This window comes from Ranitomeya variabilis, chromosome 2 (genome assembly GCF_051348905.1).
Source record: "Ranitomeya variabilis isolate aRanVar5 chromosome 2, aRanVar5.hap1, whole genome shotgun sequence".
NCBI lineage: Eukaryota > Metazoa > Chordata > Amphibia > Anura > Dendrobatidae > Ranitomeya > Ranitomeya variabilis.
In genome coordinates, this window is record NC_135233.1 from 673,774,750 (window position 1) to 673,918,928 (window position 144,179).

Here is a 144,179-nt window from a genome sequence, read left to right on the forward strand (position 1 = left end):
TATTTTGTTGCACCACCTTTTGCAGCGCTTACAGTGGCAAGTCGCTTGGCGTATGTCTCTATCAGTTTTGTACATCGAGGGACTGAAATTCTTGCCCATTCTTCTTTGGCAAACAGCTCGAGCTCAGTGAGGTTTGATGGAGATCGTTTGTGAACTGCAGTTTTCAGCTCTTTCCACAGATTCTCGATTGGATTGAGGTCTGGATTTTGACTTGACCATTCTAACACCTGAATATGTTTATTTATGAACCATTCCATTGAAGATTTTGCTTTATGTTTGGGATCATTTTCTTGTTGGAAGACAAATATCCATCCCAGTCTCAGGTCTTTTGCAGACTCCAACAGGTTTTCTTCAAGTATGGTCCTGTATTTGGCTCCATCTGTCTTCCCATCAATTTTAACCATCTTCTCTGTCCTTGCTGAAGAAAATCAGACCCAAACCATGATGCTGTCACCACGTTTGATAGTGGGGATGGTGTGTTCAGGGTGATGAGCTGTGTTGCCTTTACACCAAACATATCGTTTGGCATTGTTGCCAAAAAGTTCGATTTTGGTTTCATCTGACCAGAGCACCTTCTTCCACATGGTTGTTGTGTCTCCCCGGTGGCTTGTTGCAAACTTTAAATGACACTTTTTACGAATATCTTTGAGAAATGGCTTTCTTCTTGCCACTCTTCTATAAAGGCCATATTTGTGCAGTGTATGACTGATTGTTGTCCTACGGACAGACTGTCCCACCTGAGCTGTAGATCTCTGGAGTTCATCCAGAGTGATCATGGGCCTCTTGGCTGCTTCTCTGATGATCAGTCTTCTCCTTGTTTGAGATGAAAGTTTAGAGGGATGGCCGGGTCTTGGTAGATTTGCAGTGGTATGATACTCCTTCCATGTAGGAAGTGCTCCTTGGGATGTTTAAAGTTTTGGAAATCATTTTGTATCCAAATCTGGCTTTAAGCTTCTCCACAACAGTATCACGGACCTGCCTGTTGTGTTCCTTGGTCTTCATGATGCTCTCTGTGCTTCAAACAGAACCCTGAGACTATCACAGAGCAGGTGACTTGATTACACACAGGTGGATTATATTTATCATCATTAGGCATTTAGAACATCATTGGATCATTCAGAGATCCATAATGAACTTCTGGAGTGAGTTTGCTGCACTGAAAGTAAAGGGGAATAAAAATATTGCACGTCCCACTTTCCAGTTTTTGAGTTTCCATAAAAATATAACCAATAAATTTCATTCAACTTTACAATTGTGTTCCACTTGTTGTTGATTCTTCACCAAAAGTTTACATACATTTGGTATCTTTATGTTTAAAGCATGATATGTGGGAAAAGGTTAAAAAGTTCCAGGGGGCTGAATACTTTTGCAAGGCACTGTACATACAGCACCCCAGGTAGCCGGTTGCTGCAGTGATGTTGCCTTCCCTTCGGGGAGGGTGATGTCATGCTTGGAGGCAAGTGGGATTCTTTCTATCAGGTAAGGAATTTACATTCAACACATCTGAATCTAGGACAGGAGGGGGAGCTCTGAAACCGGATTCAGGGGAGCTTCCTTGGACTTTATGTTTACTGGTCTGGAGGAGGAGTCAGCCAGTTGTAGAGGAGTGAGGAGAGGAGGACATCTGGAGCAGATGTAGAGGCCCAGCAGCCACGAGGGAGCTGCAGCCTCTGGAAAGAGAGATAACGAGAGAAGTTGAATTGTGAAGGAGCTTAGACGGAAGAAGCACAGTGGAGGAAAGGGCTCAGGAGGGGAACAGCGTGAGGACACCGTCAGAGCCCGAGCGCAGAAGCCGGGTACCGGGAGCCCGAGGTCGTGTTGTTCTCCAGGACGCGTGACAGAACCGGAGAGCATAGTCTTATATGTCAATTGCTTGTAACAAGTCTGAGGTGAAGCAGTGACCTTAAGAGCTGGGTCATCTAAGAGATCCTATAAACAGGCTCAAACTTCCTATCGTACAGACATCTGTCTTAGGACAGGAGAGAGGGAACCCTGTCAGCAAGCTTTAAGCCGCAGGGACCTCACCATCAGGTGCAAGTTGGAAAGGCTTTCGGACCTCACCTGAAGTGGGATCCCTTATTGCCTTCAAGCCGGCCAGACTACAGCTACCCTACACCTGGTACCTTGAACTGAGGATAGCTACTATCAGTAAACCAGGTAAAAGACTGCAAACTCTGTGTCCTCCACTTATTCGTCGGCATACACCATCTTTGCCACACACCTTGGGAGCCCTGGGGACCCCGCTTCACCTGTGGGAAGCGTTACCATCTTGCTGCAACAACATCACCCCAGAGGACCCCTTTAAGCAGCATCGGTCCCTACTGACCAAATACCACAGGCGGCATCATGAACAATAGGCATTAAAAATCCTTTTAAAGACCTTTCCCTTTAATTGGGTGCCCAGGGCCATGGACCGAGTCTCAGCCACCGTGACATCCCCTTTAAGACTGGACCCTGTACCGAGTACCCCGCTGCCCTGGTGGGGCGTTCCATACACTTGTGTCCTCATCCTCTGAGCTGTTGCATCCGTTTAACTGTTTACATGTGAATGAAAACCACTGTTATCCACCCTACTCCATTGTCTAGTGCTCCTGTACCCAAGTGTCCTGAAGCCATAACTACTAGATGTTACCTTATGTTTTGGTTTCTTGAGATTGCTGATAAATCCTGATATTTTTGGTTTACAATGAATGACCAAATATGCTACATTTCTCACTGCTAAATGACTAAAGTCATAGAGTTTAAAAAAATGTGCGATTTTCTATTCCTTAGAAACATAATCAGTTGTGTTTCCTCTCAAACGTAACAACTGTAGAGGTATCCAATTTCACAATTCTTGCTCCTCCTCTAAATATACTTCCTTGAACTAACTTCATGCAAACTTCAGGTGTAACCAGGTTACATTATGTGAAGAGGAAGAATGACTGTTGGGTGAGGCATACCAGACATGACAGGAAACCTTTAACACTTCATCTTCACAGATGTAGATGAAATAAAGAAGAAAAGTGGACAAAAAGGACGTTCGTGGGAATACACGTGCTCTACAGACAAGTAGCTTTCCTGTCCGAGTCTGGTTCCTGGGACAAGCTACCAAACATGGGGCAGACTGAAGCTACTCTCACCTGCCTGAATGTCACCGGAATTCTACACAAGAGCTATGTGTAAGACATAAGGCTAGCCTCAGTGACAATGCTGATACCTCTTCTGCTCCTTTTACTACTACCTCTGACGATTGATTCAGGTAAGCACCTAGATTAGGTGTAAACTATAATAATTCTATGATTGATGGCTACATGGTAGAAATTTTGTAGATTACTGGCAAGACATTCTTTATTGAATGCTGGATATACTTTAATATTAAAATAAACAATCCACAATACACTCTGGAATACTCTTTATACACTTTCTTCACAACATGAAAACTTTGAACTTGAGACTTAATCTGACCTCGGTGACAAGCAAAACAGCATGTCTGTAGAAACTTTCTGAAGCAGCACATTTAGTAGCAAAAAGAACCTATTTATAAAACGACTATGATGGAAATTATTTAAAAAAATTATAGTGATTGATTTGATGTCTAAGTTGCATTCACGCATTCCATTTTTAATGATTGGTGGTTTAGGAAATCTCTACAAGTTTTAGACAAATGTTGGCATCACTACGATTTTTCAACATATGCCATGGCAATTCAGTTTATATACTATATTGTAGCAAATTTTGCGCTATCAAACAATCTATTTTGTCTTATTTATTTCTTATAAGCATTTAGGATTTCATGTTTTTCTTTAGCCATGAAATTTATTCCCAGTGGTCATTTTGTTTGGCAACATGCCATTAGTGTCAAGCCACAAAAAAAAGATACATGGCCATTAAAGGAGCTTATCATTTTAAGATTTTTTATTTTTGCGTAAAGGCTTGGTCTTTCTATAAATAACAAAATCAGCATCACTGAATCCCTACGACTTCATCGTTACCTCTCCATTAGTGCTCCAGTTTTTGTTGACCGGGCTGCAACTGTGACGCCATGACTACAGACTCTGCAGCCAATCACTGGATGTCTTGTTTGATTACATTGACATGTCTGATGGGCCCTGTGATTGACTACAGTGGTAACTTGCAGTAATCGTGATGTCACCAATGCAACCTTAAAAACAAAGTCTGGGGCAGTGGTGGAGAAACAGCACTTGAGTAGTTGAATAGTGGGGGTAAGTAATGCTGATTTTTTTCTATACATAGTTTTTGGAATTACAGTTAATTTTATATTGACCTTGTAGCTCTTCTATATCATTATCCACTGTGAACCTCAAAATTGCATCCAATATTCAAGATAATTAATAGATTGATAATATTTTATTTTAGTCCAAGGTTTTTGTCTCTGTTATGCACTTTAAAACTATATTTGCTTTTGCAACTATTGCCTGACTTTTAGCACTGTTCTTTAGTTTACTGGTAACCATAGCACCCAAGCTCTTTCTACCTGCTCTGCTTTCGTTTTGACAGTCATTCCTTAGTATGATTTATTCCTGACTATTAGACAATCTAATGGACTGGCAATCAACCATTAAAATATTAAAAATTATAATATGCTCATTCTACTGGTGCGTTGAATTTATAAGCATGCATAAAAATCATTGTTATCAGCAACAGACTTCCCCGTGTAAACAGGTCATGTGCTGCCTATGAAATAAATGATATTCTGTGCTCACAGGACAATTGTGTTAGTGATTGTTCTGTGTGCATATAATGGTCTGCAGTCCGTCTAATGACATAAGGAAACGACTTCAGATTGGCTTGTATGTAGTCGATCAGTGGTCATTTGATGGCAAAGATCGGCCTTTTTAAAGAGGGCATTAGTTTATTCCAATGTATGTTTACTCAGCAAAACTATTATCACTACCTAGGTTAATTTCTTTGTATTTACTTGTCCAAGCTAGTAATATTTCACACTTAAAGGGAATCTGTCAGTAGGATCAACCCTCTTAAGCCATCTATATGAGCATGTACGTCATAGGAAATGGACAAAATGATATCTTGATATCTGTTATCCTATGTTTTATCCCTGTGAAATCCACATTTTTCTTACACGTAAATGAGCGGTTAAGATTGGGCCAGACACTGATCTCCATGAGAATCTGCCTACAGGGCATATTTTAAATGGCATTGAGTGTTACCAGTGTGAGACATGTAGATTGTCAGTTATTACTTGGTCCACACTGGTAACACCCCCTTTGATTAAAAATAAACTCTCGGGGCAGATCCTTATGCAGATCAGTGTCCGGCCCACGGATCTTAACAGCCAATTTACATATAAGAAAAACATGGATTTCTCTGAAATAAGACATCGAATCACAGATATCAAGGTATCATTTTATTCAACCTCCTTTAACCTGCATGTGCATATGGACAGCTTAGGAGGGTTGATCTGACTTGTAGGTGTCCTTTGAGCTTTGCATGTATCTCTAAAAGGCTAGGGGCTTTAGCATTATTTCAGTAAAGTTGTTGTCCACTACTTGGGCAACTCCTTATCATAACCCATGTGTGGCCTCGATAAAATAAAAAAGCTTATGCTCACCTCCCCTGCTGGCGCCTTTCCTGCAGTGTTGGCACCCGTTCTCCTGGGGCTTCCTTTCAGTTGTTGTGACACATGACCCTGGTGCCCAATTAGCTCTGGAGTCACTGTTCCCACCTTTGGACAAATTGAACATGAAGAGGAAGTCAGAGATCAGCTGCAGCCCGGACTTCCTCTTTGTCACATGTCCCAACTACCACAGGAGAGCCCAAGGAAGCAAAAAGCCTCCTCCTGTGTTACCACAGTGATATTTAAAGATAATTTGTCAGCTTTGTTATGTGGTTCAAACCATGGACAGCATGAATCAGAGTTTGGTTACACAATACGCCAGGTATATTTTTTCTCCAGCATTAGAAAATGTAATTTGAAATGTCGTTTATCCAGCGTTGTTCCAGGTGATTGACAAGTCTCTTACATTTTACACTCATGGGAGACCTGTCAATTATTTGGAGCAATGCGGGATGTGTCAGACTAGTCTTGCTTTGGCTTTTCAAACTACATTTTTTCAAAAATGCCAGAGCATTTAAGAGAAAAATATGCCAGGCTGCAATTGTATAGCCGAGCTCTGATTTGTGCTGCCATGATATTAGCAGCATGAATAAGCTGACGGGCTCCGTTTAATGGACATCTCTGTACAATCCAGGTCCATGTTGTCATGTTGACTGCCGCTTGTGCTGTTTATTTCCAGTGAAAACAAAAAATCATGTTGAACTCCATTCCTTACACCATGGTGCTCGCTTGCCCCTTTTTCTATATTCATATTTTATAGTATATATATATATGCTACAAACTGTGCTATGCTCATTTCTCACAAATAATAATGTTTTAACCATTATTTGCATTGTGAAGACTTTTTATATGTCTAATCTGAAGTATTGAAGTAAGTGTTAGGGCTGACGGAACGCACTGAGTAATTATTGAGAAAATATATGTGCATTCGCAGCCCGGGGTCCACCGTGCAGGAGTGGAACCTGCTGCTAGTAAATGGCAGCACTATATGGCAGTACAATGCCTGAATAGACACAGGTTCCATCGCCCGGTCTGTATAGGAGCGAACTCTGTTGCTTCACAGAGTCGCCAGGATTAGCATAATGCTGTGCCCTGTTAACTTCACAGAGGATCACAGCTCACTAACAGAGCAGATTGCATACAGTGGTCAGTCAGCTTCAGCACACAAACAACTCTTCTCCGGAGGTGCCAGAATTCTAGTGGCTATACGCCAGTCCTAAATTCACACACACGAACACTTCTCCGCAGGTGCTGGAATTCTAGTGGCTATACAGCTGACCCTGAGCACATACAGACACAGACCACTAGGTAGCTAAGCTCATAAACATAGGTTGATACTAGCGCATGGCCGTGCGGCCATGCAAATCTTTTATAGTGAAAGCTCTCCAGGATCTTCCTACTGGTCCAATAGGAACTGCTTCAGGACCTGAGCATGTGACCCCCAACCTCCAATGAGAGGTCGTCCCTTGGGCATGCTCAGTAGCGGAAAAGCAGGACTTAGTCCCAGGAGCATCTGCTTGCTGCAGAACAGTGCTGGTTACAATGGCTGAGCCTGGAAGATCAGCAGTAACCAAGAGCACAGTATCTGCCTGAGCCAGACGCTGGGACCGACGTCTCCGCTGAGCAGGCTCCAATGCGGCTGAAGAATGGGAGACCGCAGCGCAGGTGGTTCGAGATTCCCCCTGTGCAGCAGCGGGAACTCGACACCTAAGAGTAAGATTAGCTACTTACTTAAGGCCCCGTCTCACTAAGCGATTTACCAACGATCACGAGCAGCGATACGACCTGGCCGTGATCGTTGGTAAGTCGTTGTGTGGTCGCTGGGGAGCTGTCACACAGACAGCTCTCTCCAGCGACCAACGATCAGGGGAACGACTTCGGCATCGTTGAAACTGTCTTCAACGATGCCGAAGTCCCCCTGCAGCACCCGGGTAACCAGGGTAAACATCGGGTTACTAAGCGCAGGGCCGCGCTTAGTAACCCGATGTTTACCCTGGTTACCAAAAAAAACAAACACTACATACTCGCCTTTCGGTGTCCAGGTCCCTTGCCGTCTGCTTCCTGCTCTGACTGAGATCCGGCCGTACAGTGAGAGCAGAGCGCAGCGGTGACGTCACTGCTGTGCTCTCACTTCTCACTTTCCGGCCGGCAGTCAGTGAGAGCAGGAAGCAGACGGCAAGGGACCTGACGGACATCAGAAGGCGAGTATGTATTGTTTTTTTTTTTTTTACATCTACGCTGGTAACCAGGGTTAACATCGGGTTACTAAGCGCGGCCCTGCGCTTAGTAACCCGATGTTTACCCTGGTTACCAGTGAAGACATCGCTGGATCGGTGTCACACACACCGATTCAGCGATGTCAGCGGGGCCTCAACGACCAAAAAAAGGTCCAGGCCATTCCGACACGACCAGCGATCTCGCAGCAGGGGCCTGATCGCTGGTACGTGTCACACATAGCGAGATCGCTATGGAGGTCGCTGTTGCGTCACAAAACTAGTGACTCAGCAGCGATCTCGCTAGCGATCTCGCTATGTGAGACGGGGCCTTTAGTAATGAACTGTATGTAGCTGTGCACCCTTAAGTCAGTCTCACATATGATCACGTTTATTTCACGATTCTGTGAAGTCCTAAACTCTCAACATGATGTAGTATCACCCCAACTCCCTTGCAGTTTTGGAGATCATTATCACCCCTTACTACATAGTGACTTCTCTTGTTATGTACAGCATCATACCTTACAATTTGGATTTTCTTGTTATTTTTGTCATTTATAGCACCTTGTCCCCTTCCTAGGGTTATTGTGCCAAGTTCTGACCCCTTCCTGGTGTTCATATACTCTATCCTGGGCCCCATCATAATATAATTTTGCCTGTTCCCCACTATATTAAAAAAAACAACACACGATTCTATTCACCTTCCTCCACTTCCATGCCGTACACAGTCCTCTTCTGCAAGATACGACAGCCGACTTTGGCATCCCCGCCATGGCGCATGACGTCATGAGGTCGTGGGCACACCAACATCAGTTGCCAGCCACTGGCCGGCAGCTTGTATTGCAGCACAGGGAGATGCACATCCAGCTGAAAGTCACAATGTTGGAGTCTCCCCATCTACCTCCAGGCCCCGATGCAGTTGAACTGGCTGCACCGACGATATGTCCGCTCCTGGTCTTTATCTTTGTTTCAGACATCTTATCACAGGTGGTCTAAGGGCAAGTGAGCTAGCACAATGTTTCACCACAAGTCACTTTTGGGCAGCGTTGGACTGAAGCACCTTGGGACAACCAGAGAACATCATTCTTGGGGCCCACTATGTAGTATACATAGAAGCAAATAGAAGACCATCAATTGTGCGGTAAAAAGCCCTAATATCAGGGTATAATAAAAGGTAGTACATGTCTTAATTATGTAGCAGGGTTGGGGTAGCCCTCCTCATAGAATATAATGTAGCCCCCTCATAGAACATAATATACCCCCCTCATAGAATATAAAGTAGCCCCCTCATATAGTATAATGCAGCCCCCCTCATAGAATATAATGAAGCCTCCCTCATAGAATATAATGCAGTCCCCCATAGAATATAATGTAGCCTCCCTCATAGGGTATAATGCAGCCAGCCTCATAGAATATAATGAAGCCTCCCTCATAGAATATAATGCAGTCCCCCATAGAATATAATGTAGCCTCCCTCATAGGGTATAATGCAGCCTCCCATAGAATATAAGGTAGCCTCCCTCATAGGGTATAATGCAGCCAGCCTCATAGAGTATAATGCAGCCCGGAGAATCTTCCGGTTCTCCAGTGGACCATTCCGACCGTGCTTTAGGGCATTTCTCACAGTACTTACTCGGTCAATAATCTAAAGAGTAGCCATCGATTTATTTCTTTTTCATGAATCAACTGTACACATAAAAATAAGTAATTTAGTAAAATATCTTATCAGAGAAATTTGCTTCTTTCTCCTCTGGAACATCTGATCATTCATTCTCAAAATTCTCAGTTCATAGATTGAGAATAGGATAAGGAGATGACAGTTGGTGCTCACCAACTGCTATGGAGAATTGTAACGGTCAATTCAGGAAAACTTGCAACAGAATGTCTGTGTAGGTCTATTGCTCCTCTTCCTCCATAGAATCTTAAAGCAGCATCTGCCATCTCCTATCTGAGCAATGGTAAAATCTGTCTTCACTGACTACAGATTTAACCCATGAATTGAGAATGAAGGACAAATCCAGGAGGAAAAATAAGCAAATGTCTCTACTAAGATATATAGTATTACAGAGTTGCTCATTTTTAAGCGTACTATTAATTTTTTTAATAAAAATTCAACCTACAGTTACTCTTTCATGACCCCATACACATTAGATAACTGCCAGTGTAACTATTGTTCGCCCAACAATAATCTCTCCTGACACCTCTATACTTAGGAATGCTTGGTTTGACATAATCTGTCAGGTAAGAGTCAAGAGGTCCCTATACTCAAAAGGCTGTTGGCTGATTTCACCAATATTCATGTGTTCAGACGACTTTAGTCCAATGTGTATAGGGCTTTAAATCAGGGAATTCCTTCACTTCTGATGTTGCCAACGGGTTGTCATTAGGGTGTGGATGAGAACCACCCCACTCACTATTTCGAAAGCCTCTTCATGCTGACCATATCATTTTCTCAATGGATTCTGTTTTATTAGCAATTTCAAGCTTCAATACAACATATAGTGTAAATTTTTATAACATAACATACATTGGCCAGTTACTTCACTGGTCCAACACACCAATAGAGTGCAAGGATATAGAGTGCCTTGAAAAAGTATCTATGTCCAGTGAACTTTTCCACATTTTTTAACGTAACACCCACAAGCTTAAATGGGCTTTATTGGGATATTATGTGATATATCCACAAAAGTAGCGAGTATTTATGCAGTGTAAAGGAAATGATTAATGGTTGTATAATTAATTTAAAAATATAAATGTGAAAATTGTGATGTGTATTTGTATTCAGCCCATTTGAGTCAATACTTTGTAAGATCACTTTTCTCAGCAAATACTGCTGCAAGTCTTTTGGGGTATCTATATACAAGCTTTGCACATCTAGAGGCTGAAATTTTTGCCCATAGTTCTTTGCAAACTAGCTCTAGCTCAGTGAGATTGAATGGAGAGTGTCTTGAACAGCAATTTTGAAGTCTCAATGGGATTTAGGTCGGGTCTTTGGGCCACTCAAAAACAAGAATCTGCTTTGATGTAGACCATTTTATGTAGCTCTGGTAGTATGTTTAAGGTCATTGTCCTGCTGGAAGGTGAACCTATGACTCAGTCTCAAGTCTTTTACACCCCTCAACAGGTTTTCTTCCTGGACTTCCCTGTATTTAGAGGGAACCTGTCACCCCCCCCCCCCCCAGTCGTTTCAAACTAAAAGAGCCATCTTGTGCAGCAGTAATGCTGCATTCTGACAAGGTGGCTCTTTTAGGTCTGGGTGCTGTAACTTGAGAAATAATCAGTTTTATAATTTGTCTGAAATACCTGCTCCTCAGTCAAGGAGGCAGGCGTTTCCCCCCTGCTTCAGACAGCACACAGCTGTCACTCACATCTTCTTGGCGCCGGGCGCCGCCTCCTCCTCACCGCTGTTTTCAAAAGTAGCCGGTGCCTGCGCTCTTATCCCCTGCCTGGTGCAGGTGCAGTGAACGCTGCCCGTCTTTCCTCATATGCAGTCCAGCTGACTGCGCCTGCGCGGCCGCCCTGCTTGTGAATTTCAGCCCTGCAGTGACTTATGATTTATTCACATTGCGGGGCTGGGATTCACAGGCAGGGCGGCCGCGCAGGCGCAGTCAGCTGGACTGCATATGAGGAAAGACGGGCAGCGCTCACTGCGCCTGCACCAGGCAGGGGATAAGAGCGCAGGCAGCGGCTACTTTTGAATACAGCGGTGAGGAGGAGGTGGCGCCCGGCGCCAAGAAGATGTGAGTGACAGCTGTGTGCTGTCTGAAGCAGGGGGGAAACGCCGGCCCACTTGACTGAGGACCAGGTATTTCAGACAAATTATAAAACTGATTATTTCTCAAGTTACAGCACCCAGACCTAAAAGAGCCACCTTGTCAGAATGCAGCATTACTGCTGCACAAGGTGGCTCTTTTGGTTTGAAACGACTGGGGGGGGGGTGACAGGTTCCCTTTAGGTCCCTCCATCTCTCCATCAACTCTGACCAGCTTCCCTATCCCTTCTGAAGAAAAGCATCCCCACAGCATGGTGCTGCCACTACCATGTTTGACTGTGTGGATGCTGTTTTCAGGGTGATATGCAGTGTTTGTTTTCCACCACACATAACATTTTGCATTTAGCCCAAAATGTTTTACTTCGGTCTCATCTGACCAATGCACCTTCTTCCATATGTTAGCTGTGTCCCCTATATGACTTTTTGCAAACTGCAAATGGAACTTCTTATGTCTTGCTTTTAAAAATAAATTTCTTGAAGTCATTCCTCCATAAACCAGATTTGTTGACTAAGGGCTCATTCTCACATGCGAGAAACTCGGATGAGTCTCGCACATCAATACCCGGCACTCGCACCCGCCACTCGGATCGGAGCATGCGGCCACATAGCAATACATGCAGCCGCACGCTCCGCTCCTGAGTGCTGGTTGCAGTGCCGGGTATTGACATGTGATACTCATCCGAGTTTCTTGCATGTGAGTATGAGCCCTAATAGAAGCCCTTCCAGCGTGAACATGGGCTTCTTGGCTGCTTTTCAAATTAGTACTCTCCTTGTTTAAGATTTCAGCTTAGGTAGACAGCCATGTCTTGGTAGTTTTGCAGTTGTGCCATACTCCTTCCATTTTTGGATGATATATTAAACAGTGCTCTGTGAGATGTTCAGAGCTTGGTCTGTTTTTTATAACCTAACTCTTTATTACTCTTCTCCACCCTCCCACACAACTTTATCCCTGACATGTCTGGTGTGGTGTTCCTTGGTTTTCTTGATGTTGTTTGATCCTTAGGCCATGTGCACACTGTCAGTATTTAGTCAGTATTTTACCTCAGTATTTGTAAGCCAAAACCAGGAGTGGGTGAGAAATACAGAAACGGTGACATGTTTCTTTTATACTTTTCCCCTGATTGTTCCTCACTTGGTTTTGGCTTACAAATAATGATGTAAAATATTGAGCAAATACTGATAGTGTGACCGTAGCCTTAGGCCAGTCTCACATGTCCAGATAATTCCGGTACTGGAGAAATTGGTACCGGAGTTATCCATGTCCGTGTGTCCGTGTGCTCACGTGGCACATCAGTGTGGCAGCCGTGTGCCGCCCGTGTGCCGACTGAGGACCACACGGACCATGCAGGAGACAGCTAGTCCTGTGTGAGCGGTCACGTGGTACCGCTCATTACAGTGATGAATATGCCGCATATTCATCACTGTAATGAGCGGTACCACGTGACCGCTCACACAGGACAGGCTGCCGGCGCTGAGAGGAGGCATCGCGGGAGCTGGGTGAGTATTTCTCTGCAAGCGGGCGGGCGCACGGGGGGTGAGAGGCGGGAGGTGACCCCAAACTATTTCTAACAAAAAAATTTAAAAAACCTTGATTTTTCATTCCTTCTCTCCAGCGAACGCTGCTGGGTAGAAGGAATGAATGCCGGCTTCAGCACCAAAAGCAGGGGACAACACTTAACTGTAGCGCTGTTTCTCCTGCGGCGGTACGTGCACATGGAGGAGAGTGCACACTGTTCTCCGTGTGCACATGTGCGGGACGCTTTGTGGACTGTGCTGCCAGAGAAAAGCAGACATGTCTCCGTGTTTTGCACACAGACACACGGTCCGTGAAAACACGCTGACATGTGCAGAGACACATTTATTTTAATGTGCCTACGTGAGTCAGTGTCTCCGGTACGTGAGGAAACTGTCACCACACGTACCGGAGCCACTGACGTGTGAAACCGGCCTTAGGCTAAGTGCACACGTTGCGGAATTTCCGCAGAAATTTCCGCAGCAATTCCGCAACTCCTGCCGTGGGTATATCGCATGCGGATTTGGCATGCATATTCCCGCTAAACACTAGCGTTTTGCAAGCGTAATTAGCTGGCAGAATGCTAGCATTTTCCAAGCGATCTGTAGCATCGCTTGGAAAACTGATTGACAGGTTGGTCACGCTTGTCAAAGATAGTGTTTGACAAGTGTGACCAACTTTTTACTATTGATGCTTCTATGGAGCATCAATAGTAAAAAGATCTAATGTTAAAAATAATAAAAAAAATAAAATAGTTATTCTCACCTTTCAACGTCACCCGATCTCTTCAGCGGTGCACGCGGCGGCTGGGATGCTATGTGCAAAGGACCTGGGTTGACGTCACGGTCACATGACCGCGACGTCATCACAGGTCCTTCGCACACAGCATCCCAGCCACCGCGTGCACCGCTGAGAGGCGGGAGGACTCCAGGGGCCATCGGAAGGTGAGTATATCACAATTTTTTATTTTAATTCTTTTTTTTTTAACAATTATATGGTGCCCAGTCTGTGGAGGAAAGTCTCCTCTCCTCCACCCCGGGTACCATCTGCACATGATCCGCTTACTTCCCACATGGTGGGCATAGCCCCATGCGGGAAGTAAGCGGATCAATGCATACCTATGCGTGCGGAATCCCCGTGATTCCGCAAATTAATGAACTTGCTGCGTTTTTTTCCGGAATGCGTTTCCGCTCAGGAAAAAAATGCAGCATGTGCATACAAAATGCGGATTGCATTCTTTTAATAGGATGCTTAATGTGAGTGTTTTTTTCGTGGTTTTATCGCGTTTTTATAGCGAAGAGAACGCGAAATATCCAGAACGTGTGCACACAGCCTTAATGTTTTCCAACAAACCTCTGAGGACCTCGAACAAACCTCCCAGAACAAACAGTACAGAAATTTCACACATGTGGATTCAATTTAGTAATTATGTGACCTCTGGTAGCAAATGTTTACTCAGGATTTAATTTAGGGTTACAAGATTACAGCGCTGAATACAAATGCATGTCACTATTTTTCAAATATTTTGAAATTTGTGTATCATTTTGTTTATGCAGCGCCCCAGAGTCCTGGTCGTTGCAGTACTGTGGCTCCGCCACTATGGGGAGCTACGGTGCGTCCGATGGCACTGAAGGAGTTCATCTGATCAGGTATCACAGACACCAATACATTTCACAGCTGGGCCTCCGGGGGGAGCTAAGGGTTCTATTCATTAGGCCACTCCCCACCATAGTGGGTAAACTGGGGGTCAGGCAGGAAGTTAGATGAGAAAGCTGACTGGATTGGACGAAGCAACACCTGGTGGCAGAGGGTGTTGTGGAGGAAGAGACAGTAGGGTCTCTGTCAGGGGTGGGATCCTGACAGAGGCTTGGCAACTTGAAAGAACGTAACGGGTCCGCGCCAGCTCCGGGAAGCGGCGGGGCCCAAGAAAGGACTAGAAGCGAGATAGATTGTGCTGAGTGAGAAACGAGATCAAGCAATAGGAGAATACCAGTAGGGGTCATGCTGTAAGACCGGAGCAACACCCTACTGAGGCGCAATACCGGTGGCCGGAACGCCGAGGGAGTATTATAACAATCAGCTTCAAGCAATACTCTAAACAGCGGCAGGACAGTCAGTTTAAGGCGGGCTGTCTAACACATATCACCTATGAAGTCTTGGGGGGCAACCTGTGGAGAGGGGCGACTCTAGGGTCCCGGAAGAGCTCCGAGCCTACCCGTCAAACGGGTGCCGTTCCAACCAGAATATCAGGGAGGGACGGAGGATTAGAAGAACATCATTTAATCGAGTTGTGAGGGAACTTAAGAAACAGACACGACGGTTGTGGGGACTTTCCGTAAGCACAGCAGGGGAGGACCGCAACACATAGCGCTAGAAGGAAGGCACCGATTTCCACCTGAGAGGAGAACTCTGGAGGTGCCATTGGACCGGCCGGACTTGCGCAGCCTGGTGAACCGTATTCTGGACTGAGGACCCAGAGATCTTCAGTAAAGAGGTAAAGAGACTGCAACCTGGTGTCCTCGTTATTTACTGCACCGCACCACCACAGCCTCACTACTACAACATCACGACTACTACAGTGTCGCCCCCCCCCACTACCGTTATCCACATCTACCATTCACTGAGCACCCCACGGCAGGGTCACGGACCGGGGCCTAGCCGCCGTGACAACCCCAGAGCAGAGACTCAGAGGCCCGGTACCGGGTACCCCTCGGCCCTGCGGCTGTGGGGGCGCTACATTTACACTTCTCAAATGTTTGCAACTTCGTGTTGATATATATCACATAACATCCCAATAAAATGCATTTAAGTTTGTGTGCGCAATGTGATAATATGTGGAATATTTGACAGGGTGTAAGTAGTTTTTCAAGGCACTGTATCTTCTACAAGAGTTTGGGGCAATATTTCTCTATTCAACCTTCTTACACCCTGGCTGCCCGTCTCTGCCCTGTTATTTCCTGGCAGCAGATAATACTTTGTCTAGTGAAAAACAGGATACCAGAGAATTCTCTCAGAACCAGATCTCTGTTGCATGTGAAGGCAGTGCATAGCACTTTCCTATACAATGTAACTGAGGTGCATGCAGACAGCTGTACGTTTTCTTTCTATATCTCCCATTCATCCTTATCCTCTTAGGCCGGCGTCACACTGGCGTTTTAAATGGCCGAGTGCAATGCGATAAAAAATCGCATTGCACTCGGACCAATGTTAACATATGGGGCAGCTCCCAGCAGCCGACTTTTTGTCGGCCGTTTTCTTCGGTCCGAGACAATCGCAGCATGATGCGATTGTCTCGGACCGAGGAATACTCTGGGCTCACTCGCACCCATATAAGCCTATGGGTGCGAGTGAGACAGCGCACATCCCTCAGATATCATCCGAGTGATGTGCGTTATAAGCAGACCCCAGCAATGGAGGAGATGGAGAAATTCATTTCTCCGCCTCCTACGCAGCTGTGCTCCGATCCTCCCTGCGCGAGAGAATCGGAGCACAGACGCATGACACTCGGCTCCTGCTCTGCTGCGAGCAGGAGCCGAGTGTCATTAGCATATCGCATCCGATGATTTTGCATCGGATGCAATACGCTAGTGTGACGCCGGCCTTACTTTTTCCTCCCCCACCTTCTGTCCTCTCTCTTCTCCATTTCTCCCCCTTCTCTTTGCCTTTTCTGCTTATTTTGCCAACATTTCCCTCCCTTTCCAGTCCTCCCCCTCTTTCCTCTGCTCTCTTGCATTCTTCCTCTGCTCTCCTGCATTCTCCTTACTTTTCTCCTTATCTTTATAACCAATCATACTATACTTTGGTTTTCAGACATTATCTATATTTGACCTTCCACAATAATTTTTCTCTCCCATTTTTCTTTACTACTTGACATTCATGCAGCCCTATTCTGGTCAGGGACAGACTGGGACTGAAATTCTGCCCTGGCATCTGAGATCACACAGGCCCATGCTACAGCCAGTCCAATTTTTGGCAAGGGTGTCTATGATGTCCATAGTATATTTTTAAAAAAATGTTCCCCCCATTGGGAAATGTTTTTCAGCCCATGCACTTAGTGTATGGGCATTACAAGTCTAGGAGACCCACTCCTTAACATTGGGCCTAGTTTTTAATAATGCCTTCCTCCACATATCATCATTCTCCACCACTAGAACACCATGGTGAACATGTTCTGTGCTGCTACAGCCATTCAATTTTTCGACAAGGGTGTCTATGATCCCCATAAATATTTTTTTTATAATGTACCCCCCATGGGGAAATGTTTGTCAGCCCATGCACTTAGTGTATGGGCATTATGAGTCTAGGAGACCCGCTCCTTTGTAATGGGAATTTTTTTTATGAGGCCCTCCTCCACGATTCTTCCAAGTGGGGTTTGTGCTGTGTGCAAATTTGGGTCAAGGCGGCCCTTGCATTCAATGCATAAGGAAACAGCATGGCAGGACCAGCTGAAGAATGTGAAGTGGGTTTTCCTGTGGCCATCTAGTACCTGGGTTCAAAGGCTTATTCGGGTGTATATGACTTGATAGCAGGGCAGGCCTTGCATTCAATGCAACTTTTTTCAGGAAGCTCTCCTGTACCTCTCGTGAAAGGGGTATTGGGGTGCGTCGTAATTCTTGGCAGCCCAGCTCACTGCATAGGCAATAACGGCATAGGAGACCCAATGTTTAATAATGGCCCTTTAGGAATATTAATACCGCCTGATGCCCCTCAAAAAATAGGCTTTGTGACTTTATCAGTCCTTCATTCAGAAATGAAACAAGATATGTCTCCTTATGTGTCACACACCACATGGCCAGCTAGGGTTGTTAAATGTTACAATGACATTTCCCAGTGAATGCATTTGTACTGGTTGAAAGCAATGTTAAAGTCGAAAAACGCATCAAAAACGCTGCGTGTGAACATAGCGAAAGTGGTGGAGGAACATTTCGGTCTGGGGTTAATTATTTTGCCTCATATACAAGTCATTACCCTGGAAAGGATGTACCTTAACATATTTCCCAGCTAAATCCATTTTGGTTTTGTTTTTGTGTGTTTTTTGGTGCATCTGTAAAAATGGCGTGAAACTCTGACAACATTGCTTACAGCTGTGACCTAGGAGTCAGAAATGCTTATAATAATGACCCTCAGTGCCTCTGTATTGTAATAATGCTCCTGAGGTGGGGCATACATAGAAATAACAGATCTCATAGGACTTTTTCTATGATGTCACAGTCAAAGAAAAGCATATCTCAACTATTTAACAAATGTAGAAGGAAATGTATTGCAGCACTTAGACAGTTATTTTGCTCCTACTGATGTCCCCAAGTGTCTCACTCACTTTGATACACCTTTCTTGACCCTTGTAATGTATTATGCCTCCACAAAATATGATGACCCCACACAATATGATTTCCCCACAAACCTTACACAAAGTATGATGCAGCACCCCACACAGTAAGATTGTCACCACAGCCTCCCATATAGTATGGTATCTATCACAGCCCCCAATATACAGTATGAGACGCACCACAGACACCCACACAGTATGATGTCCACCAAAGCCCCCCATACATTATGATGTCTTCCATAACCATCCCATACACTATGATGGTCACAAGAGCCCCCCAGCATTTTATAATGTACCCCATAAAAATCCATACAGTATAATGTCCTCCGCAGCCACCCCACACAGTATGATGTCCACCACAACCACTCTACACAGTAAGATGGTCCCCACAGCCACCACACATAGTATGATAAATCCGCTATACATTATGAAGATCCCTCATAGCCAAAACACTGTATGACGGCCCCCAACAGCCCCCTATGTAGTATGCTAGTGAGTCACCCGCCAGGGCCTGGAGATACTCGGTACTGGGTCCAGTACTTAAGTGGGATGTCACGGTGGCGGCGACCCGGTCTGTGGCCCTGGACACCAAAGTAAAAGGGATAGGCTTTAAAGGGAGTTGTAAAGCAATAAAAGTTTGTGATGCCACCTGTGGTACTCGGTCAGGGGTGACCGACACTGTTTAAAGGGGTCCTCTGGGGGTGATGGTAAGGCAGCAAGATGGTGACCTTCCCACAGGTGAAGCGGGGTCCCCAGGGCTGTAAGTGATGTGGGTGGCAATGTTGCTAGGGACAGGTAGAGGTGCAGAGTAGGTGATGCTGGAAAGAAATGGAAGGACACAGCAGGTTGCAGTTTTCTCAGCTTTAGTTACAGTTCGGGCCCCCAGCCAGGGTGATGTGTTCTCCAGGTAAGAAGTCCAGAAAACTCTCCGGCAAGTCGGGCACCTGTCCAGAACTCCACTTATATGTATGCCTCTCCTGGCCGTCTTTCTGCACTGGCCATAGCCTCTCCTGCCTCGGTGCTTGACACCAAGTGTCCCAAGCCAGTGAGCGCGGGTCTGACATAATCTCACATGCCTTTTGATTCTAGGGCCATTCATGTCACACCACCTTTGCTATTTACCCGTAACAATGTAATAACTGACAGACTCGACTATTGGATAGGTTCCATACCCTATTTACCTCCTTTTTTACCTACCTTTTGATATGACGTATTTTTGATTTAATGTATCTTTATAATTTTTGAGATTTTGATAATTATTACCAGCAATCCACTAATTTATATACTTGTATGCTTTCTTATTTTTTCACAGTCTGGTGAAGAGTACTTAGCTGAAATGTTATTTTTTTTGCTATACTGATGGAGGTGTAATCTCGGGAAACAGCATATTCTTAATAAATCCTAATCCACGCGCCTTTTGGTGTGCAATTCCTTTCTCCCATTCACTGTGGATTTAGGCTATGTGCACACATTGGGGATTTTACTGCAGATCCACAGCAGATCTGCAGCTGCGGGTCCGTAGCAGCTTTCCATGCGTTTACAGTACAATGTAAACCTATGGAAAACGCAATCCGCAGTGCCCATGCTGCGGAAAAAAAGGCGCGGAAACGCTGCGGGTTACATTCCGCAGCATGTCAATTCTTTGTGCGGATTCCACAGCGGTTTACACCTGCTCCATAATAGGAATCCGCAGGTGTAAAACCGCAGGTGGAATCCGCACAAAATCCGCGGTAAATCTGCAGGTAAAACGCAGTGTCTTTTACCTGCAGATTTATGAAATCCGCTGCAGAAAAATCCGCAGCCCTCAAAAATACATGCGCACATACCCTTAAAGGAGCTCAGTAGTTGGCTCCAAAGGAATTTGCACCCTATACAAATTCATACCGCCTATTAAGGGTGTGCCACCTACCCTGTGGATTATTAAAAAGTGAAATAATGGAAACTATGTTTTTTATATAGTGCTCAAAGCACTGGCAGCATCAAAACAAATATGCACGACAAAGCTGGACAAGAAGTCAAAATTACTTCTGATCTCTTCTGGGGAGCATCATAAATATGCTCCTATCTTTTTATTAATTTGGAAAGCCTTGTCTGTGAAAAGGCCATATAAAATGAATATGCTAAAACAGCTACAACACATATTGCACTGTCTCTAGACGTCATCAGATATAAAAACTTCTCCACCTGCTTTGGTCGCACCTTTTATACACAATGTAAACTTTGCACTTGGTTCCACATAACCTCAGCTTGAACTGTTTAGTAATGAAGTCAGAAAGCAAGGAACTTTAGAAGCAGAATTTCCAAGAAATGATTATCCAGGTGTTTACTATAGCACCTCGCTGTGTATCCTTATCTAGCAAATGCCCCAACAAGTAATAGAACTAGGCAGTTTTCCCACAAGATCAGAGGCTAAACAAGTCACATACGAAAAACTTGCTATGACTAGGCAATCACATGGCACATCAAATTAACATTTCTCATAAATTATGCAGCTAGCCAGTCCTAAGCATTAGATTTTTTTTTGCAATAATATTAATTTTTTTTTCACAAGATCACATAATCAGGAACTTGGAAAGGCTTTTGCTGTTGAGCTGCTTATATTGAATGACTTTGTTCTGGTCAAATATATATTGGCATCTTTTTAATCACATATTTTTCTGGAAGCTAGGAATCCTTATTTCAGAAATAGTGAATTATTCATAAATTATTTAATTAATTACATATAGATCTAATGTGCACATTGACTATTTATTGTTATTTTTATCTACAGGATTTTCCAAACATTAAAAAATTGTGATATACATGCAGTTCAGTTAGTCACATGCTAATAACCTGCCTGGAGTGGTTCATCCATGAGTCAGTCTCGCATGTTGTTGCATGACATTTTCCTAATGTTTATCTCCTGCTTATGTGACGTCCTTTACTCCCAACATGTAGTATCTCCCATCGCTCCCTACCTGTAATATGGAAAATCCCATATCACACACCTTACAGTATGTCCAATTAGTGAGGTAATTTGAAGCTTGTGTGCCTCAATGCAAAATCTCCAACATGGCCCCAAACTAGCACAGATGTTGGTCTTCTCATGTGGGCCAAAGGGAACGTTTGGACACCCTTAGGCTCTACGACTTTGGTGCAAGTGAAACTCCTGCAACTCTTATAGTTATTGCTCTCTCGTTAGTGGGAGAGAACGTTTATATGACTATTTGACCTGGAAAATGGCTACCTGTTTAAGGGTGTCACAGTGACAGACACAGATATGACAGGGTTAACTCGAAACAGGTTCCCCAAGTAGGAGTGTCAAATAAAGCAGTTTCAATGTGGGTACAAGCATAAGTCACACTTAAGACTTTCGATATTGATGATCGTTCCTTCATATAGATCATCAATATCACATCAGTGGCTGTCAAACACCTGGAACACCCTGCTTCATTGGCACCCATATCTAAATTGTTGTACACAGCCAAACAGAAAAGCTCCAATCACTGAGCAGTGACTTTTCCTGTGTGCGGTCACTCCATGCCTATTGAAATGAGTGTGAGCTAACCTATACGATGTGAGCTGTGCTGTTTGCTTCTGTGTGGTGCTTACCTCCGGTGGCTACCAGAGCTTAAAACAATCGGTGATGGTTCTGGGTGTTGGAACAACACCAATCTGATAATAATGACCTATGATAAGGATAGGTTATCAATATGAGAAGTCTAGAAAACCCCTTTAATGATTATACAACAGCACTGGTAGTTAGAGTTGAGCGACTTTTACTTTTTTAGGATCGAGTCGGGTTTTGCGAAACCCGACTTTTGAGAAAGTCGGGTCGGGTGAAATCGGCTGATTATTGCGAATAGTCGGGGATCCGACTGAAACACAAAACCCAATGCAAGTCAATAGGGAAGCAAAGTCGGCAGTGAGTGGAGGACAGGAAAACACTTACAGTGCCCATTTTAATGCCAAAAACATCCATTCTTGTTACTTAATCTTGTCAATCTTAATTTACCTTATAATAATAGTTAGGCATTGAAAATTGGGGGTCATTTGGCTAAAGTTGTGGGGGGGTAGGGCTGGTTCAAGTTTTTCGTGGGCCCAGGAAACGCGGACTACGTCACGGTGGTGGACCAGGGAGAGGTAAGTATTTCAACTTTGCAAGTGCTGTGATCCTGAGCAAGCGGGGGGGGCCCACTCGTTCGCATTGGCACTGGCACAGGGCCCCTCAGGGTGCGGCGGTGTGTTTGATGGCGGGGGCGCCTCCCGCCGGCGGAGACACTTTGGCGTGCTGTGAGGGGCCCTGTGCCAGTGACGTTGCCAATGAGTATGCCCCCCCCCACCTGATGAAGGAACCTGCACTTTCATCTGCACCATCCTCTTTGTCCCCGTGTAAGGTAGTATAGTATGCAGGAAGGGGTGGTGGTCTGGGTCAAAGTACCAGCAGACTTATCTAGCACTGGCTGGGCAATGGGCAGGATGAGGAGGAAACACAGTTATAGGCCCAAAGAATAAAGTAGGCTACATGCAGTTCAAAATTGGTAACAGGACTAAACAGGCGGCATTGCTTTGTTCAGTGGAGGAAAACTGTAATGAGTGGCAGACAGAGCTAGTAGGCCCAAGTAATAAAGTGGGCCAAATGCAGTTCAAAATTGGTAACAGGAGTAAACAGGCGGCACTGCTTTGTTCAGTGGAGTAGAACATCAAGGAGCGGCAGACACCCTTAGTAGGCCCAACCAAACAAGTAGGCCAAATGCATTTTCATATTTTACGTAGGGCGAAAGCCTGAAAATTGAAGCTCAGCTTTGTTCTGTGGAGGAGAAAAGCAAGGAGCGGCAGACACCGTTAGTAGGGCCCAACCAAACAAGTAGGTCAAATGCAGTTTCATATTTTCTGCAGGCCAAAAGCCTGAAAATTGAAGCTCAGCTTTGTTCAGTGGAGGAGAAAAGCAAGGAGTGGCAGACACCGTTAGTAGGGCCCAACCAAACAAGTAGGCCAAATGCAGTTTCATATTTTACGTAGGGCGAAAGCCTGAAAATTGAAGCTCAGCTTTGTTCAGTGGAGGAGAACACCAAGGAGTGGCAGACACCGTTAATAGGCCCAACCAAACAAGTAGGCCAAATGCATTTTCATATTTTACATAGGGCGAAAGCCTGGAAATTGAAGCTCAGCTTTGTTCAGTGGAGGAGAAAAGCAAGGAGCGGCAGACATTGTTAGTAGGGCCCAACCAAACAAGTAGGCCAAATGCAGTTTCATATTTTCTGCAGGCCGAAAGCCTGAAAATTGAAGCTCAGCTTTGTTCAGTGGAGGAGAAAAGCAAGGAGCAGCAGACACCGTTAGTAGGGCCCAAACAACCAAGTAGGCCAAATGCAGTTTCATATTTTACGTAGGGCGAAAGTCTGAAAATTGAAGCTCAGCATTGTTCAGTGGAGGAGATCACCAAGGAGCGGCAGACACCATTAGTAGGCCCAACCAAACAAGTAGGCCAAATGCATTTTCATATTTTACGTAGGGCGAAAGCCTGAAAATTGAAGCTCATCTTTGTTCAGTGAAGGAGAAAAGCAAGGAGCGGCAGACACCATTAGTAGGGCCCAACCAAACAAGTAGGCCAAATGCAGTTTCATATTTTCTGCAGGCCGAAAGCCTGAAAATTGAAGCTCAGCTTTGTTCAGTGGAAGACAGCTGTATTGAGTGGCGCAGACAGACACAGGTAGTAGGCCTAAAATAAAAAGTAGGCTCAATGCAGTTTAAATTTGGTTACAGGGGTACACAGGCAGCATTGGTTTGTTCAGCGGAGGACGATTGTAAGGAGTGGCGCAGACAGACTTAGTAGGCCTAAAATAAAAAAGTAGGCTCAATGCAGTTTAAATTTGGTTACAGGGGTACACAGGCAGCATTGGTTTGTTCAGCGGAAGACAATTGTGAGGAGTGGCGCAGACAGACTTAGAAGGCCTAAAATAAAAAAGTAGGCTCCATGCAGTTCAAAACTGGTAACAGGAGTAAACTGGCGGCATAGGTTTGTTCAGTGGAGGACAACTGTAAGGAGTGGATGACACAGTTAGTAGGCCAAAACAATAAAGTGAGGTAAATGTCTGCCAAACAAATTGTCATAAATAAACAGGTGGCATAGCGACGTACAGGGGTGGGCTCCTCTGCTGAGTAGCAGACAGCGGTAGTTGGCGCAAAGTATTAACTGGTCTAAATGGAGGCCAGGGCCCCTGTATATTTTTACTATCATCTATCATTTCAACACATTTTTATTGGCAGTGCCATTGAAGGATTTAACAGCACAGACTACACAGTGGTGGAGCCGGGAGAGGTAAGTTTTGCAAGTGGTAGAGCGCTGTTCGAGCTGGGGGGGGACACTCTCTCGTGGGTGGCGGTACTGGCCCAGGGCCCCTCATATTACAACGGTGTGTCTGACGTTGGTTGTGCATCACCACCATCAGAGACACTTCATTGTACTATGAGGGACCCTCTGCCAGTGTCGTCGCCCAAGAGTGGGCACACCCACCTGTCCAGGCAAACGGCACTCGCACGAGTGCTTGCGCTAGGTGGTGACCACGGCCCTGTGGGGGGAGTCAGCCCATTTATGGAGGTAAAAAAAATGGCCTATGGTGGACATTCAGCAGCTGCAAAAGGAGGAATTGGAGCAGTCAGTAAGAGGAGTCCAAAAGCAAGACATTTTTGAGGCAAACTACGTGTCAGCAGGGGAAGGTGGGGCAAAATAATTAGAAATTCATGATTGGTTCATTTTAATGAAGGTTAGATCATCAACATTTTAGGTAGCCAGACGAGTCCTTTTTTCGGTCAGTATTGAACCAGCAGCACTGAAGACTGTTTCTGATAACACACTAGCAGCTGGGCAAGCGAGCTCCTGTAATGCATATTCTGCCTATTCAGGCCAGGTGTCTATTTTAGATGCCCAGTAATCAAAGGGGAATGACCTGTGAGGGAGAACATCGATAAGGGAGGAAAAATAGTTCGTGACCATACTGGACAAATGTTGTCTCCTGTCACTTTAAATTGATGTAGCAGTACCTGTCGTGTCTGCGGTCATTGTGAAATCACTCCACAACCTGGTCATAAAACCCCTCTGTCCAACGCCACTTCTGATTTGTGCACCTCTAACACCTCTGCCATGTTGCCCCCTGCAGCTCGTGTGAGAACCATCACCGCCGCTGTGTGCTGGGAATGCCTGAACCAAACGGTCTACAAGAGTTGCTTGTTTGGTAGCCAATATTTGCTCAAGGTTCTCATGTGGCATGATATTTTGTAATTTCCCTTTGTAGCGTGGATCCAGGAGGCAGGCCAACCAGTAATCATCATCGGTCATCATTTTGATAATGCGGGGGTCCCTTTTTAGGATACGCAAGGCATAATAAGCCATGTGGGCCAATGTCCCAGGTGTCAATTCACTGCTTGTGCTGGGTTGAGGAGCACTTTCTGGCAAATCAACACCACTTGTCTCCTGCAAAAACCCTGTACCTGACCTTGCAACGCCACCAGTTTCTATTGCCCCCTGAGAAGCTTCCTCCTCCCATAAATATTCATCCCCATCATACTCCTCCTCTTCGTCCACCACCTCGTCCAGTAGAGTTCCCTGAGCAGACAATGGCTGACTGTCATCAAGGCTTCCCTCCTCCTCGGCTGCAGACGCCTGCTCCTTAATGTGCATCAAACTTTGCATCAGCAGACGCATTATTGGGATGCTCATGCTTATGATGGCGTCGTCTGCACTTACCAGCAGTGTGCATTCCTCAAAACACAGAAGGACTTGACAGAGGTCTTGTAGCTTCGACCACTGCATACCTGACAACTCCATGTCTGCCATCCAACTGCCTGCCCGTGTATGTGTATCCTCCCACAAATACATTACAGCATGCCTCTGTTCACACAGCCTCTGAAGCATGTGCAGTGTGGAGTTCCACCTTGTTGCAACGTCGATTATTAGTTGGTGCTGGGGAAGCTTCAGCGATCGCTGATGGTTCTGCATACGACTGGAGTGTACGGGCGACCGGCGGATGTGCAAGCAAAGTCTTCGCACCTTCAGGAGCAGGGCTGGTAACCCCGGATAACTTTTCATGAAGCACTGCACCACCATGTTCAAGGTGTGAGCCAGGCAAGGTATGTGTTTCAGTTCTGAAAGGGCTATGGCAGCCATAAAATTCCTTTCGTTATCACTGACTACTTTTCCTGCCTCAAGATGTACACTGCCCAGCCAGGACTGAGTTTCTTGCTGCAAGAACTCGGCCAGAACTTCCGCGGTGTGTCTGTTGTCGCCCAAACACTTCATTTCCAACACAGCCTGCTGACGCTTACCACTAGCTGTTCCATAATGGGACACCTCGTGTGCAACACTGGCAGCTGCAGATGGAGTGGTCGTGCGACTGCACTCTGTGGTCGAGCTTTCGCTTCTGCTGGAGGAGGAGGAGGGGTGGCGAACGCCTACAGCCAACTGTTTCCTAGACCGTGGGCTAGGCAGAACTGTCCCATTATGGCTGTCCCCTGTGGACCCTGCATCCACCACATTAACCCAGTGTACCATAATGGACATGTAACGTCCCTGGCCATGCCTACTGGTCCATGCATCTGTTGTGAGGTGCACCTTTCTACTGACTGATTGCCTGAGTGAATGCGGTCTTTGACATGCTGGTGGAGGGCTGGGATGGCTTTTCTCACAAAGAAGTGTCGACTGGGTAGATCATAGCGTGGTACTGCATAGGCCATCAGGGCTTTGAAAGCTTCGTTTTCAACCAACCGGTAGGGCATCATGTCTAACGAGATTAGTCTAGCAATGTGGGCGTTCAAACCCTGTGTACGTGGATGAGAGGATGAGTACTTCCCTTTCCTAACGAGAGTCTCTTGTATGGTGAGCTGAACTGGAGAGCTGCATATGGTGGAACTAGCAGGGGTGGTGGTGGACATGGCAGATTGAGAGAAGGTTGTTGATGGTATTCTTGATGTTGGAGTACATACAGTGTTTCCTACCAAGAACCTGGTGATTCCCTGACTGCTTTGGCCTTGCGACGATACTTCCGCATTTGCTGCAGGTGGTGTCCTAAACGGTGGGCTTACAGTGAGGGACGCAATGTAGCGTTGCTGACTACCTTCATTCTGAGCAGGTGCACCAACGGTACAGGACGTTTGGTAGTTAGTCCAGGCTTGCAAGTGCATGCTGGTTAAATGTCTACGCATGCACTTTGTATTTAAATTTTGGGCTTTCTGCCCTCTGCTAAAGGTCTTTGCGCGTTTCTTACAGATAACTTTGCACTGATCATTCGGCTCTGGGTTAAAAAATTGCCACACTCTGATGCAAAAATCAGGCCCACTGTATTACACTACACAGTGTACATGGCAGAAAGGGGCTGGCAGATATACGACAAACAGAACTGACGCAGATGCACTTAGCGGCAATTTAAATCTCCCTTTTTATGTGTGGGAGACTACTGCAAAAATCAGGCCCACTGTATTACACTACACAGTGTATGTGGCAGAAAGGGGCTGGCAGATATACGACAAACAGAACTGACGCAGATGCACTTAGCGGCAATTTAAATCTTTTTTTGTGTGGGAGACTACTGCAAAAATCAGGCCCACTGTATTACACTACACAGTGCACGTGGCAGAAGTATGGCAGCCAGCAATAAAAAGGACTGCTGCACACAAAAGTGTGGACAAATAAACAATAAAACTGTGCAGAAAGGAGCAACAGGACTTTTGCTTTTAAAAAAGCAGTTGGTTTGCACAGCGGCGTACAAACAGTAATGCAGCTATCAGTGAGCCTTATAAGCTACAGAGCTGTTGCACACAAATATAGCCTCCACTGTCCCTGCAAAGAAAAGGTGGTGTTGGACAGTGGAAATCGCTACAGCACAAGCCGTTTGGGGGTTAATCTTTCCTCCCTAACAATATCCCTGCTTCTGACGAAGCTGCAGCAACCTCTCCCTATGCTCAGATCGGCAGAAGTAGGATGGCGGTCGGCGTGCATGCCCCTTTATACCCCCTGTGACGCCCCAGAAAGCAAGCCAATCACTGTCCTGCCCTTCTCTAAGATGGTGGGGACCGAGACCTATGTCATCACGCTGCCCACACTCTGCATTCTCCTTCATTGGCTGAGAAATGGCGCTGAAAGCGTCATACTAAACGCGACTTTGGCGCGAAGATTGCCGACAGCATGGCCGATCCCACGCTGGGATCGGGTCGGGTTTCAAGAAACCTGACTTTGCCGAAAGTCGGCGATTTTTGAAATTGACCGATCCGTTTTGCTCAACCCTACTGGTAGTGGTTATCATACAATACTGTGTAATTTCAATTTCTGTTCAGGATAATGTTTACTTTTGTTGTTCAACTTTCCCATTCAGTTGAAGATAAAATCTGCATGAATGCAATTTTTTGAGTATTTTGCTGATGAATACTCACAGGTTGGCAGAAACCAGGGGTGCAGGTATGGGTACTTCGAATCAACCTATTTTGTGTATGAGGGTGGCAAGTGTAGCACCCCAGGTTCCTGGTTGTTACAGTGGCATTGCTTTCCTTACTGGGAGAGCGATGTCACATTTGGAAGCAAGGAAGGATCCTTTTATCAGGTATTCAGCACATACAACACTGTTCTGACTCCAGGCCAGAAGGGGGATCTCCGAACCCAGTTTCAGGGGAGCTTCCCTAGATATTGATTTATATGCTGGTCTGGAGGAGGAGTTAGGCAGTTGGTCCAGGGAGACCAGAGCATACAGACTGTGAGAGGAGAGTGAGGAGTGAGGAAGGAGACTGTGGCCATGCAGCCACAAGAGGTGCTGCAGCTCCTGGGAAGAGCTAAGAAGAGAGCAGAACAGTCTATAAAGAGACTGAGAGGGGAAGTGGAGCGAAGGAGAGTGAATAGCTGGAGAGAAGCTTCCTCCACGCTAAGCGCAGATACTGGTAGCCGGAAGACCGTGGTTGTGAAGTACTCTACGTCTCAAAGCAGAAACCGGCGGGACAGCTGGATTGCAAGTCACCTGTCCACCATTGACACCTGAGGACACAGTAGCAGAATAGAGCCTGGGTCGTGATAGAGATCCTGTAAAAGGGCTCCAGCTACCTTTCTTACGGGTAGTGCCCTACCAAAAGGGGGACAGAGAGAATGTGAGGACCTTGTGTGAGGCCTAAGGCAGCAAGGGACTACACCACAGCGCTAGTAGGAAGGCTTCCAACCCCACCTGGTAAAGGGGATCCCAGAATTGCTTCCAAGCCGGCCGGACCATACCTGCACCTGTGATCTGGTACCCTGGACTGTGGCTGCCTGAATCCATCAGTACAAAGGTAAAGAGACTGCAACCCTGTTTCCCTTGTTTCTTTCTACACCACCTACCACCTGTCCCTACTACACTGGGAGCCCTGGGGACCCAGCTTCACCTGTGGGAAGCCATACCATCCATGCTGCCACAACATCACCCCAGAAGACCCCTTTAAGCAGCATCGGTCATCCCTGACCGAGTACCACATGTGGCCTCATGAGCAAACTTTATTCAAACCCCTTTAAAGACCGTCCCTTTTACTTGGGCGCCCAGGGCCATGCCGCAAACTGTGACACATCCCCTTTACGTATCGGACCCGGTACCGAGTACCCCATGGCCCTGGCAGGTGTTCCACAAGTAGTTCATGTGCAGGTGCGGGGGTGTTGGGTGAAGGGGTATAAGTTCAGGTGCTGATGTGTCAGATAAAGATAAGGAGAGGAAATGCCCAGATTAGACGATTTGGCAAAGGGAGAAGTAAAAGATATGGGGTTCAGATCAGTCAGGACATTAGGCAGCCATGCAAAAAGTTTTGTGTTTTTTGTTCAGTGTAGGGGGATGTTAATTTGGCACAAAATATAAGTCCAAGTATGAGTGCTCCAGTTGGGGCGTATTGCATGGAGCAGAGGTTGTAATCTAAAAATTAGGTAAAGTGGTGACTTTGGGGTGGATGCCTGGGCCTTTTCTAGAGCCTTCTTTGAGTAATCTGAGAGTTTCCCCTTTTGGGGTTGTTACAAAAAAGGAGCCAAATGAGTTTCGGTTAATCCATTATTTGTCATTTCTGAAAGGGGTGACGGTATTGATCCTGACCTGTGTTAAGAGGTTTATACTGTACCTCGTTTGAGACAACCATCCATTGGATTTGTTTGTCTGGTAGGGGGCGCTGTGGACAAAAATGGATATGGAAGCGGCGTTTTGGTTGTTACCGTTTCTTCCTGACAGCATGTATCGGTTGTTTTTGGGAGGGAAAATATTTTGTCTTCTGATGGGTTGCTAGCTGACTTGTGCATACTTTGAATTGTTCAGCCCGTTTTAGAATGGGTAGTTAGAGACGTATCTGGGGTTAATTAGTTCATACATTACTTGGATGATTTTCTATGCATTGGGCCAGCGGCTCAGGGAAATGTTCACTTCTGTTGCATACCATGAAAAGTATGGTGTGTAAGTTTGGAGTCCGCTAGTGGGAGAAGAAACGGTCGGTCCAGTCACAGATCTCCGTTTTCTGGGCATTATTAAAGATTCCGTAGCATTGGAATGAAAATTGAGGGAGCTGAAGGCGGAGGTTGAGAAAGCTAAAAAGGTTCACAAGATAACTCTGAGGGAATTGCAGTCCCTGCTTGACAAATTAAACTTTGCATGCCGAATTATGCAGATGGGCAGAGTGTTTTGTCGTTGGTTGGCAATGGCAACCTCGGGTGTGAGGGCACCCCATCATTTTGTCAGATGGAACAGAGAATTGCGGGATGAGCTGGGAGTCTGGTCAGAATTGTTTCAGACTTATTATGGAAGATCTCTATGGATAGAGCTTCTGATTAGTTCAGGACTGTTGAAAATATTCATGGATTCCACAGGTAGTGTTGGTTTTGGAGCTAGCTGTCAGGGCAGCTGGTGTTATGGGAACTGGCCTGTAAATAGGTAAAATTTGGCTTTTACCAGTAACCCCATTTTGCTTCAATTGTTTTCCATAGTGGTATCTTTACCCTTTTGGGGTGACAGGTTCAGAAACAAAAAAGTAAATTTTTTCTGTGACAACATGGGTGTGGTCGTTGCAATTAATTCAATGTTGGGTTCATCGCCCCACGTGGTAAAGACCTTGCAACAGCTAGTGCTATAAAGTTTATCACTGAATGCGTGGGTGGTAGCTGAACATTTACAAGGTGTGGATAATCAATTTTCTGACACCATCTCACATTCACAGTGAAAGCATTTTCGGGAGCTTGCGGCATTGGTGGAGGAATCAGGTCTGGAATGTTTGACCGCATTATGGGACTTGCCATTCGAGCGGCAAGGGGTTTCTTTGGTGTATCTTTAAAAACAGGAACACTTACGATAGGACCTGGACTATGTGGGAGGATTGCAAGGCTTCCTTAGACAGTTGCATAGAGGAGGAGGGCTTGTTGTTATTAATAGTAGGAAATTGCAAGGATGAAGGCTAGTCGATTTCGAAGATCAATAAGCTTATGTTAGTAAATCATTTCTGGTGGTAAAGGCTTTAAAAGGTTGGTGCAGGGGTCAGTTAGGGTTAGGGTCATCCAGTTTCATTTGGGTTGCTACGACTTTTAGGGAAGGAGACGGAATTGGTTTGTGTTACGAAACTACAGCACAGAACTAGGAGAGATGGGGGAAAGCTGACCCTGAAGACTGAAACCCTACGATGGAGTGGGCGACCCATTCCTTGCAAATAGACCCACCGACGATCCTAGTCTAAACTCAGCGAAGACCTATAGATAAGGGGAAGGAAGTCCCTAAAAGATCTAAGGACTGGGTACAAAAAACAGGTCACCACCTAATAGGAAACACAGAGAAGGCTGCAGAAACAAACTGAAAACAGAAACAAAAGATAGCAGAACCAGAGATCCCAGAACTGCAAAATATCAAACACAGAAAGCTGTCTAAGCACCTAGCCAAAACTCTAGCGGATTAACACTGTTGTCCAGCAAGGAATGGGAGGCAAGTGCTTGGGTAATAAAGGGTGATACAATCACCTGACCAAGGCAACCCAGCACCAGGGGAAAAACACCAGCAGCCAGAAAACCACAACAAGATGGCGGATGGTCAAAACAAAACAGATTCTAACAGTTTGTACATCAGATTGGGTTAAACTGTTTAAATTGGCTTTTTTCCTTAGCAGTGTTTGGGCTTTCAGATTGGGGGAGTTGATTAGCGCTTCAAAAAGAAGTAGAGGAGGGTTGTCAAAGGTTGAGATTTTCATTCCCAGATCCAAAACGGACCAAGAAGGTAAAGGGTTCAGACTAGTCATTTTTTAGGTCCCAGGGTCCACTTGTGGTTAACACATTGATTAACCGCTTCCCGACCACCCACGATAGATAAACGTCGGTTCTTGATGGGCTCTGTGTAGCGCCGACGTTTATAAGTGGTTGGTGGTCTTGCAGTGCTCAGGACCCCCAGGGTCCTGAAAGTGCTGCAATTCCTGTAAAGAGCAGTAGCTCTGACAGGTGACATCACCGGGGCCTGATTAGATCAGGTCCCAATGATGTTAACCCTTTGCTATCTTCTAGATGCCGCGATCGTGACATTTAGAAGATAGCAGAGGGAGACCACTGCTGTACTCACCTCTCCGATGCCCCCCATGATGAGATATGATCACATCACGGGGGATCCCGCATTGTCCCAGCAGCCGGAGGTCACGTGAGGACTTCCGCCTCTGCCTGCTCCAGTGGCTTGTTGGACTCACCCAGTAGATGAGCCTAACAAGCGATCTGCCTGTGTAACACTGACAGGTCTCATACAATGCAATACATGTGTATTGCATTGTATGACACCAGTAATCAGACAAATAAAAATTGAAGTCCCATACAGGTACTAAGTAAAAAACATAAATAAAAAAGTAAAAAAAAATTGAAAACTATAAAAAAAATCACAAAATAAATAAAAAAAGAAGAAATATTATGAGTATTATTTATTTATATAGCACCATTAATTCCATGGTGCTGTACATGTTAAAGGGGTTACATACAGAGTTATAGATATCATTTACAGTAAATGAATTTACAATGACAGACTGGTACGGAGGGGAGAGGACCCTGTCCTTGCGGACTTACATTCTACGGGATAATGGAGAAGAGACAGAAGGTTGGGGGTGCAGCAGCTCTTGTGGTGGTGAGGCGGCAGCTAGGCTGGTAGTGAGGTGGCAGAATGGTTATTGCAGGCTGTAGGTTTTCCTGAAGAGATGGGTTTTCAGGTTCTGTCTGAAGGATCCATGGGTGGTGGATAATCGGACGTGTTGAGACATAGTTACATAGTTACATAGTTATTAAGGTTGAAGGAAGACTGTAAGTCCATCTAGTTCAACCCATAGCCTAACCTAACATGCCCTAACATGTTGATCCAGGGGAAGGCAAAAAAAACCAAAGAGTAACTCCACCATGGGGAAAAAAATTCCTTCCCGACTCCACATACGGCAATCAGACTAGTTCCCTGGATCAACGCCTTATCAAGGAATCTAGTATATATACCCTGTAACATTATACTTTTCCAGAAAGGTATCCAGTCCCCTCTTAAATTTAATTAATGAATCACTCATTACAACATCATACGGCAGAGAGTTCCATAGTCTCACTGCTCTTACAGTAAAGAATCCGCGTCTGTTATTATGCTTAAACCTTCTTTCCTCCAGACGTAGAGGATGCCCCCTTGTCCCTGTCTCAGGTCTATGATTAAAAAGATCATCAGAAAGGTCTTTGTACTGTCCCCTCATATATTTATACATTAAAATAAGATCACCCCTTAGTCTTCGTTTTTCCAAACTAAATAGCCCCAAGTGTAATAACCTATCTTGGTATTGCAGACCACCCAGTCCTCTAATAACATTGGTCGCTCTTCTCTGCACCCGCTCCAGTTCAGCTATGTCTTTCTTATACACCGGAGACCAGAACTGTGCACAGTATTCTAAGTGTGGTCGAACTAGTGACTTGTATAGAGGTAAAATTATGTTCTCCTCATGAGCATCTATGCCTCTTTTAATACATCCCATTATTTTATTTGCCTTTGTAGCAGCTGCCTGACACTGGCCACTGAATATGAGTTTGTCATCCACCCATACACCCAGGTCTTTTTCATTGACGGTTTTGCCCAGAGTTTTAGAATTAAGCACATAGTTATACATCTTATTACTTCTACCCAAGTGCATGACCTTACATTTATCCCCATTAAAGCTCATTTGCCATTTATCAACCCAAGCTTCTAGTTTACATAAATCATCCTGTAATATAAAATTGTCCTCCCCTGTATTGATTACCCTGCAGAGTTTAGTGTCATCTGCAAATATTGAAATTCTACTCTGAATGCCCCCTACAAGGTCATTAATAAATATGTTAAAAAGAAGAGGGCCCAATACTGACCCCTGTGGTACCCCACTGCTAACCGTGACCCAGTCCGAGTGTGCTCCGTTAATAACTACCCTTTGTTTCCTATCCCTGAGCCAGCTCTCAACCCACTTACACATATTTTCCCCTATCCCCATTACTCTCATTTTATGTAACAACCTTTTGTGTGGCACCGTATCAAAAGCTTTGGAAAAGTCCATATATACTACGTCCACTGGGTTCCCTTGGTCCAGTCCGGAACTTACCTCTTCATAGAAGCTGATCAAATTAGTCTGACATGAACGGTCCCTAGTAAACCCGTGCTGATACTGGGTCATGAGGTTATTCCTCTTCAGATACTCCAGCATAGCATCCTTTAGAATGCCCTCCAGGATTTTACCCACAGTAGAGGTTAAGCTTACTGGCCTATAATTACCGAGTTCAGTTTTTGCCCCTTTTTTGAATATTGGCACCACATTTGCTATACGCCAGTCCTGTGGTACAGACCCTGTTATTATGGAGTCTTTAAAGATTAAAAATAATGGTCTATCAATGACTGTACTTAGTTCCTGCAGTACTCGGGGGTGTATCCCATCCGGGCCCGGAGATTTGTCAATTTTAGTTACTTTTAGACGCCGCTGTACTTCCTGCTGGGTTAAGCAGGTGACATTTAATGGGGAATTTTTATCACTAGTCATTTTGTCTGCCATGGGATTTTCTTTTGTAAATACTGATGAAAAAAAGTCATTTAGCATATTGGCTTTTTCCTCATCCTCATCCACCATTTCACCCAGACTATTTTTAAGGGGGCCAACACTGTCATTTTTTAGTTTCTTACTATTTATATAGTTAAAGAATATTTTGGGGTTATTTTTGCTCTCTCTAGCAATGAGTCTCTCTGTCTCAATCTTTGCTGCCTTGATTTGCTTTTTACAGAATTTATTTAATTTTCTGTATTTATTTAATGCCTCCTCACTACCTACTTCCTTTAGTTCTCTAAATGCTTTCTTTTTGTCCCTTATTGCACCCCTTACAGCTGTATTTAGCCATATTGGTTTCCTCCTATTTCTAGTATGTTTATTCCCATACGGTATATACTGTGCACAGGTCCTATCCAGGATGCTAATAAATGTCTCCCATTTTCTTTGTGTATTTTTGTGTCTCAGGATATCGTCCCAGTTAATTGCACCAAGATCCTCTCTCATCCGTTGGAAATTTGCCCTCCTGAAGTTTAGTGTCCTTGTCACCCCCCTACTACCCATCTTATTAAAGGTTACATGAAAACTTATTATTTTGTGATCACTATTCCCCAAGTGACCCCCAACCCTTATATTTGATATGCGGTCTGGCCTGTTGGAATACCAGAGGATGGGGGAAATCTTGGAGGTGGTTATGTGAGGAACAAATAAGTGTGGTGGAGAGTAGGAAGTCTTGGGAAGATCGTAGATTGTGTGAGGGAAGATATTGGGAGATTAGTTTAGAGATATAGGGAGGTGACAGGTTGTGGATGGCTTTGTAGATCAGTGTCAGTAGTTTGAACTGGATTTGTTGGGCAATTAGGAGCCAGTGGAGGGATTTGCAGAGAAGAGAAGCAGGGAAGTAGTGAGAAGAGAGGTGGATTAGGTGGGCAGCAGAGTTGAGGACAGACTGGAGTGATGGAAGACAGTTAGCGGAGAGGCCACAGAGGAGGGTGTTGCAGTAGTTGAGGCGGGAGATGATGAGGGCATGCACAAGAGTTTTAGTAAATTGAGGGCTGAGGAAGGGATGGATTCTGGCAATATTTTTGAGATGGAGGCGACAGGAGGTGGCAGGAGTTTGGACATGCGGTTTGAAGGACAGGGCACAGTCAAAAGTTACTCCGAAGCAGCGGACTACAGGTGCAGGAGAGAGCGTGATGCCGTTTACGATAATATAATAATAGATCAGGTAATGGAGATACATGAGATGAAGGAAATATGATGAGTTCGGTTTTGTCTATATTGAGTTTTAGGAAGCGAGAGGTGAAGAAGGAGGATATGGCTGATAGTCACTCCGGGATTCTGGACAGCAGGGAGGTGACATCTGGGCCAGAGAGGTAGATCTGAGTGTCATCCGCATACAGGTGGTACTGTAAGCCATAGGACTTTATGGGTTGTCTTAGGCCAAGGGTATAGAGGAAAAAAGTAGGGGCCCCAGGACAGAGCCTTGAAGGACACCAAGGGAGAGAGGGCAGGGTGAGGAGGTAGTGTGGGAGTGGGAAACGCTAAATGTGCGATTGGAAAGATATGAGGCAGTCCAGGACAGGTAAAGGTCTTAGATGCCAAGGGAAGCCAAGGGAAGAAAGAATCTGTAGCAGTAGGCAGTGGTCGGCTGTGTTAAAGGCAGAGAACAAGTCGAGAAGGAGGAGGATGGAGAACTTTCTGTTGGCTTTGGCTGTGAGTAAGTCATTAGTAATTTTGGTCAGGGCAGTTTCGGTGGAGTGGTGGGGGCGGAAACCAGATTGGAGGTTGTCAAGGAGAGAGTTAGATGAGAGGTGGGAAAAAAGTTGAGCATGGACATGCTGCTCAAGGAGTTTTGAAGCTAACGGGATCAGTGATATGAGGCGATAGCTGGGCATAGCAGTTGGGTCAAGGCTTGTTTTTTTGAGGATGGGTGTGATGATGGCATGTTTGAAGGCAGAGATGAAGATACCAAAAGATAGCAATAGGTTAAAGAGATGGGTTATGGCTGGAATGAGCGCGTTAGTAAGGTTGGGGAGCAGGTGGGAAGGGATGGGGTCAAGTGCACAGGTGGAGATTTGTGATTTTTATGAAGGAGGTGAGTAAGCTCTCCTTCAGTGATGTTGAGAGGGAGGTCTGGTATATGGAGTGGTTGGGGTGGTGGAACAGTAAAGGTTTGCCTTGTTTGGTCGATCTTATTTTTGAAGTAGGTGTCAAAGTCCTCGGAAGAGATGAGGGGAGTTGGTGGTGGCAGTGGTGGGCAGAGGAGAGAGTTGAATGTGCTGAACAGTTGTTTTGGGTTGTAGGATAATGAAGATACAAGGTTTGTGAAATAGGTCTGTTTAGCAGAGGTGGGGGCTAATTTGAAGGCAAGGGTAGCTTGTTTGAAAGCAGTGAAGTCGTCTGGCAGGCGTGTTTTCTTCCAACACCGCTCCGTGACCCTGGATGCTTGGAGATTGGTGAGATTGTCGTGTCAGGGTTGCCTATTGATTCGGCACACTTTGCCATGCATGAGAGGGGTGACTGAGTCTTTGGCTGATGTGAGGGTGGCATTATAGAAAGCGGTGGCGCTGTCCATGTCGTGGAGTGAAGATATGCAGGACAGAGGTAGAAGAGAGTCAGAGAGTCTGTGAATCTCTAGGTGTGCGAGGTTTCTACGAGGATGTGCTAGTGCCTGGACATGGGGGGCCGGTGAGGAGGACAAGGATGAGAAGGTGAGTAGATGGTGGTCAGATAGGGGGAAGAGAAAGGTTGTGAGATTAGATAAGGAACAGAGGCGGGTGAAGATGAGGTCTAGTGTAGGTCTGTCTGTGTGGGTGGCTGTGGAGAACCACTGAGTAAGTCCAAAGGATGAAGTAAGGGACAGGAGTTTGGAGGCTGCTGGCTGGCTGGTGTCAGTAAGGATTTTAAAGTCACCCATGATGATGGTGGGGACGTCAGCAGAGAGAAAGTGAAGAAGCCAGGTGGAGAATTGGTCAATGAAGGCAGTGGCTGAGCCCCGTGGTCGGTATATGACAGCCATTTGGAGATTAGAGGGAGAGTCGATACAGACAGAGTGAACCTCGAAAGAAGGGAGGATAAGGGAGGGTGGGGGTTGGATAGGTTTGAAGGAGCAGTTTTTAGAAAGAAGGAAACCCACTCCTCCACCATGTCTGTTGCCAGAGCGAGGAGTGTGGGTAAATTGGAGACCACCATAACTCAGTGCACCAAGGGAGGCCATGTCATCGGGCATCAGCCAGGTCTCAGTGAGGGCCAGGAAGGAAAGGTTGCGGGAAGTAAAGAGATTTATTAAACCAATAAATACATATATTTGTGTAAAAATAAAAAAGTACACATATTCATTATGACTGAGTCCGGAACGAGCTGACCTATAAAATTGTCACACTTGTTAACTCCTTCAGTGCACACAGTAAAAAAAACAAAATAATGGAGCAAAAATCTTTGCTTTTTCATCATGCCGCCAAACAAAAAGCAGAATAAAATGCGATCAAAAAGTCAAATCAAAATAAAAGTGGTAGCGATGAAAATGTCATCTTCTCCCACAAAAAAACAAGCTGCCATACAGCTCCAACAGCGCAAAAATAAAAAAAGTTATAGCTCTCAGAATAAAGCGATGGAGATGCAAAAACAATTATTTTTTCTACAAAATAGTTTTTATTGTGAAAAATCGGAAAAACATAAAAAAAAAGATAAAAATGTGGTATCAATGCAGTCATACTGACCCGAAGAATAAAGCTGCCTTATTAATTTTACTACTGCATGTAGAAAAGCCGCGGAGACACCATCACGTGTTTCTCAATGCAAGCAATGAATAGCCAGGTCTTTCACCGGGAAGGAACAACCACGGGAAGGGCAGCATCCAATAAAGGAAAACCACCTATGCCAAAACATGGTATCCATCCACAGACAGCTGTTTCGGGGTATTTGCCCCTCATCAGTGTGGAGTAGGAAACTGGCTATTAGGAGCAGTGCCTAGTGAAAAGGCTATAAACATAAGAATGAATGACCTCCGGGAGATCAAAACATCCAACACCGCGGAGACACCATCACATGTTTCTCAACGCAGTGATCCAGAACACTGACCCCATCCCTTATGGGAAATATGCAAATGTGTTGTGGATTCTGTTTGTGGGCTCCCTCTGGTGGTTACGGCTGGTACTGGGTGACTTTGGTGGGTTGCGGCCTCTGGTTTCCACCTGTCCATCAGAGGCTGGGTGTTTCCTATTTAGCCTGGCCTTTCTGTCATTCCCTTGCCGGCTATCAATGTATTCAGATGTGCTCTGTTTGGTTCCTGACTACCTGCTCCCAGATCTTTCAGGATAAGCTAAGTGCTGATTTTCAGTTGTTTGGTTTTTTTTGTCCAGCTTGCTAATTATGTCTCTATGCTAGCTGGTAGCTCTAGTGGACTGAGGTTCTCCCCATGTGCCATGAGTTGGCACATGGGTTCTTGTAATCTCAGGATGGTTTTTTTGATTAGGGTTTTTTGCTGACTGCTCAGACCCCTTTTGTATCGTTCTGCTTTCTAAGTACAGCGGGCCTCTATTTGCTAAACCTATATATATCATCTCTATGTGTGTGCCTTCCTCTCATTTCACCGTCAATACATGTGGGGGGCAACTATACCTTTTGGGGTTCATTCCTCTGGAGGCAAGTGAGGTCTTTATTTTCTCTGCAGTGCTAGTTAGCTCTTAGGCTGGTGCGTGGCGTCTAGAACCAACGTAGGCACGCTCCCTGGCTATCTCTAGTTGCGTTTGTCAGGCGTAGGGCAGCGGTCAGCCCAGGTTCCATCACCCTAGAGCTCGTCCGTTTTTTATTTGTACTTTGCTTGTCCAGTGCTATCCCTTGCCATTGGGATTCATGACAGTATAGCCGGCCCACAAAGTGTTAATTATTTGGGCTGAAGCAGGAGAAAAAGAAGTGTTTTGGGGAAATTTTTTTTTTTTTTCCCTTAAGAGGTTTTGCTGCCTAGCCCTTAATTGCTGTCTAGCTGCTTCTTACCTCCTCTTAACCCTTGAATGGCTCTGACCTTAGCTGTTTAATATGGATGTCCAGAGTTTGGCTTCCAGCCTGAGTAATCTCGCGGCAAAGGTTCAAAACATACAGGATTTCGTTGTTCACACTCCCATGTCTGAACCTAGAATTCCTATTCCAGAGTTCTTCTCTGGAGATAGATCTACCTTCCTGAATTTCAGGAACAATTGTAAATTGTTTCTTTCTTTAAAATCTCGCTCCTCTGGAGACCCTGCTCAACAGGTCAGGATTGTTATATCTTTCCTGCGGGGAGACCCTCAGAATTGGGCATTTGCATTGGCACCAGGGGATCCTGCATTGCTCAGTGTGGATGCATTTTTTCTGGCACTGGGATTGCTGTATGAGGAACCTAACCTGGAGATTCAGGCTGAAAAGGCTTTATTAGCCCTCTCTCAGGGGCATGATGAAGCAGAAATATATTGTCAAAAATTTCGGAAATGGTCAGTGCTTACTCAGTGGAATGAGTGCGCCCTGGCTGCTAACTTCAGAAATGGTCTTTCCGAGGCCATTAAGGATATTATGGTGGGGTTCCCTGCGCCTACAGGTCTGAATGAGTCTATGGCTATGGCCATTCAGATTGATCGGCGTTTACGGGAGCGCAAACCTGTGCACCAGTTGGCGGTGTCTTCTGAACAGGCACTTGAGACTATGCAATGTGATAGAATTCAGTCCAGAAGTGAACGGCAAAATTATAGGCGGAAAAATGGATTGTGTTTTTATTGTGGCGATTCAGCTCATGTTATATCAGCATGCTCTAAACGCACAAAAAAGGTTGATAAATCTTTTGCCATTGGTACTCTGCAGCCTAAGTTCATTTTGTCTGTGACTCTGATTTGTTCACTATCTTCCATTTCCGTCGATGCCTATGTGGATTCGGGCGCTGCCCTGAGTCTGATGGATTGGTCATTTGCCAAACGCTGCGGTTTTAGTCTGGAGCCTCTGGAAGTTCCTATTCCTTTGAAGGGAATTGACTCTACACCATTGGCTATGAATAAACCGCAGTACTGGACACAAGTGACCATGCGCATGACTCCCGTTCATCAGGAGGTGATTCGCTTCCTTGTACTGTATAATTTACATGATGTACTAGTGCTTGGTCTGCCATGGTTACAAACTCATAATCCTGTCCTGGATTGGAAAACAATGTCTGTGTTAAGCTGGGGATGTCAGGGGGTTCATGATAATGCACCTCTGATTTCAATCGCTTCATCTACTCCTTCTGAGATCCCTGCATTTTTGTCGGACTATCGGGATGTTTTTGAGGAGCCTAAGCTCAATTCGCTCCCTCCTCATAGGGATTGTGACTGTGCTAGAGAGTTGATTCCTGGCAGTAAGTTCCCTAAGGGTCGATTATTTAATCTGTCAGTGCCAGAGCATACTGCTATGCGGAATTATATTAAGGAGTCCTTGGAAAAGGGACATATTCGTCCATCTTCGTCCCCTCTGGGAGCAGGTTTTTTTTTCGTGGCAAAAAAAGATGGTTCCCTGAGGCCTTGTATAGATTATCGTCTTCTGAATAAGATTACAATCAAATATCAGTATCCTTTGCCATTATTGACTGATTTGTTTGCTCGCATTAAGGGGGCTAGGTGGTTCACTAAGATAGATCTTCGCGGTGCGTATAATCTTGTGCGGATAAAACAGGGTGATGAGTGGAAAACCGCATTTAATACGCCTGAGGGCCATTTTGAGTATTTGGTAATGCCTTTTGGACTCTCCAATGCTCCGTCAGTCTTTCAGTCCTTTATGCACAATATTTTCCGTGAATATCTGGATAAATTTATGATTGTGTATTTGGATGATATTTTGGTGTTTTCTGATGACTGGGAGTCTCATGTTCTACAGGTCAGGAAGGTGTTTCAGGTTCTGCGGGCCAATTCTCTGTTTGTGAAGGGCTCAAAGTGTCTCTTTGGAGTCCAGAGGATTTCTTTTTTGGGGTACATTTTTTCTCCTTCTACTATTGAGATGGATCCCGTCAAGGTTCAGGCGATTTGTGACTGGACACAACCTACATCTGTTAAGAGTCTTCAGAAGTTCTTGGGGTTTGCTAATTTTTATCGTCGGTTCATTGCTAATTTTTCCAGTATTGTTAAACCTTTGACTGATTTGACTAAAAAGGGTGCTGATGTTGCGAATTGGTCTCCTGCGGCTGTGGAGGCCTTTCAGGAACTTAAGCGCCGGTTTTCTTCTGCTCCTGTGTTGTGTCAACCAGATGTTTCACTTCCTTTTCAGGTTGAGGTTGATGCTTCCGAGATTGGAGCGGGGGCGGTTTTGTCACAGAGAAGTTCCAATGGCTCGGTGATGAAGCCATGTGCATTCTTCTCTAGAAAATTCTCGCCCGCCGAGCGCAATTATGATGTGGGTAATCGGGAGCTTTTGGCCATGAAGTGGGCATTTGAGGAGTGGCGTCATTGGCTTGAGGGTGCTAGACATCGTGTGGTGGTCTTGACTGATCACAAGAATCTCATTTACCTTGAGTCTGCCAGGCGTCTGAATCCTAGACAGGCTCGTTGGTCGTTGTTTTTTTCTCGTTTCAATTTTGTGGTTTCATACCTGCCAGGTTCAAAGAATGTGAAGGCAGATGCTCTTTCCAGGAGTTTTGTGCCTGACTCTCCTGGAGACTCTGGGCCTACTGGTATCCTTAGGGATGGGGTAATATTGTCCGCCGTATCCCCAGACTTGCGACGTGCATTGCAGGAGTTTCAGGCGGATAAACCTGATTGTTGTCCACCAGAAAGACTGTTTGTTCCGGATGATTGGACCAGTAGAGTCATCTCCAAGGTCCATTCTTCTGTGTTGGCTGGTCATCCTGGAATATTTGGTACTAGAGACTTGGTGGCCAGGTCTTTTTGGTGGCCTTCCTTGTCAAGGGATGTGCGCACCTTTGTGCAGTCTTGTGAAGTGTGTGCTCGGGCTAAGCCTTGCTGTTCTCGAGCCAGTGGGTTGTTGTTATCCTTGCCCATCCCGAAGAGGCCTTGGACGCACATTTCCATGGATTTTATTTCTGATCTCCCTGTTTCACAGAAAATGTCCGTTATCTGGGTTGTGTGTGACCGCTTTTCTAAGATGGTTCATTTGGTGCCCTTGCCTAAGTTGCCTTCTTCCTCTGAGTTGGTCCCTTTATTTTTTCAGAACGTGGTTCGTTTGCATGGGATTCCGGAGAATATCGTTTCTGACAGGGGATCCCAGTTTGTGTCTAGATTTTGGCGGACGTTTTGTGCTAGGATGGGCATTGATTTGTCTTTCTCGTCTGCATTCCATCCTCAGACGAATGGCCAGATGGAGCGAACTAATCAGACCTTGGAAACTTATTTGAGGTGTTTTGTTTCTGCTGATCAAGATGACTGGGTTGCCTTTTTGCCACTGGCCGAATTTGCCCTGAATAATTGGGCTAGTTCTGCTACTTTAGTCTCTCCTTTTTTTTGTAATTCGGGGTTTCATCCTCGTTTTTCTTCTGGTCAGGTGGAATCTTTGGATTGTCCTGGAGTGGACGTGGTGGTGGACAGGCTACATCACATTTGGAATCAGGTGGTGGACAATTTGAAGTTATCTCAGGAGAAGACTCAGCAGTTTGCTAATCGCCGTCGCCGCGCGGGTCCCCGACTTCTTGTTGGGGACTTGGTGTGGTTGTCTTCTCGTTTTGTCCCAATGAAGGTTTCTTCTCCTAAGTTCAAGCCTCGGTTCATCGGTCCTTATAGGATCTCGGAGATTCTTAACCCTGTATCTTTTCGTTTGGATCTCCCAGCATCGTTTGCTATTCATAATGTGTTCCATCGGTCGTTATTGCGGAGGTATGAGGTGCCCGTTGTTCCTTCGGTTGAGCCTCCTGCTCCGGTGCTGGTGGAGGGAGAATTGGAGTATGTTGTCGAGAAGATCTTGGATTCTCGTTTTTCCAGACGTAAACTCCAGTATTTGGTTAAGTGGAAGGGTTATGGTCAGGAGGATAATTCCTGGGTGGTCGCCTCCGATGTTCATGCGACTGATTTGGTCCACGCCTTCCATAGAGCTCATCCTGATCGCCCTGGGGGTTCTCGTGAGGGTTCGGTGACCCCTCCTCAGGGGGGGGTACTGTTGTGGATTCTGTTTGTGGGCTCCCTCTGGTGGTTACGGCTGGTACTGGGTGACTTTGGTGGGTTGCGGCCTCTGGTTTCCACCTGTCCATCAGAGGCTGGGTGTTTCCTATTTAGCCTGGCCTTTCTGTCATTCCCTTGCCGGCTATCAATGTATTCAGATGTGCTCTGTTTGGTTCCTGACTACCTGCTCCCAGATCTTTCAGGATAAGCTAAGTGCTGATTTTCAATTGTTTGGTTTTTTGTCCAGCTTGCTAATTATGTCTCTATGCTAGCTGGTAGCTCTAGTGGACTGAGGTTCTCCCCATGTGCCATGAGTTGGCACATGGGTTCTTGTAATCTCAGGATGGTTTTTTTGATTAGGGTTTTTTGCTGACCGCTCAGACCCCTTTTGTATCGTTCTGCTTTCTAAGTACAGCGGGCCTCTATTTGCTAAACCTATATATATCATCTCTATGTGTGTGCCTTCCTCTCATTTCACCGTCAATACATGTGGGGGGCAACTATACCTTTTGGGGTTCATTCCTCTGGAGGCAAGTGAGGTCTTTATTTTCTCTGCAGTGCTAGTTAGCTCTTAGGCTGGTGCGTGGCGTCTAGAACCAACGTAGGCACGCTCCCTGGCTATCTCTAGTTGCGTTTGTCAGGCGTAGGGCAGCGGTCAGCCCAGGTTCCATCACCCTAGAGCTCGTCCGTTTTTATTTGTACTTTGCTTGTCCAGTGCTATCCCTTGCCATTGGGATTCATGACAGTATAGCCGGCCCACAAAGTGTTAATTATTTGGGCTGAAGCAGGAGAAAAAGAAGTGTTTTGGGGAAATTTTTTTTTTTTTTCCCTTAAGAGGTTTTGCTGCCTAGCCCTTAATTGCTGTCTAGCTGCTTCTTACCTCCTCTTAACCCTTGAATGGCTCTGACCTTAGCTGTTTAATATGGATGTCCAGAGTTTGTCTTCCAGCCTGAGTAATCTCGCGGCAAAGGTTCAAAACATACAGGATTTCGTTGTTCACACTCCCATGTCTGAACCTAGAATTCCTATTCCAGAGTTCTTCTCTGGAGATAGATCTACCTTCCTGAATTTCAGGAACAATTGTAAATTGTTTCTTTCTTTAAAATCTCGCTCCTCTGGAGACCCTGCTCAACAGGTCAGGATTGTTATATCTTTCCTGCGGGGAGACCCTCAGAATTGGGCATTTGCATTAGCACCAGGGGATCCTGCATTGCTCAGTGTGGATGCGTTTTTTCTGGCACTGGGATTGCTGTATGAGGAACCTAACCTGGAGATTCAGGCTGAAAAGGCTTTATTAGCCCTCTCTCAGGGGCATGATGAAGCAGAAATATATTGTCAAAAATTTCGGAAATGGTCAGTGCTTACTCAGTGGAATGAGTGCGCCCTGGCTGCTAACTTCAGAAATGGTCTTTCCGAGGCCATTAAGGATATTATGGTGGGGTTCCCTGCGCCTACAGGTCTGAATGAGTCTATGGCTATGGCCATTCAGATTGATCGGCGTTTACGGGAGCGCAAACCTGTGCACCAGTTGGCGGTGTCTTCTGAACAGGCACTTGAGACTATGCAATGTGATAGAATTCAGTCCAGAAGTGAACGGCAAAATTATAGGCGGAAAAATGGATTGTGTTTTTATTGTGGCGATTCAGCTCATGTTATATCAGCATGCTCTAAACGCACAAAAAAGGTTGATAAATCTTTTGCCATTGGTACTCTGCAGCCTAAGTTCATTTTGTCTGTGACTCTGATTTGTTCACTATCTTCCATTTCCGTCGATGCCTATGTGGATTCGGGCGCTGCCCTGAGTCTGATGGATTGGTCATTTGCCAAACGCTGCGGTTTTAGTCTGGAGCCTCTGGAAGTTCCTATTCCTTTGAAGGGAATTGACTCTACACCATTGGCTATGAATAAACCGCAGTACTGGACACAAGTGACCATGCGCATGACTCCCGTTCATCAGGAGGTGATTCGCTTCCTTGTACTGTATAATTTACATGATGTACTAGTGCTTGGTCTGCCATGGTTACAAACTCATAATCCTGTCCTGGATTGGAAAACAATGTCTGTGTTAAGCTGGGGATGTCAGGGGGTTCATGATAATGCACCTCTGATTTCAATCGCTTCATCTACTCCTTCTGAGATCCCTGCGTTTTTGTCGGACTATCGGGATGTTTTTGAGGAGCCTAAGCTCAATTCGCTCCCTCCTCATAGGGATTGTGACTGTGCTATAGAGTTGATTCCTGGCAGTAAGTTCCCTAAGGGTCGATTATTTAATCTGTCAGTGCCAGAGCATACTGCTATGCGGAATTATATTAAGGAGTCCTTGGAAAAGGGACATATTCGTCCATCTTCGTCCCCTCTGGGAGCAGGTTTTTTTTTCGTGGCAAAAAAAGATGGTTCCCTGAGGCCTTGTATAGATTATCGTCTTCTGAATAAGATTACAATCAAATATCAGTATCCTTTGCCATTATTGACTGATTTGTTTGCTCGCATTAAGGGGGCTAGGTGGTTCACTAAGATAGATCTTCGCGGTGCGTATAATCTTGTGCGGATAAAACAGGGTGATGAGTGGAAAACCGCATTTAATACGCCTGAGGGCCATTTTGAGTATTTGGTAATGCCTTTTGGACTCTCCAATGCTCCGTCAGTCTTTCAGTCCTTTATGCACAATATTTTCCGTGAATATCTGGATAAATTTATGATTGTGTATTTGGATGATATTTTGGTGTTTTCTGATGACTGGGAGTCTCATGTTCTACAGGTCAGGAAGGTGTTTCAGGTTCTGCGGGCCAATTCTCTGTTTGTGAAGGGCTCAAAGTGTCTCTTTGGAGTCCAGAGGATTTCTTTTTTGGGGTACATTTTTTCTCCTTCTACTATTGAGATGGATCCCGTCAAGGTTCAGGCGATTTGTGACTGGACACAACCTACATCTGTTAACAGTCTTCAGAAGTTCTTGGGGTTTGCTAATTTTTATCGTCGGTTCATTGCTAATTTTTCCAGTATTGTTAAACCTTTGACTGATTTGACTAAAAAGGGTGCTGATGTTGCGAATTGGTCTCCTGCGGCTGTGGAGGCCTTTCAGGAACTTAACCGCCGGTTTTCTTCTGCTCCTGTGTTGTGTCAACCAGATGTTTCACTTCCTTTTCAGGTTGAGGTTGATGCTTCCGAGATTGGAGCGGGGGCGGTTTTGTCACAGAGAAGTTCCAATGGCTCGGTGATGAAGCCATGTGCATTCTTCTCTAGAAAATTCTCGCCCGCCGAGCGCAATTATGATGTGGGTAATCGGGAGCTTTTGGCCATGAAGTGGGCATTTGAGGAGTGGCGTCATTGGCTTGAGGGTGCTAGACATCGTGTGGTGGTCTTGACTGATCACAAGAATCTCATTTACCTTGAGTCTGCCAGGCGTCTGAATCCTAGACAGGCTCGTTGGTCGTTGTTTTTTTCTCGTTTCAATTTTGTGGTTTCATACCTGCCAGGTTCAAAGAATGTGAAGGCAGATGCTCTTTCCAGGAGTTTTGTGCCTGACTCTCCTGGAGACTCTGGGCCTACTGGTATCCTTAGGGATGGGGTAATATTGTCCGCCGTATCCCCAGACTTGCGACGTGCATTGCAGGAGTTTCAGGCGGATAAACCTGATTGTTGTCCACCAGAAAGACTGTTTGTTCCGGATGATTGGACCAGTAGAGTCATCTCCAAGGTCCATTCTTCTGTGTTGGCTGGTCATCCTGGAATATTTGGTACTAGAGACTTGGTGGCCAGGTCTTTTTGGTGGCCTTCCTTGTCAAGGGATGTGCGCACCTTTGTGCAGTCTTGTGAAGTGTGTGCTCGGGCTAAGCCTTGCTGTTCTCGAGCCAGTGGGTTGTTGTTATCCTTGCCCATCCCGAAGAGGCCTTGGACGCACATTTCCATGGATTTTATTTCTGATCTCCCTGTTTCACAGAAAATGTCCGTTATCTGGGTTGTGTGTGACCGCTTTTCTAAGATGGTTCATTTGGTGCCCTTGCCTAAGTTGCCTTCTTCCTCTGAGTTGGTCCCTTTATTTTTTCAGAACGTGGTTCGTTTGCATGGGATTCCGGAGAATATCGTTTCTGACAGGGGATCCCAGTTTGTGTCTAGATTTTGGCGGACGTTTTGTGCTAGGATGGGCATTGATTTGTCTTTCTCGTCTGCATTCCATCCTCAGACGAATGGCCAGATGGAGCGAACTAATCAGACCTTGGAAACTTATTTGAGGTGTTTTGTTTCTGCTGATCAAGATGACTGGGTTGCCTTTTTGCCACTGGCCGAATTTGCCCTGAATAATCGGGCTAGTTCTGCTACTTTAGTCTCTCCTTTTTTTTGTAATTCGGGGTTTCATCCTCGTTTTTCTTCTGGTCAGGTGGAATCTTTGGATTGTCCTGGAGTGGACGTGGTGGTGGACAGGCTACATCACATTTGGAATCAGGTGGTGGACAATTTGAAGTTATCTCAGGAGAAGACTCAGCAGTTTGCTAATCGCCGTCGCCGCGCGGGTCCCCGACTTCTTGTTGGGGACTTGGTGTGGTTGTCTTCTCGTTTTGTCCCAATGAAGGTTTCTTCTCCTAAGTTCAAGCCTCGGTTCATCGGTCCTTATAGGATCTCGGAGATTCTTAACCCTGTATCTTTTCGTTTGGATCTCCCAGCATCGTTTGCTATTCATAATGTGTTCCATCGGTCGTTATTGCGGAGGTATGAGGTGCCCGTTGTTCCTTCGGTTGAGCCTCCTGCTCCGGTGCTGGTGGAGGGAGAATTGGAGTATGTTGTCGAGAAGATCTTGGATTCTCGTTTTTCCAGACGTAAACTCCAGTATTTGGTTAAGTGGAAGGGTTATGGTCAGGAGGATAATTCCTGGGTGGTCGCCTCCGATGTTCATGCGACTGATTTGGTCCACGCCTTCCATAGAGCTCATCCTGATCGCCCTGGGGGTTCTCGTGAGGGTTCGGTGACCCCTCCTCAGGGGGGGGTACTGTTGTGGATTCTGTTTGTGGGCTCCCTCTGGTGGTTACGGCTGGTACTGGGTGACTTTGGTGGGTTGCGGCCTCTGGTTTCCACCTGTCCATCAGAGGCTGGGTGTTTCCTATTTAGCCTGGCCTTTCTGTCATTCCCTTGCCGGCTATCAATGTATTCAGATGTGCTCTGTTTGGTTCCTGACTACCTGCTCCCAGATCTTTCAGGATAAGCTAAGTGCTGATTTTCAATTGTTTGGTTTTTTGTCCAGCTTGCTAATTATGTCTCTATGCTAGCTGGTAGCTCTAGTGGACTGAGGTTCTCCCCATGTGCCATGAGTTGGCACATGGGTTCTTGTAATCTCAGGATGGTTTTTTTGATTAGGGTTTTTTGCTGACCGCTCAGACCCCTTTTGTATCGTTCTGCTTTCTAAGTACAGCGGGCCTCTATTTGCTAAACCTATATATATCATCTCTATGTGTGTGCCTTCCTCTCATTTCACCGTCAATACATGTGGGGGGCAACTATACCTTTTGGGGTTCATTCCTCTGGAGGCAAGTGAGGTCTTTATTTTCTCTGCAGTGCTAGTTAGCTCTTAGGCTGGTGCGTGGCGTCTAGAACCAATGTAGGCACGCTCCCTGGCTATCTCTAGTTGCGTTTGTCAGGCGTAGGGCAGCGGTCAGCCCAGGTTCCATCACCCTAGAGCTCGTCCGTTTTTTATTTGTACTTTGCTTGTCCAGTGCTATCCCTTGCCATTGGGATTCATGACACAAATGCATGTAGAAAAGTCGCGGAGACACCATCACGTGTTTCTCAACGCAAGCAATGAATAGCCAGGTCTTTCACCAGGAAGGAACAACCACGGGAAGGGCAGCATCCAATAAAGGAAAAGCACCTATGCCAAAACATGGTATCCATCCACAGACAGCTGTTTCGGGGTATTTGCCCCTCATCAGTGTGGAGTAGGAAACTGGCTATTAGGAGTAGTGCCTAGTGAAAAGGCTATAAACATAAGGATGAATGACCTCGGGGAGATCAAAACATCCAACACCGCGGAGACACCATCACGTGTTTCTCAACGCAGTGATCCAGAACACTGCCCCCATCCCTTATGGGAAATATGCAAATGCATGTAGAAAAGCTGCGGAGACACCATTACGTGTTTCTCAACGCAAGCAATGAATAGCCAGGTCTTTCACCGGGAAGGAACAACCACGGGAAGGGCAGCATCCAATAAAGGAAAACCACCTATGCCAAAACATGGTATCCATCCACAGACAGCTGTTTCGGGGTATTTGCCTCTCATCAGTGTGGAGTAGGAAACTGGCTATTAGGAGCAGTGCCTAGTGAAAAGGCTATAAACATAAGCATGAATGACCTCGGGGAGATCAAAACATCCAACACCGCGGAGACACCATCACGTGTTTCTCAACGCAGTGATCCAGAACACTGCCCCCATCCCTTATGGGAAATATGCAAATGCATGTAGAAAAGCCGCGGAGACACCATTACATGTTTCTCAACGCAAGCAATGAAAAGCCAGGTCTTTCACCGGGAAGGAACAACCACCGTAAGGGCAGCATCCAATAAAGGAAAACCACCTATGCCAAAACTTGGTATCCATCCACAGACAGCTATTTCGAGGTGTTTGCCCCTCATCAGTGGGAGTAGGAAACTGGCTATTAGGAGCAGTGCCTAGTGAAAAGGCTATAAACATAAGGATGAATGACCTCGGAGAGATCAAAACATCCAACACCGCGGAGACACCATCACGTGTTTCTTAACGCAGTGATCCAGAACACTGCCCTCATCCCTTATGGGAAATATGCAAATGCATGTAGAAAAGTCGCGGAGACACCATCACATGTTTCTCAATGCAAGCAATGAATAGCCAGGTCTTTCACCGGGAAGGAACAACCACGGGAAGGGCAGCATCCAATAAAGGAAAACCACCTATGCCAAAACATGGTATCCATCCACAGACAGCTGTTTCGGGTATTTGCCCCTCATCAGTGTGGAGTAGGAAACTGGCTATTAGGAGCAGTGCCTAGTGAAAAGGCTATAAACATAAGGATGAAAGACCTCGGGGAGATCAAAATATCCAACACCGCGGAGACACCATCACGTGTTTCTCAACGCAGTGATCCAGAACACTGCCCCCATCCCTTATGGGAAATATGCAAATGCATGTAGAAAAGCCGCGGAGACACCATTACGTGTTTCTCAACGCAAGCAATGAATAGCCAGGTCTTTCACCGGGAAGGAACAACCACGGGAAGGGCAGCATCCAATAAAGGAAAACCACCTATGCCAAAACATGGTATCCGTCCACAGACAGCTATTTCGAGGTGTTTGCCCCTCATCAGTGTGGAGTAGGAAACTGGCTATTAGGAGCAGTGCCTAGTGAAAAGGCTATAAACATAAGGATGAAAGACCTCGGGGAGATCAAAATATCCAACACCGCGGAGACACCATCACGTGTTTCTCAACGCTGTGATCCAGAACACTGCCCCCATCCCTTATGGGAAATATGCAAATGCATGTAGAAAAGCCGCGGAGACACCATTACGTGTTTCTCAACGCAAGCAATGAATAGCCAGGTCTTTCACCGGGAAGGAACAACCACGGGAAGGGCAGCATCCAATAAAGGAAAACCACCTATGCCAAAACATGGTATCCGTCCACAGACAGCTATTTCGAGGTGTTTGCCCCTCATCAGTGTGGAGTAGGAAACTGGCTATTAGGAGCAGTGCCTAGTGAAAAGGCTATAAACATAAGGATGAATGACCTCGGAGAGATCAAAACATCCAACACCGCGGAGACACCATCACGTGTTTCTTAACGCAGTGATCCAGAACACTGCCCTCATCCCTTATGGGAAATATGCAAATGCATGTAGAAAAGTCGCGGAGACACCATCACATGTTTCTCAATGCAAGCAATGAATAGCCAGGTCTTTCACCGGGAAGGAACAACCACGGGAAGGGCAGCATCCAATAAAGGAAAACCACCTATGCCAAAACATGGTATCCATCCACAGACAGCTGTTTCGGGGTATTTGCCCCTCATCAGTGTGGAGTAGGAAACTGGCTATTAGGAGCAGTGCCTAGTGAAAAGGCTATAAACATAAGGATGAAAGACCTCGGGGAGATCAAAACATCCAACACCGCGGAGACACCATCACGTGTTTCTCAACGCAGTGATCCAAAACACTGCCCCCATCCCTTATGGGAAATATGCAAATGCATGTAGAAAAGCCACGGAGACACCATCACGTGTTTCTCAATGCAAGCAATGAATAGCCAGGTCTTTCACCGGGAAGGAACAACCACGGGAAGGGCAGCATCCAATAAAGGAAAACCACCTATGCCAAAACATGGTATCCATCCACAGACAGCTGTTTCGGGGTATTTGCCCCTCATCAGTGTGGAGTAGGAAACTGGCTATTAGGAGCAGTGCCTAGTGAAAAGGCTATAAACATAAGGACGAATGACCTCGGGGAGATCAAAACATCCAACACTGCGGAGACACCATCACGTGTTTCTCAACGCAGTGATCCAGAACACTGCCCCCATCCCTTATGGGAAATATGCAAATGCATGTAGAAAAGCCGCGGAGACACCATCACCTGTTTCTCAACGTAAGCAATGAATAGCCAGGTCTTTCACCGGGAAGGAACAACCACACGCGGAACGGTAACGAAAAAAAAAGCCTTAAAACAATTATTGAATTTCTGGTGTTTGATCATTCGGTCTCCCAAAATCAGAATAGAAAGCGATCAAAAAATGTCATGAAAATAGTACCAAAAAAAGTCAGCTTGACCTGCAAACAAGCCCTCATGTGACATGACTGTCGGATGAAATTTGGAAAAATTTTAGCTTTCAAAGTATGGTGATGCAAACACTTGTTTTTTCTAATAAAAACGCCTTTTAGTGTGTGACAGCAGCCAAATATTAAATCCCGATATAAATGAAAATGAGATATCGTACTGACCTGAAAAATAAAACTGCCTTATTAATTTTACCACACTCGGAATGGCCTAAACCCCCCTCCCCCAAAAGAAATTCCTGAATTGCTGTTTTTTTTTCATTCTGCCTCACAATAAATGGAATAGAAAGCTATCAAAAAATGTCACGTGCCTGGAAATGGTACTAATAAGAATGCCAACTTGTTCTGCAAAAAACAAGCCCTCACAAGACTCTGTGGGCCAAAATATGAAAAAAATATTAGTTCTCAAAATGTGGTGATGCAAAAACTCTTTTTTGCAATTAAAAGCATCTTTAAGTGTGTGACAGCAGCCAAACATAAAAACACGATATAAATCTGCTATCGCTGTAATCGCACTGACTCGAAGAATAATGTCACCTAATCACTTATATCGCACGAGGAACAGCGTAAAAATAAATAAAATCAATTCTTCACCTGTTGTTGATTTTTTTTTCTGCCTCCCAAAGATCGCAGTAAGATTTAGCGAACATTTATCCTGCGCTCTGCGCTGAGTGCTTACACCGGGGTTTCCATGTAAATCTCTGAAATACATGATTCATATGGAACCTCTGGCAAAAGATTCCCTATAATGAGGGAGATGGAGGCACTGTGGACGCCATGGGACCTGTGATCCGGCGGTGTTCGTCTTTTTAGTCATACATAAAAGCGCAGTCTGCAAGTTTGAACCGAACCGAGGCCAGACGGAGTCCAGCTTAACTCTGTTGCCTCATTGCTGTGAATGGATCCCTTGGGGGTTTCATCTGAATCACATCACTCAGAGATTTAGATGGAAACCCCAAAGCAATTTCTCAGCATAGAGAGTCGGATAAATGTGATCCCTGACGTTATGTCAAATGTTCCCAATAAAAGCTTCAACTCAATCCACAAAAAAGCAAATCCTCACTAAGGCTACGTTCACATTTGCGTTTTGCGCCGCTGCGTCGGCGACGCAACGCACAACGCAAACAAAAATGCAACAAAACGCACGCTAAAACGCTGCGTTTTGCGACGCATGCGTCCTTTTTCGCCGAAAGTTGGACGCAAAAAAAATGCAACTTGCTGCGTTCTCTGCGCCCAACGCTTGCGGCCAAAAAAACGCATGCGTCGCAAAACGCAGCACAACGCATGTCCATGCGCCCCCATGTTAAATATAGGGGCGCATGACGCATGCGGCGACGCTGCGGCGCCCGATGCTGCGGCGCCGAACGCTTATGTGAACGTAGACTTAGGTCCATCATCTGTAAACAGAAATATACGGGGCTTGCACTTTACTGCTAGTAAAAAAGCTCTGGAAAAGGGTTATGGCTCCTCACGCCCCTAAAAGAAATTCTGTGCTCCCAAATCCAAATGCCCCCCTCCATTCTGAGGCCCAGTGTGCCCTAACCACATATAGCATCCACATGTTTGACATTTCTGTAGTGATGAGAGCCCGCCTAATTTACAGTTGCATGTCTCCAGAAGCACGGGTTGGGCATAACGTACTCATGACTGCAATGTACTGGTCACTACAGCGTACTGGTCACTACAATGGCAGTTTACAATTTTCACTCACCACTGCTGCTTGTTTCTGAAAAACACTTATGGAGTCAAAATCATTACTACACATGTAGATAAATTCCTAAAGGAATATCATTTCTGAACTGGAGTCACTTGAGGGAGATTCTGCTATTCTGGTATTTAGGGGCTCTTTATATGGAGTCCAGAAACTATTCTATAATGATTTGTTCTTCAAGAGTCAAATAGCGCGCCGTCCCTCCCGAGTCCCGCTGTGTGGCTAAGCAGTACTGTGCAGCCACATATGGGGTATTGCCAAGTTCAGCAGAAATTGTGTGGCACATTTTGGTCCATTGCTACCCTTTTCCCAGTGTGAAAATGTGAAATCTGGGGCTAAAATAATTTTAATGTGGTAAAAATGTAATTATTTTTTCTTCACTGCCCAATGGTATAAAATTCTGTGACCCACTTGTGATGTCTATATGATCACTGCACCCCTAGACGAACTCACTAAGATGTGTAGTTTGTAAAATAGGGTCACTTCCAGGGGTTTCTGCTGTTCTGACACCTCAGGGGCTCTGCCAATGTGACATGGCCCTTTTAAACAAGTGCAGCAAAATTCTCACTGTGATATGGCGCTCCTTCTCTTTTGAGCTTTGCACTGTGCCTCAAAAGTAGTTTTTGACCACTTATGGGATATTGATGTACTCAGGAGAAATTGCATAACAAATTGTACTGTTCGTTTTCTCCTATTACCCCTTTTGAACATTGCGAACTTTTAGTCAAAGCTACATTTTAGTGGAAAAAATAGTAATATTTTATTTACTCATCCAAATTTTATACAAGTTTGTGAATTGCCTGAGTGTTAAATATACTCACTACTCCCCTAGATGAATTCCTTAAGAGGTGTAGTTTACAAAATTTGATCACCTGTGGGTGTTTCTGCTGTTTTGGCATGTCAGGGGCTTTTCAAATGTGACATGGTATCTTCAACCTATTGCAGCCAAAATAGCACTCATTCTCTTTACAGCCCAAGCAGTCATTTCTCAACAAATATGAGGTACCGGCCTACTTTGGAAAAATTGCACAACAAATTTTGGCATCCCTTTTCTCCTGTTGTCATTGTGAAAATTTTAAAAAAATTGCGTTGAAACAACATTTTTGCTGGACATCTAGTTAAAGTCCTTGAGGTGTCTAGCTTCCAAAACGGAGGTCATTTGTGGGGAGTTTCTACTGTTTAGGCACCTTAGGGGCTCTCCAAATGCAGCATGACATTGACTATTGATTCAAGCCAATTTTGTATTCCAAAAGTCAAATGGCGCTCCTTCCCTTCCAAACAGGCTCTGACTGGCCCTCGGGAGAACAGGAGAATCCTCCGGTGGGCCCCTGTGCAAGAGTTGTTCACCACCCTCTTATATGAGCAGTATTTGGCACGTTATACATGAATCAATATGTACAGACGAAGGCGGCATCTTATTCATTTAACAATCTACCCAGTTCATTGTTATATAAATTTGTTATTGAGGATAATGTCACATTTGCATTTAGCTGAAATATGGGGCCCTGGAGTTGGATACTGGTGGGCCCTAAGCACCCCAGTCTGACACTGCTTCCAAACCCTGCTGTGCGCCCAAACAATAGTTTTCCTCCACATTTGTAGTATCAGCGTACTCAGGAGAAATCGCACAACAAATTGTGTGGTGCATTTTCTTCTGTTACCCTTGTGAAAATGGAAAATATGACGCTAAAGCAACATTTTTGTGGGAAAAGTTAAATGTTCATTTTTTCCTTCCACAATCCATTAATTCTTGTGAAGCACCTGAAGGGTTAATTATTAGTGATGAGCGAATATACGCGTTACTCGAGATTTCTCAAGCACGCTCGGGTGTCCTCCGAGTATTTTTTAGTGCTCGGAGATTTAGTTTTTCTTGCCGCAGCTGAATGATTTACATCTGTTAGCCAGCATAAGGACATGTGGGGATTCTCTAGCAACAAGGCAACCCCCACATGTGCGTATGCTGGCTAACAGTTGTAAATCATTCAGCTGCAGCAAGAAAAACTAAATCTCCGAGCACTAAAAAATACTCGGAGGACCCCCGAGCATGCTTGAGAAATCTCGAGTAACGAGTATATTCGCTCATCACTATTAATTATCTTCTTGAATGTGGTTTTGAGCACCTTGAGGGGTGCAGTTTTTAGAATGGTGTCACTTTTGGGTATTTTCTGTCATATCAGTGGGATCCATTGAAGCATTGCAAAGTTATAACTTCATAAAGTGACAGTGGTCAGAAATGTAAAAATTGGCCCGGTCACGAAGGCAATTTTTGGAAGTCCTCAAGAGATATTTAGTGTCTTGTGGACTGAGTTCATCTCTTTATTGTGGTAATTCATTCAGTATAGGGGCTGTGACAGAGATTGCCAGAAGTGGTTTAAGTGATGAGGTTATTAAATGCTTGGGGAGATGGGAAGTTGCGAGGTTTCGGTCCAATGTTCAGCCTGCATGGCTATGAGATATGGTCCCGGGCCCAAGTTTTTGAGGTTATGCAAGGGGAAGAATGTTAAATGTTTTTTGGCACAGTGTTTCAGTTATTGCTCTTATCAGCAATAACTTTTATTTTCACAGGTGAAAACTAGTGTTGAGCGATACCGTCCGATACTTGAAAGTATCGGTATCGGAAAGTATCGGCCGATACCGGCAAAGTATCGGATCTCGCCGATACCGATACCCGATACCAATACAAATCAATGGGACTCAAGTATTGGAAGGTATCCCTGATGGTTCCCAGGGTCTGAAGTAGAGGAAACTCTCCTTCAGGCCCTGGGATCCATATGAATGTGTAAAATAAAGAATTAAAATAAAAAATATTGATATACTCACCTCTCCGACGCAGCCTGGACCTTACCGCTGTGAACCGGCAGCCTTCTTTGCTTAAAATGAGCGCGTTCAGTACCTTCCATGACGTCACGGCTTCTGATTGGTCGCGTGCCGCTCATGTGACCGCCACGCGACCAATCAGAAGCCGTGACGTCATCCCTCAGGTCCTAAATTCCTAGAAGGGAATTTAGGACCTGAGGGATGACGTCGCGGCTTGTGATTGGTCGCGTGGCGGTCACATGAGCGGCACGCGACCAATCAGAAGCCGTGACGTCATGGAAGGTGCTGAACGCGCTCATTTTAAGCAAAGCAGGCTGCCGGTTACTACCAGGGCGCGTCAGAGGGTGAGTATATCCCTATTTTTTATTTTAATTCTTTATTTTTTACATGGATATGGATCCCAGGGCCTGAAGGAGAGTTTCCTCTCCTTCAGACCCTGGGAACCATACACTGGGAACTTCCGATTCCGATTCCCGATACCACAAAAGTATCGGATCTCGGTATCGGAATTCCGATACCGCAAGTATGGGCCGATACCCGATACTTGCGGTATCGGAATGCTCAACACTAGTGAAAACCCTCTTTTGATGTGGTTCATGGGTCAGTCGTTCATTTCTAGGCAGCTCTTTGGCAGTCTGTGCATCATGCCAGGCATCAACTGGGGTTTGCAAGAGAGGAAGCACTGCTGCAGTGGATGGGAACCCATAGTATGGTGTGGGATCAAACACTTCTGGAGTGCCATCATTTCACCAGGTTGAATCGGGCTCCTGATGTTTTAGTGCTTCATGTGGGGTGGTAAGTGCAGCGCCCCAGAGTCCTGGCCGTTGCAGTACTGATGCTCCGCCACTAAGGGGAGTGATGGTACGTCTGATGGCACTAAAGGAGTTCACCTGACCAGGTATCACAGTCACACATTACACTTCACACTCTGGCCTCCAGGGGGAGCAAAGGGTTCTATGTATTAGGCCACTCCTCACAATCTGGTAAAACTGGGGGTTGGATAGGAAGTTAGAGAGAAGCTGACTGGGTTTGATCCAGGCAACATCCTGTGGCAGAGGGTGTTGCGGGGAAGATTCAGGGGGGTCTCTGTCAGGGGTGGGATCCTGACAGCGGCCTAGCGAAAAGGACAGAACGTTACGGAGCCACGCCTGCACCCGTTGTGGTGGCATCCTAAGAAAGGACACGAAGCAAGGTTTATTGTGGAGAAGTGAGAAACGAGATCACAGCACAAAGGGGATTAGAACCAGTAGGAGTCATGCCTTAAGATCATGGCAACATCCTACTGAGGCGCGTAGCCAGTGGCCGGAACGCCGAGGAAGTAATGGGCTCCAAGCATTACTTCAAACAGCGGCAGGACAGTTAATTATAGGTTGGCTGTCTCACCTAAATCACCTAAGCAGACATAGGAGGCAATTGTGGGAGAGGGGCGTCTCTAGGGTCCCAGAATAACTCCAGGCCTACCCGTCAAAGGGGTGCATCCTAGCCAAATCATCTGGGGGACGGAGAAGAACATCAGAACAGATACGAGAGTTGTGAGAAAGAACATCAGAAACAGACACAACAGTTGTGAGGAATATCCCGTGGTGCTCAGCAGGGAGGTTGTTATGGTTCTCAATGGCAAGAGAACATAGCCCAGCAAACATGAGTACTAGCTCTTGGAAGGATGGAAACTAAACTGACCATGAACTAAACCTGCCGCACAACTAACAGTAGCCGGGTAGCGTTGCCTACGTTTTTATCCCTAGACGCCCAGCGCCGGCCGGAGGACTAACTAATCCTGGCAGAGGAAAATATAGTCCTGGCTCACCTCTAGAGAAATTTCCCCGATAGGCAGACAGAGGCCCCCACATATATTGGCGGTGATTTTAGATGAAATGACAAACGTAGTATGAAAATAGGTTTAGCAAAATTGAGGTCCGCTTACTAGATAGCAGGAAGACAGAAAGGGCACTTTCATGGTCAGCTGAAAACCCTATCAAAATACCATCCTGAAATTACTTTAAGACTCTAGTATTAACTCATAACATCAGAGTGGCAATTTCAGATCACAAGAGCTTTCCAGACACAGAAACGAAACTACAGCTGTGAACTGGAACAAAATGCAAAAACAAACGAGGACTAAAGTCCAACTTAGCTGGGAGTTGTCTAGTAGCAGGAACATGCACAGAAAGGCTTCTGATTACAATGTTGACCGGCATGGAAGTGACAGAGGAGCAAGGTTAAATAGCGACTCCCACATCCTGATGGAAACAGGTGAACAGAGGGGATGATGCACACCAGTTCAATTCCACCAGTGGCCACCGGGGGAGCCCAAAATCCAATTTCACAACAGTACCCCCCCCTCAAGGAGGGGGCACCGAACCCTCACCAGAACCACCAGGGCGATCAGGATGAGCCCTATGAAAGGCACGGACCAGATCGGAGGCATGAACATCAGAGGCAGTCACCCAAGAATTATCCTCCTGACCGTATCCCTTCCATTTGACCAGATACTGGAGTTTCCGTCTGGAAACACGGGAGTCCAAGATTTTTTCCACAACGTACTCCAACTCGCCCTCAACCAACACCGGAGCAGGAGGCTCAACGGAAGGCACAACCGGTACCTCATACCTGCGCAACAATGACCGATGAAAAACATTATGAATAGAAAAAGATGCAGGGAGGTCCAAACGGAAGGACACAGGGTTAAGAATCTCCAATATCTTGTACGGGCCGATGAACCGAGGCTTAAACTTAGGAGAAGAAACCCTCATAGGGACAAAACGAGAAGACAACCACACCAAGTCCCCAACACAAAGCCGAGGACCAACCCGACGCCGGCGGTTGGCAAAAAGCTGAGTCTTCTCCTGGGACAACTTCAAATTGTCCACTACCTGCCCCCAAATCTGATGCAACCTCTCCACCACAGCATCCACTCCAGGACAATCCAAAGATTCCACCTGACCAGAAGAAAATCGAGGATGAAACCCCGAATTACAGAAAAAAGGAGACACCAAGGTGGCAGAGCTGGCCCGATTATTGAGGGCAAACTCCGCTAAAGGCAAAAAAGCAACCCAATCATCCTGATCTGCAGACACAAAACACCTCAAATATGTCTCCAAGGTCTGATTCGTCCGCTCGGTCTGGCCATTTGTCTGAGGATGGAAAGCAGACGAGAAAGACAAATCTATGCCCATCCTAGCACAGAATGCTCGCCAAAATCTAGACACGAATTGGGTTCCTCTGTCAGAAACGATATTCTCCGGAATACCATGAAAACGGACCACATTTTGAAAAAACAGAGGAACCAACTCGGAAGAAGAAGGCAACTTAGGCAGGGGAACCAAATGGACCATCTTAGAGAAACGGTCACACACCACCCAGATGACAGACATCTTCTGAGAAACAGGAAGATCCGAAATAAAATCCATCGAGATGTGCGTCCAGGGCCTCTTCGGGATAGGCAAGGGCAACAACAATCCACTAGCCCGAGAACAACAAGGCTTGGCCCGAGCACAAACGTCACAAGACTGCACAAAGCCTCGCACATCTCGAGACAGGGAAGGCCACCAGAAGGACCTTGCCACCAAATCCCTGGTACCAAAGATTCCAGGATGACCTGTCAACGCAGAAGAATGAACCTCAGAAATGACTTTACTGGTCCAATCATCAGGAACAAACAGTCTACCAGGTGGGCAACGATCAGGTCTATCCGCCTGAAACTCCTGCAAGGCCCGCCGCAGGTCTGGAGAAACGGCAGACAATATCACTCCATCCTTAAGGATACCTGTAGGTTCAGAGTTACCAGGGGAGTCAGGCTCAAAACTCCTAGAAAGGGCATCCGCCTTAACATTCTTAGAACCCGGCAGGTAGGACACCACAAAATTAAACCGAGAGAAAAACAACGACCAGCGCGCCTGTCTAGGATTCAGGCGTCTGGCGGACTCAAGATAAATTAGATTTTTGTGGTCAGTCAATACCACCACCTGATGTCTAGCCCCCTCAAGCCAATGACGCCACTCCTCAAAAGCCCACTTCATGGCCAAAAGCTCCCGATTCCCAACATCATAATTCCGCTCGGCGGGCGAAAATTTACGCGAGAAAAAGGCACAAGGTCTCATCACGGAACAATCGGAACTTCTCTGCGACAAAACTGCCCCAGCTCCGATTTCAGAAGCGTCGACCTCAACCTGAAAAGGAAGAGCAACATCAGGCTGACGCAACACAGGGGCGGAAGAAAAGCGGCGCTTAAGCTCCCGAAAGGCCTCCACAGCAGCAGGGGACCAATCAGCAACATCAGCACCCTTCTTAGTCAAATCAGTCAATGGTTTAACAACATCAGAAAAACCAGCAATAAATCGACGATAAAAGTTAGCAAAGCCCAAAAATTTCTGAAGACTCTTAAGAGAAGAGGGTTGCGTCCAATCACAAATAGCCTGAACCTTGACAGGATCCATCTCGATGGAAGAGGGGGAAAAAATATATCCCAAAAAGGAAATTTTTTTGAACCCCAAAAACGCACTTAGAACCCTTCACACACAAGGAATTAGACCGCAAAAAATGAAAAACCCTCCTGACCTGCTGGACATGAGAGTCCCAGTCATCCGAAAAAATCAAAATATCATCCAGATACACAATCATAAATTTATCCAAATAATCACGGAAAATGTCATGCATTAAGGACTGAAAGACTGAAGGGGCATTTGAAAGACCAAAAGGCATCACCAAATACTCAAAGTGGCCCTCGGGCGTATTAAATGCGGTCTTCCACTCATCCCCCTGCTTAATTCGCACCAAATTATACGCCCCACGGAGATCTATCTTAGAGAACCACTTGGCCCCCTTTATGCGAGCAAACAAATCAGTCAGCAGTGGCAACGGATATTGATATTTAACCGTGATTTTATTCAAAAGCCGATAATCAATACACGGTCTCAAAGAGCCATCTTTCTTAGCCACAAAGAAAAAACCGGCTCCTAAGGGAGATGACGAAGGACGAATATGTCCCTTTTCCAGGGACTCCTTTATATATTCTCGCATAGCAGCATGTTCAGGCACAGACAGATTAAATAAACGACCCTTAGGGTATTTACTACCCGGAATCAAATCTATGGCACAATCGCACTCCCGGTGCGGAGGTAATGAACCAAGCTTAGGTTCTTCAAAAACGTCACGATATTCAGTCAAGAATTCAGGAATCTCAGAGGGAATAGATGATGAAATGGAAACCACAGGTACGTCCCCATGCGTCCCCTTACATCCCCAGCTTAACACAGACATAGCTTTCCAGTCAAGGACTGGGTTATGAGATTGCAGCCATGGCAATCCAAGCACCAACACATCATGTAGGTTATACAGCACAAGAAAGCGAATAATCTCCTGATGATCCGGATTAATCCGCATAGTTACTTGTGTCCAGTATTGTGGTTTATTACTAGCCAATGGGGTGGAGTCAATCCCCTTCAGGGGTATAGGAGTTTCAAGAGGCTCCAAATCATACCCACAGCGTTTGGCAAAGAACCAATCCATAAGACTCAAAGCGGCGCCAGAGTCGACATAGGCATCCGCGGTAATAGATGATAAAGAACAAATCAGGGTCACAGATAGAATAAACTTAGACTGTAAAGTGCCAATTGAAACAGACTTATCAAGCTTCTTAGTACGCTTAGAGCATGCTGATATAACATGAGTTGAATCACCGCAATAGAAGCACAACCCATTTTTTCGTCTTAAATTCTGCCGTTCACTTCTGGACAGAATTCTATCACATTGCATATTCTCTGGCGTCTTCTCAGTAGACACCGCCAAATGGTGCACAGGTTTGCGCTCCCGCAGACGCCTATCGATCTGGATAGCCATTGTCATGGACTCATTCAGACCCGCAGGCACAGGGAACCCCACCATAACATCCTTAATGGCATCAGAGAGACCCTCTCTGAAATTCGCCGCCAGGGCGCACTCATTCCACTGAGTAAGCACAGCCCATTTACGGAATTTCTGGCAGTATATTTCAGCTTCGTCTTGCCCCTGAGATAGGGACATCAAGGCCTTTTCCGCCTGAAGCTCTAACTGAGGTTCCTCATAAAGCAACCCCAAGGCCAGAAAAAACGCATCCACATTGAGCAACGCAGGATCCCCTGGAGCCAATGCAAAAGCCCAATCCTGAGGGTCGCCCCGGCGCAAGGAAATCACAATCCTGACCTGCTGAGCAGGATCTCCAGCAGAGCGAGATTTCAGGGACAAAAACAACTTGCAATTATTTTTGAAATTTTGAAAGCAAGATCTATTCCCCGAGAAAAATTCAGGCAAAGGAATTCTAGGTTCAGATATAACATGAACAACAAAATCTTGTAAATTTTGAACTTTCGTGGTGAGATTATTCAAACCTGCAGCTAAACTCTGAATATCCATTTTAAACAGGTGAACACAGAGCCATTCCAGGATTAGAAGGAGAGAGAGAGAGAGAAAGGCTGCAATATAGGCAGACTAGCAAGAGATTCAATTACAAGCACACTCAGAACTGAAGGGAAGGGAAAAAAAAAAAAATCTTCAGCAGACTTCTCTTTTCTCTCCTTTCTCTGTCAATTAATTTAACCCTTTGCAGGCCGGTCAAACTGTTATGGTTCTCAATGGCAAGAGAACATAGCCCAGCAAACATGAGTACTAGCTCTTGGAAGGATGGAAACTAAACTGACCATGAACTAAACCTGCCGCACAACTAACAGTAGCCAGGTAGCGTTGCCTACGTTTTTATCCCTAGACGCCCAGCGCCGGCCGGAGGACTAACTAATCCTGGCAGAGGAAAATATAGTCCTGGCTCACCTCTAGAGAAATTTCCCCGATAGGCAGACAGAGGCCCCCACATATATTGGCGGTGATTTTAGATGAAATGACAAACGTAGTATGAAAATAGGTTTAGCAAAATTGAGGTCCGCTTACTAGATAGCAGGAAGACAGAAAGGGCACTTTCATGGTCAGCTGAAAACCCTATCAAAATACCATCCTGAAATTACTTTAAGACTCTAGTATTAACTCATAACATCAGAGTGGCAATTTCAGATCACAAGAGCTTTCCAGACACAGAAACGAAACTACAGCTGTGAACTGGAACAAAATGCAAAAACAAACGAGGACTAAAGTCCAACTTAGCTGGGAGTTGTCTAGTAGCAGGAACATGCACAGAAAGGCTTCTGATTACAATGTTGACCGGCATGGAAGTGACAGAGGAGCAAGGTTAAATAGCGACTCCCACATCCTGATGGAAACAGGTGAACAGAGGGGATGATGCACACCAGTTCAATTCCACCAGTGGCCACCGGGGGAGCCCAAAATCCAATTTCACAACAGGAGGTACTACAACACACAGGCGCTAGAAGGTAGGCACTGATTTCCACCTGCAAAGGAAACTCTGGATGTGCCTTCGGACCGGCCGGTCTCAGCCAGCCCTGTTAGCAGTGCTCTGGATTGCGGATCCTGAAGCCTTCAGTAAAGAGGTAAAGAGACTGCAACCCTGTGTCCTCGTTATTCATCGCGACTTGCACCACGCACCATCATCACATCTTTCATTGGACGCCCCTTAGCAGGGTCACGGACCGGGTCTAGCCACCGTGACAACCCCAGGACCGAGACAGAGAGGCCCAGTACCGAGTACCCCGCGGCCCTGCGTCTGGGGGCGCTTCAACTTGGCGTCACGAACAGGATCTACTTAAGCCTGAAGAATCAGGTCATGTGTGCCTTGGAACTGTGATTGAATTGTGCTTGAATCATGATTTATTGCAAAGACTGTGTATTGTTATTGCCGCCAAACATTCCCACCAAAACCACCGCCATTGCAGCGCCACGAGGAGCGCAGAGGAAGAAGAAGGGCATGCCATGGGAGGAGACTATCAAAGCGGTGCCAAAAGTGGCGACCGCCCCCTCCGACTACTGCTGCAAGATGATGACCTTCCCCGAGGCAGAAGAGAACCGCCCCCCGGATTGCAACGGCGGGAACCAAGACAAGAAGGAGCCCCACCTCGGAGAAATGACAGAGCCAGGTGCATGTGCAGCTACCAACCTCGAGACCGTGAAGGTGACCAGCAGGTACCTGAACGACGACGGAGTGATCCCAGATTTTCTCCACCGGCTAGAAGCGGTCAGAACTCACCACAGCTGAAGGACCTGAACTTCTCGGAGCCGCAGGAGGGGGAGCTGAGTCAACCTATCCCGGACATGGAGCCAGTCGATGCGAAGCAATGGAAGTCGGAGTTGTTCCAGGAGGATGCCTTGGAAGAGCTGCGGTCCGAACTGCAGCCGACTCCAGTGTCCTCATCAGTGGAACAGATCGGCATCGGTGGAACCACATCAGACGCAGGTATGGAAAGCGCCCCTACTCTCCCGACCGATCCTGCTCCCATGACTGCTCCCCGTCCCGACAATGACCGATTCTTCTCCCCTGAGCTGGTAGTGATAACCCCCGACACTATGGAAAAGCTGGTGCCTCCGTTACCAACAACTATAGGAGAACCACTAGATGTGAGCTCGGAGGGGGTGATCTTCTATGTTAGAAAAGACCTAACTAATCATTATGAATAATTTGAATACGGTAATTTCTTATTCTGTATAATTTGTTTTCACTGGGTACGTTTGGGTAGAGCTGTGATTGATCTCAACCCACCATGTGTTAGTCACAGGGCATGAAAAAACACGCCGTCTGTTCACTTTTTATCATATAATGATTGAGGACAAGATTCGCTCTTGCTCTATATTTAAAAACTTTATATGTGGTGGTAGTTGCATTTTCATTTTCCAAGAGGTTTCTCTGAGTTTTCATCTGTATTTCTATGAGTGCAGTCTTGCTCCCCAATATTTATATTTGTGGCTAGTAGATGTTTTTTAAGCCAACAAAATATACTCAATTTTATCCATATTTTGAATACATCATAATTTGAAGCAACCGTCACCAATACCATCAATGGCGGTACCTAATACTGGCAATATAGCAGATAACGAAGATTATACATTCAAACAGAATAAAGCTGCTTTAATTTTTTTCTATGTTCAAACCAGTGAACTTGATAACCACATGAGAACTCTTGAAAGTATATTAATTAAACAGTTAAAATATGGTGGGATAGTACCACATTAAGCTCATTTTTGGAAAAACAAATCATTCCAAGAGGTCTACACATCAAAGAAATGCTACTACCATTTTTTTGAGGAATTCAGTAAAGAATGGAACATTATTTTGGATAACTGTTCCTTCAAATTGATGAAGCTTATCTTTAAATATGAGGAAAAATCTTTAGAATTTACCAAAGCTGACATTCTCACCCTGAAGTCATCTCTTCAGGCTTATATGTCCTCAAATCAATATGAAGATTGGAACACTGTCATTAAAAATTAAACTTCCAAAATGGAGGTACAGATTATGGCAACCAAGAAAGTTAAGTATGAGTGAGATCATACGGACTATATCCAAAATGAGGTCTACACTTGGAAAAGAAATCATATAAAATCGAACACTGCTTCCAAATCTATCCTTAAACAGGGGGTAAAAGATGCATTCATTTCGACACCTTTAAGAGTCAGTTTTAGTGATACTGATATTTAATTTGATAATGCACAATGTTTCTGATAATGTCTCTGATTCATCTTTGGATAACCTTCAATGGAATACAAATTGTAAAAACACCTCTCAAAATATGAGATATTTTAAATCCAACGAAAATGATATGACCCAATCATCCTCAAAAAACAACAGAAGAGAAGGAGGTGGGGTGGGAGGAAACACAAAAAGATATCCCCAATGAAAAAGGAAGCTTTGAAGAATACAGTAATCAATATATCTACCATAATTATTCATGAACAGAAGCACAAATTACTGTCCAAAGGTTTAACCTTTTCTCCGACGAACAAATTTAACATTTATAGAACTTTATCAGATGTCAATAAATTTGTAAGAAAATTGATCTTGCATTGCCATTTCATGGGTAATGAACAGAATAAGAATCTAGAGACCCCTTTATAGAAATCTTTTCTTGAGAACGACATCAACAGAATCGGAACCTATGAGGAACAATATTCACTTCTTGAACTGAAAACATTTAGTAAGTGATTCAATTCAACAGATAATTTAACCATTTGTTTAAAAAAAACAGTTAATTCTCACCCATTCTGGACATTTTTCAGGAAACTATTGAGGAAAAATTACTTACGCTAAATCTGAATATAACAAATCATGGATATAAATTTCATAATTTAACTATACCGGTACAACAAGCCCTGAGAGAATTCTGACCTCCTCATAAGAAAAGCAGATAAAGGCAGATCTTTTGTAATATTGAATGCTGGACTATATGAGAAATTGAATATGTTAATATCAAATGACTCCAATGTATATCAGAAATTGAATCACAATCCAACAGTGACTTTCCAAGAAAAATTGTCACGATTGCCATCAAGGATTAGCTATGGGTGCTCTAGGTAAAAAATTATCGGAGGATCTTTTTGTTGAATTTCCCAGCATCCCCATTTTCCATTCTTCCCCCAAGACTCACAATAATTTATTTTCTCCTCCTTTAAGACCTAATGTTGCAGGGATAGGGAGTCTTGGAGAATTTTTTTGTCTGTGGATGAACTTATATCTACAACCATTGGCAGCTAATCTCCCTGGATACATTAGGGATACAAAACACGTCATCTCCTCTTTGGATAAAACTCAGTGGTCCAGCACTTGTATTTCGGTATCGCATGAAGTCTTAGCCCTTTATCTATCTATCCCTCATGATCTAGCTATACAAGCCTAATCTAACCATCTATGAAAATAGTGCATATGTGGTAGGAATACAAAACTTTATGTTGATGGCAACAGAATTTTTGTTGAAACAATTATTTTTCTTTAATGGCGATTTTTTTTCTGCAACAGCAAGGTGCATCCATGAGAGCAGGTTTGTCTCCATCTATTGAGAGTATTTTTGTGTCTAGACTTCCCCTAGACATTAAGATTAGACAAAACCTAATTAAATATTATGAATAGTTTGGGAATTTATTCTTATTCTGTATAATTAGTATTCACTGGGCAGATTCAGGTAGAGCTGTGATTGGTCTGAACCCACGATGTGTTAGTAACAGGATATGACAAAACACGCCATCTGTTCATTTTTTATTGTGCATTGATTAAGGACATGCATCCGAAACTCGTCTGACTAGTATTTTAACATTTTTTATGTGGTGATGGTTGCATTTTCTTTTTCCTTTTGGAATATTTTTGTCATAATAACATTTTGGATTTCTATGGAAGACCCTGATGCTGGAATTTACCTCTTTTTTGAGCAAATAAAGAGTTCTAAAGAAGTGCAGCAACAACGTCAGCATGCTAGAAGAAAAAAAAAGAGGGAAAAAGATTTAAGAAATCGAAATAGAGTAAGAGTGCAACAATGTCCAGAAAGCATTCAAATAAATTGAAATCAATAGTACAAAAAGTAGTTTTTTGTTCAAACACTGGTGGCCCAAATATCTTACATACAGATCCATTAGGCTTCCCTATTAATCAATTTTCATTTAGAATCACTGCTACAGATTGGTGGATTCATACATTTAAACCCATGGCCCTTCTATATATGGCAAGTGCCAAACAATCCTTATGGGTGTGTGCTATGGGTTTTCAACTTGCCAGTCGTACATTCTACATACTGCATATTGCATTCCACACATGTATTAGATAAACCACAAGTGTGGTATTACAATTAATATACTGTTTATGATAACAGACTTTTGGGATATACAGTAGATGTGAAACTGTGAAATTAATATACATTTGCAACAAAGCCACTGGGTCGAGCTGGGGTCAGAGGTGCCCAATTCATTAGGAGCCACACGCCTGTCATAGAATGAGGCACTTCTTAAGAGTGGCATGTATCACAAATCATCACCAAAACTTGCTAAACATCAAAAGTTGCCAAATTTTTGGGCAACCTCGCATGCTAACCCTAGAATGCGGAACCCGGGCCTTACTTTTAGAATTGTTATGATTTGGGACTATTGTGTGTGTGACCATATTTGAAGCCACCTTTAGTTTGTAGCCAACAACCAGAGAAAATAATTGATCTAGAGTGGGAGCTCTGTGTGGTACAAAGCGCCCCCCTGCCTTTAATGCTGCTTTGGATACAGGATTGCTAAATAAAATTGAGATGTTTCTCTTAGTAATATTGCATATTTCAGCATACCACAGAAATTGCAGTTACAATAAAGCAAAAATAGATCGGATCCACATAGGCTTCATACAAGATGTATAATTTTTCTAGGTTGCAGGTTTACACACATCCTGTTTCAGTGGTTTTGCACATAAACCAGACAACCAAGCCGAAAGACCTCAGGACATTCACTTATTTCCACTCATCTACTGTAACCAACCTTTGAAGGAAATACACAATTAGATGAATCCTCATACAGTACCAATACAACACAGCAAAATCTATAAAACAGAAATCTATGTTGTTATGGAAACCAAGGTTTCGAAAGAAGTTGTACACAAAATACATAGAGATTTTTAATTCAGTCACATGCAAATTTCACGTGTACAGGTGGATATAGCTTTAATGATACTTTTTAGAAGCTCTCTGATAAAATGTACTCTACACATAATGTCTCATTCATTATAAGTCTGCAAAAATATATTTGTGTAAAACTCATCTGTATCCTTTATCTTGCAGCAAATGATTCCTGTGATTTAGAAGTTAAATTCTCATCCAAGAACTTTAAAAATATCCTTACCTGGTCAACACCAATTAAAAAAGGAGTTCGATACAATGTAATGTATAAAACGTGAGTTACACCCTGTCTTATACCTTATTACCTTATCGTCATGTGATAGTCATTTTAATTTTAGTCAAAACCTCCATTTTGAACCCCAGTGAACAGTTTTGTCTGTTGTAATGGAAATAGCAGCACTGCATATCATGCTGCCCCCCAAACTACCACCGTGCATGTATTCTTATGTTAGTACCCTTCCTAACGAGCTCTTTGTACTGTATATATGATTGCCGTTACATAGGTTGAAAAAAGACCTAGGTCCCTCAGGTTCAACCTTTCTCCACCAATTGTAAACTTTTTCACTAAAAGAACTATAACCCGCAATGTTATGTGTATTGAGAAAATCGTCCAGACCTTTTTTAAATGCTTTTATTGTATCTGCCATTACTACCTCTTGTGGTAGCGCATTCCACTCTGACTGCTCTAACTGTAAAGAACCCTTTCCTGTTTCTCTGCTGTAATCACATTTCATCCACCAGTAATGAGTGCCCCCGGGTCCTTAGTATGATCCTTGGAAGCAATAAGTCATGCGCCAGTCCATTGTACCAACCACATAATATATGTATACATGTAAATGAGATCTCCTCTGAGGCGTCTTTTTTCTAAGCTAGACATGCCCAACTTTTCCAACCTCTTATCAAATGCTAATTTTTTTTTTAATAAATCTATTTACAATATGCCCAAGCTTTATTCTTTCATTTCAGTATGCAATGAAACCGGGAGTATGCTTCCCAGTTACCTAGGCGCACTGTGCATTTCCAGTGTCCTCTTTCTAAGTAATGTCTTCTTCTCCTCCTTGGACAGAAGATTACATCATCACAATATATGATGCACGATGTACATGTGCAGGGCACCAATGAAGCCGGGAAACATACACCCAGTTTCTTCATAAACAAATGTATAAAATAGTTTTTTTCAGTTAACTGCAATCAGATATACTGTAGCAAGTGATTATTAGGAAGGGCATTAACATAAGAATAAATACATGTTGGTGGTTTAGGGGGCATAGAAGAGGTGTTAGGTTCCCTTTAAGATGATATGACCCAACAGCCCCTATTACACTGCATGTCAACGGTACAATAATACAGTTTTAGGCTGCCGTCACACTGGCAGTATTTGGTCAGTATTTTACATCAGTATTTATAAGCCAAAACCAGGAGTGGAACAATTAGAGGAAAAGTATAACAGAAACATATGCTCCACTTCTGCATTTATCACCCACTCCTGGTTTTGGCTTACAGATACTGATGTAAAATACTGACCAAATACTGCTAGTGTGACGGCAGCCTTAGTGTGAACAGTCTTAATATCACCGTTCACTAAAATGAAACTTTAAAGAGATTCACTGAAAGAAAGTCAATTAAAAAAGCATGACAGAAAAAGGACGATACTTACCAATCCCTGGTCACAGTTCCCCATTATAAGAGTCAGAGGCAGTGCAGATGCAAAATACTGATAAACAACCACTCACTCACCGATCAATTCATGGGGGCAGGTGCTTAGTAGTATAAATGTATAGTGACACGACTTGTATCAGGTACCTGTCACACAGACGTGTGATGCCCCATGCTGGCTCACAGCCTATTGGACATGCCCATAGTTTTAGATCAGACGGGCTACCCAGCACTTTCTAAGTGCACCACACAAGGACAAGCCCCCCAACTCCCCCATTAACACTACAACCTGCATCCTGAAAAAGATGCATTTGTAATATTCTGGCCAAAATATGCAAGCTCGCAACCCACATCGGGGGTCCTCATTGTCTTGTGAGTCTCTACACTAAAATTAAAATCTAAAGCAATTCACTGAAAGGGGTCGTGCACACAAACGTAAAAATCGGATGAGTGTTATCAGCCATTTTGGCAGATAGCACTTGCCCTGATGTTATTCAATGAAGTAATGGACATAATCGCACCATGCACAAAAGTCAATGGTATGAAAAAAAAAATACGACTGGAAAACAACAGCATAAGAGGTAACAAGAATCACTGAAAAATATGCCGTCTACTAAAGTCGTAAGAAAAATGCTCATGAGAAGACCAAAAAAATCACAAAAGACAATTCAGGAAAAAAAATCTCCAACATTTCCTGAAGCGACTGTAAGAAGTGCACGCTGCCTTAGGCAAAATAGCAAAATACTGCACCTTTCTTATAGTGACGTTGTCTTAAGCTAAGGTTAATACGTAAATGTCAGCAATGTCACTTGATTATTTTTAGAACATTACATCTTTCTTTCTGCCAGTATGTTGTTACTTCTCTCTATTAGGTTCTCCTATTTGTTCCCCCGACTCACAGGTATGGGACTGACCCCTGGCATGAGAAACCTGAATGTACAAATATCACTCACAACTGGTGTGACCTAACAAATGAAACAAGCAGAAAATCAGAACAATATTATGGCAAGGTCGTTATCAAAAACCAAGGCTGTAATATATCAAGACGAACGGATAGATTTGACCCATTGTTTGATAGTGAGTATTCACATCTTATCTGATCTATATACTCTGCTGCTGGGGCAGACACAGAGAGCAGAGAACACTTGTTAAAGGTCAATATATGGGCCCATTGACTTCCACCTGACTAGTTTGATTATTACTTTTTTATCGGCTGGTGAGATTACAAATGGATTCTAATGAGTAAGTTTCGGTCTCTTCCATAAAGACTGAAGAATAGACCTAAGCTGTGTTAAAATCTTCTATCTGTAATATACTCAGTCATCCAATAAAAAATATTATATAAATAATAACAATGTGGCTAAGAATGGCTAAGGCTACATAACACTCATCTACTGTAGTCACTTATGTTAACTAGTGTAGTGCAGCATGGTTGGTGCAGTGCGACAGCTAGCCAGTGACCAAAGGAAAGTTCAAAACAAAGTGTCTTTAATGTCCAACGTAACTCACAAATGGAAAACAAATGGTATGCTCTGGATCACAGCTGAGGCGTCAAGACTGTCCATATCTGAGACCTGTTGCTGTGGGCGACTGCGCCGCTGTGTCATGCTGAGAGGTGCCAGGCATTTTGGCTTCACTTGGCTCCGTGTTGCTTCACCCAAGATAAATCTTGCAGAGCCACCTGCTCTGCAACTTGCAAACAAGCACTGACACACCCAACCCTTTGCTGCAGGGTTTGTAAATGGAATCTGTGGTCATGGGCCAATTGTAAGACCCGGCCTGGAGGGAGCTAGCCGCCCCACTACCATCCTGTAGTTCGCTCCAAAAATAAAAGCCCATGCTGGGTTTTCTAAAATCTGTTTTGCGCAAATAGCTTGTCCAAGACCACACTTACTTTTATTCTGCATTGCAGCCACAGCTAAATCTGTGACTGCAATGCACTCCAGCAGCCTTAATACACTTCTATGTGCATCCTGGGGAATACATAGCATCCCTCGCATATAATACCTGTCATTGCCTCACACTAATCTTGTACATACACGACTATGAATGTAACCATTCATGGGTGAAGAAGACATAGATAAAGGAAAGGGGTATTTTCTAAATATTAGATCTTTTTGGAGGCATCATGTAAAGTGTCTTGTATTTCAAGGTAACCGATCACCGTGAAAATACAGTTTAATCTGCAGGCACCATGTTATAAAGCAGGAAGAGCAGAGTAGACTGATATACACTCACCGGCCACTTTATTAGGTACACCTGTCCAACTTCTTGTTAACACTTAATTTCTAATCAGCCAATCACATGGCGGCAACTCAGTGCATTTAGGCATGTAGACATGGTCAAGACAATCTCCTGCAGTTCAAACCGAGCATCAGTATGGGGAAGAAAGGTGATTTGAGTGCCTTTGAACGTGGCATGGTTGTTGGTGCCAGAAGGGCTGGTCTGAGTATTTCAGAAACTGCTGATCTACTGGGATTTTCACGCACAACCATCTCTAGGGTTTACAGAGAATGGTCCGAAAAAGAAAAAAAATCCAGTGAGCGGCAGTTCTGTGGGCAGAAATGCCTTGTTGATGCCAGAGGTCAGAGGAGAATGGGCAGACTGGTTCGAGCTGATAGAAAGGCAACAGTGACTCAAATCGCCACCCGTTACAACCAAGGTAGGCCTAAGAGCATCTCTGAACGCACAGTGCGTCGAACTTTGAGGCAGATGGGCTACAGCAGCAGAAGACCACACCGGGTACCACTCCTTTCAGCTAAGAACAGGAAACTGAGGCTACAATTTGTGCAAGCTCATCGAAATTGGACAGTAGAAGATTGGAAAAACGTTGCTTGGTCTGATGAGTCTCGATTTCTGCTGCGACATTCGGATGGTAGGGTCAGAATTTGGCGTAAACAACATGAAAGCATGGATCCATCCTGCCTTGTATGGAGCATCTTTGGGATGTGCAGCCGACAAATCTGCGGCAACTATGTGATGCCATCATGTCAATATGGACCAAAATCTCTGAGGAATGCTTCCAGCACCTTGTTGAATCTATGCCACGAAGAATTGAGGCAGTTCTGAAGGCAAAAGGGGGTCCAACCCGTTACTAGCATGGTGTACCTAATAAAGTGGCCGGTGAGTGTATAGTTTTGTGAGAAAAGATTCAGTATAACCTGTGTTTTATCATGTAATCCTCTGCTATTTCTGGGATTTTAGACCAGTGGGCGGTCTTATTAGTGACTGACAGGTATTTCTGTATGCACACATATACAAAGAAAGCTGTCAGTCACTGATAGGAACGCCCACTGGACAAAAATCCAAGAAATACCAGAGGATTATTTGATAAAACACAGGTTACACTGAATCTTTTCTCACAGAACTAATCAAACTACTTAGTTCTCCCAGCAAATTGGACTGCAATTTCCTAATAACAGGTTCCCTTTAACACAGTGTTATTTATCATATTAAGTGGAGATGAGCAGATCTTTGAAAATCGAATATGATGAATTTGCCGAATTGTCCCCAAAAATTCAATTACGGAAATACATTCACTTTAGCCTCATTACAGAGGGTGGGAGAGAGAACGTGAGAGAGATGGAGGGAGAGAGAGACAGAGAAACAAAATGGAAACCAGCTCAGCCATACAGACTGGAAGTCCTGTGTACTCCACTGGGAACGCTAATCTCTGACTGTACAAATTAAATCGTATAGATTTCACTGCTGCTGAGCATTATGGGGACGCCCGGAGGACCACACAAAATGACATTAGCCTACTCAGTAAGTGTGGGAAATTCAGGAAATTCAACTCAATCTTCCACAGATCGATCTGCTCATTTCTAGCATTAAGGATTTCATGGTGCTTTTTTCAGTAGACATCAATGAGGTTTTTTTAAAATGTTTTTAAAGGCAATCTGACAACAGGTTTTTGCTATGTAGTTTGAGAGCACCATGATGGAAGAGACCGTGATTTTGGTGATGGGTCACATACTAGGTTGTGTTTTGCTGTTTCAATACAATCAGTGATTTCTCAGAAGGAGATTATCATTTCAGGACAAGCTGCCTTGTGCCTCCTAGTCCAACCACACCCCAGCACTGATTAGTAGCTTTCTGTCGATATACATGTTACACAGAAAGCAGCCAATTAGTTGTGTGGGCGGAGTTATATACAGCTCATAATTCCACGCACTTGTAGATCTGCAAAGAAAACTGGGACTCTATCATAACCGCTGCACCCATCAAACTAATGATAGACCGCCGGAATCAGAGTCTCTTTCTCCACTTCTTGCAGATTACATACAGCAGCAAAAACCTGCTGAGAGATCCCCCTTAGCGGTATATTTGATAATATAGTTATTAATAATGTGATTAGTTTGGTTTAGTTTGCAAAAGCATTAGGCTCTGGACTATTATGTTGTCTTGTTCTATTGCTCTTTGATGGCCTGAAGTCGATGATATCTGTTAAGATCTGGACTGGTCCAACACAGACCTCTCATATCTCTTTTGACTCAGGTAATAATGGAAACCATCGTGCCTATGTAAATAAGGTCTTACTACATTCAATTTACTGCGACTTTCTTTCTTTTTATTTTAGCTGTACTTGATCCTCCAAAAGTCAACCTTTTTCTCACCAGCACCTCAGTAACAGTAAATTGTATACATATTGCTGGAAACCTCAGTAGCATATATGAATCAGACATTTTTTTATATGAGCTAGCGATTCCTGGACACAATAACATTAAATTTCAGGTAAGTCACTGGTCAAAATTGTTGTTTTAAAAAAGTACCAGAGATCCAGAGCCCGCTGTATAATGTTACCAAGCAGGTGAACACGTGTGCTTGTACTAGGAAAACTACAAAAATATGTATGAACATAAATTGTCTAGGTTTAATCCAAAACATTTTGGCAATTTGCTTAACCCCTTTCCGATATCTAGCGTAATAGTATGCCGATGTCTGACTCCTTCCCTCAGCTTTGGCGCTGTTTTGAACAGCTGACATGTGCCTCTAACCGCTGTGGGTGGAATTGCGATCCACCTGCGGCTGTTAAATAGTTAAATGCTGCTGTCAAATTCTGATAGGGGCATTAAACACGGTCTTCCGGCAAGCATGCCAGAAATCCCGCCCATCGGCGCCCATGTCACATGACCATGGGTTGCCGATGGGGTGGTATGACAACCAGAGGTCTCCAGCAGACCTCTATGGTTGTCACTGCCCGATTGCTATGAGCACCTCCTTGTGGCTGGCGCTCGCAGCAAGTGAGGAATTCTGCTACATAAAGGCGATCTGATCATCGCCTGTATGTAGCAGAACTGATTAGTTATGGCAGCTTCTAGTCTCCCATGGAGACTATTGAAGCATACAAAAAGTAAAAAAAAATGGTTTAAAAAATATTATAAAAATAAAAAAAATAAAAGTTTAAATCACCCCCCCTTTGAGCTCATTCAAAATAAAACAATAAAAAAAATCAAACATACACATATGTGGTATCTCCACATTCAGAATCGCCTGATCCATCAATATAAAAAAAGAATTAACCTGATCGCTAAACGGTGTAACGAGAAAAAAGTCAAACCGCCAGAATTATGTTTTTTTGGTCGCTGCAACATTGTATTAAAGTGCAATAACGGGCGGTCAAAAGAACATCTGCACCAAAATAGTATCATTAAAACCGTCAGCTCGGTGCACAAAAAATAAGCCCTCACCCGACCCGAGATCATGAAAAATGGAGGCGCTATGGGTATCGGAAATGACACATTTCTTTTTTTTAACAATTGGAATTTTTTTCACCACTTAGATAACAAATCTGTTAGCTACAAATCTGTTATCCAAGGCCAGTACATTCACATACTGTAGCTGCAAAGTTGGTGATATTGGGTTGGAGACAGGACCCAGCTGGTGAATTTGAGCATCCTGGTGTATTTGACAAAGATTTTAGTCCCTTGTGACATACACAAGAATGTTCAGGTGTCTTGTATACATTCTTTCATAAACTAGAACTCATCTATTAATTCTGTCCGTCAGAAAAAAATGACAATAGTAACCAATAACAGCCCAATGGTTAATTCTTAAACTGATGTGGAAACATGAGAGCTGAACTGTGATTAGTCTAAACCAGGCTTGTTGCTTGTCCGTCAGTTATGATAAATGAAGTCCAGTGCAAGCTGCTCATTGAAAGTAAAGGAGTGCAACAATACCACGCAGTTGGTGTAGAACGGTGAGGTGTGCTACGCTATTAACATAGTATAGCTGCCATCATGATGATGGCTGCTACATCTGTACCTTTGCTGTAGCTCATAAAGGGATAATTATGACAAGTAGATGAAAACTAGAAAATCACATGCATGCAATGAATAAAATAAATAAAAGTAAGAGTGTCCTGTATATTCTTCTTTTAGGGGCCATACTACAAGAAAGAAATTATAGACCTACAAACAAATTTCTGTGTATCTGTAAAATTGTTGCAACCCAAAGAAAGTAACTTTTCAAATTATACGTGTATAAGTACTAAAACAGGTAAGTTAGATGCTGGAATAGTCTAGAATATTTCATCTGCGTTTAATTTCTTGTAGACAACTCCTGTGCCACTAATGACTCCTATCTATAAGTCATAACAGATAACCATTCTGTAAGAGCAGCTTCCACTATGACTGATTCAGTGTGTCCTTGCATCATTCATTTGAATGGCTCTTCTGCAATACTAATGAGTCGCCCGTCAGGGCCCTGGGGTACCCGGTACCGGATCCGGTGTTCACAGGGGGATGTCACGACGGCGGCGACCTGGTCCATGGACCTGGGCGCCCATGTAAAAGGGAAATCGAATAAAGTTTATGCTCGTGATGCCACCTGTGATATTCGGTCAGTGGGGACCAACGCTGCTTTAAGGGGTCCTCTGGGGGTGATGTTATGGCAGCTAGATGATATAACTTCCCACAGGTGAAGTATATCCCCAGGGCTTCCGGTGTGTAGATGGAAGATGATGAATGGCGCAGTAAAGAACGAGGACACAGGTTTGCAGTCTCTTTACCTGGTTTACTGTAGGCATCAGGCAACCAGAGTGCAGGACACCAGATCACAGGTACAGGCAGGGTCCGGTCTGGCTTGGAAGTGAATCCAGAGTTCCCTTTTACCAGGTGGAGTTAAAAGCCTTCCTCTAGCACGGTGGTGTTGTAGTCCCTTACTACCTATGGCTTCTGATAAAGTCCTCACAGTTGTTCTCTGTCCACCATATAGGATGGGACACAAACCTGTATGACAGGTGACTCAAGCCTTTTTACAGGATCTCTATCATGACCCGGGCTCTATGCCTCACTGTGCCTCCTGGGTATTGAGGCGGACAGGTAACTTGCAGTTCAGCTGATCTGCCGGTCTCTGCTGTAAGTCGTAGAGTCCCTTAAAACCTCGGTATTCTGGCTACAGTTATCTGCGCTTCAGAGGTAGGCAGCTCATTCACAGCTGGTCTCCACTGATATCACTCTCCTGTGCTTCGCTCTCCTTCACGCTCACTGAAAGATGTTCTTTCCTTCTGTATGTCTCTTTCTCCAGGGGCTGTAGCACTTCAGACTACAGGGCCCCATCAGACCTCCTGACACTCTATGTCGGTCTGCACTCTCCTCTGTCTCTCTCTGACAGGAATTTACTGACTTTCCCTCCAAACCACAATATATATAGGGGAGTCACCTAAGAATAGGATCAAAAGCTTCCCCTTGTGGCCTGGAGTGTGAACATATTGTGTGCATTGTGATTACCTGATAAAGAGATGTCCTTCATCGCTTCCAAGGGTAACATCCCTCTCCCCTTGAGGAAATCAATGTCACTGTGATGACCAGGACCCTGGGGCACCACACTAAGATGGCTTGTCTTAATGATTGCATCAACATCCATGAACGTCATTGGCTACTAAGATTAAGAACCATCTGGTAGTAAAGCAAGGCAACTCCTTCAGACTGTTTTTTTACCTGTACCACATCACTTCCACCCACTGCTATGCAGTCTCTTCACTTCAATGTGACCGTGTTTCAGTTGCCTGTTCTCGGCCTGCTTGGTAGAAGTTCTGCTCATGGAGAATGATGAAGCGACCATGAATCACCAACCAGCTAGGCTTCATCCTTCTAGATGACACATTGATACACGCCTGAAATGGAGTTAGCGATAGCACACAGCCTCAAGATCCAATGTTTAGAGGAGCTTACTTTTATTCCTATCTATGTGACATGCTGTTGACTACCAGGGGAGTAACTACAATAGATTTAGGGTTGCAATCAAACTTGGATTCTGAAGTGTAGGGGTACCCAAACCTTAATTTGCCCCGTATGAACAGACTATAACTGTTAAAGACATTTGATCATTGAGAGCACTGTTGGAGATTTTGCATTGGGCCTACAAGCTTCAAGTTATGCCGCTGTGACTACCCCCTTTTTTATCTAATTTTCACAAATTTAGCATCGATTTATTAGCTTAAGGTTAACCTATCAATGCTTTTAACTTAAAAAATATTGATTTATATTAAAAAAACAAAGTATCTGATTCATTTTGTAAGTTATCTATATAACTTAGCAGAACAATTATTTTGCTGAATTATTTTTTTTCTTATTCTTCTAACCCCAGCTAGTTGAACAACTGATGCATTTCTATTGAATCAGTACTTTGTCTTGCCTGAGCACAAACACAGAGCACAAGTTCAATATAATGCTTATGACTTTCTATTGAATCCGTCCTCTACTCGGCGTACACATTCAGGCAAAACCTGTGCGATCCTATCATAGTCAGGGGATTTTTTGTGCAATTGATGGGAGTCTCAGGTCCTGAAATCCCACTGATCTGCTCGCAGCTAAATGGATAAAAAATATCAGGAAATATTTCCTAACATTTAGCTATTCCTTACACATCTGTCCTGGTCAAGAGGATGCTAATAATGCCATCCTATGTACTATAAAAGCTGCCATGTGTACCTAACTGCACTTTGCACTTTGCACTTTGTTGCTGCACTTTGAGAATAATTTGAGAGCTGTAAAAGTGCCGATATTGCCAATCATATTTCATTTAGATTTGTACGCTGAACACAAAAAAGTTTTTAGATTGCAATTTGTTGAAATTTCTAATTGTCCGTAGTAGAAAAATTATCTGTTTTCATCACATTCAGGCTCATGTTCAGGATTATATATAAATGTGCATAGCAGGATAATAAAGAATGTATTTATTTATGTAAATTGACTTTATATAACTTACAGTTTTTTTGTTGCAGGTCTCACTTCTGAAGAGAGAATACAAATTATGTTATATGTTTTATCAGCCTCTCTGGTTATTTTTGTAGTTTTTGGCGCAGTATACGGAGTTCATAAGTATATTTATGCTGACAACTTTGAAAAACCACAAATTCTTGTAAGTATTGTAAGGCTATATTATGCATTGTCCATATAGTAAGAGTATGTTAGTTGTTTGATACAAAGCTACTTTTCACATATCGTAATTATATATTTATCTGCCAGATTTCCATATGCATGTACATATATGGGCTCTGTTGAATAAAATATTTTTAATTTCTATTATAAGATTGATGATGGATAATGATAGTAATGAATGATGATGAATGTTTATTATTATTATTACTGGGTTCTGATGATAGAATACTCCCATACAACATAGAATAGATGGGATTTTTAAATAGAGGATGTATAGAGCAGATAGCCACGCTAAAGTTTTTGTCAAGTGAAATATTTTAGGCAAAAATGACTAGAAGATAATTGTAATAATTATGTTAATATGAAATTATTTCTGTTCTCTGTTTCAGAATATAACATCCAACTATAACAACAATATAGCCTTTGTTGATGCTCATAAAGTAATAATAAATGTAATCAATATTGAGTCTAATGAGACAACTATCATGATGGCTGACAAAGAAGAAAAAGCACAGGTCAAGACAGATCTGTACTTCAAAGATGGTGAGTTTGATACCAGTCATGACTCCCAAGTTACAGAAGATGATGACCATGGCTACGTCAGCCTTCTGGTACAAGCACCAATCACTAGGACACAAGTGTCACCATATGACATGCCACATAATCTTGTACCTAAGACGTCAACAGTATCGACAATAACTCTAAACAAGGAAGAAGATCTGTATGGGCGAATCAAATGTAACACCATTATTACTTCCATCCAAGAAAAGACTACAGAAGAAGGTTATCAAAAGGCAAATATGTCAGAAGAGCCGTCTACATACCTCCCAAAAAATGATCAAAACTTCATCAAACCAGATTTAGTAAATAATGAACTGTATGAAACAGAAGAATCTACTGTCGGACAAGATGCAGATCATATAGATGGGACAGATGGCACAGACTTTAGTGACTGCGATACCCTCTTTGTAGACTGGAGTCCAACCAGTCATCACCTTTATATACCAAACTTTCAGAGCAAGCCAGTAGATGAAGTTGGCACGGAAGAGTGTCAGGAAGTGGATGGACTTTTAGCTCATCTTTACAAGCCTATTCAAATAGATGAGAGCTCTGCAGAATTGACTTGTCTAGAGCAAAAGTGGGAGCTCCATGTAAAAATGCAGGAATAAGCAGAACGGAGTATGTAGAAAAAAGATAATGTGTCCTTATATTATTCAAAATACATATGTAATATAGCTGTCTCCTTAATATTTAGCTGCAGTCTACTCACACTAGATAATATTACATTTTTTGTATGTGAAACGTAAAATTCCTGTTGTACATTCTCTGGTGGTCAGTAATGATGGGAGATGTTCATTGTACACGTGAGTGAGGCTTTATTTATACTGCATTCATGGTATTCTCCTACAACCCTCAACCTATTGTCTCCTTCTCCACCATCCTGTACAATGTAAGCCCGCAAGGGCAGGGTCCTATCCCCTCAGTATCAGTCTGTCATTGTTAGTTTGCTTACTGTAAGTGATATCTGTAATTTGTATGTAACCCCTCCTCATGTACAACACCATGGAATCAATGGTGCTATATAAATAAATAATAATAATTATTCATGCAGCATATTCACATTGAAAATTCTCAGCGTGTGGGCCAAATGCATTCATAGGCAGACATTCAGCTGTTGGATGCCAAATGGGTATTTTTTTGGCTTCTAGAGCCGGTGGGAAACATATGTCACCGTATGCCTATACACACACGCATATGTCAGAGCCTGCTGGCGGTGGATTGTTTTGAGAAATCCTCTCGACATACATCCAGAGGAAAGCTCCAATGTGGCCAGTAACTGTTGATCCCACAACAGATCTATGAGATTTCCTATGCTACCCTATGTGAGGGTGGTAGAAGATACAGGAGAAGACACTAAACTCGTGATAGACTAATTTCTCTAACTCAGTTACAAATGTTCACGTGAAAAGGTTGTTCAATTCTGGAAACTACTTATTTGTTCCAAGATGCAGGATAAGATCAAATCTATACTTACCTCCCAGACAGACCCCATTCCTCTGTTCGCAGTGCTGTGTCCACATCATAAATAATATCTGGTCACCGCTGCTATCAATTAACAGTGGCTGATTAGCAGCAGCCTTCACAGCTTTGTCCACGTGAAAGAATAGTAATGGAGCTATTAATAAGGAGTTGTTCAAGTAATGCAGGGGCTTAGTTTTCTGGAGTCACTGGAGAAGAGCCTACGTAATTGCCTTATCATTAGAAACTATTCATGCATACCTATTTTACATTTTTTGTTTAACAAAATACAGTATATGTGAATATATGACAATTTGTAATGTAAATTCTTATGACAAAGTGACATTTTCCTTCCCTTCCAGTAGCTCAGAGGGGTTTTCTACTTTAAAGGGAATTTGTCAGTAGGTTTTGGATATGTAATCATGATGTAGGGGCAGAGACCATGATTCCAAGGATATGCCACTTATTAGGCTATGTGCTGTAGTTTCAATATAATCAGTGTTTCATCAGCAGGCGATTATCACTGTCAGACCAGGAGTCATGTGCAGGCCGGTCAGGTAAATCTGTGTAACCCCATCCCCACAACTGATTGGTATTGCACAGTGTACACAGAAAGCTGCCACTGCTACATCTAAGGCAGAGAAAACAGGAATTCTATCAAAATTACACCAAGTAGTCCAGTAAGTGATACATCACTGGAATCAGGCTCTCTGCTCCACAGAATGCACTTCTTAGATTACTTAACACAAACCTGTTGACAGATTCCTTTTAAGAAAAGTGGTCTCCAGTCATCTAGAAGAGTGAGCCATTGAACTCAGTAATTGCCTGTAGCAGTAACATCATGTAGACAGTGCACATCTCCTGTAGCTAGCCACAGTGTGTGCTCAGGACTCGGGGAGGGTGACAACCTTCTCTGATTGTTCTCTGATTGTTATTTTACAAGTATAAAAGCATGTAAGGACTTCTTTTCTTAAATTGGAAAACAACTTTAAGGCCATGTTCACACGTTCAGTATTTGGTGAGTATTTTACATCAGTATTTGTAAACCAAAATTAGGAGTGGAAAAATCAGAGGAAAAGTATAATATAAATGTTTCCCCCGTTCCTTTCTTTTTTTGGCTTACAAATAGAGATGGGCGAACCCATAGATGTTCGGGTCCATCGTATTCAGCCAAACATTTAAAAAAAGTTTGGTTCGGGTACCAGAAAGGTACCCGAATTCAAACCCGAACCCAGACCCCATTCAAATGAATGGGGGGCCTGTCATCTGTGTGACAGCACAAGAAACACCAAGTCTGATTGGGGGTTCGTTACCACCGGTCAGAGCGCTGTAATTCCCACGCTGTCATACAGATGACAGCATGTGAGTCAGCAGCTATGACCGACGGTAAAAAGGTTACTGCTGGTCACAGGCATCAGCTGATGAGAGTAGAGTTGAGCGACTTTAACTTTTGTCGGATCGAGTCGGGTTTCGCAAAACCTGACTTTGTCAAAAGTCGGGTCGGGTGAAATCGGCCTATTATTGTGAAAATTCGGGGGCCGACTGAAACACGAAACCCAATGCAAGTCAATGGGGAATCAAAGTCGGCAGTGAGTGGAGGACAGGAAAACCCCTACAGTGCCCATTTTAATGCCAAAAACATCAATTCTTATTACTTAAGCTTGTCAATCTTAATTTACTTTATAATAATAGTTAGGCATTGAAAACTGGGGGTAATTTGGCTAAAGTTGTGGGGGGGGGTAGGGCTGGCTCAAGATTTTAGTGGGCCTAGGAAATGCGGAATACGTCACGGCGGTGGAGCAGGGAGAGGTAAGTATTTCAACTTTGCAAGTGCTGTGATCCTGAGCAAGCAGGGGGGGGCCCATGAGTGGCAGACACAGTTAGTAGGCCCAAATAATAAAGTGGGCTAAATGCAGTTCAAATGTGGTAACAGGACTAAACAGGCGGCATTGCTTTGTTCAGTGGAGGAAAACTGTAATGAGTGGCAGACACAGTTAGTAGGTCAAATAATAAAGTGGGCTAAATGCAGTTCAAATGTGGTAACAGGACTAAACAGGCGGCATTGCTTTGTTCAGTGGAGGAAAACTGTAATGAGTGGCAGACACAGTTAGTAGGCCCAAATAATAAAGTGGGCTAAATGTCTGCCAAAAAATTGTTCATAAATAAACAGGCGACATTGCTTTGCTCAGTGTCGGAAAATTGTAATGACGTTAAAACAATTCTATAGTCTTTGGAAAATTGTAATGAGTAGCAGACTAAGTTAGTAGGCCCAAATAATAAAGTGGGCTAAATGTCTGCCAAAAAATTGTTCATAAATAAACAGGTGGCATAGCTAGGAACAGGGGTGGGCTCCTCTGCTGAGTAGCAGACAGTGGTAGTAGGCGCAAAGTATTAACTGGTCTAAATGGAGGCCAGGGCCCCTGTATATTTTAACTATCATTTCAACAAATTTGTATTGGCAGTGCCATTGAAGGATTTAACAGCACAGACTACACAGTGGTGGAGCAGGGAGAGGTAAGTATTGCAAGTGGTAGAGCACTGTTCGAGCTGGGGGGGAACACTCTCTCGTGGGCAGCGGTACTGGCACAGGGCCCCTCATATTACGACGGTGTGTCTGACGTTGGTTGTGCACCACCACCGTCAGAGACACTTCATTGTACTATGAGGGACCCTGTGCCAGTGCCGTTGCCCAAGAGTGGGCCCACCCACCCGTCCAGGCAAACGGCACTCACACGGGTGCTTGCGCCAGGTGGTGACCACGGCCCTGTGGGGGGAGTCAGCCCATTTAGGGAGGTATAAAAATGGCCTATGATGGACATTCAGCAGCTGCAAATGGAGGAATTGGAGAAGTCAGTAAGAGGAGGCCAAAAGCAAGACATTTTTCAGGCAAGCTACGTGTCAGTAGGGGAAGGTATGGTATATGGTACTGTAAAACAAGGTAGAAGGTGTATATAGACTTGTTGAGAATTTAAATCTCCCTTTTTTTGGGGGGGGAGACTGAACCAAAACTCAGGCCCTGTGCATAAAACAACACAATGTAAGTGGCAGAAAGTGGTTGGCTGATATACGACAAACTAACAGGACTGAAGTTGTTCTGTCTTCATACACGTTGATACGGTGTGTGATCCAACATACAGCATAAACCACTTCTGTCTTCCAAATTAAGCAGACTGTTCTCTGTAGTCTAACTTGTTTATTGGTAACAGGTATTGAAATGTGGTAAAACTATAAGAATATAAATGATACGTATAAGTATTGAGCCAAATAACAATACAGCTGATACTTTACAACTAATAGAAAAGTATACAGGATGATGCAACTTCTACATATAACTACATACAGCAAGTGACTGGTAATAGATTTCCTAAGTACTAGCTGCTATGCAATAATCACATTAGTAGAACACTATATTGCAAGAACAGGGATAACAATCTTACCGGATAAACTTAACCCGGGTGGCAAGTAAGTGAAGTAGTTCCAACACAGTAGATTAACACGAGTGTACAGGAAAATACACAGAAAATGGGGGATTCCCCTATCGCATGATGCTTTGGTGCAATCCCATAATGCAACACTCTAATAATCACTAAGAAAAACACAGGTAATAAATTTATCCACCACTGGGTGGTGCCTTAACACAGCAAAAAAACAGAACTATGGTACTAAAACTCTTTAATGGATATATGAACCACGCTGTCCTATTAGAAGGACAGAACACTCCCCGCTTGGCATCAACCGATGCCACCTACAGGTTCCTTTGGCGAAAACAGTAAGACAAGTTCCGCAACTGGTCTGAGGAATAGTTTACTCTCCCCAGACTTGCCTACTTTGACCTCGACCTTACGCACCTTCCCATCTTTGCTTGGGAATATTTTAGTGATGAGGCCTAGTGGCCACTCATTACGGTGAGACTGGCTGTCTTTCATGAGAACGACATCACCGGTTTTGATGTTTGGTCTGTCGGTCTGCCACTTCTTCCTTGGTTGTAAGGTGGAGAGGTACTGCTTCCTCCATCTGTCCCAAAAGGTATTGGAGAGACTTTGCACTTGTCTCCATTGTCGTCTGTAGAGGTCCTTGTTGCTAAATTCTCCAGGTGGAGCGCTGAGAACGCTGGCTTTCTGAGTAAGTAAAAATGGCAGGAGTGAGAATGGTCGGATCCTCAGAGTCACTAGAAAGTGAAGTCAATGGTCTGGCATTAATGATGGCCGAAACTTCTGCCAGGAATGTGGTCAAACTTTCATGTGTGAGTCTTGCGTTACCTGCTTGCAAGAAAATGGAATCAAGGATTCTGCGTGCCATTCCTATCATCCCCTCCCAAAGCACCTCCCATGTGAGAAGAGTGTGGCAGATTGAAAGTCCAGGCACACCCCTGCTCACTCAAGTATCTTTCCACACTGGTGGTGTCTAGGTTGGAAGGAATTTAAAGTTCTTTCACTGCTCCTACAAAGTTGGTGCCTCTATCGGAGCGTATGTGCTTCACAGGTCCTCTGATGGCGATGATGACGTCGGAGTGCATTTATAAACCCCGAAGTGTCCATGGACTCAATTACTTTGATGTGGACTGCTCTGATGGACATACAGGTGAACATAACCGCCCAGCGTTTGGCGTTGGCCTGGACTCTTCTAGTGTTCCATGCAACCACAGACCATGGACCGAATATGTCCAGTCCGACGTTGGTAAAGGCAGGTTCTGTACTAAGTCTGTCCGATGGGAGATTGGCCATCTTCGGCTTTTGAGTCCCGCCACGGAGTTTGCGACAAATCACGCAATTGTAAATGAGTTTACTCACGCATCGCTTTGCTCCTACTATCCATAGTCCAGCAGTTCGTAGATTTCCTTCGGTAAACAGTCGGCCCTGATGTTTCACCAAGACGTGGTGGTGTTGCACAAGCAGGGTTGTGACATGATGATGTCCAGGAATTATTATAAGGTGTTTCTCCCCAAATTCCACTTCAGCTTCTTGAAGACGACCTCCAATTCTTAACAGCCCATCCTGGTCAATGATTGGATCAAGCTTCTTCAAGACACTATCTTTAGAAACAGGTTGGCCTTTATTGAGGTTATCTAATTCTTTGGCATAACACTCACGTTGTATGGTGTGAATTATAACGTTCTTGGCATTTTCGATGTTTGGAACGGTAAAGGCAAGCTTGCAGTGATGCCAACCTTTGCAAGGTTTCTGGATGGCAGGTGACGTTGACTTATAGGACCGAGCCACGTGAATCAAACAAACGAGGGCACGAACAAGCGAGTTCCAAGTTGAGAACCTGTTGAAACAGTGGGATTTGAGGTGATTGTCTTTAGTCACCGTACGTAGAACGGATACCTGAGGGCGGATTTCCTCATCTGCCTCTGGATCTACCAGTTCAAAGATGTTTGACTCGTCCACGTATGGCGTCGAACGGTATAAGAATGTAGGGCCAGTAAACCAGGTTGTGTCCTTAAGGTGTCTTGCTTCAACGGATCTGGTTGCGTGGTCCACCGGATTGTGGTGCGTGGACACATAGTGCCACTGTTTAGGGTCGGTGGATCTCCTGATCCTTAGCACCCGATTGCTTACATAGACATAAAAGCGACGAGTTTCATTACAGATGTACCCCAGCACTACCTTGCTGTCAGTGTAGAACTCGACTTCTTTGACTTCCAGGTCCATTTCTGTAGAGATAAGCTCAGCTAACTACTGCTAGCACAGCTGCACAGAGTTCCAGTCTGGGTACTGTGTGTTCATGAAGTGGGGCCAGTTTTGTCCGGCTCATAACAAGCCTTACGTGGCATTGTTCGTTGATGTCAGTAGTTTTCAAATACGCCACTGCTGCAATTGCTTTGGTTGAGGCATCGCAGAAGATACAAAGCCTTTGCATCTTGATTTCTGTTGATGGCACAGAAGCATATGGTCGTGCCACGTAGAGACTTGACAGGGCTTCTAAAGAATTTTCCATCTTTCCCACAATTCTCTTTTCTCGCTGGGAAGCGGGTCATCACAATCGGACGTCTCTTGGGTGAATTCTCTCAACATAATTTTATCTTGAATAGTTACAGGGGTTACAAATCCCAAAGGATCGTACAAGCTGTTTACCACGGACAGGACGCCTCTACGCGTGAAGGGTTTCTCTTCTTCACTGATCTGGAAGGTGAATGCATCCTTTTTCAAATCCCAGAGTAAACCCAGGCTCCGCTGCATGGGAAGGGAGTCCGTTCTCAAATCCAAGTCTTTTAAATCGGTTGAGTAATCTTGAGAGGGAAAGGCTGCCATTAGTTTCTGGCTGTTGGAAGCAATTTTGTGCAACCTCAAATTGGATGAAGCGAGCATTTCTTGTGCCCTTTTCAGGAGACTGACTGCCGACTCCTCTGTGGGTGTGGATTTCAGGCAATCATCTACATAGAAATCCTTTTCTACAAACAATCTTACATCCGATCCATACTTTGCTTCACCCTCTCTGGCTGAATGCCTAAGGCCATAGATAGTGACAGCAGGGGAAGGGCTGTTCCCGTAGATGTGTACCTTCATACGATATTCCACGATGTCCTTGTAGGGGTCATTATCGCGGTACCAGAAGAACCTCAAGTAGTTTCTGTGTTCTTCTTTAACAAGGAAGCAGTGAAACATCTGTTGTATGTCGGCCATAAATGCTACTGCATCTTTGCGGAAACGAAGAAGTACTCCCAGAAGTCTGTTGTTGAAGTCTGGACAAGACAGGAAGACGTCGTTTAAAGAATCAACTTCGTATCTGGCACTTGAGTCAAATACCACTCTTATCTGACCTGGTTTCTTCGGATGATACACGCCGAAAATAGGTAAGTACCAACATTCCTCGGAATCTTGAAGTACAGGTGCAATTTCCGCGTGGCCACTCTGGAATATTCTCTCCATGAAGGTAAAGAAGTGTTCTTTTGTTTCTGGTGCCTTCTGCAGTTTGCGTGTAAGGGAGACAAATTGACTGTAGACAAGTTCTCTGTTGTTGGGTAAGCGTTGCCTTCGTGGTTTGAATGGTAAAGGTGCGACCCAACTCATTGATTCATCTCTTACTATCTCTCGCTCCATGATGTCCAAGAACAGTCTGTCCTCTATGGACGTTGCTACCTGGTTGTCTTCTCTTGTCCTGTGGAAAACTGTGCACCCTATATGATCTTGCTCACCGTCGCATGCATGGTCTTCACAGGAAGGATCAGCTAATGGACAAGGTGGAGGGGTGTGGTGTGGCAATTCTTTAATCAGGAAACTGCTCTCGCATGGCTGGAAGAGAGACGGACGTCCATTCTTGAGGGTATTGGTGAGCATGCTGTTGACTGAAGTCGGCCTGTGTGCTCCACCCAAACAGACCTCTCCCACAATGACCCATCCTAGGTCAAGTCTCTGAGCATATGGGGTGTTTTGTGGGCCGTTAATCTGTCCTCTAGCCTTGTGGACCCGTAGTATGTCTCTTCCGAGGAGTAAGACGATAGGAGCTCCTTGGTCAAGCTCCGGTATCAGGTGAGCTATACATCTCAAGTGGGTGTGATGAGCTGCTACCTCTGGTGTAGGTATCTCAGACCTGTTGTCGGGAATCTGGTTGCACTCCAGTGTTGATGGCAAGGATAAGCAGGTTTGACCGTCCATAGACTCTACTTTGAATCCAGTCGCTTTCCTCCCCGCCGTCTCGACAGTACCTGCACATGTCTTCAAGGAGTACGGAGAGCCGGGACCAGCAATGTTGAAGGTGTCGAAGAGAAAGGACTTAGCTAGAGACCTGTTGCTCTGATAGTCCAAGATTGCATATACCTTGATTGCCTTATCCCGTTGGCTTGCTGGGAATACTCTGACAAGACAGATCTTCGAGCAGGATCTTCCTGCCACGAGTTCCTTGCAGATCTCTGTACACTGAGAAGTGACCACTGGGGTGTCCATGTCAGTGTCCATCTGTTTTTCGGCAGACTCTTCTACTCGCGACGGTACCCCTGAGGGTGGTCCAGGATGTAAGGCCGTGTTGTGCTCCACACTACTACATTCTGTGCATTTCACACTGGTTTCACAGTTTTTGGCGAAGTGTGAGGTCGTTGCGCAGCATCTGAAGCATATCTTGTTTTCCTTTAGGAAACTCTTACGGTCTTCTAGAGACTTCTACCTGAAGGCTCTACATTTTAGTAGAGGATGAGGTTTCTTGTGTAGGGGCAGTGTTTGCTGAGATCCTAACGTTTGTCCTCTTCTGGAGAGGACTTACTTGCCCTGTAAGGAAAACCTGTGGGGGTAACATTAGTTTTGTGGACTGCCACTGGTGTTTTACTGGGTTTTACACCGGAGGCAGTGGTACATGACATAGTGAAATCGAAACTGGGGTCATTTCTAACTTTAGCCTGCTGAGCAACAAAGTCTACAAACACCCTGAAAGGAGGAAATGGTACCTTATGAGCCTGTTTGTAACGGGACCCGTGACTGACCCACTTTTCTTGTAAGTTGTAAGGGAGCTTTTGGACAATCAGGTTGACACCCCTGGCAGTGTCCAGGAATGCCAACCCTGGTAGGTCACCTTCTGCCTGAGCAGCATGTACCTCCATTAACAAGTCGCTCAGTTCCCTGAGCTTTTGATAACCCTTATTTGCTATCTTGGGGAAATCATCAATTCTTTTATACAAAGCATTTTCTATAGCTTCTATTGACCCATAACATTCTTCGAGTCTCTCCCACACCATGCGAAGTCCTGTGTGTGGGTACTTTATGTTAATGTTCCTGATTCTTTTGGCGTGTTCAGCTGACTCGCTCCCAAGCCACTTAACCAGTAGATCTAACTCTTCACTACTGGAAAGATGCAAGTCTCTGATGGCATTCTGGAAAGAGGCTCGCCATGCTCTGTAGCTTTCAGCTCGATCAGTGAACTTTACAAGTCCCTTGGTCACCAGCTCCCGGCGGGTAAAGAACCTTGCAAAGTTCATAGTGGCTAAGTCAGTGCCAACGTGAGCTGGCGTGCTGTTGTCATGCGGTGTGTGTGGTGCATCCTCATACCTGGTAGGAGCTTCTGGCTTAGGAAAGTCTGTATAAAACCGTTCCGAAGCGAAGGGTGTCCCTGTCAGTCTGGGAGGAGGCCGTACCTTCTGTTCTGCAGGACGGTATTGGTGGTCGACGTCGTTTCGCAGTATACCTTCCTGCTTCCAGTACGGTGTTTGGAGGAAAGATCTCTGGTAATCTGCATAGGCTGGTTGGTGTAACGGATCAGAGTTGTCTTCTATTCTGGGATGTTGGTGGACGTATTCTGAGACGCGTTGAGCAGGGTCCTGGCGATCAAGGTCTGGACCACGTACGTCGCTGTCACGCTCAGATTCAGGAAACTCCACGGCTTCTAAGAACTCAGCCTTGGCTATTGCGGCTGCTGCTTCTTTTTCAGCGGAAAGCCTTTCTAAGGTTGTTCGCAGGCGTGCTGTATCTGCGTCTCTATCGGCTTGCAGGCAGGCTCTTTCTGCTTCTTGCTCTGCTTCTTGGCGGGCTCTTTCTGCTTCTCTATCTGCTTGCAGGCGGGCTCTTTCTGCTTCTTGCTCTGCTTGTCTTAACTTTAACTGCATCTCTTGTGCAGCGAAGGAGGATCTTACTTTCGCCGCCTCAGCTTCTGCTCGGGCAAGGGTGACAGACCTTTTCGAGGAAGACTTGCTAGAGCGGCTTGTTTGGGACCTCGTCCTGAGTGAAGATGCTCGACTTGCAGACATTTTGTGTCCGTTTGCAGGCTGTAGGACGTCTCAGAGCGGGCAGGAATGACTTCAGCGTGGACTGAGACGTGTCGTGCTTGGTGGGCTGCACTCTCGGTACTTGTGACTGTATGGCGGCCGCTGCGGTATCTGCAGGCAGTGCGGTATGGTACAAGCGGCTGCGTAAGTGGTATTTGCTATCGCTGGCATCTAGCCTCCTTTACTGTCATCAACAGCGTCTAACATCCATTTTACTGTTCTGTCTTCATACACGTTGATACGGTGTGTGATCCAACATACAGCATAAACCACTTCTGTCTTCCAAATTAAGCAGACTGTTCTCTGTAGTCTAACTTGTTTATTGGTAACAGGTATTGAAATGCGGTAAAACTATAAGAATATAAATGATACGTATAAGTATTGAGCCAAATAACAATACAGCTGATACTTTACAACTAATAGAAAAGTATACAGGATGATGCAACTTCTACATATAACTACATACAGCAAGTGACTGGTAATAGATTTCCTAAGTACTAGCTGCTATGCAATAATCACATTAGTAGAACACTATATTGCAAGAACAGGGATAACAATCTTACCGGATAAACTTAACCCGGGTGGCAAGTAAGTGAAGTAGTTCCAACACAGCAGATTAACACGAGTGTACAGGAAAATACACAGAGAGAAAATGGAGGATTCCCCTATCCCATGATGCTTTGGTGCAATCCCATAATGCAACACTCTAATAATCACTAAGAAAAATACAGGTAATAAATTTATCCACCACTGGGTGGTGCCTTAACACAGCAAAAAAACAGAACTATGGTACTAAAACTCTTTAATGGATATATGAACCACGCTGTCCTATTAGAAGGACAGAACAGAAGTATATCCCCTTTGTCAGAATTTGAATCTCACTTTTTTTTGGGGAGACTGAACCAAACCTCAGGCCCAGTGTATAAAACAACACAATGTAAGTGGCAGAAAGTGGCTGGGTGATATACGACAAACTAACAGGACTGAAGTATATCCACTTTGTGAGAATTTGAATCTCACTTTTTTTGGGGAGACTGAACCAAAACTCAGGCCCAGTGTATATAACAATGTAATCTAAATGGCAGAAAGTGGCTGGCTGACATACGACAAACTAACAGGACTGAAGTATATCCACTTTGTGAGAATTTGAATCTCACTTTTTTGGGGGGAGACTGAACCAAAACTCAGGCCCAGTGTATAAAACAACACAATGTAAGTGGCAGAAAGTGGCTGGAAGATATATGAAAAAATACAAGGACTGTAGTACAATTTTAATCTCCCTACAATGATCTTAGGACAAGTATGTCAGCAATAAAAAGGACTGCTGCACACAAAAGTGTGGACAAATAAACAAGATAACTGCATAAAGGAGCAACAGGATTTTTGCTTTTAAAAAAGCAGTTGGTTTGCACAGCAGTGGTGCAAACAGCAATGCAGCTATCAGGGAGCCTTATAGGGCAGCCTAATAAGCTACAGAGCTGATGCACAAAAATATAGCCTCCACTGTCCCTGCAAAAAAGGTGGTGTTGGACAGTGGAAATCGCTACAGCACAAGCAGTTTGGGGGTTAATCTTCCCTCCCTAACTATATCCCTTCTTCTGATTTAGCTGCAGCAACTTCTCCCTATGCTAAGATCGGCAGAAGTAAGATGGCGGTCGGCATGCACGCCCCTTTATAGTCCCTGTGACGCCGCAGAAAGCAAGCCAATCACTGTCATGCCCTTCTCTAAGATGGTGGGGACCGAGACCTATGTCATCACGCTGCCCACACTCTGAATCCTCCTTCATTGGCTGGAGGTGTCATACGAAACACGACTTTTGCGCGCAGATCGGCGACCTCATGGCCGATCCTACACTAGGGTCGGGTTTCACGAAACCCGACTTTGCGGAAAGTCGGCGATTTTTTAATTTGTCCGATCCGTTTCGCTCAACCCTAGATGAGAGTACTAATCTCATCATCCTGCATTTGGTCTCACTGATAGTAGCAAGAGCAGGTGTAAGATAATGGGTGTATTCACCAGTTGGCGCCTGTACAATAAAAAAGTAAATAAAAAAAGAAATTATGTGCTTTTTTATTATTTAAATAAGTGATTAAAAAACAGTATAGGCTCCCCCTCCAAAGAAGGTGGGGAGAATTAATTCAAATAGAGGACTTTATTCTTGCTATGTCTTTATTGCAATCTGACTATGGGGTTAGTAATGGGGGTGTCTTATAGACGCCTTTCCATTACTAACCTGTGGGCTTGATGTTAGCTGACATTTTAAAGCTGACATCAACCCCCTATTGCCCCACTTGCCACTGCAGCAGGGCAATTGGGAAGAGCAAGGCTAAGTGCAAGAATTTTCACATCTAATGGATGCACCTTTTCTGAGGCAGCTAACAGCTGATGTTTTTAGTCTGGAAGGAGCACTTTCCTAGGCTATTAAGATGTCTGTTTAGCCTTTGCTGGTTATTGATGATAGAGGACCCCATGTCATTCTTTTGGAGATTCTCCTCTATAATAACCAATAAAGGCTAAGCAAACAGCTGTGAGCTGATATTAATAGCCTGTGAACCGTTACGGCTATTTGCCCGTTCCCAGGATATTATTGTCAGCTCCAGACATCGGTTTTCCCTCTGCTGTTTATGAAAATTACTTAAGACTGCATGCTGTTTTCTTAATTTATTTTTTTATTTAATAAATAAATACACCGATTGGTGCCCCAGAACCCTAATGTTTGGGGTCTGTACCTGACACCCTGCACTGTGTGCGGTTACCGAACCCCGAACATGGACTTGAACATAGAAGTGCATCAGCTGAGCCTAATAAAGCTTGGAGTGTGGGCACTTCTTGCTCAACCACAACCATGACAAGTTTTGGCATGGCTGTGATCGGGCAGTGCAGCACATGATTTTCTGCATTGTCAGATAGGAGAAAAGAGTGCAGTTTTTACAGCCTAGTGCATATAGCTCGGATCTACTCTTTACAGCCTGATTAAATTACTGATACAGGCTAGTACACAGTGAAGATCCAGCCTTGTATATTGTGCCCATCCAGCCTGGTACACAGTGCACTTCCAGTGTATACTGCCGGACCTGTCCATTCTGATGCACAGTCCAGTGCTGTGTATTGTGGCCATAAATATACGGAGAGCATCAAACAAGTGATGTGTTTGTGGTGCTGCTAGTCGTGATGGTGCAGCTGCTGCAGGGAGAGGATGTGGCAGTTTTGTACCTGCTATGTTCCAAAATCCTCTGCTACATGCGGATGCCAGGGCACTCGGCATCTCTTTGGAGGCCCAGGTAATGATGGCAGAATGGTCATGCCACAAGACTCTGAAAATGCGGTAGATTGCATGTTTGAAAGTGACTCTAGTTCCTTGGCATTGTATTCCACCCGTTCCTCTGCAGAAAGTGTAGATCTGACACCTGAGGACCATGGTCCTGAACATTCTCACAGCTTAACCCCTTGCAAAACAAAGAAACAGTCTGAGCCAAAAGTCAGGCAGCAGTCTCTTCTGCTGTTTGAGGACTCCGCTGGCTTTGGTTTTGTGGCCCATCCACCTGGTCCTGCCACACAAGTGGAAGAGACTGAGTGCAATGATGCAAAACGACTTGTTATGTTGAAGGATGAGTACATTGGAAGGTCAGGGGACAACTGCAGGACATCTCAGATGATGAAGAAACACAGGTACTATCAATGCCATCAGTGACAATGTCCACATAATGACTGTTACATGGACCACTAAGCACAACCAGAGACATTACATCTCTCTAAGTGCCCACTGGAAAAATGTAGTGGTGGCTGGGCCAGAGGAAGAAGGCATTTTTGTAGATATTCTACCTCCACTGAGCATTGGTGGACATTCCTTTGGCCAGGCTACCACTTTATCCACCACCTCATCATTTGCTCATAGTAACATCTGCAACACCAACTTGAGCTCAGCCGGGAGGAAATGATAGCAAGTGGTTCTGAAACTGATCTGTTTGGGGGACAGATCCCACACCGCACTGTAGCTGTGGACTGGGATCAAAGAGCAGACAGAGGAATGGTTGGTGCCGCTGCACCTCACCCCATCCAGGTGGTTTGTGCTAACGGGCAAAATCTGGTAACAGCTCTGGGCCTAGCCGGGCTGCCGCACATCCCTTGTCGGGTTCATGTTCCTAATTTGGTCATGCAGAGCTTCCTCAAAAATTACCCAGATATGTTCGATCTGCTGGTGAAAGTGCGGGCAGTGTGTGAACACTTTTAGCGTTCTCACCCTGCTGTTGGTCGCCTGTCTGTGTTGCAGTGTCACTTTTCTCTTCCTGCTCACTGCCTCATATGTGATGTACCAACAAGGTGGGACTCCACATTGAATATGCTGGAGAGGCTGTGTGAGCAGCAGCAGGCAATTGTAGACTTTCAGCTGCAGCATGCACGGGTGAGTCGCTCTGGAGAACATCCACACTTCACCATCAATGACTGGGCCTCCATAGAGAATGTGTGTGCTGTGTTGCGCTGCTTTTAATATTCCAGAAACACAGCCAGTGCTGAGGACACCATCAACAGCATTACAATACCAATAGTTTGTCTCCTGGAAAAAAACACTACAGGAGATGATACAAGAGGAAGTGGTAGAGCAGGATGAGGAGCAGGAGAAACAGGGAACATTTTCAACGCTATCAGGCCTGTTGTCAACACAGGTGTACAACCAGGGGACAGTTTTGGAGAATGAGGAGGACGGGGGGGGGGGGGGGGCATCAGCCATGTTCACAGCAGTGTGACACTCAGAGCAGCTCATGGGCATCACTGGAATGTGGAAGAGGGAATAGTGAAGACATAGACTATACACCTCCCAGCGTGTGAACTCTCCAGCAGTGTGCAGCACTGACGTGTGAAAGGTCACCGGAGTTTACAGTCGATGAACCGCGTTCACCTTACTGACATCCCCGCTCACTGCATGAGAACTTTCTCATCATGGAAACGGTGACGTCAGTGAGGTGACTGGGGTTTATGATGAGATGAGATGTACTTTCATCTGCCAATGCCTATGACCAACGGTAAGCTTTTTACTGCTGGTCAGAACTGTTGGCTCTCACGCTGTCCTCTGTCATCTGTATGATATCATGGGAACTGCAGCTATCTGACCGATGGTGTTGAACTTACCGCTGATCAGAACCAGTGTTTCTCACGCTGTCACATGATGACAGCATGGGAAATACCCAATGTTGGTTCTGTCGAACGCGATCAGTAAGGCTAGGTTCAGATTGCATTATAGGCAGTCCGTTAGATAGACTGCTTTACACCGCAGCATAACACGGTGCAATGCAGTCTGTTAACGCCACAATTAAGCCCTATGTCAGACACATCGCTAGCGCACGCCCAAAATGGCGATTGCCATCATTGAGTGATGGACCCTCCGACGCGGGCTGCAGCATTTCCGGGTCTGTCACCACTAGCGCAGATAGAGCATCTGCTAGCTCTATCTGCGCTAGAGCAATCGAATTTCAGCACTTGCGTTAACGCAGCCCATTTAACGCATGTATTGAACGGGCTGCATTAACGCAATGTGAACCTAGCCTTCCACAGACTTCCTGTAGAAGTCCGTGTTTGAGGTCTATGCACAAACACTATGTGTTTGATATGGACCCAGAACTTTACAGTTTGGGTTCGCCCATTACTACTTACAAATCCTGAGGTAAAATACTGACCAAAGGTGAATGTGGCCTAAAGAGTGTTTCTGAGCTGGAAGTACATTTTTGCAGTCACTCAGTCTGACTGCAGATTAATGAATGTACACTGTCAGGATTCCGCTGACTTGCCAGATTGAGTGGGTGATCACATGATGGTCAGTATGAGATTTGCATATTGGCAGTCATATGACAACTACTGTAGGTTCTCATTCGTTTAATAGAACATTGACAAAATCAGGTGAGAATCTAGTTGTCATGTATCATACACACCTTAATTCTTGATTGATAGAGGTACGTTCCAGTATTGACCAGTGAGACTTTAATTTTTACTTTAATTTTCACCATTTCCAACTTTTTCCACATAAGACATCATAAACATGGACCTTAAAATCATGACCTATAATATTAAAGGACTCAACAGTCCTAGGAATAGATTTTCCCTATGGAGAGAACTTGAAAACTCAAAAACAGACATAATATGTGTCCAAGAGACCAAATTTAAAGAAAAAGACCACCCAAAATTTGAACACAAAAATTTCCCACATATATATCAATCTAATAATTCAAAAAAGAAAGCAGGGGTAATGACAGTAATAAAAAACTCAATTCCATTTGAATTCATCGATGAAATCAAAGATAATAATGGCAGATACCATATCCTAATATGCCGTATTAGGCTGGTTTCACATTTGCGTTTCCCTGATCTGCGAACGGCTGCGGACTTCCTCCGTGAAGCCCCGCCCTCGGCCGCACCTCCGCCGCTAGCTCCGCCTATTTCTGCATGCCGCCCGCATGCGGCCTGCGTACCTATCTTTAACATTAGGTACGCAGGTCGTGCGGCTGTATGCGGAGGCTGCCGCATGCGTCGTTTTGATGCTGCGGATAAAAAAAAAATGCTACAGGCTGCGTCCTACGCTGGTCGCCGCAGCGTCAAAACGACGCATGCGGCAGCCTCTGCATACAGCCGCACAACCTGCGTACCTAATGTTAAAGATAGGTACGCAGGCCGCATACGGGCGGCATGCAGAAGTAGGCGGAGCTAGCGGTGGAGGTACGGCCGAGGGCGGGGCTTCACGGAGGAAGTCCGCAGCCGTCCGCAGATCAGGGGAACGCAAATGTGAAACCAGCCTTAGCAACATAATTTGCACAATCGCCAACATCTATGCCCCTAATAAAAAACAAATAAAATTTGTAAATAAATTCATTAAAAAATTCGACCAAAACAAAAAAGGCATACCCCTCCTAGTGGGAGACTTTAATTCTACTCCAGACCATCTCCTTGACTCTTCTTCCAAAAAGAGAACACAATCAGGAGATCTTAACCCTTGGTTGTCTCAGAATGAGCTTTTCGATACGTTTCGATGTATCAATGCCTCTTCCATTGAATACTCCTTCTTCTCAGAGACTCACCAATCAGCGACCAGAATAGACCTAATTATCACTGACGTCTTTACCTTGGCGAGGTTTTTAAAAATTCGTATAAAGGACAAAACAATTTCAGACCATTCTCCAGTGGTTGGAGAGCTCATTCTGGGACCCCCAATAAGCAATAGAAATCTTTGGAAATGTAACTCAAATATTATAAACAACCCCACACATAAATCCTCAATAGAATCCTCAATTAAACTGTATTTTAAAGAAAATAGCTAAGATTCAACTAATCCCATCATTAGATGGTGTGCCCACAAGGCAGTGATTAGAGGTTTGTTGATCCAGATCTCTTCCCGAGAAAAAAGAGAAAAAAGGGCGGAAATAGAAAGAATCCAATCCCTCTTAAAAAATAAAATTAATGAACAAATCGCACTCCCCTCCCCTTCTTCTAAGTTACAGATGGAAATATCAAAATTGACACGAGACCTAAAACTACTATTATTCTCCCCTTATGAAGCGGCAGTCAAAAACACTAAATATAAAATGTATACATCATTAAACAAACCCACTAAATTTATGTGCAATCGCATAAAGAAAAGGAGGCTCCATAATAGAATTAACAAAATAAAGGACTCCAAAGGAACAATATTATCCCACCCCCCAAGACATAGTAAACGAATTTATGAAATTCTACGAAAAGCTTTATAACATTAATCCCCCCCAAAACTCCTCCCAACTCCACCAAGACGCAATCTCCTCATTCCTCTCTTCAATCAACCTCCCAAAAATCACTATGGAAGACAAATCAACCCTATCAGCTCCCTTTAATTTAGAGGAGATGGAGGATTGCATTAAGCAACTAAAGCCATCAAAATCCCCAGGACTGGATGGTTTTGGCAACGATTACTATAGAACCTTTTACAAAACTCTCTCCCCCCATCTCTTGCAATCATTTAACATGACCTCATCCTTGGGTACCTTCCCTACCGAAATGCTTGAAGCATCTATTGTTTTAATTCCCTAGCCCAAAGACAACCATGAAGACATTACCAATTTTAGACCCTATCTCCCTAATCAATTGCGACATCAAAATATACACCAAAATTCTAGCCAATAGGCTTAAGGTACCGTTACACTAAACGACTTACCAACGATCACGACCAGCGATACGACCTGGCCGTGATCGTTGGTAAGTCGTTGTGTGGTCGCTGGGGAGCTGTCACACAGACAGCTCTCTCCAGTGACCAACGATCAGGGGAACGACTTCGGCATCGTTGAAACTGTCTTCAACGATGCCGAAGTCCCCGGGTAACCAGGGTAAACATCGGGTTACTAAGTGCAGGGCCGTGCTTAGTAACCCGATATTTACCCTGGTTACCATTGTAAAAGTTTAAAAAAAAAACACTACATACTCACATTCCGATGTCTGTCACGTCCCCCGCCGTCAGCTTCCCGCACTGACTGTCAGTGCCGGCCGTAAAGAAGAGCACAGCGGTGACGTCACCGCTGTACTCTGCTTTACGGCCGGCGCTGACACAGGGTAAATATCGGGTTACTAAGCGCGGCCCTGCGCTTAGTAACCCGATGTTTACCCTGGTTACAAGTGAACACATCGCTGGATCGGCATCACACACGCCGATCCAGCGATGACAGCGGGTGATCAGCGACCAAAAAAAGGTCCTGATCATTCCCTACGACCAACGATCTCCCAGCAGGGGCCTGATCGTTGGTCGCTGTCACACATAATGAGATCGTTAGCGGGATCGTTGCTACGTCACAAAAAAGCGTGACATTGCAACGATATCGTTAACAAAATCGTTATGTGTGAAGGTACCTTTAGTCTGATACTTCCCACCTTAATAAATAATGACCAGATCGGGTTTGTCGTGGGTCGCCACACTTCAGACGGTACCAGGAGAATCATCAACACCACCAAAATAGCTAATCAAACAAAACAAAGCACTCTGATTGTCTCTTTAGACGCAGAAAAAAGCCTTTGACCGTCTGGATTGGGGCTTCCTATGACAAACCCTGATCAAATTTGGGTTTGATAATTCTTTTATTACTACAATTATGGCCCTCTACTCCAACCCTAGAGCAAAAATCGTGGCTAACAATCATTTATCTCCCTCCTTTGCTATAACAAATGGTAAAAGACAGGGATGCCCCTTATCCCCATTTCTTTTTATTTTAGCCACGGTACCCCTTGCACATATTGTCAGACAAAATAATAAAATCAAGGGATTGGAAACCCCACTTCGCCAATACAAAATAAGTATGTTTGCTGATGACATCATCCTCACCCTAACAGACCCTTTCAACTCCATGACAGAACTTCACAAGTTGTTGGATTCTTTCTTAACTGTCTCGCAATTCAAAATTAACACAACAAAATCAAAAATCCTACCTTTAAACGTAGATGAAGAGCAAATTTAAAAAATTAAGGCTTCCTCCCCCATTAACTGGGCTAATAAAGAACTTACCTATCTAAGGATTAAGATCACTAATAATCTAAACAACATAGTAATGAATAATATTAACTCCTTAATTAAAACTATAAATAACGACACTAACGCCTTCGGAGACAAATTCCTCTCCTGGTGGGGTAAAGTCCTTACAATTAAAATCTTTACGCTACCTAAGATTTTATACACTCCGAGTTCCATTCCTCTACCTATTTCGGTATCATACCTCACATCTCTCCAAACCACTATTAACAAATTTATTTGGAACAATAAAAAACCCAGGACATCCTCAAGTATCACTTATAAAAAGAGGGCATATGGGGGCTTGGGGATCCCCAACATAGTTGCCCATTATTATACATCCTTGATAAAACAAAGTAGATTCTGGCTAACATCATCAAAACCCCCAGCGTGGCTAGACATGGAAACCTTTCTAAATAAAAACAAACACCCCAAGGATTTAATTATAAAAACACTAACTGGCCATCAACTTAATTCAATGGCCCATCCAATATTTCAAGCCACTGTACAAGCTTGGGAAAAACTATCTAGATCAAGAAAGGGAACGTCTAGGAAATCTATCTTGGTTAAAATTCCTTTCTCCACTATTTCTACATTTAACAATGTTACACTGCCAGCTCTTTGGGAGGAAAGAGGAATCACGAAAATAGGAGATATCTATGACGGTAGCTCTTTTATAAAATTCAGCAACCTAAAAAACAAGCTTAGATTCCCATCATCGATGTTTTTACAGTTTATAATGTTGAAAGAACAGGTTGTGAAATTTCTTCAGCGGGTTCCTAAATTCTCCGAAGCATCCTTAAACTTAATAAGTAACATGGAACACGGAATCTTCTGGAGTCACAAATACATTTTTGACTGGTTTAATCATGATTGGGAAATGCCTAAACACCCCTATATGTGCAAGTGGGAAAGGGAATTGCAGTCTACCTTTACCAGAGAAGAATGGGAGGACGCTCTATCTTCCACATATAATTCTACACTATCTATGTCTCTTCAAGAATGTCATTTCAAAGTAAATACTCGCTGGTACTACACTCCAGCAAGATTAGCTCATATGGCGCCGGAAAGCGCGGACTGCGCAGGCGCCGATTCCGGCACCAGGAGGACACAGAAAATGGCGCCGGAAATGAATAAGGTACCGCAAGTAACAAATTGCTGTGCCATGAGGCTGTGGCACTTCATGCCACAGCTATTTGTTACTTACGCCACTTACGTCCACAGCCGCCGCACCTACCACAGCCACCGCACCCAGCACAGCCACGCACAGCCGCCGCACCCAGCACAGCCACGCACAGCCGCCCACAGCCACGCACAGCCGCCCACAGCCACGCACAGCCGCCTACAGCCACGCACAGCCGCCGCACCCAGCACAGCCGCCACACCCAGCACAGCCACGCACAGCCGCCCACAGCCGCCGCACTCAGCACAGCCGCCACACCCAGCACAGCCATGCACAGCCGCCTACAGCCACGCACAGCCGCCTACAGCCACGCACAGCACAGCCGCCGCACCCAGCACAGCCACGCACAGCCGCTGCACCCAGCACAGCCACGCACAGCCGCCTACAGCCACGCACAGATGACGTCGCGGCTTGTGATTGGTCGCATGAGCAGTCACATGAGCGGCACGCGACCAATCACAAGCCGCGACGTCATCGAAGGTCCTAAACTCCTCATTCTTAGGAGGCTGCCGGTTAACAGCGGTAAGGTCCAGGGGCCGCCGGAATGGTGAGTATATCCATATTTTTTATTTTAATTCTTTATTTTTTACATGAATATGGATCCCATGGCCTGAAGGAGAGTTTCCTCTCCTTCAGACCCTGGGAACCATCCAGGATACCTTCCGATACTTGAGTCCCATTGACTTGTATTGGTATCGGTATCGGCGATATCCGATATTTTTCGGGTATCGGCCGATACTATCCGATACCGATACTTTCAAGTATCGGAAGATATCGCTCAACACTAGCCATGATTCATTCTGCCCTTGGTTTGGACAACATGAATCAAATGACCGATTCCCATTTAAGAACTTCCAAGGGGTTTGATACAGTCAACAATAACCCCAAAAAGGCCATTTGCACCCCCTGCCATGCCAGCAGCAGCAGCAGGGGTAGCAAAACAACCAGCCTGACCACCACCAGCATGATCAGGCACATGGCAGCAAAGCACCCAACTGTGGGCTGAACCCCTGGGTCCAGGAACAGTGTCTGCTGGTCACACCACTGCTTCTTCTGCTGTTTTGCATGCAAGCCAATCCCCTGTCCATGGTGCATGCGAAGATGCCTTTGCACTCCACATCCTTGTCCCAGAGCAGCATTCAGTTGTCCATACCTCCGTCCTTTGAATGCAAGCGCAAATACGTAGCCAATGCCCCACAGACCACGCTACTAAATTCACACATTTCTCGAATGCTTGCGCTCGAAATGTTGCCTTTTAGGCTCGTGGAGAAGAAAGCTTTCCGCAACCTGATGGCGGTGGCCGTTCCTCAGTACTCGGACCCCAGCCCCTATTTCTCCCAGTGTACCGTCCCCGCATTACACAAGCACGTGTCCCACAACATTAGCTGTGCCCTCAACAATGCAGTTCCTTGTAAAGTCCACCTAACCACAAACACGTGGACAAGTACTTGTGGGCAGGGCCGGTACATCTCGCTGACGGCACACTAGGTTAACATAGTGGAAGACAGGACCCAGTCGGACCTTGGGATGGAACACGTCCTCCCGACTAGGGTTGAGCGACTTTGACTTTTTTAGGGTCGAGTCGGGTTTCGCGGAACTCGACTATCTCAAAAGTCGGGTGAGTGAAATCGGCCGATTATCTCGTAAAGTCGGGATCGGCCGAAACACGAAACCCAATGCAAGTCAATGGGGCAGCATAGTCGGCAGTGAGTGGGGGCCAGGAAAACACCTAGAGTGCCCATTTTAATGGCAAAAACATCCATTCTTGTTAATGAAGCTTGTCAATCTTAATTTCCCTTATAATAATAGTTAGGTATTGGAAATTGGGGGTCATTTGGCTAAAGTTGTTGGGGGTAGGGCTGGTTCAAGTATTTTGTGGGCCCAGGAAATCTGGACCACGTCACGGCAGTGGCGCACGGAGAGGTAAGTATTTCAACTTTGCAAGTGCTGTGATCCTGAGCAAGCAGGGGGGGCCCACTCTTTGGCATTGGCACTGGCACAGGGCCCCTCAAAGTACGGCGGTGTGTTTGCATGGCGGGGGCGCCTCCCACCGGCAGTGACACTTATGCGTACTATGAGGGGCCCTGTGCCAGTGACGTCGCCAACAAGTATGCCCCCCCACCTGATGAAGGAACCTGCACTTTCATCTGCACCTTCCTCTTTGTCCCCGTGTAAGGTGGTATAGCATGCGGGAAGGGGAACCTTACTTTCAACAGGGTCAGATTCTGGCTGTGTAGAGAGCAAGGGGAATGTAGTGGTCTGGGTCAATGTACCAGCAGACTCATCTAGCAGTGGCTTGGCAATGGGCAGGATGAGGAGGAAACACAGATATAGGGCCAAAGAATAAACTAGGCTACATGCAGTTCAAAATTGGTAACAGGACTAACCAGGCAGCATTGGTTTGTTCAGTGGAGGACAACTGTAATGAGAGGCTGACACAGTTAGTAGGCCCAAGTAATTAAGTGGGCCAAATGAAGTTCAAAATTGGAAACAGGAGTAAACAGGCGGCACTGCTTTGTTCAGTGGAGGAGAACACCAAGGAGCGGCAGGCACCGTTACTAGGCCCCAAGCAAAGTAGTAGGGCAACTGCAGTGTGACATTAAAAAATACTCAATGAGAGCCTGAAGGTTGAAGCTCAGCTTCTTCAGTGGAGGACAACACCAGGGAGCGGCAGACACCGTTACTAGGCCCCAAACAAAGTAGTAGGCCAACTGCAGTGTGACATTAAAAAATACTCAATGAGAGCCTGAAGGTTGAAGCTCAGACAAGGAAACCTGGAGGAGAACACCAAGGAGCGGCAGACACCATTACTAGGCCCCAACCAAAGTAGTAGGGCAACTGCAGTGTAACATTAAAAAATACTCAATGAGAGCCTGAAGGTTGAAGCTCAGCTTTTTCAGTGGAGGACAACACCAGGGAGCGGCAGACACCGTTACTAGGCCCCAACCAAAGTAGTAGGGCAACTGCAGTGTGACATTAAAAAATACTCAATGAGAGCCTGAAGGTTGAAGCTCAGACAAGGAAACCTGGAGGACAACACCAGGGAGCGGCAGACACCGTTACTAGGCCCCAACCAAAGTAGTAGGGCAACTGCAGTGTGACATTAAAAAATACTCAATGAGAGCCTGAAGGTTGAAGCTCAGCTTTTTCAGTGGAGGACAACACCAGGGAGCGGCAGACACCGTCACTAGGCCCCAACCAAAGTAGTAGGCCAACTGCAGTGTGACATTAAAAAATACTCAATGAGAGCCTGAAGGTTGAAGCTCAGCTTTTTCAGTGGAGGACAGCGTGATTTAGGGGCGCAGACAGACAAAGGTAGTATGTGTTAACTAAAAAAGTTGTCTCTATGCAGTTTTAAATTGGTTACAGGGGTACACAGGCAGCATTGGTGTGGTCAGCGGAGGACGATTGCAAGGAGGGACCGCAGACAGACTTACTAGGCCTAAAATAATAAAATAGGCTCTATGCAGTTTTAAATAGGTTACATGGGTACACAGGCAGCATTGGTGTGGTCATCGGAGGACGATTGCAAGGAGGGACCGCAAACAGGCTTACTAGGCCTAAAATAAAAAAGCAGGCTTATGCAGTTTTAAATAGGTTACATGGGTACACAGGCAGCATTGGTGTGGTCAGCGGAGGACGATTGCAAGGAGGGACCGCAGACAGACTTACTAGGCCTAAAATAATAAAATAGGCTCTATGCAGTTTTAAATAGGTTACATGGGTACACAGGCAGCATTGGTGTGGTCAGAGGAGGACGATTGCAAGGAGGGACCGCAGACAGACTTACTAGGCCTAAAATAAAAAAGCAGGCTCTATGCAGTTTTAAATAGGTTACATCGGTACACAGGCAGCATTGGTGTGGTCAGCGGAGGACGATTGCAAGGAGGGACCGCAGACAGACTTACTAGGCCTAAAATAATAAAATAGGCTCTATGCAGTTTTAAATAGGTTACATGGGTACACAGGCAGCATTGGTGTGGTCAGAGGAGGACGATTGCAAGGAGGGACCGCAGACAGACTTACTAGGCCTAAAATAAAAAAGCAGGCTCTATGCAGTTTTAAATAGGTTACATGGGTACACAGGCAGCATTGGTGTGGTCAGCGGAGGACGATTGCAAGGAGGGACCGCAGACAGACTTACTAGGCCTAAAACAAAAATGCAGGCTCTATGCAGTTTTAAATAGGTTACATGGGTACACAGGCAGCATTGGTGTGGTCAGCGGAGGACGATTGCAAGGAGGGACTGCAGACAAACTTACTAGGCCTAAAATAAATAAAAATAGGCTCAAGGCACTTAGAGTTATCACACAGGGGTACACAGGCAGCATTGGTGTGGTCAGCGGAGGACGATTGCAAGGAGGGACTGCAGACAGACTTACTAGGCCTAAAATAAAAAAAGCAGGCTCTATGCAGTTTTAAATAGGTTACATGGGTACACAGGCAGCATTGGTGTGGTCAGCGGAGGACAATTGCAAGGAGGGACCGCAGACAGACTTACTAGGCCTAAAATAAATAAAAATAGTCTCTATGCAGTTTTAAATAGGTTACATGGGTACACAGGCAGCATTGTTGTGGTCAGCGGAGGACGATTGCAAGGAGGAACCGCAGACAGACTTACTAGGCCTAAAATAAAAAAGCAGGCTCTATGCAGTTTTAAATAGGTTACATGGGTACACAGGCAGCATTGGTGTGGTCAGCGGAGGACAATTGCAAGGAGGGACCGCAGACAGACTTACTAGGCCTAAAATAAATAAAAATAGTCTCTATGCAGTTTTAAATAGGTTACATGGGTACACAGGCAGCATTGTTGTGGTCAGCGGAGGACAATTGCAAGGAGGGACCGCAGACAGACTTACTAGGCCTAAAATAAATAAAAATAGTCTCTATGCAGTTTTAAATAGGTTACATGGGTACACAGGCAGCATTGGTGTGGTCAGCGGAGGACGATTGCAAGGAGGGACCGCAGACAGACTTACTAGGCCTAAAATAAAAAAGCAGGCTCTATGCAGTTTTAAATAGGTTACATGGGTACACAGGCAGCATTGGTGTGGTCAGCGGAGGACGATTGCAAGGAGGGACCGCAGACAGACTTACTAGGCCTAAAATAAATAAAAATAGGCTCAAGGCACTTAGAGTTATCTCGCAGGGGTACACAGGCAGCATTGGTGTGGTCAGCAGAGGACGATTGCAAGGAGGGACCGCAGACAGACTTACTAGGCCTAAAATAATAAAATAGGCAATATGCAGTTTTAAATAGGTTACATGGGTACACAGGCAGCATTGGTGTGTTCAGCGGAGGACGATTGCAAGGAGGGACCGCAGACAGACTTACTAGGCCTAAAATAATAAAATAGGCTCTATACAGTTTTAAATAGGTTACATGGGTACACAGGCAGCATTGGTGTGGTCAGCGGAGGACGATTGCAAGGAGGGACCGCAGACAGACTTACTAGGCCTAAAATAAAAAAGCAGGCTCTATGCAGTTTTAAATAGGTTACATGGGTACACAGGCAGCATTGATGTGGTCAGCGGAGGACGATTGCAAGGAGGGACCGCAGACAGACTTACTAGGCCTAAAATAAATAAAAATAGGCTCTATGCAGTTTTAAATAGGTTACATGGGTACACAGGCAGCATTGTTGTGGTCAGCGGAGGACGATTGCAAGGAGGGACCGCAGACAGACTTACTAGGCCTAAAATAAAAAAGCAGGCTCTATGCAGTTTTAAATAGGTTACATGGGTACACAGGCAGCATTGGTGTGGTCAGCGGAGGACGATTGCAAGGAGGGACCGCAGACAGACTTACTAGGCCTAAAATAAATAAAAATAGGCTCAAGGCACTTAGAGTTATCTCGCAGGGGTACACAGGCAGCATTGGTGTGGTCAGCAGAGGACGATTGCAAGGAGGGACCGCAGACAGACTTACTAGGCCTAAAGTAATAATATAGGCTCTATGCAGTTTTAAATAGGTTACATGGGTACACAGGCAGCATTGGTGTGGTCAGCGGAGGACGATTGCAAGGAGGGACCGCAGACAGACTTACTAGGCCTAAAATAAATAAAAATAGGCTCAAGGCACTTAGAGTTATCTCGCAGGGGTACACAGGCAGCATTGGTGTGGTCAGCGGAGGACAATTGCAAGGAGGGACCGCAGACAGACTTACTAGGCCTAAAATAAAAAAGCAGGCTCTATGCAGTTTTAAATAGGTTACATGGGTACACAGGCAGCATTGGTGTGGTCAGCGGAGGACGATTGCAAGGAGGGACCGCAGACAGACTTACTAGGCCTAAAATAAATAAAAATGGGCTCAAGGCACTTAGTGTTATCTCGCAGGGGTACACAGGCAGCATTGGTGTGGTCAGCGGAGGACGATTGCAAGGAGGGACCGCAGACAGACTTACTAGGCCTAAAATATTAAAATAGGCTCTATGCAGTTTTAAATAGGTTACATGGGTACACAGGCAGCATTGGTGTGGTCAGCGGAGGACGATTGCAAGGAGGGACCGCAGACAGACTTACTAGGCCTAAAATAAAAAAGCAGGCTCTATGCAGTTTTAAATAGGTTACATGGGTACACAGACAGCATTGGTGTGGTCAGCGGAGGACGATTGCAAGGAGGGACCGCAGACAGACTTACTAGGCCTAAAATAAATAAAAATAGGCTCTACGCAGTTTTAAATAGGTTACATGGGTACACAGGCAGCATTGTTGTGGTCAGCGGAGGACGATTGCAAGGAGGGACCGCAGACAGACTTACTAGGCCTAAAGTAATAAAATAGGCTCTATGCAGTTTTAAATAGGTTACATGGGTACACAGGCAGCATTGGTGTGGTCAGCGGAGGACGATTGCAAGGAGGGACCGCAGACAGACTTACTAGGCCTAAAGTAATAAAATAGGCTCTATGCAGTTTTAAATAGGTTACATGGGTACACAGGCAGCATTGGTGTGGTCAGCGGAGGACGATTGCAAGGAGGGACCGCAGACAGACTTACTAGGCCTAAAGTAATAAAATAGGCTCTATGCAGTTTTAAATAGGTTACATGGGTACACAGGCAGCATTGGTGTGGTCAGCGGAGGACGATTGCAAGGAGGGACCGCAGACAGACTTACTAGGCCTAAAATAAAAAAGCAGGCTCTATGCAGTTTTAAATAGGTTACATGGGTACACAGGCAGCATTGGTGTAGTCAGCGGAGGACGATTGCAAGGAGGGACCGCAGACAGACTTACTAGGCCTAAAATAAATAAAAATGGGCTCAAGGCACTTAGTGTTATCTCGCAGGGGTACACAGGTAGCATTGGTGTGGTCAGCGGAGGACGATTGCAAGGAGGGACCGCAGACAGACTTACTGGGCCTAAAATAATAAAATAGGCTCTATGCAGTTTTAAATAGGTTACATGGGTACACAGGCAGCATTGGTGTGGTCAGCGGAGGACGATTGCAAGGAGGGACCGCAGACAGACTTACTAGGCCTAAAATAAAAAAGCAGGCTCTATGCAGTTTTAAATAGGTTACATGGCTACACAGGCAGCATTGGTGTGGTCAGCGGAGGACGATTGCAAGGAGGGACCGCAGACAGACTTACTAGGCCTAAAGTAATAAAATAGGCTCTATGCAGTTTTAAAAAGGTTACATGGGTACACAGGCAGCATTGGTGTGGTCAGCGGAGGACGATTGCAAGGAGGGACCGCAGACAGACTTACTAGGCCTAAAATAATAAAATAGGCTCTATGCAGTTTTAAATAGGTTACATGGGTACACAGGCAGCATTGGTGTGGTCAGCGAAGGACGATTGCAAGGAGAGACCGCAGACAGACTTACTAGGCCTAAAATAAATAAAAATAGGCTCAAGGCACTTAGAGTTATCTCGCAGGGGTACACAGGCAGCATTGGTGTGGTCAGCGGAGGACGATTGCAAGGAGGGACCGCAGACAGACTTACTAGGCCTAAAATAAAAAAGCAGGCTCTATGCAGTTTTAAATAGGTTACATGGGTACACAGGCAGCATTGGTGTGGTCAGCGGAGGACGATTGCAAGGAGGGACCGCAGACAGACTTACTAGGCCTAAAATAAAAAAGCAGGCTCTATGCAGTTTTAAATGGGTTACATGGGTACACAGGCAGCATTGGTGTGGTCATCGGAGGATGATTGCAAGGAGGGACCGCAGACAGACTTACTAGGCCTAAAATAAAAAAGCAGGCTCTATGCAGTTTTAAATGGGTTACATGGGTACACAGGCAGCATTGGTGTGGTCAGCGGAGGACGATTGCAAGGAGGGACCGCAGACAGACTTACTAGGCCTAAAATAAAAAAGCAGGCTCTATGCAGTTTTAAATAGGTTACATGGGTACACAGGCAGCATTGGTGTGGTCAGCGGAGGACAATTGCAAGGAGGGACCACAGACAGACTTACTAGGCCTAAAATAACTAAAAATAGGCTCAAGGCACTTAGAGTTATCTCGCGGTGGTACACAGGCAGCATTGGTGTGGTCAGCGGAGGACGATTGCAAGGAGGGACCGCAGACAGACTTACTAGGCCTAAAATAATAAAATAGGCTCTATGCAGTTTTAAATAGGTTACATGGGTACACAGGCAGCATTGGTGTGGTCAGAGGAGGACGATTGCAAGGAGGGACCGCAGACAGACTTACTAGGCCTAAAATAAAAAAGCAGGCTCTATGCAGTTTTAAATAGGTTACATGGGTACACAGGCAGCATTGGTGTGGTCAGCGGAGGACGATTGCAAGGAGGGACCGCAGACAGACTTACTAGGCCTAAAACAAAAATGCAGGCTCTATGCAGTTTTAAATAGGTTACATGGGTACACAGGCAGCATTGGTGTGGTCAGCGGAGGACGATTGCAAGGAGGGACCGCAGACAAACTTACTAGGCCTCAAATAAATAAAAATAGGCTAAAGGCACTTAGAGTTATCTCACAGGGGTACACAGGCAGCATTGGTGTGGTCAGCGGAGGACGATTGCAAGGAGGGACCGCAGACAGACTTACTAGGCCTAAAATAAAAAAGCAGGCTCTATGCAGTTTTAAATAGGTTACATGGGTACACAGGCAGCATTGGTGTGGTCAGCGGAGGACAATTGCAAGGAGGGACCGCAGACAGACTTACTAGGCCTAAAATAAATAAAAATAGTCTCTATGCAGTTTTAAATAGGTTACATGGGTACACAGGCAGCATTGTTGTGGTCAGCGGAGGACGATTGCAAGGTGTGACCGCAGACAGACATACTAGGCCTAAAATAAAAAAGCAGGCTCTATGCAGTTTTAAATAGGTTACATGGGTACACAGGCAGCATTGGTGTGGTCAGCGGAGGACAATTGCAAGGAGGGACCGCAGACAGACTTACTAGGCCTAAAATAAATAAAAATAGTCTCTATGCAGTTTTAAATAGGTTACATGGGTACACAGGCAGCATTGGTGTGGTCAGCGGAGGACGATTGCAAGGAGGGACCGCAAACAGACTTACTAGGCCTAAAATAAAAAAGCAGGCTCTATGCAGTTTTAAATAGGTTACATGGGTACACAGGCAGCATTGGTGTGGTCAGCGGAGGACGATTGCAAGGAGGGACCGCAGACAGACTTACTAGGCCTAAAATAAATAAAAATAGGCTCAAGGCACTTAGAGTTATCTCGCAGGGGTACACAGGCAGCATTGGTGTGGTCAGCGGAGGACGATTGCAAGGAAGGACCGCAGACAGACTTACTAGGCCTAAAACAATAAAATAGGCTCTATGCAGTTTTAAATAGTTTACATGGGTACACAGGCAGCATTGGTGTGGTCAGCAGAGGACGATTGCAAGGAGGGACCGCAGACAGACTTACTAGGCCTAAAATAATAAAATAGGCTCTATACAGTTTTAAATAGGTTACATGGGTACACAGGCAGCATTGGTGTGGTCAGCGGAGGACGATTGCAAGGAGGGACCGCAGACAGACTTACTAGGCCTAAAATAAAAAAGCAGGCTCTATGCAGTTTTAAATAGGTTACATGGGTACACAGGCAGCATTGATGTGGTCAGCGGAGGACGATTGCAAGGAGGGACCGCAGACAGACTTACTAGGCCTAAAATAAATAAAAATAGGCTCTATGCAGTTTTAAATAGGTTACATGGGTACACAGGCAGCATTGTTGTGGTCAGCGGAGGACGATTGCAAGGAGGGACCGCAGACAGACTTACTAGGCCTAAAATAAAAAAGCAGGCTCTATGCAGTTTTAAATAGGTTACATGGGTACACAGGCAGCATTGGTGTGGTCAGCGGAGGACGATTGCAAGGAGGGACCGCAGACAGACTTACTAGGCCTAAAATAAATAAAAATAGGCTCAAGGCACTTAGAGTTATCTCGCAGGGGTACACAGGCAGCATTGGTGTGGTCAGCAGAGGATGATTGCAAGGAGGGACCGCAGACAGACTTACTAGGCCTAAAGTAATAATATAGGCTCTATGCAGTTTTAAATAGGTTACATGGGTACACAGGCAGCATTGGTGTGGTCAGCGGAGGACGATTGCAAGGAGGGACCGCAGACAGACTTACTAGGCCTAAAATAAATAAAAATAGGCTCAAGGCACTTAGAGTTATCTCGCAGGGGTACACAGGCAGCATTGGTGTGGTCAGCGTAGGACAATTGCAAGGAGGGACCGCAGACAGACTTACTAGGCCTAAAATAAAAAAGCAGGCTCTATGCAGTTTTAAATAGGTTACATGGGTACACAGGCAGCATTGGTGTGGTCAGCGGAGGACGATTGCAAGGAGGGACCGCAGACAGACTTACTAGGCCTAAAGTAATAAAATAGGCTCTATGCAGTTTTAAATAGGTTACATGGGTACACAGGCAGCATTGGTGTGGTCAGCGGAGGACGATTGCAAGGAGGGACCGCAGACAGACTTACTAGGCCTAAAGTAATAAAATAGGCTCTATGCAGTTTTAAATAGGTTACATGGGTACACAGGCAGCATTGGTGTGGTCAGCGGAGGACGATTGCAAGGAGGGACCGCAGACAGACTTACTAGGCCTAAAATAAAAAAGCAGGCTCTATGCAGTTTTAAATAGGTTACATGGGTACACAGGCAGCATTGGTGTGGTCAGCGGAGGACGATTGCAAGGAGGGACCGCAGACAGACTTACTAGGCCTAAAATAAATAAATATGGGCTCAAGGCACTTAGTGTTATCTCGCAGGGGTACACAGGTAGCATTGGTGTGGTCAGCGGAGGACGATTGCAAGGAGGGACCGCAGACAGACTTACTAGGCCTAAAATAATAAAATAGGCTCTATGCAGTTTTAAATAGGTTACATGGGTACACAGGCAGCATTGGTGTGGTCAGCGGAGGACGATTGCAAGGAGGGACCGCAGACAGACTTACTAGGCCTAAAATAAAAAAGCAGGCTCTATGCAGTTTTAAATAGGTTACATGGGTACACAGGCAGCATTGGTGTGGTCAGCGGAGGACGATTGCAAGGAGGGACCGCAGACAGACTTACTAGGCCTAAAATAATAAAATAGGCTCTATGCAGTTTTAAATAGGTTACATGGGTACACAGGCAGCATTGGTGTGGTCAGCGGAGGACGATTGCAAGGAGAGACCGCAGACAGACTTACTAGGCCTAAAATAAATAAAAATAGGCTCAAGGCACTTAGAGTTATCTCGCAGGGGTACACAGGCAGCATTGGTGTGGTCAGCGGAGGACGATTGCAAGGAGGGACCGCAGACAGACTTACTAGGCCTAAAATAAAAAAGCAGGCTCTATGCAGTTTTAAATAGGTTACATGGGTACACAGGCAGCATTGGTGTGGTCAGCGGAGGACGATTGCAAGGAGGGACCGCAGACAGACTTACTAGGCCTAAAATAAAAAAGCAGGCTCTATGCAGTTTTAAATGGGTTACATGGGTACACAGGCAGCATTGGTGTGGTCATCGGAGGACGATTGCAAGGAGGGACCGCAGACAGACTTACTAGGCCTAAAATAAAAAAGCAGGCTCTATGCAGTTTTAAATGGGTTACATGGGTACACAGGCAGCATTGGTGTGGTCAGCGGAGGACGATTGCAAGGAGGGACCGCAGACAGACTTACTAGACCTAAAATAAAAAAGCAGGCTCTATGCAGTTTTAAATAGGTTACATGGGTACACAGGCAGCATTGGTGTGGTCAGCGGAGGACAATTGCAAGGAGGGACCACAGACAGACTTACTAGGCCTAAAATAACTAAAAATAGGCTCAAGGCACTTAGAGTTATCTCGCGGTGGTACACAGGCAGCATTGGTGTGGTCAGCGGAGGACGATTGCAAGGAGGGACCGCAGACAGACTTACTAGGCCTAAAATAATAAAATAGGCTCTATGCAGTTTTAAATAGGTTACATGGGTACACAGGCAGCATTGGTGTGGTCAGAGGAGGACGATTGCAAGGAGGGACCGCAGACAGACTTACTAGGCCTAAAATAAAAAAGCAGGCTCTATGCAGTTTTAAATAGGTTACATGGGTACACAGGCAGCATTGGTGTGGTCAGCGGAGGACGATTGCAAGGAGGGACCGCAGACAGACTTACTAGGCCTAAAACAAAAATGCAGGCTCTATGCAGTTTTAAATAGGTTACATGGGTACACAGGCAGCATTGGTGTGGTCAGCGGAGGACGATTGCAAGGAGGGACCGCAGACAAACTTACTAGGCCTAAAATAAATAAAAATAGGCTAAAGGCACTTAGAGTTATCTCACAGGGGTACACAGGCAGCATTGGTGTGGTCAGCGGAGGACGATTGCAAGGAGGGACCGCAGACAGACTTACTAGGCCTAAAATAAAAAAGCAGGCTCTATGCAGTTTTAAATAGGTTACATGGGTACACAGGCAGCATTGGTGTGGTCAGCGGAGGACAATTGCAAGGAGGGACCGCAGACAGACTTACTAGGCCTAAAATAAATAAAAATAGTCTCTATGCAGTTTTAAATAGGTTACATGGGTACACAGGCAGCATTGTTGTGGTCAGCGGAGGACGATTGCAAGGTGTGACCGCAGACAGACATACTAGGCCTAAAATAAAAAAGCAGGCTCTATGCAGTTTTAAATAGGTTACATGGGTACACAGGCAGCATTGGTGTGGTCAGCGGAGGACAATTGCAAGGAGGGACCGCAGACAGACTTACTAGGCCTAAAATAAATAAAAATAGTCTCTATGCAGTTTTAAATAGGTTACATGGGTACACAGGCAGCATTGGTGTGGTCAGCGGAGGACGATTGCAAGGAGGGACCGCAAACAGACTTACTAGGCCTAAAATAAAAAAGCAGGCTCTATGCAGTTTTAAATAGGTTACATGGGTACACAGGCAGCATTGGTGTGGTCAGCGGAGGACGATTGCAAGGAGGGACCGCAGACAGACTTACTAGGCCTAAAATAAATAAAAATAGGCTCAAGGCATTTAGAGTTATCTCGCAGGGGTACACAGGCAGCATTGGTGTGGTCAGCGGAGGACGATTGCAAGGAAGGACCGCAGACAGACTTACTAGGCCTAAAACAATAAAATAGGCTCTATGCAGTTTTAAATAGTTTACATGGGTACACAGGCAGCATTGGTGTGGTCAGCAGAGGACGATTGCAAGGAGGGACCGCAGACAGACTTACTAGGCCTAAAATAATAAAATAGGCTCTATACAGTTTTAAATAGGTTACATGGGTACACAGGCAGCATTGGTGTGGTCAGCGGAGGACGATTGCAAGGAGGGACCGCAGACAGACTTACTAGGCCTAAAATAAAAAAGCAGGCTCTATGCAGTTTTAAATAGGTTACATGGGTACACAGGCAGCATTGATGTGGTCAGCGGAGGACGATTGCAAGGAGGGACCGCAGACAGACTTACTAGGCCTAAAATAAATAAAAATAGGCTCTATGCAGTTTTAAATAGGTTACATGGGTGCACAGGCAGCATTGTTGTGGTCAGCAGAGGACGATTGCAAGGAGGGACCGCAGACAGACTTACTAGGCCTAAAATAAAAAAGCAGGCTCTATGCAGTTTTAAATAGGTTACATGGGTACACAGGCAGCATTGGTGTGGTCAGCGGAGGACGATTGCAAGGAGGGACCGCAGACAGACTTACTAGGCCTAAAATAAATAAAAATAGGCTCAAGGCACTTAGAGTTATCTCGCAGGGGTACACAGGCAGCATTGGTGTGGTCAGCAGAGGACGATTGCAAGGAGGGACCGCAGACAGACTTACTAGGCCTAAAATAAATAAAAATAGGCTCAAGGCACTTAGAGTTATCTCGCAGGGGTACACAGGCAGCATTGGTGTGGTCAGCGTAGGACAATTGCAAGGAGGGACCGCAGACAGACTTACTAGGCCTAAAATAAAAAAGCAGGCTCTATGCAGTTTTAAATAGGTTACATGGGTACACAGGCAGCATTGGTGTGGTCAGCAGAGGACGATTGCAAGGATGGACCGCAGACAGACTTACTAGGCCTAAAATAAATAAAAATAGGCTCTACGCAGTTTTAAATAGGTTACATGGGTACACAGGCAGCATTGTTGTGGTCAGCGGAGGACGATTGCAAGGAGGGACCGCAGACAGACTTACTAGGCCTAAAGTAATAAAATAGGATCTATGCAGTTTTAAATAGGTTACATGGGTACACAGGCAGCATTGGTGTGGTCAGCGGAGGACGATTGCAAGGAGGGACCGCAGACAGACTTAGTAGGCCTAAAATAAATAAAAATGGGCTCAAGGCACTTAGCGTTATCTCGCAGGGGTACACAGGCAGCATTGGTGTGGTCAGCGGAGGACGATTGCAAGGAGGGACCGCAGACAGACTTACTAGGCCTAAAATAATAAAATAGGCTCTATGCAGTTTTAAATAGGTTACATGGGTACACAGGCAGCATTGGTGTGGTCAGCGGAGGACGATTGCAAGGAAGGACCGCAGACAGACTTACTAGGCCTAAAATAAAAAAGCAGGCTCTATGCAGTTTTAAATAGGTTACATGGGTACACAGACAGCATTGGTGTGGTCAGCGGAGGACGATTGCAAGGAGGGACTGCAGACAGACTTACTAGGCCTAAAGTAATAAAATAGGCTCTATGCAGTTTTAAATAGGTTACATGGGTACACAGGCAGCATTGGTGTGGTCAGCGGAGGACGATTGCAAGGAGGGACCGCAGACAGACTTACTAGGCCTAAAGTAATAAAATAGGCTCTATGCAGTTTTAAATAGGTTACATGGGTACACAGGCAGCATTGGTGTGGTCAGCGGAGGACGATTGCAAGGAGAGACCGCAGACAGACTTACTAGGCCTAAAATAAATAAAAATAGGCTCAAGGCACTTAGAGTTATCTCGCAGGGGTACACAGGCAGCATTGGTGTGGTCAGCGGAGGACGATTGCAAGGAGGGACCGCAGACAGACTTACTAGGCCTAAAATAAAAAAGCAGGCTCTATGCAGTTTTAAATAGGTTACATGGGTACACAGGCAGCATTGGTGTGGTCAGCGGAGGACGATTGCAAGGAGGGACCGCAGACAGACTTACTAGGCCTAAAATAAATAAAAATGGGCTCAAGGCACTTAGTGTTATCTCGCAGGGGTACACAGGCAGCATTGGTGTGGTCAGCGGAGGACGATTGCAAGGAGGGACCGCAGACAGACTTACTAGGCCTAAAATAATAAAATAGGCTCTATGCAGTTTTAAATAGGTTACTTGGGTACACAGGCAGCATTGGTGTGGTCAGCGGAGGACGATTGCAAGGAGGGACCGCAGACAGACTTACTAGGTCTAAAATAAAAAAGCAGGCTCTATGCAGTTTTAAATAGGTTACATGGGTACACAGACAGCATTGGTGTGGTCAGCGGAGGACGATTGCAAGGAGGGACCGCAGACAGACTTACTAGGCCTAAAATAAAAAAGCAGGCTCTATGCAGTTTTAAATAGGTTACATGGGTACACAGACAGCATTGGTGTGGTCAGCGGGGGACGATTGCAAGGAGGGACCGCAGACAGACTTACTAGGCCTAAAATAAATAAAAATAGGCCCAAGGCGCTTAGAGTTATCTCGCAGGGGTACACAGGCAGCATTGGTGTGGTCAGCGGAGGACGATTGCAAGGAGGGACCGCAGACAGACTTACTAGGCCTAAAATAATAAAATAGGCTCTATGCAGTTTTAAATAGGTTACATGGGTACACAGGCAGCATTGGTGTGGTCAGCGGAGGACGATTGGAAGGAGTGTCTGACACAGTTAGTACTCCCAAAAAATAAATAGATGTTAATGTCTCTCAAAACAACAAAACAAAAAAACAAAAGTGTGGCATACTTAGGTACAGGGGTGGGCTCCTCTGCTGAGTTTCAGACATAGTAATTTGGCATTAAGTATTTACTGGTGTCAATATAGGACACTGACCCTGACTATTTTAACTAGCATCATACATGTCAACAAATTGGTATTGTCAGTGCCAGGCATTGAAGGATGTCAGCGCATAGACTAAACATTGTTGGAGCTGTGAGAGATAATTTTGCACGTGGTAGAGCACAGTTTGAGCTGGGGGGGGGGACTCTCTTGTGGCCGGCGGTACAGGTCCAGGGACCCTCATGTTACAACGGTGTGTCTGACGTTGGGTGCGCGCCACCACCGCCAGAGACACTTTATTGTACTATGAGGGACCCAGTGGCAGTGCCGTCGACCAAAAGCAGGCACACCCACCTCTTCAGATAAATGGCACTCTAACGGGTGCTTGCGCCAAGTGGCGAGACCACGGCCCCGTGGGGGGAGTTTTCCCATTTAGGGAGATGTAAACATGTCGTATGCTGGACAAACAGCTGCTGCAAATTAAAAGATTGGAACACTCAGTAAGACCAGTCCACAAGCAAGACCTTTTTATAGGAAAGCTAGGTGTCAGCCAGGAAAGGTGGGGCAAAATAATTTGAAATCCAGGAGTGGTTCATTTTAATGAAGGTTAGATCATCAACATTTTGGGTAGCCAGAAGAGTCCTTTTTTCGGTTAATATTGAACCAGCAGCACTGAATACTCTTTCTGATAGCACACTAGCTGTTGGGCAAGCAAGCTCCTGCAATGCATATTCTGCCAATTCAGGCCAGGTGTCTAATTTTGATGCCCAGTAATCAAATGGGAATGACGGTTGAGGGAGAACATCGATAAGGGCTGAAAAATAGTTAGTAACCATACTGGACAAATGTTGTCTCCTGTCACTTTGAATAGATGCTGCAGTACCTGTCCTGTCTGCAGTCATTGCGAAATCACTCCACAACCTGGTCAGAAAACCCATCTGTCCAACGCCAATTCTGATTTGTGCACCTCTAACACCTCTGCCCTGTAGCCCCCTGCAGCTCGTGTGAGAACCATCACCGGCGCTGTGTGCTGGGAATGCCTGAATCAAACGGTCTACAAGAGTTGCTTGTTTGGTTGCTAATATTTGTTCGAGGTTCTCATGTGGCATAATATTTTGCAATTTGCCTTTATAGCGAGGATCAAGGAGGCAGGCCAACCAGTAATCGTCATCGGTCATCATTTTAATAATGCGTGGGTCCCTTTTGAGGATACGTAAGGCATAATCCGCCATGTGGGCCAAAGTTCCAGTTGTCAAATCTGCGGTTGTGCTGGTTTGAGGGGCAGTTACAGGCAAATCTACGTCACTTGTCTCCCTCAAAAAACCTGAACCCGGCCTTGCCACACCACCAATTTCCATTGGCCCCGGAGAAGCTTCCTCATTTAAAAAATACTCATCCCCATCATCCTCCTCGTCCTCCTCCTCTTCGCCCGCTACCTCGTCCTGTAGACTGCCCTGACCAGACAATGGCTGACTGTCATCAAGGTTTTCCTCTTCCTCGGCTGCAGACGCCTGCTCCTTTATGTGCGTCAAACTTTGCATCAGCAGACGCATTAGGGGGATGCTCATGCTTATTATGGCGTTGTCTGCACTAACCAGCCATGTGCATTCCTCAAAACACTGAAGGACTTGACACAGGTCTTGTGCCTTCGACCACTGCACACCTGACAACTCCATGTCTGCCATCCAACTGCGTGCCCGTGTATGTGTATCCTCCCACAAATACATAACAGCACGCCTCTGTTCGCACAGTCTCTGAAGCATGTGCAGTGTTGAGTTCCACCTTGTTGCAACATCGATGATTAAGCGATGCTGGGGAAGGTTCAAAGACCGCTGATAGTTCTGCATACGGCTGGAGTGTACGGGCGAATGGCGGATATGCGAGCAAAGTCTGCGCACTTTGAGGAGCAGGTCGGGTAACCCCGGATAACTTTTCAGGAAGCACTGCACCACCAGGTTTAAGGTGTGAGCCAGGCAAGGAATGTGTTTCAGTTGGGAAAGGGCTATGGCAGCCATGAAATTCCTTCCGTTATCACTCACTACCTTGCCTGCCTCAAGATGTACAGTGCCCAGCCATGACTGAGTTTCTTTCTGCAAGAACTCGGACAGAACTTCCGCGGTGTGTCTGTTGTCGCCCAAACACTTCATTGCCAATACAGCCTGCTGACGCTTGCCACTAGCTGTCCCATAATGGGACACCTGGTGTGCAACAGTGGCAGCTGCGGATGGAGTGGTTGTGCGACTGCGGTCTGTGGACGAGCTCTCGCTTCTGCAGGAGGACGAGGAGGAGGAGGAGGGGGGCGAACGCCTACAGCCAACTGTTTCATAGACCATGGGCTAGGCAGAACTGTCCCAATATTGCTGTCCCCTGTGGACCCTGCATCCACCACATTCACCCAGTGTGCCGTGATGGACACGTAACGTCCCTGGCCATGCCTACTGGTCCATGCATCTGTTGTCAGGTGCACCTTTGTAGTCACAGATTGTCTGAGTGCTTGGACGATGCGCTCTTTAACATGGTGGTGGAGGGCTGGGATGGCTTTTCTCGAAAAGAAGTGTCGACTGGGTAGCTCGTAGCATGGTACAGCGTAGTCATCAGCGCTTTGAAAGCTTCGCTTTCAACTAACCGGTAGGGCATCATCTCTAATTAGATTAGTCTAGCAATGTGGGCGTTCAAACCCTGTGTACGCGGATGCGAGGTTGAGTACTTCCTTTTTCTAACAAGAGTCTCATGTAGGGTGAGCTGGACTGGAGAGCTGGAGATCGTGGAACTAGCGGTGGTGCCGGTGGACATGGCAGACTGAGAGAGGGTTGGAGATGGTATTCTTGCCGGTGCCCTACATGCAGTGTTTCCTACTATGAACCTGGTGATTCCCTGACTGCTTTGGCCTGGCGACGAAAGCTGCACAGATACTGCAGGTGGTGCAGAAAATGGTGGGCTTACAGTGAGGGAAGGGATGTAGCGTTGCTGACTAGCTTCATTGGCCGAGGGTGCTGCACCCTTTAGGGACGTTTGGTAGTTAGTCCACGCTTGCAAATGCATGGTGGTTAAATGTCTATGCATGCAAGTTGTATTTAGACTTTTAAGATTCTGACCTCTGCTTAAGGTAGTTGAACATTTTTGACAGATGACTTTGCGCTGATCATTTGGATGTTGTTTAAAAAAATGCCAGACTGCACTCTTTCTACTATCGGATACCTTTTCAGGCATTGCAGACTGAGCTTCTTTAACAGGATGGCCACGCTGTCCTCCAACTGGTTTTGGTTTTGCCACGCGTTTTTGGCCAGATACGGGCCCGGCAGATGGAACCTGTTGTGATGTTGATGCCTGCTGCGGCTCCTCCGCTTCAGAACTACTGCCGCCTGCACCCTGTTCCCCCAATGGCTGCCAATCGGGGTCAACAACTGGGTCATCTATGACCTCCTCTTCTATCTCGTGTGCAACTTCGTCTGTGTCACCGTGTAAGCCGGTGGTATAGCGTTCGTGACGGGGCACCATAGTCTCAGCTGGGTTTGATTCTGGCTCAGTACACTGCGAGGGCAATGTTCTGGTCTGAGTCAAAGGAACAGCATAGTAATCTGGCTGTGGCTGTGCATCTGTGCACTCCATGTCCGATTCAACTTCTAATGGGCATGGCCTGTTAAGTGTTTCACTGTCTAACCCAGGAACGGTATGTGTAAAGAGCTCCATGGAGTAACCCGTTGTGTCGCCTGACGCATCCTTCTCTCTTGTTCTGGGTGAAGACAAGGAAGCGACTTGTCCCTGACCGTGAACATCCACTAACGACGCGCTGCTTTTACATTTAGCACTTTCAGAAGAGGAGGCAAAAGAGCTAGAGGCTGAGTCAGCAAGGAAAGCCAAAACTTGTTCTTGCTGCTCTGGCTTTAAAAGCGGTTTTCCTACTCCCAGAAAAGGGAGCGTTCGAGGCCTTGTGTAGCCAGACGACGAACCTGGCTCAACAACTCAAGACTTAGGTGCTGTATTGCTTTTACCACGACCACCTGATGCTCCACCACCACTACCATCATTACCAGCTGACAATGACCGCCCACGGCCATGACCTCTTCCACCAGACTTCCTCATTGTTTGCAAAACGTAACTAAAGTAACGGTATTTGTTACTGTAAAACAACTTATAAGGTGAACTCAAACTTCTGTAGGATTTATATATACCTTTATAGGTGGCTGACACTGAAAGGAAAATCAGGCCCAATGTTACACACTAGGTTTTCTGTGCCCCAATAATTTGAGACAGATGGCACACACAGGACCGGCACTCAAGCAGAAATGCCAATCTTAATCTCCCACTATTTTTTTTTGTTTTCAGGGAGAATTAAAAAAGAAAAAAAAATTCCCAGTATGACACACTAGGTTTTCTGTGCCCCAATAATTTGAGACAGATGGCACACACAGGACTGGCACTCAAGCAGAAATGCCCATCTTAATCTCCCACTATTTTTTTTTTTCAGGGAGAATTTAAAAAAAAATAAAAAAATTCCCAGTATGACACACTAGGTTTTCTGTGCCCCAATAATTTGAGACAGATGGCACACACAGGACTGGCACTAAAGCAGAAATGCCAATCTTAATCTCCCACTATTTTTTTTGTTTTCAGGGAGAATTTAAAAAAAAAATCAAAAATTCCCAGTATGACACCCTAGGTTTTCTGTGCCCCAATAATTTGAGACAGATGGCACACACAGGGTCGGCACTCAAGCAGAAATTCCAATCTTAATCTCCCACTATTTTTTTTTTTCAGGGAGAATTTAAAAAAAAATAAAAAATTTCCCAGTATGACACACTAGGTTTTCTGTGCCCCAATAATTTGAGACAGATTGCACACACAGGACCGCCACTCAAGCAGAAATGCCAATCTTAATCTCCCACTATTTTTTTTTTCAGGGAGAATTAAAAAAAAAAAAAAATTCCCAGTATGACACACTAGGTTTTCTGTGCCCCAATAATTTGAGACAGATGGCACACACAGGACTGGCACTAAAGCAGAAATGCCAATCTTAATCTCCCACTATTTTTATTGTTTTCAGGGAGAATTTAAAAAAAAAATAAAAAAATTCCCAGTATGACACACTACGTTTTCTGTGCCCCAATAATTTGAGACAGATGGCACACACAGGGTCGGCACTCAAGCAGAAATGCCAATCTTAATCTCCCACTATTTTTTTTTTTCAGGGAGAATTTAAAAAAAAATAAAAAATTTCCCAGTATGACACACTAGGTTTTCTGTGCCCCAATAATTTGAGACAGATTGCACACACAGGACCGCCACTCAAGCAGAAATGCCAATCTTAATCTCCCACTATTTTTTTTTTCAGGGAGAATTAAAAAAAAAAAAAAATTCCCAGTATGACACACTAGGTTTTCTGTGCCCCAATAATTTGAGACAGATGGCACACACAGGACCGGCACTCAAGCAGAAATGCCAATCTTAATCTCCAACTATTTTTTTTTGTTTTCAGGGAGAATTTAAAAAAAAAAAATTCCCAGTATGACACACTAGGTTTTCTGTGCCCCAATAATTTGAGACAGATGGCACACACAGGACCGGCACTCAAGCAGAAATGCCAATCTTAATCTCCCACTATTTTTTTTTTTTTCAGGGAGAATTTAAAAAAAAATAAAAAATTTCCCAGTATGACACACTAGGTTTTCTGTGCCCCAATAATTTGAGACAGATGGCACACACAGGACCGGCACTCAAGCAGAAATGCCAATCTTAATCTCCCACTATTTTTTTTTTTTTCAGGGAGAATTTAAAAAAAAATAAAAAATTTCCCAGTATGACACACTAGGTTTTCTGTGCCCCAATAATTTGAGACAGATGGCACACACAGGACCGGCACTCAAGCAGAAATGCCAATCTTAATCTTCCACTATTTTTTTTGTTTTCAGGGAGAATTTAAAAAAAAAAAATAAGAGACTGTCCTACAATTACTATCTCCCTGCAGTAATCTCAGCAAGGTATGGCAGGCAGCAATAACAAGGAGTGGACAGCTGCACAAAAAAAACAAGTGTGGACAAACAAACAAGATAGCTGTGCAGAAAGGAAGGAACAACAGGATTTGTGCTTTGGAAAAAGCAGTTGGTTTGCACAGCGGCGTACACACAGCAACGCAGCTATCAGGGAGCCTTCTAGGGCAGCCCAATGAGCTACAGCACTGAGGAAAAAAAAATGTAGCTTCCACTGTCCCTGCAAACAAAAGGTGGTGTTGGACAGTGGAAATCGCTACAGCACAAGCGGTTTGGGGGTGAATGTACCCTGCCTAACACTATCCCTGCTTCTGACGAAGCGGCACCTCTCCCTACGCTCAGATCAGCAGCAGTAAGATGGCGGTCGGCGGGAACGCCCCTTTATAGCCCCTGTGACGCCGCAGAAAGCAAGCCAATCACTGCAATGCCCTTCTCTAAGATGGTGGGGACTGAGATCTATGTCATCATGCTGCCCACACTCTGCGTCCACCTTCATTGGCTGAGAAATGGCGCTTTTAGCGTGGCCGACCCCACACAGGGATCGGGTCGGGTCTCATGAAACCCGACTTTTCAAAAAGTCGGCGACTTATGAAAATGACCGATCCGTTTCGCTCAACCCTACTCCCAACACCAAGGATTGCGGACCCTAGGTCAATCAGAGTTGCCCCCACAGTCTACAGCTCCTGCACCTCCTCCTCTTCTTCAGCCTCCATCTCCAAAGTGACCACATCAGTCACAAGCTGGAAGCACTGCAGCACTGCTTCAGTCAAGTGGCAACAGGCTGTGCTGATGCTAATATGCTTAGGTGACAAACCGCACAATGCTGAAGAGTTGTGGACAGCTCTGAAAGAGCAGGTAGATCTGTGGATGACACTGCTAAACCTACAGCCAGGCATGGTCATATGCGACAATGGCCGGAACTTGGTGGCAGCCCTGAGGCAAGGCGAGCTCACACACGTACCATGCCTGGCCCATGTGCTTAACCTCGTGGTTCAGTGGTTTCTCAAAACCTACTGCTGAAACTGCTTATCAAAGTACGCCGCCTGTGTGCCCATTTAGGAAAATCAGCTATAGCTTCTGCTGCCCTTGCTGTGCTTCAGCAGCATTTGCAGCTTCCAGCTCACCGACTGGTGTGTGATGTGAACTCTACACTGCATATGTTGGAAAAGAAGTTGTTGACTGCCAGCATCAACAAGGCCATCGTTTTTCAGTTCAGACTCCACACATAAGACCTCAGGAGTGGACATGGATGTCAGACATATGTACCATCCTCCAAAACTTTGAGGACTCCATCAAGATGGTGAGCGGCGATGATGCCATAATTAGCGTCACAATCCCACGGAGGCATTGCAGATGAGCATGATGAGATGGAGCAAGGAACCATTCAGGCTGATTACACACAGCCCAGCATCATCTCATCCCAATGTGGATTGGGTGACAATGAGGAAGAGGAGGAGGAAGATCAGGAGGTAGTTTCATGCCTTATAGACGGTAGTACCTGCACATCTGTCATACCGTCTGTTCAGCGTGGATGGCCTGAGGACAGGGACGAGGAGTAAGAGGAGGAGGAGATCATGGTCAGTCATCCTCTTGGTGAGCAGAAAAGGAAAAACCAGCAACAGGTGATTTCCATAAAAATTCCAGTTTCGTCTTTTATTTAATCCATTGTTTGTAAAAAGTTAAAAATATAGAGTCTCAAGGGGCAAACATCCCCCGCACGCCTGACGCGTTTTGGACTTTATGTCTTTACTCATAGGCATCTAGGTGAGGACACGGAAGTTTACCGTGACCCTCGCGTTATCAACATTTTGGGTGATATTCATTACCTTGACACTTCTAGACCCATGCTACAAGGAGAACTTTCTATCTCTTATTCCCAAGGTGGACAGGTCTACCAAAATGGGGCAGAACCAGGAGGCCCTTGTTGCAAAATTATTAAAAAATTCCCATTTGAAAACACTGGCAGCAAAGGTCACAGTTCTTTGGACAACCAAGGAGTACAGGAGAGAGAGATGCAACTCAAATTCTGCAGAGGCAGGGGAACACTCTCAAAGATCTGTGATAGTTTTCTCAGACCCTCCCATGACACAGGCCTTGAGGCGCGGGGTAATCTCACAAGGAGTACAAAGTTTGGGAAGATGCTGAGGGAGTAGCTTGCTGACTGTACCAATGTCCTCAGTGATTCCTCTGTGCCTTATAATTATTGGGTCTCAAAGCTGGATGCATGGCATGAACTGGCTCTCTAGGCCTTGGAGGTCCTGGCCTGACCTGCCGCTAGCCTTTTGAAAGAGCTCGTTTTTAGTGCCGCTGGTGGAATTATAACTGATAAGCGCATCCGCTTGTTAACTGAAAATGCTGACAGGCTGACTCTTATAAAAATGAAAAAGGGCTGGATTGGGCCAGACTTCTGTACACCACTGAATGATAGCAGCGTAACATAAACTCAAATCGAGTGTCTTTTTTTGGGAGGTCTATTCCCATGAACCTCTTCACAACCACACCTTGGTATTCGCATCCTGATTTTGGCTATTTGCTGTTGTCCTCATCCTCATCATCCACCACCACTAGATCACCAGGGTAAACGTGGTCCGTGATGCAACACCCACATAATTTTTTTAAAGGGTTTTTATGATGCCCGTACAAAAAAAAATATTTATACAGCATGTTCACGTATACCCCCAGGGGTAAATGTTTGTCAACCCATACACTTAGTGTATGGGTATTACAAGTATAGGAGACCCGCTCCTTTATTTTAGGAAACTTTTTTTTGAGGCCCCCCTCTACATCTCTTCAAACGGGTATTGGAGTACCTCAAAATTTTTGACAGCCCTTGTATTCACTGTATAGGCAAACAGTATGGGAGACCCACTTCCTAATAATGGGAAAATTGTTTTAATAGACCCTCCTTCATGTCTCTTCCAAGGGGTTTTGGAGTGTGTCCACATTTGTGTCAGCTCTTGCATTCACTGCATAAGCAAACAGTATGGGCGCTCTACCCCCTTTTGGCCCTCTGCCCCCTGTTGGGACCCACAGTATGGAGTGTGGTGCTTTCCCAGGGAACCTCCCATGCCATGGTATCTCTCGACCAGTCTGACCAGTTTATCAGCATTCCGGGGATCACTCTGGGCAACCCATGTGTGTACGAGCATCTGGAGGGAGTGCACAAACCGATCCATCACCAGCCATTCTACCATCTGCGCAGGTGTAGAGGACTCTGACTGCATCCACTTCTGGACCAGGTGCAACAGGTCAAACATTTGGAAGCGTGATGGTGAACGCCCAACGGTGAACCCGCTGTGCCCCAAGAGTCATTGTTATCCCCAAGCATGCAAGAATCTCCTTTTTTAGCTTGCCATACTCTTTAGCGTCCTGCAAAGCTAAATCATAGTATGCTTTCTGGGGTTCCCCCGTCAAGTATGGTGCCAGTACCTCTGTCCACTGCTCTGGCGGGAGTTTCTCCCTCTCGACGACCCTTTCAAACAACGTCTGGAAAGCCTCAACTTTGCAAATCTCCATTGTAGAATCTTCAGCCTCAACACTGCAATTCACTGCAGGTACTTCAGGCTCAACATTGCAATTCTCCACTGCAGGTTCTTCAGGCTCAACACTACAATTCTCCACTGCCGGGTCTTCAGCTTCAACACTGCAATTCTCCACTGCAGGTTCTTCAGGCTCAACACTGCAATTCTCCACTGCCGGGTCTTAAGCCTCAACACTTCAATTCTCAACAGCAGGTTCTTCAGCCTCAACATTGTAATTCTCCAAGGCAGGTTCTGCAATTCGCTGCATAGGCAAAGAATATGGGAGTATCAATTTCCTAATAATGGGAACATTTCTTTCAGGTGGCCTTTTCTGTACGTCTGTTCAAAGGTTTATTGTGGTGCATCCACATTTGCGGAAGGCCTTGCATTCACTTCATGGGCAAATAGTATGGGAGTACCAACTTCCTAATAATGGGAACATTGCTTTAAGGTGGCCATCATGTACGTCTGTTCAAAGGGTTATTGGGATGCATCTAAATTTGGGCCAGGGCAGGCCTTGCATTCACTTCATGGGTAAACAGTATGGGAGTACCAACTTTCTAATAATGAGAACATTGCTTTCAGGTAGCCATCCTGTACATCTGTTCAAAGGGTTATTGGGGTGCGTCTAAATTTGGGCCAGGGCAGGCCTTGCATTCACTTCATGGGCAAACAGTATGGGAGTACCAACTTCCTAATAATGGGAACATTGCTTTCAGGTGGCCATCCTGTATGTCTGTTCAAAGGGGTTTTATGGTGCGTCTAAATTTGGTGAAGGGCAGGCCTTGCATTCAATGCATAGAAAAACAGTCCTAACTGCTTGGTAAAATACCTGCTACCTTTGGTGTTGGAGTTCACCCTGGTCAATTTGTTTGTTGAAAATGTGTACTAAGAACCACATCTTTATTTTCATTTTTTTCTTGCTAGCTGCAGTGTATCACTAAAAAAATTATGGATTTGCCTATAGTATTTTTTTCCTAATTTGAAATTCAATAATATGGCCTCAATTTGCATACCTTCTGTTCCTTTGTGCACATATGTATTGTGGATCTCCATTTATAATTATGTGTTAAAATGAATAAATGAAAGAACGAGGTGGAAACAATCCTAACATTGAGGTAGCTACTATATAGTGGCCTTTTAAATTACTATCTCAAACTGACTAAAGGTACATTTTGTTCCTTCCTTTAGTAATCAAACTTCTGCCCTTATCTCTTCTCCTGCATTAAAGAGCAAAGGCAAGCTACTTGACTGTGTACTTCGCGACTATGAAAGGAATGAATTGCTTTTAGGTAAGCTTCATTATTGTGTATGGGTAAAATTGTATCTCTCTACACTGAACAACCATAGTCCATGTTCAAAAGCTAAACAGATTGCAAATTTCATGTTTCATAATAAAATATAATCAGTATAACGTGTGCTGTGCTGCTGCTCTTCGTCTGCATGTCAAAGCTATCTTCTTGTCTGCTGTAAGGGATTTGGAAGGAAATATTTCCCTTAAAGGAAACCAATCACATTGCACATACAGTGTGATCTACAGGCAGTGTGTTATATAACTGAGTGAGCTGTGGTGTTAATATATATGTGGCGCCCCAGGGTCCTGGTCGTCACAGTAATGTTGCTTTCCTCACGGGGAGAGTGATGTTACGTTTGGAGGCAACGAAGGAGAACTCTTTGTCAGGTAACACAATGCATGCAACATGTTCACACTCCAGACCAGAAGAGGGAGCTCTAAGCCTGTTTAAGGTGGACTCCCCTATAAGAACATCCTGATCTGGAGGGAAAGGGTTCAGTTCCTGTCAGAGAGACAGAGGGAAAGGAAGGAGAGGAGCCGTGTAGCCTGAAGTGCTGCAGCACCTGAGAAGAGACAGATAGCAAGCCAAATATATTGCAGTGAGCGTGCAGGAAAGCCAAGCACAGGAGAGGATATCAGAGGGAGACCAGGCAGGAGCAGGCTGCCTCCTTCTGAGGTGCAGAAAACCAGTAGCCAGGACACCGAGGCTGTAAGGACCTCTACGCCTAACTTCAGAGACCGGCAGGACAGCTAATTGCACATTACCTGTATGCACCTACACCCAGGGGGCACGGCGGCACCCCTCAGAGGCTGGGGCATGCTAGAGTCCCTATAAACCGCCTCAAGCCACCAGTCATACAGGTATTGTCCTATCCGACTACGGGGGACACAGAGAGAGACACAACATCTGTGAGTACCTAGTACCTAGTCTTTGAAAGCTAAATTTATTGACACCTTATTATCTTCTATCTGTTGCCAGTGTGGGGTAGTTTGAAATTTACTTCTTGACTCATCATGGGCTTAGACTACTGCCCTGACTATCCGCTATACTTTACACTGCCTAGTCAGATTCACAGCCCAACAGAATCTCTCTAGGATTGAGTTATATTATAATAAATGACAATGATGAAGCTCAGTTATAATAGCAGTAGCTTCCACCCTTTCCTTTACAGTCGTTTTTGCTAACACATCTACTGTACATCAGGGTATATGCTCACATATCTTCTACTAAATAGCCTTGTAATTGCAAAAAATAAACGTATTCATACATGCATGAACAGCTTTTACTGTATTCATTCTGAGCTAAAAGAAAAGTATTTGGGACAGATCAGACAATCCTGAATGAGATACTGGAGAGCTGATTCTTAATGGAAAAAGGCTTAGAGGAGACTGATAGACGTGTAGCGATAGAGAAGGCAGTGTTTCATAGGGTAATCTTTCTCAATTTTCTCAGCATACATCTTGTCTTCTCTCTGGGTCTTTGGCCATCTTCTTTTATTAAGTACATTTTGATAAATATCTGCTATGGGGAATTATTTCTTCATTATCTTCCTTTTTTCTGCATTACACTTGGTACAGCTGAAAGGCTAGTTCTGACACTCTCAACACAAACCTAGTACTTCTATCCCATGTAGGTATTGCTGCTGTGGATATAACAAAAGTAATTACAGCTGTATTTATTAAAGCCAATTATATAATGACTAGATGGTGGCCCAATTCTAACGCATCGGGTATTCTAGAATATGTATGTCCACGTAGTATATTGCACAGCCCACGTAGTATATTGCCCAGCCACGTATATATTGCCCAGTTACGTAGTATATTGCCCAGCCACGTAGTATATTCCCCAGTGACGTAGTATATTGCCCAGCCACGTAGTATATTGCCCAGCCACGTAGTATATTGCCCAGCCACGTAGTATATTGTCCAGTGACAAAGTATATTGCCCAGTGACGTTGTATATTGCCCAGTGATGTAGTATATTGCCCAGTGACGTAGTATATTGCCCAGCGACGTAGTATATTGCCCAGCCACGTAGTATATTGCCAAGTGACATAGTATACAGCACAGAGCCATGTAGTATATTGCCCAGCCACGTAGTATATTGCCCAGTGACGTAGTATATTGCCCAGCCACGTAGTGTATTGCCCAGCCACATAGTATATTGCCCAGCGACATAGTATATTGCCCAGTGACGTCGTATATTGGCCAGTGACGTAGTATATTGCCCAGTGACGTAGTATATTGCCCAGCGACATAGTATATTGCCCAGCCACGTAGTATATTGCCAAGTGACATAGTATACAGCACAGAGCCACGTAGTATATTGCACAGCGATGTGGTATACAGCACAGAGCCACGTAGTATATTGCCCAGCCAAGTAGTATATTGGGCAGTCACGTAGTATATTGCCCAGCCACATAGTATATTGCCCAGCTACATAGTATATTGCCAAGTGACATAGTATACAGCACAGAGCCACGTAGTATATTGCCCAGTGACGTAGTATATTGCCCAGCCATGTAGTATATTGCCCAGCCACGTAGTATATTGCCCAGCCACGTAGTATATTGCCCAGCAACGTAGTATATTGCCCAGTGACGTTGTATATTGCCCAGTGACGTAGTATATTGCCCAGTGATGTAGTATATTGCCCAGCGACGTAGTATATTGCCCAGCCACGTAGTGTATTGCCAAGTGACTTAGTATACAGCACAGAGCCACGTAGTATATTGCCCAGTTACGTAGTATATTGCCCAGCCACGTAGTATATTGCCCAGTGACGTAGTATATTGCCCAGCCACGTAGTATATTGCACAGCCACATAATATATATTGCCCAGCGTCGTAGTATATTGCCCAGTGACATTGTATATTGCCCAGTGACGCAGTATATTGCCCAGTGACGTAGTATATTGCCCAGCGACGTAGTATATTGCCCAGCGACATAGTATATTGCCCAGCCACATAGTATATTGCCAAGTGACATAGTATACAGTACAGAGACACGTAGTATATTGCACAGCGATGTAGTATACAGCACAGAGCCACGTAGTATATTGCCCAGCCACGTAGTATATTGCCCAGCCACATAGTATATTGCCAAGTGACATAGTATACAGCACAGAGCCACGTAGTATATTGCCCAGCCACATAGTATATTGCCCAGTGACGTAATATATTGCCCAGCCACGTAGTATATTGCCCAGCCACGTAGTATATTGCCCAGCCACGTAGTATATTGCCCAGTGACGTTGTATATTGCCCAGTGACGTAGTATATTGCCCAGTAACGTAGTATATTGCCCAGCGACGTAGTATATTGCCCAGCCACGTAGTATATTGCCAAGTGATTTAGTATACAGCACAGAGCCACGTAGTATATTGCCCAGTTACGTAGTATATTGCCCAGCCACGTAGTATATTGCCCGGTGACGTAGTATATTGCCCAGCCACGTAGTATATTGCACAGCCACATAGCATATTGCCCAGCGACGTAGTATATTGCCCAGTGACATTGTATATTGCCCAGTGATGCAGTATATTGCCCAGTGACGTAGTATATTGCCCAGCGACATAGTATATTGCCCAGCGACATAGTATATTGCCCGGCCACGTAGTATATTGCCAAGTGACATAGTATACAGCACAGAGCCACGTAGTATATTGCACAGCGATGTAGTATACAGCACAGAGCCACGTAGTATATTGCCCAGCCACGTAGTATATTGGGCAGTCACGATTGCCCAGCCACGTAGTATATTGCGCAGTCACGTAGTATATTGCCCAGCCACGTAGTATATTGCCAAGTGACATAGTATACAGCACAGAGCCACGTAGTATATTGCCCAGCCACATAGTATATTGCCCAGTGACGTAGTATATTGCCCAGCCACATAGTATATTGCCCAGCCACGTAGTATATTGCCCAGCCACGTAGTATATTGACCAGCGACGTAGTATATTGCCCAGTGACGTTGTATATTGCCCAGTGACATAGTATATTGCCCAGTGATATAGTATATTGCCCAGCGACATAGTATATTGCCCAGCCACATAGTATATTGCCAAGTGACATAGTATACAGCACAAAGCCACGTAGTATATTGCCCAGTTACATAGTATATTGCCCAGCCACGTAGTATATTGCCCAGTGATGTAGTATATTGCTCAGCCACGTAGTATATTGCCCAGCCACGTAGTATATTGCCCAGTGATGTAGTATATTGCCCAGTGACGTTGTATATTGCCCAGTGACGTAGTATATTGCCCAGTTATGTAGTATATTGCCCAGCCACGTAGTATATTGCCCAGTGACGTAGTATATTGCCCAGCCACGTAGTGTATTGCACAGCCACATAATATATATTGCCCAGCGACGTAGTATATTGCCCAGTGACATTGTATATTGCCCAGTGACGCAGTATATTGCCCAGTGACGTAGTATATTGCCCAGCGACGTAGTATATTGCCCAGCGACATAGTATGTTGCCCAGCCACGTAGTATAATGCCCAGTGACGTAGTATATTGCCCAGCCACATAGTATATTGCACAGCCACATAGTATATTGCCCAGCGACGTAGTATATTGCCCAGTGACATTGTATATTGCCCAGTGATGCAGTATATTGCCCAGTGACGTAGTATATTGCCCAGCGACATAGTATATTGCCCAGCGACATAGTATATTGCCCGGCCACGTAGTATATTGCCAAGTGACATAGTATACAGCACAGAGCCACGTAGTATATTGCACAGCGATGTAGTATACAGCACAGAGCCACGTAGTATATTGCCCAGCCACGTAGTATATTGGGCAGTCACGATTGCCCAGCCACATAGTATATTGCGCAGTCACGTAGTATATTGCCCAGCCACGTAGTATATTGCCAAGTGACATAGTATACAGCACAGAGCCACGTAGTATATTGCCCAGCCACATAGTATATTGCCCAGTGACGTAGTATATTGCCCAGCCACGTAGTATATTGCCCAGCCACGTAGTATATTGCCCAGCCACGTAGTATATTGCCCAGCGACGTAGTATATTGCCCAGTGACGTTGTATATTGCCCAGTGACATAGTATATTGCCCAGTGATATAGTATATTGCCCAGCGACATAGTATATTGCCCAGCCACATAGTATATTGCCAAGTGACATAGTATACAGCACAAAGCCACGTAGTATATTGCCCAGTTACGTAGTATATTGCCCAGCCACGTAGTATATTGCCCAGTGATGTAGTATATTGCTCAGCCACGTAGTATATTGCCCAGCCACGTAGTATATTGCCCAGTGATGTAGTATATTGCCCAGTGACGTTGTATATTGCCCAGTGACGTAGTATATTGCCCAGTTATGTAGTATATTGCCCAGCCACGTAGTATATTGCCCAGTGACATAGTATATTGCCCAGCCACGTAGTATATTGCCCAGCGACGTAGTATATTGCCCAGTGACGTTGTATATTGCCCAGTGACGTAGTATATTGCCCAGTGATATAGTATATTGCCCAGCGACATAGTATATTGCCCAGCCACATAGTATATTGCCAAGTGACATAGTATACAGCACAAAGCCACGTAGTATATTGCCCAGTTACGTAGTATATTGCCCAGCCACGTAGTATATTGCCCAGTGATGTAGTATATTGCTCAGCCACGTAGTATATTGCCCAGCCATGTAGTATATTGCCCAGTGATGTAGTATATTGCCCAGTGACGTAGTATATTGCCCAGCGACGTAGTATATTGCCCAGAAACGTAGTATGTTGCCAAGTGACATAGTATACAGCACAGAGCCACGTAGTATATTGCACAGCGACATAGTATACAGCACAGAGCCACGTAGTATATTGCCCAGCCACGTAGTATATTGGGCAGTCACGAAGTATATTGCCCAGCCACGTAGTATATTGCCCAGCCACGTAAGTCACAGGTTAAAAAAATAAAAAATAAACATATACTCACCTTCCGCAGGCGCGTTGTACTTCTGTTGCCTGTGTGGGGTGCAGGTGGCAGCTTCCGGTCCCAGGGTGTGATGACGTCGTGGTCACATGACCCTGACGTCATGGGAGGTCCTTTTTGCGCAGGACCTGTGATGACGTCGCGGTCACATGACCGTGTCGCAGTCACATGACCGTGACATCACGGCAGGTCCTTCTCGCGCAGGCGTGCCGGACTTGTGATGACGTCGCGGTCACATGACCGTGACGTCATGGCAGGTCCTTCTCCCAGACCATCCTTGCCACCGGAACGTGCCACTTGCATGGACTGGCCGGAGCATCACGAGGAGCGGGAAAGGCGGCAGAAGGTAAGTATATAATGATTTTTTTTTTTTTTATTATTTTTAACATTAGATGTTTTTACTATTGACGCTGCATAGGCTGCGTCAATAGTAAAACTTGGTCACACAGGGTTAATAGCGGCGGTAACGGAGTGCGTTACCCGCAGCATAATGCGGTCCGTTACCGCCGGCATTAACCCTGTGTGAGCGGTGACCGGAGGGGTGTATGCGGGCGCTGGGCACTGAGTGCAGGAAGTAAGGAGCGGCCATTTTCTTCCGGACTGTGCGCGTCGCTGATTGGTCGTGGCAATGGTCGTGGGCGTTTTGCCACGACCAATCAGCGACTTGGATTCCATGACAGACAGAGGCCGCTACCAATGTATATCCGTGACAGAAAGACAGAAAGAAGGACAGACAGACGGAAGTGACCCTTAGACAATTATATAGTAGATCAGACATAATATTAAAATCAATTTGTTTTAATGTCATGGCTGTCCATGGTGTAGAATGTATTAGGCAGCCATATAATTAATGAGACAGCATTTGAGCAACTTTGACAAGTGCAAAATCGTGATAGCTAATACACACCAAAAGGGGTGCAAAGAAGGATAACCAGGAAAAACCCAATGATCAATGATGTACAGGGGGAGCAAACCTAGTCCAACTGATCTGATCCCACAGAAGAGCTACTGTAATGCTGGCTATGATAGAAAGGTACCAGAACACACATTTCATCACAGATTGGAGCATATGGTGCAGAATACCCGCCGACCCATCAGTGTGCCCATTCTTAACAATGTCCACCACCCAAAGCACCTACAGATGTAACATTTTTTTAAATGGCAAAGATATGACAACGCAGAAAGATTTCCTGTTGCAGTGCAGTTTGACACACAATTCTACAAATTCAATGTCTATTGTTGAATCGTAGCTCTATTGTGTGTATAAAGGAAATGTGTCATCAGAACCTATTGTTTAAATCAGGTTTTTGTTTTAAATGTGTTTTTAGAACATTGTTAACATTTTTTTACATATCACAAGCTGTATTAAAAATTATTTTTAAAAAAGTTACCATTTTTCACACTGTCCACTGGGGTGACTCCAACTTCCTTTTTGTTTGGGAAACAACACATGTACAGAGCCACAATGGTCAGATCCCAACCCTGTATTTTGTATTGAAGTGTCTAATAAGCATGTACAAACACTGAAGGGGGGGAGCAGGGTCACATGTGACATGACTAATTGATAGATCCTGTCTCATCAACTGTGGATAGAAATGTGGTCCGTCATTGTGGTCCTGCCTATGAAGATATGGAGTCCTGCTTTAAATCTTTTCTGAAAGTAGGAGTCTAAAAAACAGTGGTAAATGTGGAAATTGGCAGATTTCTAATATTTTTTTTTTTAATAAAGATAATATGTAATGTTACATCATGCGGATGGTGAAGTTTATGTGCATCACCTGCTTGCTAAAGAGATCTCACCATGATTCACTACGGGAAAAAGACTCCAGTGGAGGCAGTGTGATGTTGTGGACAATGTTTAGTTCTGGCCTTCTTGTGAATTTTTCTTTGACATGCATGTGCAACAGGTTCCTGGTTGTTACAGTGGCATTTCTTTCCTCATGGGGAGAGTGATGTCATGCTTGGAAGCGAGGAAGGATCCCTTTTATCAGGTATTCACATACATGCAACACAGTTCTGACTCCAGGCCAGAAGGGGGAGCTCTGAACCCGGTTTCAGGGTAGCTTCCCTGTAGATAGATATATATCCTGGTTTGGAGGAGGAGTTAGTCTGTCAGAGGAACAGAAAGAGGGGGCCACGCAGCCATGAGAGGTGCTGCAGCTCCTAGAAGGAACGAGAAAAGAACAGTTTGTAGAGACAGTGAAGGAGGAAAAGGAGCAAAGGAGAGTTGAGAGCTGGAGAGAGAAGCTGCGACTGGGCTTCCTCCACGCTGAGCGCAGATACCGGTAGCCAGAAGACCGAGGTTGTGCAGCACTTTACGTATCACAGCAGAAACCGGTGGACAGCTGATTGCAAGTTACCTGTCCACCATTGACACCCGAGGACACAGTAGCAGGATAGAGCCAGGGTTGTAATAGAGATCCTGTAAAAAGGTTCGAGCTACCTGTTGTACGGTAGTGTCCTACCTAAAGGGGGACAGAGAGACAACGTGAGGACCTTGTGTGTGGCCTAAGGCAGCAAGGGACTACACCACAGCACTAGTAGGAAAGCTTCCAACCCTGCCTGGTAAAGGGGAGTCCAGATTCGCTTCCAAGCTGGCCGGACCTTACCTGTACCTGTGATCCAGTACCCTAGACTGTGGCCGCCTGAATTCATCAGTAAACCAGGTAAAGAGACTGCAACCCTGTGTCTGTTTATTTTCCGGCACCGCACCATCCTTGCCAAACACACCGTGAGTGCTGGGGACCCAGCTTCACCTGTGGGAAGCCATACCATCCCTGCTGCCATAACATCACACCAGAGGACCCCTTTAAGTATTGTCTGTCACCCCTGACCGAGTACCACAGGTGGCGTCACAAACTTTTATTATTTCGCAAACCCCTTTAAAGACCGTCCCTTTACTTGGGCGCCCAGGGCCCTAGACAGGGTCGCTGCCACTGTGACACATCCATTTAAGTACCGGACCCGGTACCGAGTACCCCACGGCCCTGGCGGGCGTTCCACATGACATACCTAGACATTGTGGCAGACCAAGTACATCCCTTCAATGCAATGGTGTTTTCTAATGGTAGTGAAAATTTTTAGAATATTGCTACACATTGCAACACTGCAGAAATTGCAGGAATCGCTTATGGAACATAGCATAGAGTTCAAGATTTTATTCTCCAATTTCCCTAGATCTCAGCCTGAACTTCTGCAGATATGCTTAGAATAACAGTCTGATCGATGGAGGTCTCACCTCTCAACAACAAGATTTGAAGGATTGGTACTAGTGATGAGCGAATATACTCGTTACTCGAGATTTCCCGAGCACGCTCGGGTGTCCTCTGACTATTTTTTAGTGCTCGGAGATTTAGTTTTCTTCACCGCAGCTGGATGATTTACAGCTACTAGCCTGCTTGATTACATGTGGGGATTCCCTAGCAACCAGGCAACCCCCACATGTACTTATGCTGGCTAACAGATGTAAATCATTCAGCTGAGGCAATGAAAATTAAATCTCCGAGCACTAAAAAATACTCGGAGGACCCCCGAGCGTGCTTGGGAAATCTCGAGTAACAAGTATATTCGCTCATCACTAATTGGTACCTAACATCTTGCTTTATGTCATCTTCAAAGATCTTAAAAAGTCAATGCTTTGATGCATAATGTTTCTTGGGTAGCAAAGTGGGCTCTAAGCAATATTATGTCTGCATTTTTATCAAAATGTATAAAAATCCACCCCATATAATTGTGTGGAAATTTTGATATTAAAAGAGCACATTTCTAACTATACTAGATTTTATGGAACAGTAACAGGGAGAAATATATATTTGTTCTAAGATTCAAGGCCACTAACTGCCAAGACTTATATTATAGTCTAATAAACAAATGATTCATATTATGTTTTGAAGAGGAAAAGAAATTGGGCAAAACAGTAAATGAAGCTAAGGCTATGTGCACACGTAGGGAGGGTCCTCTGCGGGTTCTCCCGCAGCGGATTTGATAAATCTGCAGGGCAAAACCGCTGCGGTTATCCCTGCAGATTTATCGCGGTTTGTCTTGTGGTTTCCGCTGCGGGTTTACTCCTACTATTGATGCTGCATATGCAGCAATATGCAGCATCAATAGTAATGTTAAAAATAATTAAAAAATGGTCTATACTCACCCTCTGACGTCCCGATCTCCTCGGCGCTGCACGTGGCGGTCCGGTTCCAAAGATGCTGTGCGAGAAGGACCTTCGTGACGTCACGGTCATGTGACCATGGCGTCATCACGGTCATGTGACCGCGACGTCACCGCAGGTCCTGCTCGCACAGCAACCCTGAGACCGGACAGCCACGTGCAGCGCTGAGAGGTGAGTATATCATTATTTTTTATTTTAATTATTTTTTTTTTACACAAATATGGTCCCCAGAGCCTGGAGGAGAGTCTCCTCTCCTCCACCCCGGGTACAATCCGCACATGATCCGCTTACTATCCTCCATGGTGGGCACAGCCCCATGCGGGAAGTAAGCGGATCAATTCATTCCTATGTGTGCAGAATCGCCGCGATTCTGCACAAAGAAGTGACATGCTGCGGAATGTAAATGTAATGTAATGTGCACAGCGGATTGTGGTTTCCATAGGTTTACATGTAACTGTAAACGCAATGGAAACTGCTGCGGACCCGCAGCGTCAAAATCGCTGCGGTTCCGCGGTAAAAACCGCAACGTGTGCACATAGCCTTAGGGTATGTGCACACGTTCAGAATTTCTTGCAGAAATTTCCTGACAAAAGCCGGACATTTCTGCCAGAAATCCGCATGCATTTTTGATGCGTTTTTTACATGTTTTTACACATTTTTGTGTGGTTTTTTTTTACATTTTTTTCCCCAATGCAATAAATAGCGGGAAAAACGCGAAAAATCCGCAAAATTAATGAACATGCTGCTTTTTTTACTGGGAAAAAAAACGTACCATGTGCACAAAAATTGCAGAATGCATTCTAAATGATAGGATGCATATGTATGCGTTTTTTAGGTTTTTATCGCGTTTTTATTGCGAAAAAATGCAAAAAAACCTCGAAAAATCCTGAACGTGTGCACATACCCTTAGAGGCCAAGAAATACCTTTCAAGGTTAGGGACAGAGAACCCTCCTCACTAGTGTTGAGCGATACCGTCCGATACTTGAAAGTATCGGTATCGGAAAGTATCGGCCGATACCGGCAAAGTATCGGATCCAATCCGATACCGATACCCGATACCAATACAAGTCAATGGGACTCAAGTATCGGACGGTATTCCTGATGGTTCCCAGGGTCTGAAGGAGAGGAAACTCTCCTTCAGGCCCTGGGAACCATATTAATGTGTAAAAGAAAGAATTAAAATAAAAAATATTGCTATACTCACCTCTCTGAGGGAACCGGCAGCGTTGTTTGCTTAAAATTCGCGCTTTTCTTTCCTTACGTGAAGTCCCGGCTTTGTGATTGGTTGCGTCGCAGTCACATGGGCGACGCAACCAATCACAGCAAGCCGTGACGTAATTTCAGGTCCTTAAGGATTTTAAAATTACGTCCCGGCTTTGTGATTGGTTGCGTCGCAGTCACATGGGCGACGCAACCAATCACAGCAAGCCGTGACGTAATTTCAGGCCCTTAAGGATTTTAAAATTACGTCCCGGCTTTGTGATTGGTTGCGTCGCAGTCACATGGGCGACGCAACCAATCACAGCAAGCCGTGACGTAATTTCAGGTCCTTAAGGATTTTAAAATTACGTCCCGGCTTTGTGATTGGTTGCGTCGCAGTCTCATGGGCGACGCAACCAATCACAGCAAGCCGTGACGTAATTTCAGGCCCTTAAGGATTTTAAAATTACGTCCCGGCTTTGTGATTGGTTGCGTCGCAGTAACATGGGCGACGCAACCAATCACAAGCCGTGACGTCACGGGAGGCTGGACACGCGCGCATTTTAAAATGCGCGCTTGTCCAGCCTCCCGTGACGTCCCGGCTTGTGATTGGTTGCGTCGCGGTCAACCAATCACAAGCCGGGAGGCTGGACACGCGCGCATTTTAAAATGCGCGCTTGTCCAGCCTCCCGTGATGTCCCGGCTTGTGATTGGTTGCGTCGCGGTCAACCAATCACAAGCCGGGAGGCTGGACAAGCGCGCATTTTAAAATGTGCGCGTGTCCAGCCTCCCGTGACGTCACGGCTTGTGATTGGTTGCGTCGCCCATGTGACTGCGACGCAACCAATCACAAAGCCGGGACGTAATTTTAAAATCCTTAAGGGCCTGAAATTACGTCACGGCTTGCTGTGATTGGTTGCGTCGCCCATGTGACTGCGACGCAACCAATCACAAAGCCGGGACGTAATTTTAAAATCCTTAACCCCTTCACCCCCGGAGCTTTTTCCGTTTTTCCGTTTTCGTTTTTCGCTCCCCTCCTTCCCAGAGCCATAACTTTTTAATTTTTCCGTCAATTTGGCCATGTGAGGGCTTATTTTTTGCGGGACGAGTTGTACTTTTGAACGACATCATTGGTTTTAGCATGTCGTGTACTAGAAAACGGGAAAAAAATTCCAAGTGCAGTGAAATTGCAAAAAAAGTGCAATCCCACACTTGTTTTTTGCTTGCCTATTTTGCTAGGTTCACTAAATGCTAAAACTGACCTGCCATTATGATTCTCCAGGTCACTACGAGTTCATAGACACCTAACATGACTAGGTTATTTTTCACCTAAGTGGTGAAAAAAAATTCCAAACTTTGCAAAAAACAAAACAAAACAAAATTGCGCCATTTTCCGATACTCGTAGCGTCTCCATTTTTCGTGATCTGGGGTCAGGTGAGAGCTTATTTTTTGCGTGCCGAGCTGGCGTTTTTAATGATAGCATTTTGGTGTAGATACGTTCTTTTGATCGCCCGTTATTGCATTTTAATGCAATGTCGTGGCGACCAAAAAAACGTAAATCTGGCGTTTCGAATTTTTTTCTCATTACGCCATTTAGCGATCAGGTTAATGCTTTTTTTTTATTGATAGATCGGGCGATTCTGAACGCGGTGATACCAAATATGTGTAGGTTGGGGTTTTTTTTTATTGATTTATTTTGATTGGGGCGAAAGGGGGGTGATTTAAACTTTTATATTTTTTTTATTTTTTTCACATTTTTAAAAACTTTTTTTTTTTACTTTTGCCATGCTTCTATAGCCTCCATGGGAGGCTAGAAGCAGGCACAGCCCGATCGGCTCTGCTATGCAGCAGTGATCATAAGATCGCTGCTATATAGCAGAATTGCAGGTGTGCTATGAGCGCCGACCACAGGGGGGC

At 45.0% G+C, this 144,179-nt stretch overlaps 1 protein-coding gene across 1 annotated transcript; it reads left to right on the forward strand.

Moving 5' to 3' along the window:
- Window positions 1–2,895: 2,895 nt before the first annotated feature.
- On the forward strand, window positions 2,896–82,980 carry LOC143807587 (interleukin-20 receptor subunit alpha-like). The gene is made up of 7 exons (XM_077289284.1): window positions 2,896–3,241; window positions 70,491–70,602; window positions 72,886–73,061; window positions 76,564–76,718; window positions 78,368–78,485; window positions 81,214–81,350; window positions 81,760–82,980. Exons 1-7 carry the CDS (start codon window positions 3,190–3,192, stop codon window positions 82,537–82,539), a joined length of 1,530 nt encoding a protein of 509 aa, XP_077145399.1. The 5' UTR covers window positions 2,896–3,189; the 3' UTR covers window positions 82,540–82,980.
- Window positions 82,981–144,179: the final 61,199 nt, after the last annotated feature.

Excerpts from the sequence above, each read along its gene's own strand:
- LOC143807587 (XM_077289284.1), top strand. The coding sequence starts at position 3,190 with ATGCTGATACCTCTTCTGCTCCTTTTACTACTACCTCTGACGATTGAT. Across the intron at positions 76,719-78,367 it reads ACAATAACATTAAATTTCAG|GGGCCATACTACAAGAAAGA; the intron begins GTAAGTCACTGG and ends TTCTTCTTTTAG. Across the intron at positions 81,351-81,759 it reads TTGAAAAACCACAAATTCTT|AATATAACATCCAACTATAA; the intron begins GTAAGTATTGTA and ends TCTCTGTTTCAG.